General features: G+C 36.0%; 1 protein-coding gene and 1 pseudogene across 2 annotated transcripts; one reads left to right on the top strand and one right to left on the bottom strand.

Moving 5' to 3' along the window:
* Window positions 1–7084: 7084 nt before the first annotated feature.
* Window positions 7085–63255, top strand: DTHD1 (death domain containing 1; the record flags this gene model as incomplete). The annotated part of the gene is made up of 10 exons (XM_081044879.1): window positions 7085–7355; window positions 9357–9972; window positions 13090–13420; window positions 16042–16221; window positions 17333–17577; window positions 31893–32057; window positions 33916–34205; window positions 41040–41284; window positions 58764–58821; window positions 62936–63255. The coding sequence occupies 10 exons, from the start codon at window positions 7085–7087 to the stop codon at window positions 63253–63255; spliced, it is 2721 nt and encodes a 906-aa protein (XP_080901005.1).
* Window positions 63256–64272: 1017 nt separating this feature from the next.
* Window positions 64273–64819, bottom strand: LOC308499465 (protein Abitram-like; annotated as a pseudogene). Its single transcript has one exon. The product of its transcript is annotated as a protein Abitram-like (transcript).
* Between the last annotated feature and the right edge of the window lie 59312 nt (window positions 64820–124131).

Below are 124131 nucleotides of genomic sequence, written 5' to 3'. Positions count from 1 at the left end.
GGTATCAAAATAACGCACATATATAGTTTTTAAAGAATCAAATAGCACGACAACTCTGAAGAAAAGCAATAGGCACTTGCTCTTTGCCGTCCTCCCAAGCCAAGGACCCAAGTACCTGTCAATGCCCTCCAGCCAAAAACCACCAGGAATGTACTTGCAATGGAACGGGTAGGACTTGTCACTTATTTTTTTCTTATAATTTTTTTTAGTTGCAGGTGTACAAAACAATGTAATAGTTAGACATTTATCACTTATATCCCTTACACAGTGATAACTCCTCTCCCCCTATCTACTACCCCACTGACATCTCATACAGCCATTACACTTCCACTGTGTCTATTCCTAATGCTGTACTCTGCTTCTTGTAATTATATATATATATATATATATATATATATATATATATATATATATATATATATATATATATATATATATATATAAAATTGTAGTTGACATTCATTATTGCTCAGCTTCAGGTGTACAGTGCAGTGATCAGGCATCTACATCATCCCTGAGGTGGTCTCCCGAATGAGACAAGCATCCATTGGATACCCTACGAAATCTTTACAACATTATTGATTACATTCCCCAAATTGCTTGTCCCTCATTTCAGTAAGTGAAAACTCACAGCAATGGGGTGTCACCGTTAGACAGTGCTAAAAGAGCCTTATAGGATTGGACTTGGGATGCATGATTTTGGGAAAGTTTTCTGCTCTGGATTAGACTCGGTTTCACCAAAATGGGGACAATTTTATGATTGGGTATCTTAGTAAATTGTATCTGTAGGAAGGGCAGACTAAAAAGTTGCTAAAGTTACAGTTAGTAAGAAGCAGCCCTCACTCATATTAGCTATAATATGGAGACGTTTGGTATTTTGTGGCTAGGACAACGCTTGTATCTTGCCTGTGTTTAGATATGATTACAGAGTGGCCTTCATTTTGCCTTGATCAATCATAGTCACACAGTGACCTTGTCTGAGATTTGATGTTCCATGAAACTCTTTATGTTCAGCAGGAGAACACCAAGGCCTCGCTGATAGCCTCTAGGAGCTACTGGTCTAGTTCCTAGAGGTTAGGAGTTGCTTTTCTCTCTCCTGCATCTTTCCCCAGAGGCAATTTTTCAGAAGTTTCTTCTAGTACTTACCTCCAGATTCCTAAATATTAGTTTCTCCTTATTTTTAAATATTTGACTTATTTTTAAATATCTGACTTCCTGCTATAGAAATAAGCCTTTTGCTTTCATATCCATCCTATATTCATTCTTCACATGCATGCCTCCTGTACCCATGCTGGTAATGTACACATATCACTAGTTTTAAAGAAATTATCAATATTTTTATTATTATAGCTATGTAAATATTATTCATAGCAGGACTATACAGTATACTATGATTCTATGTCCTTTCCTTAAGAATTGTGTTTATCGATTGTCTCATTTTACTTCATTTGGTCAGTTACCAATAATTCTTCCCCCAAATCTCTGACAAAATTAGAAAACTTCTCTTAAAATGGTTAAAACATCAGTTCCTTCTTTAGTTTCATTTCTTTTTCACCCTTGTAGATGCCCTCCTGGGCCACTAAGATGACTGTTTCAGTCTTGACAAGAGCTCTCAAGGTCCATGGCTTTGCTTTGCCCCAGGAACTTCATTTTAAGCATTTAGCTCTCTACATTACTGGATTTTCTGTTTCCTGACATTTTCCCTTGTGTTATCATTCTGATTTAGTTAGAGTACATCCTTTAAGAGCTTTCCAAGAAAAGATACACAGGAGGGAATTTTAAAAATTATATATATATATATATATATATATATATATATATATATATATATATATATATATTTGCATACCTGAAAATGCCTTTTCTCTTACCGCAGAGTTAATGGTAGTTTGGGAGAACCAGAATTCTAAACTACAAAGATGTTTCCCTCAGAATATTGAAGTCACAATTCTATTTTTTGTCAAGTATTGGTATTGTGGAATCCATTACCTTCTGATTTAAAGGTGACCTTTCTTCCCTCTTTGGAGGCTATTAGGATCTTTGTCCTTGGTGTTTTGAATGTTCATGATGATATGACCACTACGCATTTTTCATTCTTTGCATGTATTGTTCTGGGCCCTTTCGATTTGGGATTTCAAGTCTTCTTTTCTGGGAAATGTTTTTATGTTATTTCTTGGATAATGTCTTTTCTTCTGTTTTCTCTCTCTAGGACTCATGTTAATTGACCTTCTGGATTAAACCATTAGTATTTTTAACCTTTTTTCCCTATTTGCTCTCTGTCTTTTTGTTTGACTTTCTGGGAGATTTTCTTAACTGTTTTCATATCCAAATACAAACTTAAAATATTTCTGTTACCACATTTTCATTTCTGTGAGTTCTTTCTTATTGTCTGAATATGTCCTTTTTCAGAAAATCTTTTCTTATTCTGTAGGTGCATGATCTTCTCTTAGCCCAGACTCTAAGAATGTTAATTATAGATTTATTTGATATTTTCTTTTCTTCCTTGTGTTGGCTTAATATTTTTTCAAGTGCTTTATTCATGTTTGCTTTACTCTCTAGCATTACAGTAGAGGCTTTCTCCAATGCCTACCCTCCTTGACTGTTATTTTATACTTAAAAGTGAGGTATTAGGGGCATGGTTTGGAAGCTCTATGTAAATAATAGGGCTTATGACAGGTTGCTTCATTGTGGATGATCTGGCAGGGGCAGGGCAACCTTTTGGGGGAGGGACACTAAACATTTCACAACTGATAGGGCTTTCTCTTCCGGTGTCCAATTACTCTAGAGAAGAAACCTCTAATCTTCTGCCTGAGAGGTTATGCTTGTTGGACTCTGTTCTTGGACCTAAGCAGAAAAATAGAATGGGACCTCACCATTTAAAATTGTGAATTTCGCTTAACCCTTACTGTTATCACATCACCTCCTTCCATTTCTCTGTTCAGCCCAGGCCACCTGCCTTTCTGTTACACTTTCTTCATGGAGAAATTCTCTAGCTTCTGATGGGTGGGAGAAAGGGACAGTTGCCTGGCTATTTGGGGCAGAGAGAAAAGATATAGGAGTCTACCAGCTCCCAAAACTGTTTCAACAAAAACTTATTAACAACCCAACTTTATTTTCACTTTCAGAGATACTAGATGTCTCTAATTTTTGGTACCTTCTGAAATTCTATAGCAAGAATTGGTCTATTTTCCACCTACTTTCTTTGTTTGATTAAATCACTTACAATTTTCCATCTACTTTCGGTCTCCCAAATGTTTGCTGCCATCTTTTGTCCATCACCATGTCATTTATTCTTTCTGTCCTTTGGGGTTTACATATTGTTTTATCTTTTTCCATGGCATTTCAGGGGGAAGCAGAAATAGAATATGTATCTAGTCTACATTGTTTAAGGAAGTTTGATTTTTTAAGTTCTAGCTTTGATTTTTACCACTTGCTGTTTAAAAACATTTTAAAATTGAGAAACACATTGAAAGTTCTGATATTTAATTTGTATTTCTTCAGTATAACAAATGATTGGGGAAAACACATACAAAATAACTACTTTTTCTTCTTCCACTCATCATCCAGTTGTTCTAAAAAGATAAAAGGTGAACAGATATTCAATAAGAGTTTTCCAATGGTGCAAAATTTGTCTGAGCTGACTGTACCCAAATCTCTGATGTAGGCAACTACAGAAACTCAGAGAAAATAACAAAATCAGATAACAGAACAAACATTGATGCATAGCACCTCAAGCATACTTATCTGTATGTCTTTTGCTCACATCTGACATCCATCACTCCTTACCATAAATTCCATGGAAAATAGCGCGCTTTATTACACTTCCAAACTGTATTGTCCTCAACTCCTGTCTAACATCAGTATATTATCCAGTCTATTGCAGAGTTTTATTTCTTCAGGTTAAATAAGTGACTATCCTACTTACTTGAATTTTATCTCAATTAATTTCGTGACTTTTAATGTGAAGAACTGTTGTCTTTTCAACCACATAGTGTATTGTGTGGATTCAAGACTGCATACTAATTCCCTTAATGTTGGTAGAAGGTCAGTAAAGAAGTAAAAGAGGAGAAGGTAAAGTATTGCTAGTTGTAATAACTAGTAGCCATGATGAAGACGCTAATCAAATGCTAAACCCACCAAGATGAATTTTTGCAGTGAACTTCTGTGGGTGTCACAAATCTTGACTGCAAATGCTGGTTCTTTCTGTGGTTAGTGACATCAGTTAATTGAAAACAAGATGCAGGGACATGCATATGCTTGTTTTAACAAGTAAATGCAGTGTGGCTTGTGGTAGGTCTCACTTTGCCATTATTACACGTTCTTGGGAGCCAGATAAAGAACAAGTTCAGACTTGAGGAGAGCAAATGTCAATGAGGCTAGGAGAAATGTTTCGGGTTTTTTACCCTGGCTTGAGAAAGAATTTTCCCACATATCTAGAAGGAAAAACAAAACAAAACAAAACAAAAAAAACAAACAAAAAAAACCAAAACCGTGTATTGCCCAGTGATTTAGCATTTCATTAACAGTTTTATTCAACACTTAAAATGTATAGCGTGTACATTCTCCATTCATCTCTCCTACTTCCAGGAAATCATTCACCACCGACTTACTAATGATATTCAACTATGCCAATGTTATTCTGACCTTTCTTCTAAATTTCTAACACATTTCAAAACACCATCCCGAGCTATCTCAAATTCAACAACTTCAAAATTAATAAAATTATCTACTTATTAAGCCTAATGTTTTTCATAAATTTCTTAATTAATTGTTTTACCATCTGTTCAATCACCTAAACTAAAACTTTTAGTCATATTCTACCACCGAGCACAGTTCTTGTACCAGCGACTAACAAATATTTCTGAAATAAACAAGTGGAAGGATTTTCAACGCTTTCTATTCCTCTCCCTCTGGCTGATGAGTTAGCGGCTGTATTCAGTCTACTTCCAATCCCCTCTCAAAGGATTCCTTTCCCTTGCCCGCACTGTCACTGATCTTATCTCATGTGTCTCTACCATATAACCCATCTGCACAGATCCCTCCAGCACAGATTGGGCATGGCATATTTTAACTTGGCCCCAAAATATTTACTTTCTCCTTTTTTGGCTGCAAAACAAAATTCCAACTTCTCCTGACTCTCCATAATTATGAGACTCTTTTCTTGCCACTTCTCTGACTCATTAACTGAACCCTCCTCTAAAGCCACACTTCCCCATTTTGACCACACTGCGTCATTTCATGCCTCCGTGCCTTTGATCATACTACTTCCTATGCTGGACAGTTTCTTCCCTTCATTGCCTAGCCTGCTCAAATCCTGATCATCTTTGAGCTCCTAGTTCAAACCTCTCCTAGACCTCTAATCAGAATGAAATTTTTCCTCCTCAGAGCTTTGCTGATACTGTTTATCCTTATTTCTGTTTTAGTTTTCAACACAGTCTAAGCTGTATTTTAATAATTTGGTCATATGTCTGACTCTTCAAAGTCCTAAACAGCTCTTATTCCAAGCAGTAAATGCTATAGAAACTTTTCAGGATTGGCATTGAATTAAGGCCACGTCTTCATTATTATCGAGAATTACTCATTTATTCCAGGAGTTAAAGAAAAATATAAAATAAAATTGAACTAGAAAGTCCTTAGTATTGAGAAAAGGGTGAAAGGTGTCAAAAAAATGTGTTTTAGGATGTGATATGGATTCACATCTCCAAAAAGATTGCCCTTTCAGTGAACAGAGAAATCACTGAAAAATAAGAATTCTCCTAGAGAATGAGCCCCGACTCTCACCCCTACCCTCGCCACCACTGCACCTTTCTTTTTCTTTCAGAGTCTTCAGACCACAAGCAGCTTGAACAGTATTTAGGCCTGTGGCATTCGTTCTTTATTCTGCATTTACCAGCTTGTGTTTCCCCATTTCGTCTCGCAGGTGTCAGGAGCACTAGGAACCAGTGCTTAAGATCAGATAAAGTGGTGCCTGGGGGAGGGAAGCATTCTGGCTCCCCTTTGAAAAGCTTTCATTTTGTTCCAGTAATTCTGAGAGAACCTGAGCCTGTCTGGAATGCACTGCCCTTTTCCTCTGGCTCTGTGTTCTTCTTTATTAGAAGAGGGGTATTGGAGAAGAAGAAGCAGACTGTTCTGAGTTCCTCTTCACACCCACAGGGTCCCCCAATATCAAGCCTTGTATTGCAATGGCCTCATGTATAATGTGCCAACTGTGTGAGAACTTGCTGTATGTACACTTTAATTATACATGGCGAAGAATCCTTGTTAGAGCAGAGGAAGCCACTTTTCAGGTTTGCTTTCTTTTAGTGAAGGGACATTTTATCCAATTAGAGAGAAATTACAAAGAGTAAATAGCCCATGTACCCATCTTAATCTCACTGTAGATGTGCCATATAGGAAGAAGGTACTAATCACACTTACCTAACCAATGGTAATAGACTGTGCCCCAGCAAAGGAATATTTTTAAATGCTTTATTATTAAAAAAAATATAAATATGTGTTAACAAGAGAGAATTGTGAAGATCTCACATGTAACCATACCCAAGTTCAACAATTATTAACTGACAGCCAATTTTAATTCAGCTATACACCACTCCCACAATCCCAGATTATTTTGATGCAATTCCGACCTCAAATTATTACATTCATATATATTTTTAAGTATTACATAAAAATCTTATTCGCAGCATTGTTCAAACAATTTTCCTTTGATTAATAAACTCATCTTACTACGGAATCGGTACTTTGTTGCCTTGAAACTTGAAAAGTATATGGGGTTTCCATAGCATATTGAATGAGCAAAATTTACATGAAGAATGGGATTGTGTGAACTAGCTCTATCCCTGTGATTAATCTATTCGGTACACAATGGCACCCAGGGTGCAGGAACGCCCCTCCTTTGGTCACCTAGTAACTTTTCACTGGTCAACAAGAAGCTGAATAAACTATTATGTTGTAGAAAAGTACTTGGCTAGCTGAATTGGATCCTCTCCTAGATGTTAGGAAAAATAACTATCGCCAAGTTTGAATTTGCTAAACTTTTAGGCTTTGCTGGCAGGAAAGAAGCATTCCACTCTTACAGCATAAAATGGATACAGAAGACATGGGCTCAGGTAAACTAGGCCAAATGCTGAAGCAGATTTGGAGACAAAACCTGATGCTAAAGCAGGCACTCCTGGGCGCTGACCATTGTCAAGGAGCTGGTGGGGCCACTTGGATAGCCACAGTGGTCTTTCTGGGTCAAGGGCTCAGTGGGGCCCTTTGTCAACTCTTGGAGCATACTGCAGGGACCCTGCACTCCACCTGTCAGCAGCTGTATGGACTGCTCGACAAGGAGAATCAATGCACTTGGACACAAGGCAAGTATTTTATTTATTCTTCCTCTAAAAAATATTGATCGGGTAGCCACTTTAAGAGGGGTTAGAAGCATACAAAAAAGGCTAAGATAGAGCCTCTGTCCACAAGGGACTAACAATATAATAGGGGAAATAAGATAAGATAAACACACAATAATGCAAGGAACATTGAGGCCAGTTGCATTAGAAACATCCAAATAAAATATGTTAAGTCTTCAGAAGCAAGGCAAGAGCCCATTTTTAGAGTGGGGATTGGGGAATTTTGCTTATGTGGTATTTAAACTGAAGTTTAAGGAGTGAATTGGAGGTATGAGCCAGAAATTGGGAATTTTGAAAGAGCATTCTAGGCAGAGATATTTTTGGAAGGATTCAAGACTTAGAGAAAATGTAGGCCTACTTGGAGGCAGAACAAGCAGTGTCTTTATGTTGGAACATGATATTCTATTTTTAGACTCATTTGAGTTTGAACCTATTAGTTGCAAAAACACTGGAAAGACTAGGGTGAGATGGGATGTGAAATTGGACCTTCCCCGTCCACACACACACTAAGAATTTTAGGTTCTTGAGAATAGGCCCAGTTTTTGATGCAGAGAAGTACAGTTTGGCAGGAAGAATGTGGTATCTGATGAATATGACCTCAGACAACAACAGTTACTCTAGATAAGACGATGGGTGGCATCTTGAAATCCAATTCTAAATAATATAGTGTCAAGGCAAGTGGGCAGGTCTCATCAATCAGGAATCCAGGGCAGATAATGTTAAGAAATTCAGTCTAGAGGGCAGATAGAAATCTGTCCAAAGGCAGAATGACCCAGAGACCGTCAGCTGGAGCTCAGAGCCAAAATTCTAGTCTCTGCAGAGAATTAAATGTGGCCGTAGGCAACACATCATTTTCTATGAATAGTTATTCATAGAAAACTAGTTATTCATAGGATATGTATTCACAGAAAAATGATATGGATTCAGCTACTAGAACAGAAGTTCAAAATAAAGACAGGGCCTCAGGTGCAAGAAAAAAAAAGAAAGTTGTCAGAACTTGAAACCAAAGATAAGTCCAGACTAGTGAAAAAAATGATTTAGTGACTGTTCTAAAAACACGGAGTCATGGGGCCTTGAGTTTCATATTCCGTAGTTTAGAATTGAATTCTAAAGATTGGAGAGTTGCTAAGCCTGCAGGAAACCATCAGGTAATCCCAGCTGTGCTGAGAGGAAAAAGGAACAAACAGGAGAACGGTAAGAGTGGGGGTAGAGCGAGAGATTATATCAAATCAGATCATGGTTTACACCAGCATAGCCAGGTTTACACTCTGGTTTACACCAGAGTAAAGAGGCTGGACTTGTTTTTGTAGTCCTTGAGTAGCCACGGCAGTTTCTAATCAGAACACCAGTATAATTAGAGTTATTCTTTGAAAGACTACTTTGACAATTCTCAATGATCACAAGCTCAACAGGAGGAATAGTGTAAACCTAACCCAATTCTCGTAACAGCAAACAAAATACTCAAAATATCATCCACAGCAGGAGAAATAACGGAGCTATGGTGTGTCTCTACCCAAGTCTCATCTGGAGTGTTTTGCTAAATTTTAGACAAATAATTATAATGGATAATTGATAAACTACAGTATATTCAAAGGAGAAAGAACAAGTCTCAAAGTTGTACCAAATGAGAAATGGCTGAGGGATATGTTGACTTCAATTGAACAGTCTTATGGGGAGGTCGTAATGTCTGTCTTCAAATATTCAAACAATTTTCACAAGCAAGAGGGATTATATTTACTCTTTTTTAATATATTAAAGAGCAATTCATCCCCTATTCCTAGATGTGTTAAAAGAATGGCAGTTGTACAAATGACTTCTTCTTCAGGCGGGACATGGGCTTAAATGCCCAGAAAGAATTTTTGTAAGCTTCTAAGAGCATCTTACCATACCTCATTACATGTCAGCAGAGAAAGATAATTTGGTTTAATTTTGTATTTATTCTTTTTTATGTGTCTGTATGTGTAGAAATTGTTTCTTTCATAGACTGCCTCATGAAAATAAATGAATATTTGGGGAGCACTGCTCTACTTCTAAAAAAAGAAGAAAAGAAGATGTGTAATTTATGCAGCACGCATGATGAATGTACTTCACTGAGGACAATGTCTGCTATTCAAGATATCAAAGCAACAGACACTGCTGCAAGAAGGGAACAAAATGTCATAGAAACAGCTACTGTTTCTCCCACAAATGCAGAGGAAAGTCATTATACAAACCAGGTCCATGTAAAGAAAGATAAAACACATATGAGTTTGGAATTAGTGGAAAAAGAAAACCATACATTATTGAGTGGTACTGTAACAGGGCAAGAAGAGTCACAGAACAAAATGTTCCTAGATAATGCAGAAAATGGAGATGATAAACAAATAGAGCACATGAGAGTTGAGGACGTAAATGGCAACAGGGAAGAGATGCATGACATAATCCAGACAACAGAGAGAGAAATTCAAGAGACTTCAGAAAACCAAAGAGAAGAGATTACCACATCCTCAGTAACACGTGACATCACCAATAAATATGTAAATAGTCTTCTTCCCAATGATTCAGAGAGTCTAAAGCCAAAAGATAACATAATGGAAAAGGAGTAAGTAAACGCAATGTGAGAGATACTTATACATGCCTATTTATATGTGTGTTTCTGTAGTTAGTATACATAATATTTATACATGAATAAAGTTATTTTATATTTCCATTTCATATCTTCAAAAGATATTGTAAATCAATAATTCAGTTTAAATTACTCCCATAAGAATTTATAGGGCTGCTATTACTAATATTGTTTGTTTCCTATATCTTTAGGAAATAAACATATTAAATGTTTCTTTAAAGTAGGAAGGAATTGACTACATAAGAAAGTAGTTAAAATGTATAATTGTCCAGAACAGGGACACTTTAAAATCACTGTTTTTTCATTTTATACTTCCTGGGATTACTTGGTAAGGCCAAACGAGAAAGTCATGTAAAGGTCCTAGCACCATGCCACTTTGCAGATGTTTACATTCTGCTAAATGTTAGTACGTTAATTTATTTCACCCCCAACAACCCTCACTTTCTCCACCTCCCACCATCTCCCACATACCACCAACCCTCCCTTCTCCCCTCTCTGCCATGACATGTGAGGCTCTTTCAGATACACTATGCCATTTCAGGGCAACACCACAAATGAGTCTATGATGGCAGGCAAGCCATTCGGCTCACTTTGACCTTAGTTATCTATAAAACAAAGAGGTTGAGCTAGTTTAGCTGTGAGATCCCCACAGGTCTGAAAAATCTAATGAATTCTGTAGGTGTCATATGAATACAGTCAATATTTTTATTACCATTATTATTTATGTAGTTGATTCATTCCTCAGTTTTGTTCACTTCACAATATTAACCTGAAGATTGCTGATAAACCAAGTATTAAAACCTGAGTAGTTTCTTAAGTTTTGAGGAGAGCACATATATATATATATATATTTGGTATTGGAATTGTCTAAATACATTAGATCAAAGGATGATGTTTATTTCATCATTTAGAAAAACTGAGAAAGGTGCGAAAGTACTGCGAACTTTGAACCTCTGGGTTCAAAGAAATTACTGCCTCTGCAAAGCAACTATTGAAATAGTCAATATGTGGTTGTTCATTTCATTTGATAAACATGTTAATGCTTCAGATCCTCATATTCAGAAATGACTCAAAACTACCGCTAATGAGTCATTGCTGAGCCACACCCTCTCACACCACCTTTAGGTGTTTCTGAGTTACTGATTTCCTCTTTGTGGCCTCCAAACCAATTGTGCTTGGCTTGCATATTTAAGAAGATGACTATTTATTGTAATCCCTCAGGCTAGGAGGCCATCATGCCACATAAAACATGAGTGTCAGAAACAAAACCTAGCCCAGAAACTGTTGTGATTCTTCACAAAAGTTTTTTGAAAAAAAATAAAAGCGTGTCTTTTCTAGTGTAATTGTCCCAGTGTGCCCAGACTCAGTAGGAAACAAAAGTAGAATAAACCCACGTGACTTTTTTAGTGGCTGGATCTGATGTATTTGCTTGGGGTTAGCGGGAAATGAAAGCATTTACAGGTCTCCTCACCCTACTTCATTGGTCAGTCTTTTCTCAGAGAGTGTCGAGATGGTTCCAGGGCGTAGAAGAAGAGTCATTCTTCAGAAGTCAAGTCATTCATTCTTCTAATCATTCTGGAAGGTTGTGTCACTGTATCCTCTACTAAACCAATGTTTCTCATTTCCTAAATTACCTTAATCACCATCATCAAAGAATACTCACACAGACCATTGGGCTGGGTAATTTTCTATTTCTTCTAAATTTATGGGTTCAGAACTGTAAATATAAATACATAACTGTCTACATCTTTTTCAGATTTCCATATTAAAGTGCACTATAAAATTCAAGTTACTAATAATTGAAAAATAGTTAAAATCTGATTATTCTAAAACTGAGTATTAATGCTGTATTTTATATAGATCTTATTTCTCTCTGTCATTGTCTATATTTCAGTCATTTCACTAGTATTAAATGAGAAGTACCAAGAAGAGGAGAAACTCAAGCTGGTATTTTTACTGTAGAGAGCTAACAGATATTGAGCACTCACTTAATGCTAACACGTTTTATAAGAAATGTAAATATTTTATCTCATTCAACCTTCACTCTATTGTGTATTAGATATTAGTTTCAGGATGTAATGGATAAAGAAACGAGGGCTTTAGAATGATTTGAGAAAGTATGATATTATATTATAATGTCTGGGCTTTTGTGTTAAAAGGTAGATGAATTCAATTATTGATACTTCCAACTTACCATCTGTGTAACTTTCAGCAAATTAAATTTTTTAAACCTAAGTTTCCTTATCTGTAAAATGATGATGAAATAACTGCCTGACCCCATAGTGTGAGGATTAAATGAAATAATGTATAGCATAAAACCTGATCCATAGAAAGAGCTAAAATATTAGCAATTTTAACATTAATTATTGATGTTTAAGGTCAAACAAATGGCAAATGACTGATTTAAAATTTGAAATCAGATCTATCAGATTGTAAAATCTTTTTGCAAAAGTGATGGTATAAAAAGCAAGAGTAAAACAAATGGTCAAAATAAGCTTTTGGATTGATATTTTGAGAATTGTACATATTTTGTTTTTAATTACCTTGATTAAGTGTAAGTTCACAGTACTTTTGTACCTTTCTCAGTTTTTCTAAATGATGAACTAAACATCATCATTTGATCTAATGTGTTTAGACAATTTCAATACCAAATATATATTTACTCTTCTCAAAACTTAAGAAACTATTCAGGTATTAATACTTGATTTATCAGCAATCTTCAGGTTAATATTGTGAAGTGAACAAAACTGAGGAATGAATCAACTACTTAAATAATAATGGTAATAACAATATTAATAATAATACCTAATATGTAACACCCACTATGTTCCAGGCAGATTTTTAATTACTTAACATAAAATAGTTCATTTACTTCTCATGAGATTGGTTATTATTTTCATCTCCATGTTATAGTTGAAGAAACTGAGGCACAGAGAGGTTGAGGATATTGCCCAACATCACAGAGTCAGTAAGTGGGAGAACTGGGATTCACACGAAGTCAATGTGACCCTAGAGCTTAGGTTCTTATATATTTAGCTATATGATACATAAATAAAATAACTGTAAAAATGACATCCTTTTTTCCTCTTGCAGGTATCTTGATGTGCTAAGTGATGATACTGACCCCCAGGTGTGTGGTTATATCATAGCACCACCACACGTTCTACAACACCTAGAATGCCGAATAATTAACAGCATGAGTTCTTTCATAGTGAGTGATTATGAAGAGTTGGTCAGCAATGTCATCATTGTTGAGTGCTCCAATATGGAAAAGAGAATTCCATTTCCAATATGCATTGCAATTCCATTTACTGCGCGTTACAGGGGAAATTACAGAGACATCATGGTGAAAGTGTCTGACATCAACCTTCAGTCAAGTTACCTAACCCCCAGTTCACTGGAAGGAATGAGAGGAAGTTACAAGGTTGGTAAATCATTGGCTACAACTACATTTGCTGTTTGACTCCTCTTCTAAATATTGCTTAGACTACCAGATTGTAGCGTAAGGAATGGAAGGTTGATAGATTTATGCCAGTGCATTCAACGCTTTATTGCCATCCACAAAGATCAAAGAACAGAAATTATTGGCCAAAGTTAGGGATGGAGAACTTGGGTGTAGGACCCAACAAATGCCATATTTTCACCTAGGAAACAAATCCACTGTCATGGTTTAATTAGCTTCACATTTTAGACTAGCTTTACACTAACATTTCTATTGTGATGGACCTAAATTTAAGAATATTAGAATCCGCATATGATAAGAGCCTTAATTTTTATCATTCATGGGTAGAGAACATATGTTAAAAACAAACAATTACATAACTGTGTGTTTGTGTGTGTGTATATGTCTGTGTGTGTGAAGCTTAAGGTAGTTATTAAGTCTACAAATTGTGTTTAGCCTGCATATAGAAGACAGTATACGTAGTCGTTAGGATGTGCGTTGTAAAGGAAGATTGGCTGGATTTGAAATCTGGTTCCTATATTTTCTTGCTCTGGGAACCTGGGTAAATTATGTAACCTTGGTATGACTCAATCTTTTCATATGAAAAATGAATAACTAATAGTGTCTACTTGATATGATCATAAGATAAAATTAGAAAATACTGTACACTTAAGAAGGTAAAAGAACGCCTAAAAACACATGTTAGGAGCTAAGAAATTATTTTTCATGGTAGACTTTGCTGTAATAAAATAAATTATTTTTCATTGTAATAACCCCAAGGTCCTCTATGGTCACAAATTCATATGTTTTGAAGAGAGAATATACACAATTATTAAGCTTAGCATAAAGTTGATGGGGATTAAGGTTTAAGGTTCTTCTGTAGGCCACTGAAATTATTTTGAAATAACTAAACGATTTGTCTTGTCAACTTATGTAAGTTGTCATTATTTGAAGGGGGGACAGGGAATAAATGTAAAAAATGTCCATGCACTTACATGATTTACAAATGTAAATTGTTCCCTTTTTTTACAATACATCTCTTCCTGTTCTGGTTTGGGTCTTTTCTGAGTTACAAATAAAGTTATACAGTTGAATCTGAAAGCTAAGGCTCTTCTAATTATTTACTCCAAGTCATGCAACTAATACATTTTCTATTTAGTCTAGGAAGCCTGTAAGTATAACAGCCATTGATTGGTTGATTGGGGCTTTTTAATCTTGGCAAGTCTGTGTGACTGTCATAAAAGCAAACACTGCTCATAGCACATGTTCTTCTCACAAAATGGATACACAAGATAATCAAAGCAAAAACAAACAAAAAAACAGAAAACAAAACAACAAAAAAGAGAGAGAGAACCATCATTTACTAGAAAAAAATAAAAGCATATACTTTTCTGTTTGTATTCTAATGGTAGTTAACCCTATTTTTACTTAGCTCAAGAAAATTTAAATGCTGGATTCCTTCCAAATTTTTATCTGGTTCATACGGCATTTAAAAATTGTAATTCTGGAGTCAGATAAACCACCATCAGAGCTCCGTTCATGACACTGCCCTGCTTAAAAACCCTTCTAGTTTGGAAGCATCTGCCAAAAGTGCTGGAAGTGCAGGGCAACTACCACAGGTTCCCAGAAGACGTTCCTTTCTTACCTCTCACCATTTTCCCTCTAGCCAATTAAGAACATTCATCATGCCCTGAATTTCCCAGTGACAGATTCATGCAGTGATATTGTGAAATCTTTTCATCAGTCAGTTTTCAAATGAGAGATGATTTTGCATTGTGATTGTCCCTGAAATGTTTGTGTGTGTGTCTGCATGATTATCCACTCATGCCAGGGCGGAGCCCAGCTGCTGTTCCGGAAAGCATGCATAGATCAAATTACTTCTAAATCTCCCTTCTCATTTTAAGCTTTGGTGATTATATGAGTAGATAATTTTATTTTCATTTATGTACTCAGTTCCTTTTTGTGTAATAAAAAAAGCTTGGATATGTGCCTGCATATATGCATTACAAATTTAAATGTCATTCTATAAAAAAGAAACACAAAGGTGTCTCTTTGTAGTCAACTGCTCCCAAGGCATGAAGGAGAGAAATAGAGACAATGACTTTACTAAGTGATTGTGAATTGTCAGAAGGAAGAATTAGCTGACAGTACAGGTGCGATAGAATTTACATAAACTACCCAAATGATGAAATTTCAGTCTTCGGAATTCCAAAAACAGTGTCGAATCTTCTGGATAAAGAGTAATGTTGAAAGGAGGATAGGATTCCAGAAGACATTAATATTTGTTAATTGTTAAAAACACTGAATGTGATTGCCCGTTATACATGTACATTGTCTTTTTGGGAATTCAACTTAAATTCAAAGCTAAATAGTTTTATCTCTTTTCTGTCATGTAGTCCAAAATTGAGAAACTCCTAATCATCTGCTTCTACTTCATCTCATGAAAGGAACATCCATTTGGGATTAATGGAATCATTCTCAGTTGTGGGAAATTCCAGAGATAGCACACAGATTTTTTTTTTTCACAGCCACAAGCATGTACAGTATATGCTTCCGGAAGAGTGTATTAATATCCTTGTTTGAATATCTTTCCATCCACACAGGGGACCTGTGCTGAAGTGAAAGTTTACAAGTTGGGGATCTTTTCTGTTGTGTCTTGTTTAAAGAAAGAGTCCTTCACAGTAACAAAGAAAGGCCTTGCTCTGAAGCCAAGCATGGATTCTCGAATATCCTTAAATTACCCTCCAGGAGTTTTCAGCTCACCAGTGCTTGTACAATTAAAGGTAAGTGTGAAAACCTGGTGAGTCCCTTATAAATTTTGTGAGTCATCACATATGGTCCTAAAAGATGAAGAAGATACAAATATTTAACACAATAATAAATAAATTATTTTCTTATACTTTTAACAACCTAATTTACAGAATTACCAGTGATAAAGTGAAGATTTGGAACATATTGAGTCTCGCTTTAATATAAGTCCTTGCTTTATTTAAAAGGTCTCCTAGCTAAGTTTTGTGTTGTTTTGTTTATGATATTTATTAACAAAAACATATGTTGAGTATCTATGATAGAATTGATGCCAAGCATTGGACATTCATATGATTCAAGATTTCCACCTGAGAGGATGGCAAAAAGAGGATAATATATTAAAATATTTATATTTTTGAGTATTTGGTTATATTTGTTTACAGAATAGCCCATTATGGGAAGGATTTGTTTTAAAAGAATTTAATATATACAAACACTATTTGAAAGGTATATAATGATGTTTCAATGTACATTTTAGAAGATATATTTCCTCAACATACCTCATCTTTCCAGCCTCAACTCTCGCCTGTGCTTTCGTATTTCTCCTAGTTATTACTTTAAGTGGTAAGCAAAGAAGGAAAGTTGGGAAAACATATAATGAATAATTAAATTTTATGAATATTTTTCAGAAACTTTGAAACTTAGGAATTATGCTAGCTTTATTATTATTATTATTATTATTATTATTATTATCATCCATTCTTATGTGAGAGGAAGCACTTAAGTAATATAGTCTTGTTTTCTAGTTTCTAAAGACCACTTGTTGTAACAATAGTTCTAATTAGAATTATGCAAAACGTCTATTTTGTTTCCTGGTCATTTTGTTGCCTATAATTAAGAGTGTTTCTCAGTTATTTATAACAAAGGATAGGGAACCTAGATTTCAGAAAGACTTTGTAACAAGGGAACAAATGCTGTGCTCCTTTATAAATTAATGCAGTGTTGATTCCAGCCAACAATGTGTAGGAAAATGTATTAAAACTATGTTCTATCAAATTTTCAGTAAATTTGTTTAGAAATGTGCTGATACTTTGCCTCTTTCACTATTAAAATAAAGGAATATATATATATTTTTTCTTTGTTTAGGTCCTACCTGTTGACCCATCTCTGGTGGCATATTTAAAAACACAGCTAGATACTTCCTACTCCGTACTATCCACCAGCCCTTTGGTTCATGTTCAGCACCCATCAACACATCCTTTCCAGAAGCCAGTCACTGTATTCCTACCTTGTTCTCCTCACCTGGATAAAAAGAATTTGGGGTCTGAGATAGATCATAAAAGAACAGCTAGTGTCACAGCAAATAGGATTGTACCTTTATACCTCAACTGGTGAGTTAGACCCTAATACCTCTAAATGAATTGATGGTATACAAAGAAACTTAAATGATTAAAAATGTAATCAGATGTCTTGTACTTAAATATCAATATTAAAATATTATGAAATACTTTAATATAAAAATAAAATATTGCAGATCCATAAAAGCTAATGATTTTTACTGTGATAGATCCAAAAGTATGCTTTGTCATACAATTGATACAAAAGAAGCAAAATCAATCCTTGCTTTCAAAGAATTTATGGTATGATTAATTACAAATATGTGGTATTGTGATTTTAATTGCTATATTTAAGAGTGTTCTGTTAATGTAGGAAAAATATTAACCTTACCTTTTCCCAAACAAATTAAATTTGAGTCTATATTTTCCATATAGGTACATTCCTTCCTCTTCTAATGTTTATAATTAAACAAAATCCCCACCAATAAAACAAACATATATATATTGAATTGCCAGCCAGAAATGAAATGCTAATGACTAATGGGGTACACCAAATAATAGTAACCCGGTCTTAATTCCTGACCTTTCATTTAATACTTACTTTATTTTCCTAATGAAAAAAGTAGAAGGCAATTCTTCTATCCTCCTATTGCAAAGGGAACGTTTTTTTCTTTGAAAAACCAGAAGAGGGAAAAACTACTTAATTGAAATAACTACTATTATTTGTGAAGCTACTATATGCCAGCCTCCTTATGTATATAATCTCATCCAGTCTTCCTACCACCCCATCTGCATTCAATCAGTGAGAAGACTAAAATTCACTGAAATTGACAACTTGTACAACCACCTATACCTACCAAGGGGTACAACCTTGGTGTGGACACATATAGTTCTATTTCTAATCTTGACTCTGTGTAGTCATCATTTATTTAGTTTGAGGCTATAAGGCTAGAGATTGAGAAGTGGATCACTTGTTCTTTTGCACTGTTTGCAATTTAGAACGCTGGCAATAGCAGAATGTTGGGTTGTGACTGAGAGAATAAATCAACCTTTCCCTAGTGTTTGATTAAGTGAGAGAGAACACAGAAATATAGACATGATCCAGTTATATATAGTGTTGCTACTTGTGAGATATAATATATATCTCACTAATATATATATATTACATGTATATTACATATATACATATATATATATGTCTGGTTTGAAATCTTACTTTACCATGATATACAGGTACATGGGTTAACTAAGTTGCTACTTGGGAATATATATATTATATTGGAAATATATGGAAAATATTGGAAATATATATGGAAAATATTATAGAAATCTATTTTGCAAGTTTAGAAGTATCAAGTAAGTAAAATTTCCAGAAACAGAAAGCCATCAGAATTGACTAGGAAAAGATGAAAGGACAACAGGATGAGATACAAAGATAAGCTAAGATGAAGAGGGACCAAGGTATGATAACAAATCATTTGAAGTGATATCACCTAATAATTATAGGTGTCATCAAAGAAGAAATCAAATCAAAACAACCGTAAAAGGATTAATCAAAGGCACAGTTGAACTTAATATTCTGATGTTGATTAAAACCTTGAGTTAGAAATGGCTAAATGATTACAATACAAAATGTATGAAAAAACATATTTAGACAAAATACAGAAAATCAAAATGAATGTTTAAATAAAACATAATTCTATAAACATCCGTTTAAGAGAAACAGATTAAGTAAAAAGGAATAAAATCAGTCTAGCCTCCGTCTCATTCTTTGCAGCACTAAATATTGGGGGGGGGATGTACTAAAACCTTCAAAGTTTTGAAGGGAAGATGTTGTAGAATTATGGTTATTACCCAAAGAAGGAGATTTAAAAAAAAAAATACAAATGCTTACAAAAATGTACTATTTACATGTTCTTAACAAAATAAATAAATAGATAAAATTAATGAGCTGCACTGAAAAACTAAAATTTAAGTATTTTTTTTAAAAAGGGGGTATTAAAAATAATATAAAAGCAAAAAGAAAAAGTTTATATAGCAAAGAGATAACAGAAAGAAAACAGAAAGATGACATTTAAGAAAAGATGATATAAAGATTATATAAATCATCAATTATATTAAATATAAGTGGGTTAAACATAATTTACACTGTCGTCCACTTTAATCTTAATCTTCATAAATTTTAAATATTTTATATGTTGTATTTGGGGTAATTTTTTTAGATTTATTATATATGTTACCAATTTTCAAATTAGTTGTTTAAACTGTTCATAAACTGTTCATTTCAATCTCTGTATTTCTCACTTATAAAAGGCTTTTGCTATATTTTTAAAATCTCTTTTCCAAGTCCCTTAGTTTTTCCATTATGCTTTCTATGTCTTCCTTTATTCCTATAATCATTGCAAATGTACTCATTTTGTGGTCTCATGCAGATTATTCTATCATGTATGAGCATGATGTTTACAATCATGTCTATTAGCCTGGTGTAATCTAGTACATTGTTTACCATGCTAATTCTGTTCTATGAATTTTACCCTTAGAAATTCACTTCTAAGTACTGATTATCATGTTTGATCAGATCAATTTTTCTTCTCCCTTTTCCTCCAACCTAGAGCAGCTTTTGTGTGTTTCTTTCTTTTCTTGAGCTGATGTTCAAAGAGATTTAGATTGGTTTTGTGATTTTGCATTTCGTGGACAATGCTGCCCCTTCGGGATTCCAGTTTTATGACTGTATCTAATATGCCTGAATATATGTTAAGCTGCAGCCCCCACATACCTGGTGTGTGTGCATGGTTGGTGGGGCAGTGGAGGCTGACAGAGGGTAGGAATATCCATATAATCAGTTCCTCTAGTTTCCTAGGGAGAGAAGAGGATTCTAGCTTTTTGAGATTTTTTTTTTTTCTTTTCCAGATTTAGAGGATTTCCCCCCCAGCTTTTGAGTTCCTCTAATGAGTGTGTGTGTGTGTGTGACATTTTTTCTTGCATTTCTATGTGGTGAGAAGGTGGTCATTTGTCACCACTTCTCTTGGTCAAAAAGTGCCAATTTCTTTTTTCCTCTCCATTTCTTTGCCTTGTTGTAGAATTATGGTTATTACACAACAAAGGAGATTTTTTTAGTACTATTTTGTCTAACCAGTATGCTGTACACCTTAGTACATGACCTTCCTGCTAGGAAATTATTTTTGTACCATGTTTAGCTAGAGAACTCTCTTTCATTCTGTAAGTGGCAGCTCAACTCTTTTCCTTATCTGTCAAGACATTATAAGATCTCCCAGAGGGATTGATAGCTCCTCTCTGTGTGTCAGCCCCACTGTTTGTGCATACCCTATATCATACTTTAATATTAAGTTCTGTTTTCCATTTATCATCACTCAGCACAAGTACAACATAGTAGGTACTCAAAAAATGTTAGGTGGATCAAAGAAATTAATGAGTAAATTTGTGGGAGTGTAAGTTATATTACTAATTCCTCTATTTTTCTTGAAAACGCTAAATTGATATAATATGCTCTGTTATCATTAGTGCTAGATGTGGTAGGTGCATTTTCTCCGTCCATTGGAGCATAAAACAATCAAATGAAAACACATATCACTGTTTATTTTACATTCTTTCATCAAAGGGTGAAAGCCAGTTGAACATTTTCTATGGAGATACAAACATGGTTAAGCAATCCATGTCTCATAAAATTAAAAAAAAAAAAAGATAAAAATTAATTAAGGTCCAAACCTAGTCTGAACATGAAAATAAAAGGTCTTTAATGCATTACATTCCTGCATGTCTGAATGATTTCTGGGGGGAAAATGAAAGTCATTTAATTATGAACCAGAAAAGATTTCTTGACAGTAATGAAAGGGGATATTAAATAGAAACATTCTATGTTATACAAGAAATATTTATAGTTAGATGGAAAGAGTAGCTCATGAAATAAAAATGGCCATTTCTACATAACATGGATTCTTAGTCAAATGTAATATGTTCGACGTAAGATGGATTCTTAGTCAAATGTAATATGGGAGTCATACACAAGAATATTTATAAAATATATGTGTTATATCACAAAATAATAAAATGTACAAACTGGTAAAGCTAACACATAACTTAAGAAATTGGATATTATTAATACAATTGCATCTCCCTACTTGCCCCTCCCCTCTCCTATCCTACCCCTTACCATAATCACTGCTCACTCATACCAAAGTTCATCGTTTGGAAATTTGGAATCATTCTTAGCTTATATTTATTTTAGTTTTATCACATACACTTTTATTCTTTCCTATACAAGGTTTTGTTTGGCTTTGTCTCTGCTTGACAAAAGTAAAAATGGTATTCTACTGTGCACAGTCTTGCATTTTCATTTATAGTTGTGTATGTTCGCTTTCACTTCTATATAATATTCTATTGAATAATTAAACATTTTATTTATCCACTTTACTATTGACGGACACTTGGGTAGTTTCCATTTTTTTTGTGTGCTAATTCAAATAGTATTATTTTGTCTAACCACTATGCTGTACACCTAATATCCAACATTGTATGTCAGCTAATACCAAACATTGAATGTCAACTGTCACCGAAAAAAATAATAAAAAAGGTATTATTATGATTATCCTGGACTCAAAGTATATTTGTGCAAATACTTTTTTAGAGTCATACTTAGAAATTTAATTGTTGAGTCACACTATTTTCACATATACAATTTTACAAGTTTTACAAAATAGAACTAAATAACAACCTCTTACCATTGCTCCTCATGTTCTCCAGCTTTGCATATTGTCAGATTTTGAAATTTTGAAAATCTAATAGGTGTAAAATGCATCTCATGTAGGTTTAATCTTCAATGTTCTGATTACATTTCATAATGTCTTGTTAGACATTTGTTTTCCTATGTGTGAAATATCTCTTACTTTCTTGACTCATTTTAAATTTTTTACATTGATTTGTAGGATTTCTTATCACATTCTCAATGTTAATCTTTTGTCAGCTTTTGGACTGTATTTTCATATTTCTGTGCCAAATTTATTATATTTTACTTTTATGAATAGTGCTTTTTGTCCTGGTCCTAAAATACCACTATCTCCTGAAATTATAAAAATATTTTTCTTTATTATTTTATACTTTTAAAGGCTTAAATTTTATGTAAGTCTTCGATCCATCTAAAATTGAATTTTATAGACAGGATGGTGTAGGAATTTATTTTATTTTTTCCATATGGATAACATATTCTTTCATCACTGCTTATTGAATAGTTCTTTCTTTCCCCACCAATCTGTAATACCTCCTGTCATGTAAAAAATTTCCTTATTCTGGGCTGTTCCACTGGGCAGACTTTTTATCTAGTGCTGAGCTAATCTAATACTGTCTCAATAATTCTAGTTTTATAATAAGTTGATATCTTATTGGTAAATCATATCATATTCATATTAATTTTTTCCAATCATGAATATGGGATATATTTTCATTTGTCTGTGTATCCTTTTTCTTGAAATAGAATTTTGCTTGGTGTTTCAATTACCTATTCCTGCACATCTAACTACTCTAAACGACAATAATTTTATTACTTCTCATGATTCTGTGGATTGTTTAGGGTTTCAACTAGTGGTTCTTATTGTGTTTGTGTGTGTGTGTGTATGTGTGTATGTGTGTGTGTGTGTGTGTGTGTGTGTGTGTAGACAAAGCAGTTTATTATTCACAGAACATCAACAAAATAAGCTTCATTTTCACATGGTTACCCTTGTCTCTAAGTCCCATGGGGGCAATATCATGGCTGAGGAACCCAAGTTTAGGGAACCTGAATCTTTTATAATGGGCAGCAAATGACCTGCCTGAACTTTGACCTGTAGGGAAACATTATATCTATTGTACTGGACAGTAAACAAACTTGCCCTCTGCTCTGGGGGAGATAATCATGTGTTTCTTCTAAGGATGTTAGATATTCAAATATCCTTCAAGAGATAATCTATTGCAAAGGCCTCTTGTACCAAAATGTGAGACATCCATGGAAAATTTTCTCTTAATGTGTATATCTTCTTTAGATAAGTGTCTTTGAAGTCTTTTGCCCATTTTTTAATTGGGTAGCTTTTCTTCTTATTGACTTTTGAGCATTCTTTATATACTCTAGATACAAGTCCTTTATCAAAATGTGTTGTCTCCCAGTCTATAGTTTATCTTTTCATTTTTTAAGTTTTCAATTACAGTTGACATTCAATATTATATTAGTTTAAGATGTACAGCATAGTGGTTACACATTGATATAACTTACGAAGTGATCCCCCTGATAAATATAGTACCCACCTGGTACAATACTAGTTATTATAATATTATTGATTATATTTTCTATACAATAATTTACATCCCTGTGACTATTTTATAACTGCCAATTTGTACTTGTTAATCCCTAAACCGTTTTCACCCAGTCTTCCAACCCCCTTCTATCAACTTAATGGTTCTTTTGATCATCTTGCCTGAGGTCTGTTATGCATTTTAGTAAGATGGTGTTTGAGGTTGGGAAGTCCAACATGGCTTTATTCACATGGCTGGAGCCATGGCAGTAATAGCTGGAGGTCCAGGCTCAGCTGTTTTGCAGAAATGTTTGGGCCTCATTCTGTCTCCATGTAGTTCCCAGGCCTCTTTCTTTCCATCTGACTTCTCCATATGGCTTCTTTCTATCGTGTGGTCTCTTCAGGAGAAAAGCTGGACTACTTACATGGAGGATCAGGACTTCCAAAAGTACAAACGCAGATGCTGCCAGGTTTTCTTAATTCTTAACTCTGGATTTATCAGATCATCACTTCTGTACCATTCTATTGGTTAAAGCCAGTCACAGAAGGGACTCTGGTTCATTGTCACAGAGTGCTACCCAAGGGCATTAATACTGAGAGATATGCTTAGCATATTTGGAGACCAGCTAAGGCCTAAGATTCTAGATTTACATTGATTTTTTCCCTTCATTTCTTTAAGGATATTATGCCGCTGTTTATGGATTTTATTATCAGTGTTGTGAAGGCTGAAGTGAATTTGATTTTCATAACTTTATGGATGATCTAGTTTATCTTGCTGGCTGCTTTTAAGATCTTTTTTTGGTAATTGATATTCTGCATTTTTCCATGATGTATCTAGATGTTAATTTAAAAATCTTTTTCTGGATGCAATACATTGAGCTTCCTGAATAGTGAATTTCTGTCTTTTCACGTTTCTTAAAAACCTTTATATATTTTCTAATCAAATATTGCCACTCCTCCATTTTATATATTCTATCAGTCTGGAGTTCCAATTAGATACATATTAGACCATCTCTTTTTTTTTATTTTTTGAATTGATATTTATTTCAGGACATGCCATGTTAAAATAAAACAAAAGAGCCGACCCTTGCCTTTTACAATAATATTGTATTGTAAAAGCACTTGACAACTCCATCCCATCTTTGAATTACTGGTATGTAGACTGATGATTATCTGAAAGCATTTCTTTATTTAGACCCATGATCCAAATGATCTCTGAATATTACAAGGTGACAATAAGTGGGCCTGAAGGAGGATAGACCATCTCTTTCTAAATTCCATATTTCTTTTATTTTTTATATTTTCTATCTTCCTGTCTCTGTGTACTTTATTCTGTGTAATTTCTTCACATTCCAGTTCAAATGCCACAAGTGTGGCATACTTTGAAAATCTGCTTTTAATCTATCATTTAGTAATTGTTTCCAGCAATTATATTTTTATATATTAAAGTTCTATTTAGCTCTTATTCAAATGTCCCCAATCATTCTTGATAGTCACTTGATACCTGCTATTTTTATGATACTATGCTTTATCTTATTAAGCTTTTCATACATATGGGGGTGACAAAAAACTGTAAACAAGTGAACACTTTGGTCAACATTGCTCAAGCAGTAGTTTCCAGTAATCAGAAGTGTCTAGACACTGATGGTAACCACTGTGAGCACCTCTTGTAATTGCAGAAGTGAAACGTGACTTTTATTCATCTTTTGTCATCGGTATATATTGAGTATTACAATTTTAATACAGTTTTCCTTTCTTAAAGTGTATACATTTTGGGGGGCACCCTCTACAGTTGTTTTCATTCTGTATCTACTAATTCTGATACCTGTAGCCTTTGAGGATGTTGTCTGTTGCTTCTGCTGACTGTCATTCATGGCATTTACCTCCTTATGTGTTTGGGGATTTTTGTTTGTTAGCATATATGTATGACAATTCTGCAGGAATAAATGAATCTACTGTCCTCCAAATGGCATTTGTGTCTGCTTTTGCTAAGAACTAGGTGCTACTACTTACTTGGGACTACGTTAGCCTCCTTGAGAATCTTGGAGGCCTCAAGTTCACCTTTTATGGATGACAGCCCAAGGATTAGTGCCTCGCTCTGCTCACTTGATTATCACTTACAGATTTCTTCTCCCATATCTAAATTATTGGAAAGAAATATATCCGCATAGTAAGCCCATCATTCCTGTCTGGTCACTTCCTCATTTCAACCCTGGCTTCACACATTTTTTGAAAAGGAATTTGGAACATTCCTTTAAGATTTCCCCTGTTTATACAAGCCAAGAAATGTATTAGAAGTGGGTTTATCAGTATCTAGTTGTTAAGCATTAGGGAGGAAGCAGCCATAGATGACTTATTCTCAATTTGTTATTTATAAACTTGGGTTTTGTATATTAAATTCATAGTATATTAGAGATTCAACCTAAAAAGAAAGGATTGTTTTATTTATTAATTTCAGTTTTGTTGAGGTATAATTGACAAATAAAATTGTAAGATATTTAATGCATACCTCATGGTGATTTTATATATGTATACATTGTGGAAGGATTCCTCCCATCTAGTTAGTTAACACATCCATTACCTCGAATATTTATGTCTTTTATTTTTTATTTTTTGGTGAGAACATTTAAATTCTACTCTCTTAGCAAATTTCAGTTTTTATAATATATTGTTATCAACTACAGTCACCATGTTTTACATTAAGAAATGGTAATTCTATAAATAGTAAGATCACACATGCCATATTTTCCTTTGTACTCAGTTGCCGTACTATATTGTCAACAGAAGTTAACCTCATTAAATAGAGTGGAATGGTTTCAGCAAAATTTTGAAGCAAATGCTTACTGAGCAATACGATTTTTCACATTTATTAAACTTGGAGGTAGTATACTAGAACTATTTTTAATTTTCATTTTACTTGAAAGCATATAATATTACCTGTGGATTGGAAAGCCAGATGAGGAAGAATTCAACTTTGTTTTTCAAATAAAAAAGGAACTGTCACTCACAATAGCTCACACAATATTGAAGGAGAAGAACAAAGCTGGAGGATGGACACTACCGGAATTCAAGACTTACTATAAAGCTGCAATAATCAAGACAGTGTGTTATTAAAGAAAGAATAGGCAAATAATCAATGAAACAGAATATAGAGACCAGAAATAGATCCATGTAAATATAGTCAACTGATCTTTGATAAAAGGAGAAAAGGCAACACAATAAAGAGTCTTTTCAACAAATGATGCTAAAACAAGTGGATGTGCACATGCAAAAATATTAATTTAGACACGGGCCTTATAACCTTCACAAAAAAATTAATTCAAAATGGACTACAGACGTAAGTGTAAAATACAAAACTATTAAACTCCTAGAAGACAGCAGGTGAAAATGTAGATGATTTGGGGTATGGCAATGACTTTTTTGATACAACACTGAAGATACAATGCATGAAAGAAACAATTGATGCACTGGATTTTATAAAATTAGAAACATGAGCTCTAGGAAAGACAACGTGAAAAGAATGGGAAGATGAGCCACAGACTGGGAGAAAAAATTTGAAAACGACACATCTGGTAAGGACTGTTATCCAAAATATACAAAGAACTCTTAAAACTCAACAATAAGAAAGCAAAAAGCCTGATTATAATGGACCAAAGGCCTTAACAGACACCTCACCAAACAAGATACATAATTGGGAAATAAGTATATGGAAAGATACCCCACACCAAAAGTCATCAGTGAGATGCAAATTAAAACAACAATGAGAAACTAGTACTACAAACCTATTACAGTGGCCCAAATCCAGAACACTGCCAACACCAAATGCTGGTGCGGATGTGAAACAGCAGGAATTCTCATTTGCTGCTTGTGGGAATGCAAAATTGTGCAACCACTTTGGAAGACAATTTGTTGGTTTCTCACAAAACTAAACATACTCTTACCATAAAATCCAGTGATAACACTCCTTGTTATTTACCCAAAGGAGCTGAAAACTATGTCCACATGAAAATTTGCATGCAGATGTTTTATTAGCTTTATTTGTAATTACCCAAACTTGGAAGTATCCATGATGTCCTTTGGTAGGTTAATGGATAAATAACATCCCTACAATAGAACATTATTCAGTGCCAAAAAGAAATGAGCTATCAAGCTCAAGAAAGACATAGAGGAATTGTAAATGCGTATTGCTAAGTGAAAGAAGTCAAACTGAAAATGCTTTATATTATGTGATAAATACTGTACGACATTTTGGAAAAGGCAAAACTATGGAGACAGTAAAATGATCAGTGGTTGCCAGGCATTGAGGTGGGGGAGGGACGAATAGGCACAGCACAGATAGTGTCTAGGATGGTAAAAATATTCTGTATGATACTAGAATGATGTATACAAGTCATTATACATTTGTCAAAACCATAGTATGCACAAGAGTGAATGCTAATGCAAACCATGCCCTTTGTGTGATTAAGATGTGTCCATGTAGGTTCACCAATTGTAACAAATATACCAGTGTTGTGGGAGAGACTGATAACGGAGCAGGCTATGTATGTGTAGGGGGAGGAAATATAAGGGGAATCTCTGTACCTTTCTTTTGATTTTGCTGTGAACCTAAAACTGTTTTTAAAAACAAAATTAAGAAAGAAAGAGAGAAAGAAAAAAAGGAAGGAAGGAAGGAAGGAAGGAAGGAAGGAAGGAAGGAAGGAAGGAAGGAAGGAAGGAAAGAAGGAAGGAAGGAAGGAAGAGAAAAAAAACTGTCATTGAAAAGTTCCTAGTAATGTCTATTTCTACTAGTGGAGACAAAATACTGAGGTACTTTGGAGCAGATCTTTTTTTTATTTGGGGGAAAATCAGAATGTCTTTTAATTGTGTGGCATTAAGGCACTTATCTGGGACAGTTGTATCAGGGAGCTGTTGGGTCTGAGAAAGGCAACCTAGAGTAGACACCTGTCCTCTTTATTTTGGGGGAATTATACCACAAATTCTAGAAATTGTCCTTTCTCTCTAGTGCATTTAATGGGATCTTTCATGTTCTTCAATGTCTCTGTTCACTGTCATTGAACACTTGACCCCAAATAGGCCAATTATAATTCCCTGAATGCCTGGAACTTAGGACGTGGGAAGAGTTTTGTACTCAAGAAATAGCAAGGTCAGTTATTTTTGATTAAACAGGTTGATTTAATAAGGGTCGATTACATTTTATGGAACTCAGAACATCAGAATGCTCTCTTTTGTGGATATGATCAAGTTCTGCTCCCTGTGAGGCAATAGTAGTTATCAAAGTTTACTAATAGCATATATAAAAGAAGCGTTTATTTGCAGAGTTGTGAAGAACAGCTGGGATAAATAAGGATGTCACCAAATACTTTAATTTTGATATGAATTGTACCTATGATGATAATAAAGTCCAAATTTGAGGTGATAGATTGTTAACTAACTTTACTGCGGTAGTCATTTCACAATATATACATGTATCAAATCACCACATCGTATAACCGAAACTTACACGATGTTATATGTCAATTATATTTTAATAAAGCTGGAAAAGATGAAGTCTAAATTTGATCTTTATATCATTAAGGAATCTTTTCAGAAAAGCAAACCCAAAGTTTTTTGTTTGTTTGTTTGTTTGTTTTTCTAATGGAATTCTTTGGTGCATTCTTTGGTAATTTAAAAGTCTGGGGATATATTTATCTTTATATACTTTTTAGACCAGAAAGAACCCAGTCTCTCACTTCTTCTTTTCCTGCCTTTCTCTGTGCCAATTCCATTCTCTGGCATGCTTGTCCCTCATGCTGCAATATGGTTATATCTATATAAGTCCAAGTTCAGCGGAAAAGAGGAAGCTCTTTTCTCCATGAATATACATAAAGATACTGAGTCTTATTCAGACTCCAAATTTGTCACAAACCCGTCACTGAGCAGATCACTGGGACCAGAAGGAAGGCGCAACATACAGGGTAGGTTAGCCAAGGTTATGGCATGCTGACAAAAGTCTGAAATCCCAAGGACTTATAACAATCTTGTTGTTTCCCACATGCTGTGTGGCGATCAAAGGCAGGCTGCCTATTGGTGGTCCTCACTCCCAAACTTATGTGAAAGGGCCACCATTGTTTGCTTACTCTTGAGGTGGCAAAAGAAAGTTTGCGTAGGCCCACATTAGTAATTTAATGCTTTACCTCACAGTGACATATATTTCCTTTATTCACTATTCATTAGCCAGAACTAGTCACACAGCCCCACTCCATTATCAGAGACAAAGAGGTGCATTCCTATCACGCACTCAGAATGGAGGAGAAACTGGATTTTTTGGCAAATGGGATTAATAAATGCCAAATGCACTATTTGTCCCACCTAGACCTGGGAGTAGGATCATCCCTACTATCATTGAGAACCTACAAGATCCCCAAGAAAATTTAGACTATTGGTAGAAAATACCAAAGAGTTGACATTAGAAAAAAAAAATAGTATTATATTTAATTAGTTCCGTTTCTAGTAAATGACCAAAGTTTTGGATTCAGTATGAATGTATCTTTCCGTGTTAATAAATTACTCACTTTAAAGGTTACAAATGTTACCATATTTGTGGTTATTAACCAAAAGCGAAAAACTAAATGTCATTTTTCCCCCCCGTCTTCCTGATTTTAATCTGGTGGATGCCCTGAAGGGATCAGCAAGGTCTAAAGTTTTCTGAGTAGACATTTAAAATCTAGTTTGGTTCCTAATTTAGAGGTCATAGGATAGCTCAACCTGTGGAACTATGGTGGTTTAAAACCCATAACTAAGTCTATTCACAAATAAAGATGTGTGATTCCCACTTGGATTTTCATTTTGCGTGCCTAGCTAGAATAGTTCTGTTCCCTTGTGGGTCGTAGCATCATCAGAACCAGGGTTTTCTGTTTGTTTGTATGTTTGTTTGTTTGATTCCTTATAAGGTATTCAGTACCAAAGATTTTTCTTTCTTTAATTGTGAGGAACAGATATCCATTTAAGTGAATTCAAGAAAAGAAGAGTTATGATAAGGCTACAATAGGCAATCTCTGCTTTCTCCCTCTCTAACACAATACTGACTTTTTTCATCTTCCTTTGTCTTCTTGTTTCCCTTAGCATCTCCTCATTTTCTTTTTTCTGAACAATCTCTCTGCTTACTCTCTTTCATAGCCTAGGGCACAGCAACCAAAGGACAATGACAAGTTATAATCTCTGGGCCTCTTACTTAGCAAATTCCAAAGAAAAAGAATCAAATTCGTTGGGTGTTGGCAACTGGTCTACTGTTAGTCAAACCATCTCTGGTTGGGGGAAAGTAGCACGTGATACATACAACTGTCACTTTCAGGGCTTTTGGATTGGACATGTTAAGCAAGAAGAATTGCACAAAAAGGCTAATTGGCTACGTCTGCTGTAGAAATTAAGATGAGAATATTAATACCATTTATGCTTACTATACTTATGTGTTTTATAAATATTAACTTGTTTAATACTATGATACAGATACTACTATTGATCTCATAGATAAAAAAAAAACAACTGAGCTACAGAGACATTAAAAAAAAAAAAAACACCTCACCCATGGTCATACAGTAAATAGAGGGAGAGTCACCAAAGATTTGAAAGTAGTCAGTCTTGTTCCAGAGTCTGTGTCTTACCTGTTATGCCATACTGCTACTCTTGGCTCTCCTAAGGCATCCGAGTTTACACCAGGGAGTTTATTAATGTTTCAGGGTGTTCCCATAACTTCTTTGTCCAATAGTGAAACACTTCCTATTCTCCAAAGCTCATCTCAAATATCAGTATTTCTACTTTGCAACGTTCTCTGAGCACCTTCCTTCTGCTGCTAAACCACCCTGTGCATTCCCTTAATTACCTCACATCACTTTGTCCTGTAACTGGATAATATTGTACTTCTGTGAGCTTCTGTAGAGCAAGAGTGATATATTCCTTGTCTTTGTATTCCTGGTGCAGATGGCATAATTACTGGCACATAGTATATACTTAATGAATCGTTACTGGGTTATTCACCAAATGGAAAATGTGATTGCATTGAATATGATTTATGCTATATAAATTACACCAACTTCTCTTCTGCTCCCATTACAGGACAAAAAGTGCTTCCATAAGAAAACCTAGGAACAATGCCTGTGAATCTTTGAAATTACTGGGATTCAGAAGCCGAGATAGTGGTTGGTTTGGGCTTGATGATGTGCTGGTGAGAACCACGCAGAGTGGCCTGATATCATTTGAATTGTATGCACATTTAGAAAGGTAATACAACAGTAAACAATAAAAGTTGATGATATTCTATCCTGATGATTTATTATTGATGTTTACAGAAATGGAATCATAGGATTAAATTTTTATTCTTCGAATAGGCATATGAATAGCCCCTTAGGGAGTGCTTAAAATGCAAACCAGATCTGACATGAATATGTTATCTGTAATTCCATTCATGATAGCTTAATAAGTGCTTTTGGAAGCCACTCATAACTTAGATTCATTTTTACAGGTTTCTTCTAACTACAAAATAGTTTTAAAATAGCACCTTCATTTCTGAAATTCCATGAAGATAGTAATTAAATTCATATTATGCTCATCTCTCAACTATGTATATATAAACTGACTTTGTTATTTCAGTGTCCTCATTTTGCTTTCTCATTTCCATGTTTTCTAGACAGCTCATTATGAAAAGAGTTTTAGACGGTTTTAAGGTTCAGGAGGAATAGACATTCATAAAGAGAGGGCAACCCTATGTCTAAAGATAGCCTTTATTTCATAAAAGAACAACCTTTATCAATAATTATCCTAGGTCAAGCTCCCTAGAAAAAGATTCTAAGTTGAGAATCTAAGTGATTGATTGAAAGAGGGCCTTCAGGTGAGTCCTAAAAGGAAATGAAAGAAGCAGGGAGGGCAATGGAAGAAGATTGGGACATCTAGGATTCCAGCTAAAGTTTTACCTCAGCCTGATACCTCAGGGGAGCTCTGCAGTGGGAGTACCAAGGCATCTGGCTTTATACCCCTGCTTCAGCCAGTCCTCATCTATAGGTGTGGTGCTGCTCTGGATTGAGTGCTCTGGGAGGGCAGTTTGCTGGAGAAGAGTTGGATGGTGAATAGTCCAGCTCAGGGGAGAGATCTGTATTAGTTTGCTAGGCTGCCAAAAGAAAGTACCACAAATGAAGTGATATAAACAACAGAAATTTACTGTCTTAATTCTGGAGGCTGGAAATCCAAAATCAAGGTATTGTTAGCGAGGCTCGTTTCTTCTGAGGACTGTGAAAGAGGAATCTGTTCCAGGGCTCTCTCTCAGGCTTGTGGATGGCCATTCTCATGTTCACCTGGCATTCTTTCTGTATATACTGGGGGTAGCAAAAAAAATGTATACACATGACTTGTAGTCATCTTTTATTATTGGTATATATTGAGTACTATGATTTTAATAGTTTTTTTTCCCTTTCTCAAAATGTGTATACGTATTTTTGGCACCCTCTGTATATATCTCTCTATCCAAATTTTCCATTTTTACGACACCAACCATATTGGATTAGGGTTCACCCTAATGAACTCACATTAAGTTCATCTCTGTAAAGATACTGCCTTCAAATAAGGCCACACTCTGAGGTACTGGGAGTTAGGACTTCCACATGTGGATGTGGGAGGAGGGGACACAACTCAACCCTTAATAGGGTCAATCATAACAACCCTTATCACACATGATGAGGAAGAATATTTCAATCCCCGGTTAATTATGACACATATTCTGCATCTTACTGATAGTAAATGGATTATTTGGATCATCTTTCTCTTCTATATTTTGAAGTAATACTCTTTATTCATGCTAATTAAAATACAATTGAAAATACAATGCCATATTTAGAAGTGGTCTGAGACTAGACAATTTCTTTGTTGAAGAACATCTGTTTCAGAATTTGGTTTGATTTGAGCTGGTTTGCTGATTGCCAAGAGTTTCATTAAAGTCCTTCCTGCACCTAACCAGTTGGTCATGAGAATGCTTGATTTTAAAGGACTTTTGAATGATAGTGGCTTCTTTTTTGGGTGTTATTAATTAACAGTGATATTCTTGAGACTGTATGTTCCCCTTCGGTCATGCCTCTTTTTCTCCATGTAGGTTTATTGTGTTGCACCTGTCTTCCATTATGGACAACAGTCATTTGGTTTCTTTTGTGAAATCATTAGAGGAGGCCATGCTCAGCACCACTGCCTGTGTTGTCCTGTATCAGCAGAAAGACAGTCCACATAGAGTTGTTATTTTAGTGGTGCCTTCTAAAGATTTAAACCAGGTGCTTAGGAACCTGCGTTTGGAAGCTTTCAGTGGTCTTCTAGAGTCATCTCGCCACTTCCAAGTAAAAGAAGGAGAACAACTACTTTTAAAGTTTACTGGAAACATATTTGCTTCAAGTAGGTATAAGGAAGTCTTTCTTTATATCCTTTGAGTTATCAGCCACAAATTTCAGAAGGATTTTGCTAAACCTGTATTACTAAGGAAAATGTCAGAGGACTAAGGAAGGTTTTGAAATAGCAGGAAGACAAAAAGATTTCTTTCTTTCTTCCTTTTTCCCTCCCAACCGCCTTCCTTCCTTCCTTCCTTCCTTCCTTCCTTCCTTCCTTCCTTCCTTCCTTCCTTCCTTCCTTTCCTTTCCTTTCCTTTCCTTTCCCTTCCTTTCTCTCTTTCCCCCTTTCCCTCTTTCTTTCTTTCTTTCTTTCTTGTCTCTTTCTTTTCTTTTAGGGGATGCATATTCCTTTATGGGCAGACTCTGACTGACACTCTTTTTAGATCACTATCTGAATCCAAGCTAGGATCATCTCTTTCCTATACCAAAACAGTTGCCTCCTAAATACTCCTCTACTTCGGCTACTGGCCACATGAAATCTATTTCCATATAGGAACAACAGTGATATTTAAAAATATAAATAAGACCTTATTAGTCTCCTGACTAAAACTTTATAACTAACTCCTATTCTACTTAAAATAACACCGAAACTCTTTATGATGTCCTACAAAGAATCTAACTTGGGGTCAGTGGACTCCCAAGAGATGTGTGGATAGAGTTATATTCCAGTACAATTGTCTTATTTATAATTCCATTTATTTTATATACTTAAAAGATTACTCTGAGAAGGAATCAAACTTCAAAATGGTCCATGGCACAGAAATGGTTAAGAACCTCTGTTTTAAATGACACATCCCTGCTTACCTCTCATCCTCATATTTAGCCATTGCCTTATTGTTTCCATTACAAATCTTACCACAATCTTAAACTGTGTTACTTGCTTACTTTTCACTCATTTGCTCATGTTATGTTCTTCACTGGAATGTAAAGTTCATAAGGGCAATGATGGTGTTTTTCTTGTTGTTTATTCCTGAGGCTAGAATAGTTAGTGTCCAGTACATCGAAGGCTTTCAATAAATGTGTAGTAAATGAATGAATATATGACAATACTGAGGAAAACAAACAGTGTGAGTGAATCAGAGAAGGGGTAGGAGAGGTGAGAGAAGTGAGGGAATGGATGAGAAAGAAAAGATAAAAAGAGATAAATAAAAGAAGAAAAAAAGGGAACCCGGAGAAAAACCAGTTATGTGAAAGGAGAGAGGAAAAGATCTTTGAGGGAATTGCCATCACAGCAATTTCTTTTTTATTAATTCAACCCCTTCACCTCTCTAACTCCTTTCCTTGAAGTGGAATATAATCTATGCACATGAAGTTAAGGTATGGGGGGGACGGGAATTCAGGGATAGGTTCATGGGGATTTCTGGTCTAGGAATTCTGCAATAGACTTGAAGTAATATTCTCTGTTAATTTATAAATTAATATAAACCTCATTGATTTTTAATGCTACCTATTTTCTCTCCGATTCTGGAAATTACTCCAAGCCCCATTGGCTTTTTATTGCTTCAAAAATGAGGCAGCTTGACACTGAGGCTGCCATTTTTCTGGTATCTCTGAAGTGAGACCCCAATTAGCCCAATTTAAAATGTCTCTTTCACTTTCACCTGCAGTCTCAGCCTTGTGAGTTAGCTGACAGGACTTAGTCAGTGAGCGACCAAGATGTCAGAAAAAGGGAAAGGGAAGGGAGAGGAGGGGGAGGAAGGAAGGGTGGACAAGATCCCTTCCCACTTGGTTTCCGGAGCAGAAATCACGGTGTCCACCCTGGGACAATCTCTCTAAGAAGAGACAGTCAAAAACTGGAAGCGTCCCACCCAAACTAATGATGCAAGTGATTTTCCTGTAATACTTGGGACAGCAGCTGTGTTTACCTCGTACCCTAAACAGGAGTGAGTTACTGTGTTTCTCATAGGCCGTGATACGGAGTGTCCTGTTGCTTGTAACAGGGAGTGGGGAGCATATACTAAAAATAGAGTTCCTGAAGATAGCCAGCGTCTGTGCAATTCCTCCAAATAAGGAACAGAGAAGAACTCATCTTCGCTCAAAAGAATGAGTCAGGCAGGATGCCAGAATCGTTTCTGCTTTGCCTTTCCTAGAAACCTATGCTCAGATCTGGATATTTCCTCCATTAAAAGGAGGAAGATTCTCAGTAAAGAATTGATATCCTTCCACCAGGGCCTGTGGTCATCAGTCTCTGTGAATCTCAGACCTGAAGTCAGAGGTTGTCTGCCTGAAAGGTTCTCCTCCCCACCCCTCTCTATCCCCACCTGCAGTTATCTTCTCTGGTATCTTCATATATCTTTTTGATAATTATGTTCAGAGAAACCTTCCCTCTCTTTCCTGATTATATTAGTCCTTATTTTACTTCTTTAGAGCCTTACATACTTCTCTTTTGTGGCTCTTGCCATAGATGTAATCTTCTATTTATTAATCAATGACAATTTCTCAGACTACTGCCCCATGAAGGGAGGGTCTGTTCTGTTGGTAAGCACCATTTAATCTCCCGTACCTAGGATGGTGCCTGACAGCTAGGAGTTTATTGAGTATTTGGTGAAAGAATGAAGACAAAGGCTTGAGAAAGGACTTAACTCAGTAGTAGTATTGTATGATTAAGTATTTAAAACTTTAATAAATTTAGATGACTGCCCTTTGAGAACTGTCAGAATCTCTGTATTTATTATATAGAATTGAGATGATTCTTTTGAGTGAGGACCATGGAACATAGACTTTATTTCTACTTGTAATAGAAAATAAGATAGATAGGTGTTCCCCTTGGTTTTCATATTGACCTTTGGCATTCTTCTGGACATAAGCTAGAGTATGCTTTCATTCTCTAGGTCAGAGATGTTAATTCAGCACTTACACTTTTTATTGAATGACATCTGAGCCCCCAGTGCTTACAAAACACAGAAAGTGCTGGGAAATGGGCAACATCTTATATAACGATACTTAAGCATACTCATAATACCTAGTAATGCCCTAAAGAGGTCTGTGTATGTGAAAGTTGCCCTGAATGGCCTTTGGCCTAGGGAAGTGATGTTCCCAGATAAATATGTAGAATGTTAGAATGACTATGCTTTTATTCATTTAACAAAAATGTCCTGCCCTTATGTACTTGTATATTATATTCTAGCGGGGAAGAACAAAGAAGAAGCAAATGAATAAATGAAATATACAGCTTAATGGGATGAGGAGTACTTTATAGAAGAATAAAGCAGGGAAAAGATAGAGAGAGCCTCAGAAGGAGTGTCAGAGTTCCAATGTTAAATATGAAGTGCTGACAATTAAGTTCGTGAACTCATCCTAGTAAATGTGCTACGTACCTTATTGCTGAATATCACTATGGTCACCTTTGAAGTACTCCTTTTGGGAAACTATGCACCAACGCCAGTGCCTAGTCCCCTCTTCAAAGTAATTTTCGAACTCTTTTTTCTGAAATGGCCATCAGAGCTGTCGTTGTATTACTCTTGATGTCCTGAATGTCATCAAAATGTCTTACTTTCAATATTTCCTCTATCTTCGGGTAAAGAAAAAAGTCACTGGGGGCCAGATCAGGTGAGTAGGGAGGGTGTTCCAATACAGTTATTTGTTTATTGACTAAAAACTCCCTCACAGACAGTGCGGTGTGCGCTGGTGCATTGTCATGATGTAAATGCCGTGAATTATTGGCAATAAGTTCAGATTGTTTTTATCTTTTTCACACAGTCTTTTCAGCACTTCCAAGTAGTAAACTTGGTTAACTGTTTGTCCAGTTGGTACAAATTCATAATGAATAATCCCTCTGGTATCAAAAAATGTTAGCAACATTGTTGCAACAAGTTCATGAACTTAATTGTCAGACCTTTGTAGACTCATCAGGGAAAACCTTTTTCAGAAGCAGATATTTAAGAAGAGGTAAGAGTGTAAGTCATAATTCATCCCAGGGGTGTATGTCTTGGGCAGGGGGGGTTACAAGTGTAAAAGAACTGTGGCAGAAGAGTGCCTTGTATGTCTGAGGAACATCAGTGAGGCTGGGGTGGGTGGATGAGAGGCAGTGAGAGGAAAGTTGGAGATGAGGTGAGTACTGATCATGCTTTGAAGTCGATTACAAGGATTATGCCTTTTATTCTAAGTGACATGAGGAGCCATGAAAGGTGTTTACAGAGGAATCACGTGATCCGAGTTAGAATATAGGTGTGCTGAGAATAGATCATGTAAGGTAAAGAAAGGAGCAGGAAGGCCAACCAACGAGTCATTGAAATAAAGAAAGCAAGGGATGATGGAGGCTTAGCGGCAGAGGTGGTGGAGATGTGTGAGAATACACAAATACTCTGAGCCTGGGGTTCGCATAGGATTCTTCTGGTTCCTCATATTGCCAGCCTTTCACCATCTCTCTGACTTTTCTGAACAGAAGCATATACTCGTATGTCTGTATTTCTACTTTCTATGTTACCAATAAGAAATATTCCAATACCCACTGTTGAGAAAATATATTGGTATAAGGAACATCTAGTAACCTATAAATTATCAGTAAATTCTATATTTCATTATGTGACAAGTATTTTTGAACTACTATCTCAAGGGCCCACTAGAAACTATATACATAATATATTGAATAGAAGGAGGTTCTCAAAAGGTCAACTGATCGTTGAATTCATAATTTTGGTATGCAATGAATGGCTTTTGCTTTTATTTTTCCTCTAAATATACCAGTGTGGGAGAAAAAAAATAAAATACTGCAATTTCTTTGTGCTACAATACTTGCAATACTTGTCTTTTTTTTTTTTTTTTTTTGGTTATTTTTTTCTGTGACAAGGGAGTTTTCAAAACTGTTATAACTTGGCAACAATGAAATTCCAACTTAAAAAAAAAATCTATGTTTTCTACTTATGACACTCAGATCACAATATTTATTACTAGTAAATATGCTTTTATTCATTTTCATCTATAAATGTGTCTTAGATATTTGCATTACAGACTTTTATTTTTAAAAATTAACTGGCAATAAGAGGTAGATAAGTTTTAGATCTATATTGAACCAATGTAGCTGTGCCTCACCCTCAATTTTTATATCTTGTATATAAATTACTCCTTATGAGTAATTGTGTACCTGGGAGGGAGTATCTTTCAAGGGAGGGAGGGAGAAATTACTAAATTGTATTCTACTGGGACCAAAATAGCAAAGATTTCTTTTTATAATAATCTAGTGATATGCAAGTAGAAGTCTGCCAGGTGTGTGTTACTCCAGTGATCTAGAAACTCTAATTTACCTAATTTACTATTTACCAAATGACATTTCAATAACTCTAATTTATTATTTATTTATTTATTTATTTATTTATTTATTTATTTATTTATTTTTAAGAAGTGGATTCCTGGCTAGTCATGCCTGTCCTAGGATATCCTAGGAATCTGTTTTGTTCAAATAGCTAGGTTCTTTCTAAAATATAGATTTATGCAAAGCAACATATTCCTATACCTCTCATGACCTGGAGTTATTCTAACCTAGATTTTACTGTAACTTAGAAACTCACCAAAAGGATCTTTCAGCAGTAACAATAGAGAGAAGAGTATTGGTGTTATTTCCATCTCTCATTGAACTCCTGTTTCCCTAGACAAACTGGGCAGTCAACTTTCAGGCATCTAGGGGCAGAAGGATCTTAAATAGAGAAACTTCGTATGGACATTTCTTTTAAAAATGGAAACAGGTGGTTTTCATCCTACAAATTCAAATCAGTGGAAGAATTCTGCTTCTGGTCATTTGCTATCATTGCTACCACTTATGGAGCACTTACATACACCGCCCTGTGCCAATTGTTATATTCATGTTATCTCATTTCATTCCCAGAACAATCCTAGGAGGTCTAAGTTTTGTTTCTCCTGTTTTAAAGATAAGGAAGTTAAGGCTCTCAGAAGGTCAGAGGTGTGAAAGAACTGAATAAATACCACAGTGTAAATAAATAGAGGCTAAACTTGCATCTGAATCTTTATGTCAGAAACATAACTGCTACATTATACTCTACTTACTTTTAAATGTTGCCAATGTAGTGCAGACGTGCCTTAGAAAACATTGCAGTGTCTGTTTTACTGTAGATAGCATCGTTATGCTCAACACCCCCCATGGGTGAAAGGGTCTGTTCACTGAAGCTGTATTACTTCCAGTGAGCCGCTGAGAAGACTTTTACATATCATTGTTTTGGGACAATTCACCAGGTTTTCATAGAAATTTCAGTAACATGGACCTAGTAACTATTTCATTTGGAAGTTCTAGAACAGCACTGCCTAGTTCCGTGATGGTGGAAATGTTTTATATCTGCACTGTCCAATAAGGAAGCTACCAGGCAAACGTGGCTATTGAACATTTGAAATGTGGTTGGCGTGACTAAGGTATTCCATTTTAATTAATTTTAAATTGAGAAAGCCACACGTTGCTAGCGGCTACCACGTAGGAGAGTAGAGTTCTAGGATGTCTATTATGAGGTCACGACAGTGTACAATATGATACAGTCAGGGGAAAGGAAAAAAGATAATTCTTGAAAAAATGAAAATGATTTTTTAAATACAGAAAGAGCTGAATATCTCCAGTTGTTTCTTGCTATAGCAATATGGAATAGAACAAAGAAATAAAAAAACTATTAGATCTAGAAACAGCCAGAGACTCCCTGGTCCATTTATAAATGAGATATCTTTTGCTTAATCTACACAGTCTAAGCCTATTACTGCTTTGTCAGGATATATTTTGATAAGAGGCAATGACACCAAAAAATCTTTAATTTTATTTAAAAAATGATATGATTCTTTGGATTTTTAAAAATTGAAACAAAGTGGCAGATCTTAATAGTAACAAATGCATTTTACTTCTCTTTAGGCAATGGGAAGGATTATGGAAAAGACTACAAACTTATTTTTCATTTACAAAGAAAACCCAGGCTGGAACTCCAAATCAAAGAGGTGGATGAATTTGGAAACTATAGCTGCTCTCATTATAAGGGCACCATCGTAGTTTATAAAGTACCTAAAGAAAAGATCGCCCACAACTTGGATCAATCTCTTATACTTAATGAAAACCATGATCAGTTTCCAGTTTGCAAATTACCATTGAGATTGCCAAAGGTGAGTTATTTTACTTCCCTAATTACCATGTTTTGCTAATTCTTTATAATTCTCTATCATAATCAAAACTTCAGACATATGGATACTTAAAGTTAAAAGGAATGATAAGAATGAAGTTGACAAGGAAGGAGGGGGTAGCTACAATTTTAGTTGGTAGATTACATATCAGGATTTTCACTTTCATATCAACTTTCTAACAGGAATAATTCAACTTCATCTAATTCTGACAGTATGTTGTTAATGACAATGGAAATAATGTCACTCATTTTCTGTAACTGCCTCTGAGTAACTGGGAAATCATTTATGAAAACAATGATTATATTTTATGTGGAGAACAGGAAAATGACATCAAAATAGTTTCACCAAGATTTACCAAATCCTGTACATCTGTTTTACCAGTTAATTACTCTTATCTAAAATTCTTATTCTTATCTGGAAAGTAGAATTGAATTGTTTCTCCAAACATGTCAAACTAAATAATTTGATTGCTGTGTATACTATTTCTTTTAGTGATCCATGACTTAGTACTTCTAAGGTATATTCTTAATGAGAAAAAGACTGAAAACTTTGTCTTTTCAGTCTTCCCCACTCCAGGGGAAGAACAAACTTATTCTTTAAAGATGCGAAAATTATTTTTTGATTTATTTTCCATGGGTTTAGATTTTGTATTGATTTTAAATAAAGTGGTAATTAATTTGACAAATAGTAACTGAACTTCTGCAGTAGGGAATGTGCCTTGCTAGGCATTATGATAAATACAGAGCTGTAGAGGATAATCCAGGCCCAAAAGCTGCATTGCCCTGAGCAGGGCCACCGTCCACGGTGTGTGTGATGAGCCTGAAATATAGCTCGTCTGAATTGAGATGCACTGTTTGTATAAAATGCACACTGTAGTTCAAAGACTCAGTACAAACAATATAAAATATTTCATTCAAAATTTGTGTATATTGATTGTATAGTAAATTATAATATTTTGCTCATGGGGTTAAATAAAATATATTGTTAAAGTTAATCTCACCTGTTTTAAAAAATATGTGGCTAAAATAAAGTAAAATAAATAAAATTACTTATATGTCTCAAACTACATTTCTACGGGACAGCGCTGCTTTAAATGATTGACAACCTAGCAAAGTTGCAAAACATGTACACAAAATCACCTTGGAAGACAGTAACTGATTAAACTAATGGTATAAACAGTGGTACTAATAGTTGTCCAGAGGAGGGAACAGGCTTTTCTGGAGGCTGAAATCAGTAGACACTCCATGGTGGTTGTGGCATTTTATCTGAGCTTGTCAGTTGGTAGAAATTTGGCCATTGAAAATGAAGAAAAAAGTATGTTAGGGTGAGAAAATGAAATGAATTTAAGGGGGTAGGCATAGCTTAGCAGGAATTCGTAATTATTTGTAATAATTTCTAAGGTACCAAAAGTCTTATAAAAGCTTTATGTGCATTATGTCATTAAATCCTCAGAAAAATCTTAAGGCATTATCATTGTTCTCATTTTATTAGGAAATTTTAGGCAACTTCTCCATGGTCCCATAGCTGAGTAAGCGTCAGAGCTAGGATTCAAACCCAGAAAATCTGCTTCCCACTTATGCGATCATTGCGTGCTATCGCCTCTTTAAAAGATAAAATAAGGATTCTTACAAATACAGGATGGATTTTAGGACATCCAGGTTCACCGTTGAAATTGTATGACAATTTCAGGTGTACTGTGATTTATTTAACAAATGATATGACGTGCGTTCTGGTCATGCAAACTGAAAGCAGTCATTTGAGTAGAAAGGCAGGGTCCTTAGAGACATGAACTCTGTCCTTACTGGTTTGGGGGAAATGCTGGGGCTCCTGGGAGGCATGTGTAGGGTGACAGAGTCTAGTAAGCCACTGATACTGCAAATTATATTTTAAGAACAGTATAGCCATGTAGCTGTGTATCCACTTTCAGTTTTTCTTCTGTTCATTTTCATTTCCGTCTTAGGGCCTCTGCACTTGCTGTGCCCTGTTTGGGGCTGTGTTCCCTCAGGCACAAAGCTGGTTATCATTCAGTCCTCAGCTCAGAGAGCATCTCCTTATCCTTATGCCCCCATCTCCTTATCTGAAGTCACTCTTTCACCCATTACCCTTTTAAAACTTACTTCATAACACTTACCATTAACTGAAATTATTAGACATATTTATGTGTGTTCATTCCTTTTCTATATGCCTTTGCTCCTGGAGAAGGCAAGCTTCGTGAACGAAGGACATTGTGGACTCTGTCCCATCTCTGTCATTAGTGACTAGGACAGTGTCTGGACTGCCAAATATTCATGACTGGGCGAATGAGGGGATGCCTGAAGTGTTCATTAGATTCTAAAAGTTTAAGAACTATTGACTTAAAGGAATACTTGAACTCTCTTAGATGAGTGGTTTGGAGCGTGACTGTACAAACACTTTCCTGGCAGACTAAGGAGTTGATTTGGATCAATAAGATTTGAGAGCAGAGAAAAGGTGTATCAGGGCTGCTCTTCCAGTAGCTCAATTTAGCACATTACTTCCTAAGATCTTTGCGATCTCCTCCTGCTGTGGAGCGACTTGAGGGAGACATATCAGGTGGCTGCTGGAATTCTCTGACAGGAGGTAGTGAGGGCCTCAGGGTGACGATGACAGACCTTGGAGAGAAAGGCCATTATGTAAGAAAGGACAGACTTGAGGTCCAAACAATGACAAAGACCCAGTTTTTAGTTTGCAATGTTTTCTTTGTGGCCTATCTGACTTCACGAATTAATTAGCCAAGCTAGGAAATTCAGGGATTTATACAGATTTGTTTCAGTAAAAGTCTGTGTTAGTGATTGCCCAGGTCTTTTGCATGAGGTCTTCCTCTGCCTTGATTCTCTCCCACCATTCCCCACCTGCTGGCCAGAGTAATTCCCCGTGGTCCTCTCTCAGCTCTGCTGAGGTGTGACTTCTTCCAGGAAGCCTTCCCTGACCTCCTCTTCCATACCCAGTGTGTGTTTCCACAACATCCTGTACTTTCCTTATCACTGTAGTTGCCATATTTTATTATAATCACTTGCTTCCCAATACACAAAGGTCGCTCAATCTTTTCTGTTTCTCCTTGCCCTCTGAAGGAGTCTTTTCAGGCACCTTTTTCCCTAACTACCCTTCCCCATTAAATTTTAATATCTTAGATATTCTGTATATCTACATACTGTATACATATTTATATTTTATACATTAAAAGTGTAAGTTTTTTTTTTTTCCATTTTGCCTAAGGGCAAATTTTCTCTCCGTGAGAGTAAAGTTACCCCACGTGGGAATATGTATAATGATTATGCAGGCTCATCACTGTCCTGTTCAGTTTGGATTGTCAGCACCATACATACAGTATGGGCTTGATGATGATTTGTGAGTGATTAGATGAATGAGGCAGTTTCTTCAACCCTTAACATTGTCCAACCTGGACACTGATCATCTTGAAACTAGAGTGGCCTGTTAAAAATAGTATATTTTAAATGTTGGCTGCCTTTCATCTATGAATCTACTGCCAAAGCGCCACCTTTCCTATCTTCTCCCAGATGGATTTGTACAGAGCTTTCCAGATTCACTCTGTTGGCCCTAAACGAAGTCTTTACAAGGAAGTTTGTTGGGATCGAGAAAGAATCTGTGGCTATAGAAACATTTTCTTCCTTTTCAAACTAACATACATCAATGGGAAATGAAACTCTGACCTTTATTTTTGTGAGACAAGACTTCTTTCATAAAGTTCACAATAAAAAACGAAAAACAAAACACACACACACACACACACACACACACAAAGACAAAAAATAACACCTCAGCTAGTTAGTATTAGAATGTGCTCTTTTGAGGAAATGGAAGTAGCCTTATTATATAGGTTGGCATTAATGAATATTACATTATGTATTCATTTATACATGTAGCATAATTTAGGTAAAGGCATTGGTCAAAATTAAAAGTGCTTTCCATACAGAAGACAAGCAGTAAATATGTATGTATATGGATCTAAAGTCACACATATTAACACACACAGAAATATCAGGTGTGATCTTAATGTACTACATCTGTTTCCCAAAGATGTGAAAACATACCACTTAGCGCTTCATGCTTGTGAGGATCTCTGTGTATCTTACCCATCAGCCTCCATAATCCAGTCACTCATACATGAATTCATTCGACAAAAACTTCTTGTATCCCATGGGCCAGACATACATGGTGTTCCTGTATGTATACTCTCATGCTTCCCTCGGAGAATAGTGCCTCTCTACCCACTATTCTCATCGCAGAGGGCACAGTGAACCTTCTAACTATCAGTCAAATCATCTCCTGCCTCTGCCCCAAACCCTGCAGTGGTTCCTGATTTCACTCAAAGACTCTAGAGGAACATGGCCCCTACTGACTCTAGGACCTCCTCTCCCCTCCCCTCCTTTCTCCTCCCCTCCCCTCCCTTTTCCTCTTTTTTCCTCTCCTCTTATTTAACTCTAACATCAGTGACTCTCTTACTGTTCTTGAAATTTGCCACACATACATCTGTTTTAGGTCTTTGCATTAGTGGTTCCCCCTGCCTGGAATGTTCTCATATCCATCAGATACCTCCTGCATGGCTAATACCATCCCCTGCTTCACCTCTCCGCTTGGATTTCACCTTTCCCCTAGGCCATCCCTGATTCTATGTCTTATTGCAAACTACTCCTACCCATGCAGCCTGACACTCCTGACCCTCCTTAACTTGCTTGGATTTTTTTTTTCCTCTAAAGCAGGAGTGTCCAAACGTTTTTCAACGTTTTTTACCAAGGGCCATATGCGGTAAAATACACACACAGCCAGGCCACTCACACGAGGTGAAGTACGTATTGCCTCACCTGGTTTATTTAAGTAAACTAAATATATTTTTGGAATTTGCTGCGGGTCGATAAAAAATGGATTGCGGGCTACAGTTTGGACACCCCTGCTCTAAAGCATTCTTACCTTCTAACACGTATTTTCTCATTTACTATGTTTATTAAAAAATCTTCCATGCTACAGCTAGGATATAAATATGCTCCTTGAGGGCAGGGACCTTTATTTGTTGTTGTTGTTGTTGTTTTATGTTGAATAACAGGACCTAGAAGAGTGCCTGGCATATGTTAGGTGCTTAGCAAATGTTTGTTGAATGAGAGAATTCATAAAGAGCTTTCATTTTACAAATAGCAGAAGTGTGAAGAGGAAAATAAATTAGCATCAGAGGGCTGACAGAATTGGCAGTGTATACGTACAGATGGAATGACCAGTGAAGGCTTCATTGTGGAGGTGATTCCTGGGCTGAATATAAACAGTGACAAGGAGTCTGTGTGACCAGGAGAGCACTGCAATGAGGAAACAGCAAGTACAGACATTGTGATGGGTGTAAGCTTCTAATGAGGGCCTCAGAGACCATCATGGAAAGTGCACATATGAGGGGCAGAGAAAGGTGATGAGACTGGAAAGACAGATAGGATCTTCTGAAAATGGTCACATCAATATATGTGAAAATGTATGGCTGAAAAGAAACATGAGTTGTCTCTAAATCTTTCTAAATTGTGCTTCTAATGTCCTCTTTTTGCCAAATATTTAAGTAACGTCAGTTCACACTATGTCTATTTGTGCTTAGACTGAAACAAAGCAAGTTTCAAAACTCTCAAAAGATTTTATTTAGGTGAAAGGAAGTGGTGTGTGTGTATACTTCTGAAATAACGTCACATAGGGAACTCTTTATGCCATTTGGTCATTTGCACTTGAGTGTGACTGTCTTTTACGCTTCCTGTCTGCTTTGAGGCTTTGCTTTGAAGGCAAGGAGGCCTCCAGTTCTGGTGGCTGTGTCTACAGGAGTCTGCTTGAGGCTGCACTTTCCTAGTCATACCTAACCTACATATTTACGTAAGCCATCCGTTGACCCAAGGTTTTCTGAGCCTGAACTTCCTCTTTTTTTAGTTTGTTTAAACTGAACTCATGACATGTGATTTCTAGTAAATAATGATACTGCATCAACACTTACTTTTTCACCACATTAAATAGGTTGTCGCATTAAAGGAAGGAAGTATGCAGAGGTTGGTGAAACATTCAGTTCATCACAACCACCACTTTCTCACCACTTGGGGACTTTCATTGCTATCTCCCTGCCCATCCAGGGATGACTTTTTCTTCTATGTGATCTTTTTTTCTTAATTATATGAAATACTGAAAAACAATCTCGAATAAATTAATGAGAAGATTCCAAGCTAATGATTTTTTTTTTAAAACACTTGCAGGCACTTCAATTCTACTTAAAGTTTTCAGTTGTAACAATGTACAAAATTATCTTAAATTTCAAGAATAAAATGGGATTTATTACCCTATTGCTAGCTATTTAAAAAGCAGATTAGAAAAAGCATACATGTAAAAAAAGCCTGTAAGAGGAATTGTGTGTGTGTGTGTGTGTGTGTGTGTGTGTGTGTGTCTCTGTGCGTGTGTGTGTAGGGGGAATAGTGAACTTAATGGTGATTTTAAACTTTTCTGTGACTTAGTTTCATGTTTTGTACACTAGAGTTAATTCCAATTATTTATGTTACTTCATGCTCCACCCCCTACCAATTATAGAGGAAAGTCACAAGAATCTTGGTAAGTAGAGATAGAATGTCAGTTTGTGGTGGTTTTTTTTTCTTCTTTAAACTGTGAAAGTTTTAAAAACCTTATCACCCTTTCCAGTGTTTCAATTTTGGCTCTCCTTGGCTCTAACTTGAAGCCCTCTATTCTTGCAGTCTAATCTTCCACTAAGCTGTCAGAATGACCTTCAAAAACACAGTTTTGAAGATGTCACTGAAATATCAACTTTATGTTGTACATGAGATGTGAAAGTGAGAAAATGAGCCAAATTGGTTTAGTTAGAAATAGGATCCTTATTCTTTTTTAGAAAGTGTTTCACCCATCAATTTAATCAGAAGAGAATCTTTCCCTTCTCTTTTCACCTCTCGTTCCTTTTTATCTTCTCCCTCCCCTTCCCTTTCCCCTCTACTCTCTCCTCATCTTCTCCCCACCATCTCTTCCCCCTTCCCTCCCTTCACCCCTTCCTCTTTCTTCTTCTCCCTCCTTTACCCTCTGTCCATAAAAGGGAACTTTTTTTTTCTGCTCAGTGAGCAGTATAACTAAACCAGGAATTGGGCACTATTGTCACGTGGCTTTCAGTAATTCTTTTACAAAGGAAGTACATATATTCTTGCCTGTCTGAGAAAACAGTAAAAAAGTAGTTGACGGTAATTTTTATTCTCTTAATACTATAACATTTAAAGAAAAACGATATTCATTAATTTAAAAATGTTCTAGTTCATGAATTCCAACCACTTTTTTTTTTTTTGGTAGATTGATCTGTCAACATGTCAATTAACAAATCCTAATTAAATGCCTACTATATATGAGATATGATGCATGTCCTAAAAAAAAGAAATAGTAATACAGGTCAAAGTCTTAACTTTCAAGGAAATTACAATCCATTTCAGGAAATAAAGCATAAACATTTTAAAAGTTATGAAACAATGCAAAAGATAATACAATAATACAGTAATATAGCAAGACAGAACCTGATGATCAATTGCAGATGGATGACCGAGATGGTAAGTGCTAGTACATTACAAAGGAGGGAGTGATTCCCGTGGGTTGAGGTGACCTTGGGACATGTCACAGAACAAGATAGATGTAGAGAATCTTTAAGTTCTGGAGAGGAAGAGAGAAAGAAGCAGTGTATTCCACACAAAAGGGATTGCATGAGTTGAAACTCTGAGGTAGCAAAGCACAGCTGTTTCAAGAAAGGACAATGAAAAACCTGTATGGCTTGAGTAGATTTGGAGTAAATCATATTGGAAATAAGATAGGAAAAGATTATAGAGGGCTTTGAATGCCTTGTTTAGATCAACCAAATGTCTCTGTGAAATTGTTACAGGTGGGGCTTTCTGTCAAAATTTGTCAAAAGAATGTGACTGATAGCATGAGACAGAGATCATGTGCAAGGTAGAGATTCAAACCAGAGATCCTTACTTAGCATATGAGTAAACAAAAAAAAAAAATCTCTCGGCCACTGGTATTCTTGGAATGAGTATGACCATAACTGAGGGTGGAAAAGTAGGTATCTAGTTAGTTTGTAATTAAGCTTGCATTTTATCCTATCATTAATGGCAAGCCATTGGAAAATTTTGACCAGGAAGGTAACATGGTCAAATTTTGTTAGCAACATCATTGTGATAGCCTATAAGGAAAAATTAGAGAGAGATGAGCTTAAGAACAGTAGAATAAAGGTCTAATAAAGTAGTCCATGGAAGGAAAGGTGATGGCATGATGGAAAACCACGGCAGAAAAGACGGCAAGTGGAGAACAGTGTTGGTGAGAGATTTAGGATTTGGGACCAACTGGACTCGGTGGTAGGGTAACTGTGTACAGGGGTTGGGAGGACATTGGGAGATAGAAGACGTGGAGAGGTTGCATCTTAGAGTAGCTCCCTGCACATTGATTTGAGCTACGGTCCTCAGATACACTGTGCTTCATTGAATTTACTTTGCAGTTGTGTTTAAACTTGCATTTCATCTCTCTCCCCCTAAATGGATGACATCTACATTCTTGTTGAAGGCCCATCACCAGCTCCCTTTTAAGCTCTAAGCCACACAACTGACAGGGTGGTTTTGCCTGAAACGAATAGGATTTTATCACTCTTCTCCTAAAACTTCTCAATTCGCACAACTGATCAAAGTCCAAGCCATTTACCTGTGATAAGGTCCTTCACAAACCCCCATACTTTACCCCCACAACCCCTTCATATTACATTTACCGAACTAGCATCTTTGCTCCAGTTCCACTTAAGGTCTCACTTCTTTTACACGTTATGGTCTTACCTGCCTCAGACACTCCACAACTGCTCTTGTGACAGCATTGACTCAACACTTAGCTCTATATCATCTTTTTAGAAGGAGCCTTTAAAGTACCCAGGCAGAATTAGGTATTACACTATAACTACAGTCAAAGCACTTTGAATATATATTATTGTAGGGTCTGTTATAATTTTTATTTATATAATCATGGTCATGATAATCATAACTAATCTTTATTAAGTTATTCCCTGCTCGTAACTCGGTAAAGCATTTACACATATTAACTATTTACTGAAAAGGTAGATGGTTAAAGAAATTGAGGCACAGAGAGGAGAGGTTGCTCAAGGGGAACGGTCTAGAGAATGGTAAAGCTGCCGTGTGAACCCAGGTTTGACTGATTCCAATGGAGGCGCTCCTAACTGTTACACCTACTGTCCCCTTTTGTGACTGAGTTCCTCAGGGCTGGGAGTGTAGCCCATTTTTATAATCCCATCTCCTAGTATGCATTCAATAATGTTTTGCTGATTTAATTAATAAATGAATGCATGCTGGGGAAATTGATAAAGCAGTTGAAACTGGAGTCAAGAGCTGACACAAGCTTTACCTGTATCCTTCCCCAGCTAACAGCTACATTTATCAGAAGCTTTTCATGCCTTCAAAGGAATGGCTAACATGGGGATCACACACACAGTGCTAGGACCTGAGGACCTGGGAGGAAGATGTAGCTCTCCAGTCCTTTCCCAGCAACATTCATATCACACTGCTTCTGTTCAAAAGCCTATGCTTGCCTACAAGCCAAAAAAATAAAGCAAAATAAAACAGAACCTCAGGAAATTAAAAAAAAAAAAAAGTTAGAATATTCTAGAAAGAGTATTTTCCAAGTTGAATAGGTACCTTGACAGGTCTTCAGGATTCACAAAAACTTGTTGGGATTATAATTTAAAAGTGGAACAATAGAGGATGTGGACATTTATGCAAGTTCTAACAGTGTTGTATTTTTGATTTGTTGAGCTGCTTTTAAAATCAATTGTATCTCCCACATAGCTACATTTATGGATTAAAGGCATCTGCCTTTGCCAGAATTGCTTGGCATAATGAGCAAAATTTTAAGCATATTAACAGTAGTTAGCACTAAGGACTGCTTCTTAAATTCCAGACATGCTTGAAGTACTGTCTATACCTTATGTCATTCAATCTCCTTACTGCAACCTCATGTGGTATATCTACTGCTTTCCCATTTGATAGATAAGAAATGAAACTGGAGACATGAATTTAGAACTTAGATTTATCCATTCCAGACTGCTTTTGACAACTTGTCTTTGCTGACTCCATGCTCGTATATGTCCTGAATTACCCAGATCCTTGCTCACTTAATATCTGCAGCCATCCCTCACAGCCCCTTTCTTCTATCTGGCCCAGCTCTTTAGAGCAGTTGAAGTTTCTTGAATTATTCTGTTTGGTTACCAGAGACCTAAAATTTTCTCCTTTTGTGACAAACTTCTTCAAAGGCTGAGAGATATATAATCCCTTCCTCTTGACAAAGCCATAATCAGAGTGAAGGTTTCAAAAAGATCAAAAAAGAAGCAATTGAAAAAATATAGAAGAAGCAAAATGTCAGTTTGTCTGTATGGGTTTAAATCCAAGAAAGATCTGAGCTAAACAAAGATGTAGATTTGCATTATTCCAGGAATTGTCAGCAGCCTGATTTCATTTCCAAAAAAACTTAATTTCCAGATTTATCTCCAAGTAAGACGACCGCGGGTCAGTTCTTCTTGTTCTAAAGTTGGTTCTTACTTTATCCCACAGTAATCTAACTTCTCTGAAGGTTTATGCTGGTTTTCTCATCTTTCTGTGTAGAAACACTTCCTTTTATTGTGTGGGCCAAGCATTTCTGTCCAAGTCTTCAGGAAGTTCTATACTGAGTGTGCAATTATAATAATACCCATGATGAAAACACCAACAGGATATTTATTGACTGATGCTGGTCTACTTTATTTATTTTAAAAGTATGTGTGTATGTGTGTGTGTGTAAATATTCAAAGGCACAAAATACAGAGAAAATATACAATGAACCTACACAGACCAATCACCGCCATTTTCTGCCATTCTTGTTTCATCTAATACCCCTGGGTTTTGTTTGTTTGAGTATTTTAAAGCAAATCATAGCTATTATATCACTGTACTTGTAAATACTTCTTGAAGAGGTAAGAACTTAAACAAACAAAACACCCACAACACCATTACTACAGCCAATAAAATTAGCAGTTATTACTTAATAGTATCTATTACCCAGACATGGGTAATAGTTGTATACTACTGACTTGCATTTTTTTAATGGTTAATTTGTTCAAAAACAGGGTCCTAAAAATGCCCACACGTTGCATTTGGTTTGTGTGTCTCTGCCACCATTTGTTGAATTCTCAGTGTAGGCTGAATCCTTTACAGACATTATCTCAATCTACCCTCATGGCAGACTTCAAAGGTAGGAACAATCATCTCTGTTTCACAAGTTAGATAGTTTATTTAGATGGCTTGCCTCAACCTGCATGACTTCACAGGGCAAAGTTCTACCTCCTCCTATCCCTTGAGCAAGTCAGATCCTTACTCATGTCTGCCACCTTTTACACCGTGTCATATTGCTTCTCATATCCTTTGTCGCTTCAGAATGTTTGGCAAATCCAGATCATTCAGAGAGTCCGAGTGGTTATACCTTTTGCTGAAACTGAGCTTTGGAATAGAGCTGTCAGAGCCTTAGATGGTGGTTTCCTTCGTTACCTGGTATTTTTCAGCTCCTGGGGCAGAAGCAGACTTTCTCTATCATCTTGGCTTTAAATGCATAGTCACTTTTGAACAGCCTAAGAAGTTCCTCTGGTCTGTCTACATAGTGACCTCACTCATAGCTGCTCATTTTCACAGCAAAGATGACAGCCATCCCTTTAACGAGATAGAGGTCCCGCTTTCTCGTAGGTTATGAGTACTTGTACCTTGCTGTTGATGACGTATCACTCACATGCCCTGAAAGTGTTCTCTGTGGTTTTAAAAAAATAAAAATAAACTACAGCCACAAGCATATAGGAAAACAAACAAACAAAAAGAACAAAAATACTGTCCATGAAGTAAAAGATAGTAAAAGATAGGATTCTCATCAAATAAAAGTAGCTGTTCAATTATATTTTTCCCATATTTTGGAATTGCAAGTGGTTTTTTATTTTTGTTTTGGACAATAACATACCTGCTTTAAATAAAATGGAGGAAGTTATCTCTTTTTAATCTTTTCTCTGATCCTTTGAGTAGATCTCAGGTTGGTGTAAGCATGTTTTCACATCTTTCTAACACTTGAAAAGCTCTTCTGTTAACAAGCAAAAACAGCTCTCAGGCTCATAGTCCTTGAGTTGGCAGAATTTAAAAACATTGTTTTAATTGTATTTATTTTTAAAGTCCCCATGTGTTTATGCAAGATAAATTGTATTTCCATTCATGATTGAAATAGGAGTTTCTTTTAAAATATATATGTTTGTGTAGATAAAATAAGACATTTTAAAGAAAAACACTAATAACAGCTGCTATTTTGAGCCCTATTACAGTTATCCCTGGGTATCCTGGGGGATTGTTTCCAGAAACCCTGTGGATACCAAAATCCCAAGATGCTCAAGTCACTTCTATAAAATGATGTAGTATTTGCATATAACCTACTTACATCCTCCCTTGCCTGTAGATTAAATCATCATATTACACCTAATACAATGTAACTGCAATATAAATAGTTGTTATACTGTATTCTTTAGGGACTAATGATGAGAAAAAAAAAAAACAGACTGTACATGTTCTGTACAAACACAGCCATCATAGGCCTAACTACATAATCCAGCTCAGCAATGACGTAACATTTTTTAAAAAAATATTTTTGACCCTCGGTTGGTTAATCTGTGGATGCGGAATTCGTGAATACAGACTTGTGACATACAATACCCTTCTCTATGTTACAATGCTTCCTTCAATGGCATTGTGAAGCAGGTACTATTATGATGCCCATTTTATAAATGAGGAAAGCAAGGCATAAAGGGAACACTTTAAGATCACAAGGTTAATAAGTAATATGGTTAGAAGGTGAGCTCTTTTCCTCTGTATAATACTGGCTCCAAGTTTGGAGCAGTAAAGTTGATATATGTGAATGGTGAGTATTGTACAAGAGGTAGTGAAATGGCTGAGTGAAAGTCTTGCTTTACGACCTTCATTTTACATACACGTTTTAACTTAGAGGTTATAAATAAGGGATTTATAGTCTTATAAGTGTAAATTTAAATGTTATATCTGTTATTAGTGTGTATTTTTGGTCAAATTATCTTACCTCTTTAAACTTCAGTTTTCTCACTTGTAAAGTAGGCATAACAACTACTTCATGAGGCTATAGATATAGTAGACTCCCCCAAGGTTATATAATATACTTTAAGTTGTTAGAGTAATTAGTGGTATGTGCTAAATGATAAAAAAAAAAAAACTAGTATGTAATATTACCTGAAGGCAAGATTATTTATTATTTAAGTTAGGCTTTAGGCAGAACTGAGTTTCAAGATTAGTTCTATGTTACATTGGAGAAATTACTTCTGTGAAATGGAGATGACCATACTTCAAACTACTGGTAGGGGGTTGAAATGAAACACCATACTTTGCTGTGTATAATGTGCACTTTTTGCCCAAATTTGTGAGGGAAAAATAAGGATGTGCATTATACATGGGTAGTACTAATTCCACATCTATGTATACATATGTTTTTAGTTCTTTTATTTATAGTTATGAGTTAAAAGTGTAACTCTAGAAATCAATAATGATATCCATAGCAAAATAATACCCTGAAATACAATAACTGGTTTTGTTAAACTTAATGACAAACTTGCAATAACGAAGAGTTCTTGGTCTTCGATGATGAGTAAATATAGTAAATTTATTACCGGTACATAAAATTTCTTATACCTTGTATCTGTTCTTGTGTTTTGTAATTATTTGTTACATAAAATTTCTTGTACCATAATATGTTAAAAAATAAATGCTAAAATTCCTTTATAATACAAAAAAAACAAGTACCTAAATGTAATCAAATAAAAATTTGAATTAAAAGATCAAAACAAAATATTTTTTCCCTGAAAGTTTGGGACAAACTGTGGATGTGCATTGTATACAGGAATGCATTATTCACGGCAAAATACAGTAATATAGTATTCACCTGTCAGTCTTTTCCAATTTGGGGCAGAGGTTTGACCTATGACCTTACCTCTCTTACAAATCTAAAGAGAGTTGTTGATTTTTCGTTTGTTCAGCTTTTTACTTGCTGTTAGGACAGAGTGCCGCCTTCCAGTTTCTTACATGCCTTACTGGAAACTGGAACCGTAGCCCAGTTCTTCACACTAGTTTGTCCTCACTCAACACTGATATAAACTTATATCTGATTTGTAGTTATGTTGGACCCATAATGGCAACACACCATTTTTATGCTAACATTAATCTTTAGTACCAGATTACTTCTTTGATCAATATTGTCATTTACTTACCATGTAAAGCCAGTAAGACTTCTATAGGCATTCTGCATTATAAAGACTGAGAATATATAGTTTACTATTATGATGCAATAAATGAACTCGAATTAAGCAAGCGGCAACTATTGCTTAGTTGAAGAGGCCTCCATGCAAAACAAATAAGAGTAAGCAGTGCAAACCGGTACTAAGTCATAGCATGTGGTAAAATCCACTCTAAAGATACCCAGAAATATACTGACTGTATATACTTCCTTGATGTATTATTATTCATACCATTTCACTTGTATATCTTCTAACTACAAAATAGATGATCTGTTTACCAGAGACATCTACAGTAAGTGTGTGGGGGTAGGAAGAATGTGGGGGTTATGGCTGCATGGGGGAGTTGTTGCCACATGATATAATGGTTACTTGTGAAATTCTCTTCATGCATAAGTGCCTTAGGGTAATGACCAAAAAAAAATAATAACATCAGCATGACATATTTTGTTGTTGGTGGTTGTACTGCACTGACGTTTATCTGTAATGCTATGTGGCACCCAGGTTAGATGGTGTTTCAAGTGTGAGAAGGTCCTTAGCATGTGACTACACAGCAACCCGTTCCACAGTAGACACCAAAGAAGTAGCAGGCAAGTAGAAATTAAGGAGGAAAACTTTACCACTTATTATTTCTATATCTGCTAAGTAGCAGTAGTTTTATTGTGGGTGCCCTTGAAATTAGGGAGCACCCAAGTTAAAATTTAAAATAGGATATAGCTACAGGATAGGGTTTCTGGGTGGGAATTCCTGCCCCTTCTCAGGATTTTTTTTCTCTTTCCTGTTCTGGAATCCCAAGACATAAACTGTTTTCTGTTCTCCACGATGAATCGTTTCCACAAAGTGATGGCCGATACTACCAACCACCTAGCTTTTAGGAGCCAATTTTCCCGATTTCCTGACCAACTTTTCTCGGATTTTGGGAATGGAAAAGCAAAAAAAATTCCCGAGAACGGGCAGGAATTCCCGCCCGGAAATCATAGCGATAAATAGGGAAAATATCTAAGAGATATATTGTGAGTAGTACATGTGGGTGTTACTGGGTTCAAGGAGCCAATTTTCCTAATTTCCCGTCCAATTTTTCTCGGATTCGGGAACAGAAAAGTGAAAAGAATTCATGAGAATCGGCAGGAATTCCTACCCGAAAACCCTACTACAGGATTGAAAGATATTATAACTTTGTGTCATCATTTCCACTTAGCATTTCAAAACGTGTGTGAAATCGTGGGATTAACGTAAAAGCAGGTTACCTGAGAGAAATAACAAATCTTCCTTTAGCAAATAGTAGAATCTGAGAAGATACAACAGGATAGTACCTTTTGATTGGAAGAAGGACAAGAGAAAAGTAGGGAATAATTAGAGCCCGTCCCACCGAGGAAGGCATCCAGGAAATGTCATGTAGACACAGGGAATCTGTGGGAGGGGACACTACACAGGACAAGCAAAAGCTTCCCTGTTTGCCTTGGAGCTAAACCTGAGCATCGGTGAGATGTGAAAGGTAGTGTGAAAGGCAAAAATCATGCAGTAAAAGAAAAAGGAAGGGAATGAGAAGGAGTCATTGATAATCCCAGAGAGGCCCTGTGGGAGACCAGCATGGTGCCTGGGAGACTAAAGGAGCCAGAAATTTCCCCATGCTGTTGCTGCCATATCCCCTCTTCTATGGTTGTGCTGCCAGACAAAGGACTTGGCTTGCATTTTCATGCATGTGAAGAAAATACATATATTTAAAAATGTTAATCATTTTTAATACCTCCATGTGCTATGAGATACCTCTGAACAAAGAATGACTGGGCGGGGAGGGGGTGGTAGTGCATTACTTATATAAAGAAAAGATGCAATGTGTAGCTCTCGTCCCAGGCTCAATCCACTACATACGCCCTTTGATAACAATGATAAAATGATAAAATGCTTGTGTATAGTTCTATGTCATTTTATCACATGTATAGATTTGTGTAACTGCTACACTCAAGATACAAAACTATCTTATCACCACAAAGATCTCCCTTGTGCAACTCCTTTCTGGTCATCCCCCTAACCAGAAGCAATCACTAATCTGTTCTAGATCTTTGTAATTCTGTCATTTCAAGAATGTGATATAAATGGAATCATAGAATATGGGACTTTTTGAAACTGGAAGTTTTCACTCACCATAATTCTTTGAGGTCCATGCAAGTTGTTGCATGTATTAATGATTTTTGCTTTTTGCTACAGAACAGTTTCCCACAGTATGGATGTAGAATACTTTGTCCACCTATTGCAGAACATTTTAGTTGTTTACATTTTTGGCTATTACATGTAAAGCTGCTATGAACAGTTGTGTACAGGTTTTTGTAATGTGTGTGTGTGTCTGTGTGTGTGTGTGTGTGTGTGCTTAATAAAAACTAAAATGGAGAAGATAAATTGTCCAGAGCACTGAACAACTTTCCAAACCCAGATGTTTTTACTTCATCTCCTGTATTCTTTCCAATGGCCCCATATTAACTGAAAACAAATTGTTCTGCAGACAATGAAGAAAAATTATGATTATATATTTGATTACGTCTTGATAAAAATACTGGTGTTAGAATAATATATGCTCAAAGACTTGATTATTTTCAGCATCATGCATGCACATGGATGCATTCATTTATTCATAAAAACTATTGTTTTGGGGCCCCTTAGTGTCCAGCTTCCTGCTGAGTGTAGAAGCAAGTACTTTCCCCTGGAGGGCTTTTCCAAAAACTATGTTTGTAGCATCAGCTTAGCTTGCTCTGTTTTTGCTGGTTATAATAGTTTCAAATTTCAGTTGGAAGCATGTTTACTCACAGATAATGTGACTGCTATGATAATATTTAAATGTGTATTCTTAAATTTAAGTTTTCTGAAAGATTTGGGTTAATATATTTTGCGTTTTCTTAGGAAAGCAATTGTTAAGCACGCATGCACAAATGTGCAATCTAATTTTTGCCATGTGTGTAATTCAGTACTTATTTCAAATCAGGGTGAGGTTCAAATGGATTTTCATTTGTAGTTTGTTGGCAAATTAATGATTTCTTCTATTTATTCTATATTCCTTTTTCTCAACAGCATGAAAAATTAATCCACCGTCCACAGAGTACCAAAAGAATTTCTGCAGATCCTCTAGGTAACAAACATTTTCCGTGTCCTCATTACAACAGAGCTTTTTTCCTCTTATATTTTATGTGAATCCTCTTTATAAAAAAGAAAAAAAAATAGAGAATTTTACAATTAAACAACCATTAGATTTATAAGGCCTAATAATAAATGAGTTTTCCTTTGGAAATCATGCACATATAGACCAAAACATACTTGAATGTAGACATAATTCTGCTAAAATCTACAAGAAGTATGAACCCTACTAAGTGTTATTTTGCTAAGATAATTAATAATTGCTCAGTTTGGTAAATAGGCCACTACAATTTGTTCTGAAATGTTGACTCCTAAATTGTAAATTTTAAAGTGTGGTCAGTTCAAATCTACACTTGAGGGCAACAGACTTTAAATGGAGGCATACTGGTATGAAACCACAAAGGAAACCTGTGATATTTGATTATAGTTATGCATAAATCAGCTATATAACAATGACGCATATTTCAGGGTAGAATTTGACACTTTTTAAAAAATTTTAGCCTTTGAAACAATTTATTTTGTGGTGTTAATAGTTACTACTGCAGTAATTTATTGGTCTTCAAAAAATGTAAGTGTGTGTGTTTTACTACAGTGTCAGCCCCCCCCCCCACGAATGACATAGCATTCCATTCAGGGTTACCTTTATGGATTTGTACAGGAAATGTGCAGGCTTTATTGAATCACATTAGAAGAGACTAACCCTTAGTCTTACACACCCTCTCAGAGGCAATAAAACAGTTTTCAAAGAGAGAGCAGGTGATACAGCAAAAACAAAACAAAAAGCACCAGTCACCCCGCCAACCCCCCCAAAAAAAATACCCCAAAAGCCAAACCCAATCAAAACAACAGCAGTTAATGAAAGCCCAGCAAGTTTGTTAGCGTGTGAAGAACTTAATGTTGAAAAAACAGCACTCTCATTATTGCCACAATCACCAGAAAGCACAGGGGATCCTGATTTTTCCTACATGTACCAAGAAGTCCCAGGTGGTTATGCAGTGTGATCTTGTATGACCAATGCCACCTGAGCTGCTGCACGAAGGATGATAGTAGGTGAGGTCACAGCAGGATCAAACTATCAAAAGTTTTCAATGCTAAGTTAAGAAGTTTCGACAATAGTTTATCAGAAACTTATAAACCAATAAGACCAGATTAGACTGAAAACTTCTCTTTGTCACCTGTGTGGAACACTAAAGGTGGTCCAAACAGATAGCATGGGTACGAGTTAGAAGCCTGGTTCCTGCAGTACTCCAGAAAAGAGAGGAGGGTGACAATTAAGATGGAGTCAGTAAGGCTGGAAAGTGGGAGAAATATCTGAGATAAGTTTAGAGTTAGGACTAATAGGACTTGGGTACATGGGATAAGAAACAGGCTTTGAGAAATTTGAATAATATTACACGTTTTAGCCTATGCAGTTGAGTGGTCACATTTACTAAGAAAGTGAAGAGCATGAAGGATCAGGTGTAGCGAGGGAAAGGCCAAAGTTGATTTTGAATTGAGAATTACGGATTCTGAATTGGCTTTGGTATACACTGACAGATAATTAGGAGATGAATATTGCAAAGGCTATGCCAAGATTTAGGAAAACAGAGCCAAGGATGAAAATATAGTAGATCGGGGCTAGTGTACAAAGAGGAGATGATTAAGGCAGTAAGAGTTAATGAACTCACTGAGGGGAGAGGACAGAAATAGCAGATGCCTGAGACAGGAAGTAGTAATTCCGCAGTATCAGGAGGAAGAGAGTCAGCAAAGGGGACAGAGATTTGTGGCAGGAGAAAGAAGAGGAGAATCTGGGCAGACCATGGAACCGAAGGGAAGGAATAAAATGCTTTGTGAAATCAGAGAAGGTGCAGACTGGGAATTAGTTGTTACAAGTAGTAATTAGGAGGGCTCCAGGACAGTTGGAAAGGAAGGCTTCAACAGAGTTTTAAAGGAGGATACAAAACCCTAAAACAGGGGTTTAAGGAGTGAGTTGGCAGTGATGAACTCCAGGCATCAAGTTTACATTACGCATTAAAAGATTTCATGGTAACTTTACAAACAATTGTCACCCCAATAAACTTTAACAACAACAACAACAACAAAAATTATGGTAAAAGGAAGGGAAGAGATAGCCCAGTAGCTTAAAAGAGTAGCAGAAGCAAAGAAAAATGTGGTTTGAGAATGTTTGTAAGAAGGTGGCAAGAACCTGTTGTGAGGAGGAGATTAAGGAACAGGTGTGAAGGGAAATTACTTGATGAAAAACACTGTGAGGGATGGAATGTGGTAAATGCAGAGCAGTGAGATTTTGCAAGAAAATAATTTTGGAATGAAAACAAGCTTATAGAACTCAGGTCAAATGCCTTTGGGTAAAGTAGGAGAAACAGACATGGGCTGAGTGAAACAGAATGAGCATGAGACGGGGGCTTAATGATGGTGGCAGAGATTTGGGTCATAGCTGTGGAAAATATTTAATTGAATTTAAGAAAACAATTTTTTAGTGGATTTGTAAGCTGCTAAAGGGCTCAAATGGTGTATAAGGATAGAGTTTGTTGATAACATTTAGTATAGTTTCATAACCCTGGGCAGCCCAGTAGTTAAATGCAGCATGAGTAAAGTAGGATTGGGGATTGACAAATTGGCAACAATGAAAGCTTAAGAGGATGACAGAGTTTAAGGAAGATGGGAGACCATCACTAATGCACATAGCTGGTCATTAGGAGCAGCATGGGTACAGAGGTATGCGAAACCCAGTAGGGATGACTGAATGGCTGTGGGCATTGAAGGGGGCAAGAAGCATGGTAAGCAGGAGCAATGGGACAAAGGCTGTGGAAGTTATGGAGGTAGTGGGTGGCAGTAATATTGAGAATCCGAGGCCATGGAGATGGAATAATTCCAGTTGATGATGAAACATGAGAATTGGCTATAAGAATCTGTTTCTATTATGGAGGCACGCACAGGTCATTGATGTTGACAAGATTAAGGAACCATGTGGACAGTAGCATGACTGATTATCAACAGGTTGCTCATAATGCTACCTGCTGATGGCAAGAGATAGATGGTGGAGATAGGGAGAGGAAGGCCTACCCATGTAGCGTGGACATCAAAATGAATATACTGCATGATGGAAGCAGAATGTTGGTTTGCATGAGACAATGGAGAGCAAAGGTGGGTTGGGTCCATTTCCTGAGTAGCCTCCAGAGAAAAAGTGTAAAATCATGGTGTAAAATATCAGGTGCAATTTGTGTGAGTAAGTAGATGGAAGGAATAGTCCAGCAAATGGTGGCAGACACAGAATTCTTAGTTCATACCACACCAGGGGAACTAGTGCGGGGGTGAGAAAGTGATTGTGAGGCAGGCTAGTGCTGGCCTATGGAAGGAGAGATGTAGTAGGGCTTAGGGGTTAACTGAGAGTGATGGGTCTGAGTTACACAATGAAAATAATAACAGAAAAAAATGAAATCGTGAGTTCAGTGGTAGACAGAAGTCACAGGGTAAGGGATATGTATGCTGAACATACAGGGTACATTCAGAGGAGATATCTGTGGTTCTAAATAGTCTGGACACCAGTGGAAATGTTGGTGTAAAGGACCTTCCACAGAACTGCTCTTCGGGTAATGGATTTAGTGAGTTGGTTTGTGTGTGTCTGTAGGTGGAGGTGTGTGTGAGGACTGCACAGCTGCTGGTACAATGTATGCATCAGATTAGGGCGAGTAAAGAGAAGTATATTTTGAACATAAACATATCTTTTAACATAGTGCTACTCAAAGTATGGTTGAGGACCCCCGTGTCAGCATCATCTGGGAGCTGTTAAAAATGCTAAGTTTTACCCCTACCCTACTTCTACTTAAACTATCGGGGACAGAGCCTAAAAACTATTTTTAATAAGCCCTCCAAATCTCAGGGATGTTACGATTTGTGAAGCATTTCTAACCCTTAGCCATAGGTGGCTTCCTCTGAAGACCCAGAAATTCAAATGCGCTCCACTGTCAGGCTGGGTGGTCCCAAATCTTCCTTCTGCTCAGAGGCCAAACCAGAGAGCACTTAGGTTTCCTGAACAGGTGTGGAGGGTTAGGTAAGCACAACCCCCAAGACAGAGTCCTGACACTGATTGTTCCATGTGTGACTGACAGAAGCCCTGTGGAATAACCTGCTCTACTGGCTGGCAGAGGAGCTCTCGGAAGAAAACGCCACATGTCTCTACTCATCCCTCCCTCTTCGCCGGAGCACCATTCAGCTCATCAAACTGAAGAACCCAGATGACCTCACAGAACAGATCCATGAACTTCTTTGCTTCTGGAAAAAATCACTCCCAAATTCCATGGATAAACTTTGCCTTCTGGCTCGTCATCTTCGCAAGATCGGCAGGAGTGATCTTTCTGAAGAGCTCAAATTCAAGTGGGAAAATAAAGTGTTCACCGAACGACAGCAGTGGTTCGGTAAGGCAGAGTAAAGCCTGGTTGCTCTTTTTTTTGGCCCTAGAAAAAGAGTCATTGGTTTTTATTTGTTGGTTGGTTGGTTGGTTTGGTGTTTCTGTTGTTTAATTTTTTTCTGTATTAAATAATTGTTCTAATTAAAAACAGAGGTATTGAAATATACATGTGTGGCAGCCCTTAAAGAATAACAATTTTAAAGTCCTTTTATTTAGAACTCAGTGTAAATAAGTATCCAGTCTTAAATCATAAATTCAGTTTGTTGGTTTGTTTTTAGTTTGAATGATGGGAAAGTTTTATTCTATACAGTAATTTCTTTTGCTGGTTAATGTGTAACTAGAGTATGAGACGGAGTGACTACAATGTCTGCACGGCATTATAAACATTTCCATATGTTGGGAAAGCCCTTTGTATTTTTCAAAGCCATTTCATGTGTCCCTCATTTAAGAAGCCATAGTGTTACAGTTCTAATTCATTTCAGAGTGGAAGGCCATCCCAGAGTATGAGGACTAGAGAAGGTACAATCTGCACTCTGCTTGTCCCCTACAATCTAAAGGGAGAGGAGTTAGAGCAGAAGGAGCGGACTACCCTTTTGGTATTGTCACCATGGAGCTGACCAGGCAAGAAAGGCCAGTTGTTGATGTCCAAACTGATGGAACATTGAGGCAAAAACAACCAGGTGTTTGTCAAAATGTAGTATTTACTAGTGGATTACACGATGATGGGTAAATTGTTTTCACTTTGCTACTTAAAACTTTCATCTTTTCCAGTTTTTCCTCAAAGTGCTTTGTTTGTTTCCAATAAGAAAAACATCCTTCCTTTGCCAGTTGTTAGAGAAAAGCAAAAGACCAGAGTGAGTACATGGCAGGGCAGATCTGGGAGGTTGAACACAAAATGAGAACCAAGACTTGTTATACAAGAGAAGAAAAGAAAACTAGGCCTCCCTGTGGCTGGCTGACTGTGAAGTATTCTTCTTCACATATGCTGGTTCTTCTTAGTGCACTGATCAAATGAGGCTTTTTATACCGTCTCAACCATCATGATGTAGGTATTGTGGCATTAATGAGTTTTACCATGACTTCTTCATATTGTTTTGGTGTCAGTAACCCTTCTGTTGTGCTTTTACTTTTTTCCAAACTCGGGCAACACAGCTGCTGTGCAGCTTTCAGTGGATGGCTTCTCTTGAAGAATAGATGGCTTATGGAGAATGCTTTCATTTACTTCCATCAACCGTCTTCTAACGTAGCTCGATATGGTGTGTTCTCCTCCATCCGAGCAGTAAATATTACACAGAGGTTCAAGTTCTCTTAGAAATTATACCCCCCATGTAATTTCCCAGAGACCTTGTTCTGAAGTCTGCTACAGTTTACTGATTTGATAGGAAAGTCTTCAAATTGTCTTTCCACTTTGAAGAACTGGATGAAACCCTGCCACTGTGATGACACATATTCTGTTAGAGTGCTGCAGTACACAGTGTTCCTCACAGGGTTTTCTTTTGACATCCACTTTGTACCAGTGAGGGAAGTAACTATCCCTAACCCAGAGAACCGCACGCTCTGATGTCACCACCGCCTTTGTAGCCATGACAACCTCTGCTCAGCTACCTCTCCTTGGAGACCCAAGTGCTTTCCACCATGCAGGTCCAGGAGCCATAGTTGGTTTTATGATTGTCAACATTGTACTAGCAAGTTCCAAGCAATGATGTTTGAAGTGCTTTTGAGACAAGTGGTGAGGCACCAATCAGACAACAAAAAGCATTTCTAGGTCAGAGTGTTCCTTAGTGGTTCAGTGACATATTCTGCAAGCATGATGGTTTGGGTCCAGCCAAACTTAATAGCATCTGTAATGGAATGTGCTCTGCTCACATTTTAACAGCTGAAATTGTTTTCTAAGTGTAAAGCAAAGATACGAGACACAGAATCCCCTTTTTTATTATTATCTACAACAACAATGTAGATAACAGTGCACTGTTACCTATTTACATAAAAGTAAAACAGTTATCCAGGATGCCAAGCAACTAATTCTCATTATGCGCATCCAGTGGAGCCCACAGATAACAATGCCACATAAACTGGGCTGCAGTGACCTGATGCTGATGATAGCAAATTATTTTAAGAAAACAGACAAGCTCTAAATGAGTTAAAAATAGAATACTACTTCAGCCATTTACTGCTACAAACATTTCTTTCATTGAAATGTAGCCTGGAAAAAGAAAAACCTCATATTTTATTATTAGTGGAATGAGGCAAGTGCAGAGGAAATGAAATATCAGTGAAATAATTCAGGGCCCTTTCACCTACTCAAGAAAAAAAACAAACTATTTTTAAATCAGTTTCACAGACAGCTTATCACATAAGCCCTATATGCTCATTGTTTTTTAAAAAAGTAAAAATCCCACAAAACTAAAAGAAAAACAAGTAGTTACCAAGGCCTGTCGATCTTCGATAATCCCTGTTAATATCTACTGTATGAGCTCTAAGACTTTGTAAAACCTAAAGCCACGTGATATGAATAGGACATTACATTAGTTTTACCAATTCATTAATGCAAAACCACCAGGGCCTTGGCTTACAAACAACTGTAGCAATTAGTGTCAGTTATTGAATACCAGGAAATTAATGAAATTCTATGAAAAATTAAACATCTATATAGTTCTGAAATTTAAGTCAAGATTTCCTTCCACAAATTAACCAGGGACTTACTTAGATATCTATTTGGTTATATATTGAAAAGGGGGATTCCAATTTTCAAACACCTTCTTATTAAGAAACATTTATTAGTCAAGACTTTTATTATTTTTACATGTTTCCAGAAAGGTACAATATTTGTCATGTGTTTTTGGAACAGAGAAAGCAGACTGAAATGTTCATTGTGTTTCTGACTACAAAATAACAAAACAGTAAAGAAAATAAAATTTGCCTCTTATTCCAACACTAGAGATTAATATTATAAACATTTTGGTGTATGTTCTTCCAGTTTTTCTTTTCTCCTGGAAGTCAGTATTTCTAGTTCTATGTACATAGCTGTATGTAAACACACTCACCTATGTGCTCACATGTACACACGTACTAATACATATAAATCCCTTCACACATGTCACCTCATTCATCTCCTTCTCACTCATTTCCACACACCTCACACCCCATTTCCATGTCCTCACACACCCGGAAGCCCTTGCTCATACCCACACATCCCCCAAATACTTCTAACAAGCACATCCTTGAATACATATACATGCATACCCTTTACACACACACACAAACACAGACTCACATTCACCTGTGCTTCTCCATATGCACACATCTGTCACTGACTCCCATCTCTCACATAAACACTTATTGACATACAACCCCTCACATACATACCTTACACACAGTCTCAGATCCACTTGTATGAGGTGTGATCAAACAATACAGTGAATGTTTAAATAAAAACAAGTTTATTACATTAAAAGACACACTACCATTAATCCCTCTCAAAATATCTCCCCCCCCTTTGCCTCTAACACACTTATCCCATCGTTCTTGTCACTTTCTGAAGCAGTTAAGGAAGTCCTCTTTCATGAGTGTCTTTAGTTGTGCTGTCATGGCTGCCTCAATGTTTGGAATGATTTTGACTTTGGGAAAGAGCCAGAAGTCCATTGCACAGTGCCAGATCCAGTGAATAAGGTGGATGAGGACACACTGTAATGTTTTTATTTGACAGAAATTGCTGTATACCAGAAGTGATGTGTGATACGGAGCATTGTCATGATGGAGGATGATTTATGGCACACTTTAAAACACACCTTCTCTTATACCCGACTGACTGCACCGAACATAGTTACACACCGATACTAGTCACACACTACTAAGGTTCCACGGGCCACGTACGGTATTGAAGATCCCTGCCTTTCCGTTGGATGAAGTCGGCAGCAGCATTCACTGTATTTTGTTATCACAACAAAAGGCTCTGTGTCTCACATCACTGTGGTACAGCAATTTCTGTTGAATATAAACATTACCATGTGTCAATATCCAGCCTATTCACCGGATCTGGCACCATGGGACCTCTGGCTCTTCACCAAAGTCAAAATGATTCAGGACATCGAGGCAGCCATGACAGCACAACTAAAGTCACTCACAAAAGAGAACTTCCAGAACTGCTTCAGAAAATGGCAAGAACGATGGGACACATGTGTTCAAAGCCAAGGGCAGTATTTAGAGGGGAGTTAATGGCAATGTGTCTTTTACTGTAACAATTTTTTTTTAAAATTTAAACATTCACCATAATTTTTGATCACCCTTCATACACTCTCATATATGCTTTCACAAACTCTCTCAACACAGCTCATCTGCACAAACACTCATTAACATACAAATCCCACAGACACACACACAAACACACCATCTCATTTTACCTGTATACCTTTACATACATGGACACTCACAAACACACTTCCTCTCTCACACCCCACTCCCACCTCTCTCTTTCTCTGTCTCTCTCTGTCTCTCTCTGTCTCTCTCTCTCTCTCTCTCTCTCTCTCTCTCTCTCACACACACACACACACACACACACACTCATTTACATAATACTCTCACAGGCACACATCCCTTCACACACACACTCTATCGAGCATATTTTTCCCAGAATTAAAAATTATATATATATTATTGCAACATTAAAAAATACATAAAGGTATATAAAGAAAAAAAATGCTTTTTCTGTCTGACTTGTTTCACTTAGCATTATTCTCTCGAGATCCATCCATGTTGTCACAAATGCTCCTATATCATCTTTCCTTAACGCCGAATAGTATTCCATTGTGTATATGTACCACAACTTCTTTATCCATTCATCTATCGAAGGACATTTTGGTTGTTTCCATGTCTTGGCCACTGTAAACAAAGCTGCAATGAACATAATGCTAAGTGAAATAAGTCAGACAGAAAAAGCAGAGAACCCTATGATTTCACTGATATGTGGTATATAAACCAAAAAGAACAAGACAAACAAATGAGAAACAAAAACTCATAGACCCAGACAATAGTTTAGTGGTTACCAGAGGGTAAGGGGGTGGGGGGTGGGTGATGAGGGTAAAGGGGATCAAATATATGGTGATGGAAGGAGAACTGACTCTGGGTGGTGAACACGCAATGGGATTTATAGACGATGTAATACAGAATTGTACACCTGAAATCTATGTAAATTTACTAACAATTGTCACCCCAATAAAATTAATTAAAAAAAAAATGGATCATCTCTTCAGTGTCCCCCTCCCTTAACTAATCAGAGGACTCACTCCCATACGTGGCATGTGCCTCGTGTGTCCAGTGTGCCACACCCACACCCGACCTCTGTGCCTCGTTCTCAGTCTGGTGGCCTGAACTGTATGGACCACATCAGCAATGCCTCTGGTTTCAGGCTGGGTTTGGGTAATGGAGCCCCAGCAGGAGACTGGGAGGAGGGAGGGGAGTGAGTTAGATTATTCCCCTTTCTTCCTGCCTTCAAGTTCACCATGGCCAGCCTGTATCCCTCACCCAAAGGCCACTGCTCCTGTCCTCTCTCAGTAGCTTTCTCCTGAGTGTTGGGAACTGCTCCTCCTCTTGTTGCTTCAGGTATGGGGTAGTAACAGCTCTATTACTGCACTAGCTTTTGTGGTTCCCCTACAAATCTGCCCACCCTTTTAAGACACAGACTCCTCTAATTGTCTTAATTGAGTGCTTTATTTGTATTCAGACCCTGATTGATACTTCTCATAGCAACTTACACACTTCATTTTTTCTAAAATGGGGTCATATATATACAGTTTAAAATATTACTGTCTTTTATTAAATTATGAGTATTTTCCAATGTCTTTAAATGTTTTGATAGCTGCATGAAATCCCATTCATAGCCACACCATAATTATAGTATTACCTGTTTTTCAAATTAAAAAATAAAAAATGGAATGATGCAATATAATCTTTGATGTCTGTCTTTTTTTTTTCAATTACAGTTGACATGCAATATTATATTAGTTTCAGGTGTACAACAGTGATTAGACATTTATATAACTTATAAGGTGTCACCCATGTGACATCATACATAGTTATTACAATATTACTGACTATATTCCTTATGCTATATTTTATATCCACATGACTATTTTGTAACAACCCATTTATACTTCTTAATCCCTTCCCTTTTTAACCCATCCCTCAATTCCCCTCCCATCTGGGAACCCACAAAATATTCCCTGTATCTATGAGTTTGTTTCTGTTCTATTTGTTCATTTATTTTGTTCTTTAGATTCCACATATAAGTGAAATTATATGGTATTTTTCTTTTTCTGTCTGACTTACTCCACTCAGCATAATACCCTCTAGGTCCATCTGTTGTTGCAGATGGCAAATTTCCTTCTCTTTTATGGCTGAGTAATATTCTATTGTGTATATGTTCAACCTCTTCTTTATCCATTCATCCATTGATAGACAACCAGGCTGCCTCCATATCTTGGCTGTAGTAAATAATGCTTCAAGGAACATATGGACGCACATGTCCCTTTGAAGTGGTTTTTTGGATTTCTTCGGATAAATACACAGAAGTGGGATTACTGGGGCCTTCTTTGTTTCTTGTTATATAGCCTTTGTTTTAAAGTCTATTTTGTCTTTTGTTTGTTTCCATTTTCATGAACTATCCTTTTCCATCCCATTACTTTCAGTCTGTGTAGGTCTTTCAATCACAAGTGTATGTGAGTCTCTTGTAGGCAGTTGTAAGGGTCTTATTTTCTTATACGTTCAGCTACTCTGGTTTTCTTTGTATCGAAGCATTTAATTCATTTTTATTTAAAGTAATTGTTAATAGATATGTAGTTATTGCCATTTTATTATTCATTTTTTTGATCTTCTTCTTTTCTCCTTCTCCTTTTCCTTCTTCAAGAACACCCTTTAAAACTTCTTGTAATACTGGTTTGGTGGTGATGAACTTTAGCTTTTTCCTGTCTGGGAAGCTCATTATCTGCCCTTCCATTTTAAATTACAGCATTGCTGGGTAGAGAATTCTTTGTAGATCACTGATTTTCATCACTTTGAATATTTTGTGCCAATTCCTTCTGGCCTGTAAAGTTTCTGTTGAGAAGTCACCTGACAGTCTAATGGGAGCTCCTTTGTAGGTAACTAAGTGCTTTTCTCTTGCTGCTTTTAGGATCCTTTCTTTGTCTTTAAATTTTTGGCATTTTAATTATGATATACTCTTTGGGTTCATCTTGTTTGGGACTTTCTGTGCTTCTTGGGCTTTTATGTCTATTCTTTTGTCAGGCTAGGAAAGTTTCCTGTCATTATTTCTTCAAATAGGTTTTCAATTCCTTGCTCTTTCTCTTCTCCTTAAGATAGACGTGAATGTTGGTACATTTAATCTTGTCCCAGAGGCCCTTTAAAGTATCCTCATTTTTTTAAAAAAATATTTTTTTTGCTGTTCTGATTGGGTGTTTTCTGCTATCTTATCTTCTAAATTGCTGATTCAGTCCTCTGCTTCATCTAATCTACTGTTGATTCCCTCTAATGTGTTCTTTATTTCAGTTACTATATTGTTAATTCCTGACTGGTTCTTTTTTATATTTTCTATTTCCATTTTTATGTTTTATATCTCTTTTTGAAGTTCTTCCTGAGATCATCGAGCATCCTGACACCCGATGTTTTGAACTCTGCATCTGGTAAATTGCTTGTCTCCATTTTCTTTAATTCTTTTTTTGGAGTTTTGTCTGTTCTTCTATTTGGGACATGTTTTTTTTGTCTCCCTACTTTGGCTGCCTGCCTGTGTTTGTTTTATGTATTAGACAAGGCTGCTGTCTTCTAGTCTTAGTAGAGTGACTTTATGTAATAGGTATCCTGTAGGACCCAGTAGTGCAGTCTCCGTAGTCACCTGTGCCAGGTGCTCCAGGTGTGTCCCTTGCATGGGTTGTGTGTGCCCTCCTTTTGTAATTGAGCCTCGGTTCCTGTTTACGTGTCAATGGGAGGAGCTAACCTTTGGGATGATTTGTTGTGAGGACAAGCCATGACTACAGTGGAGAAGCTGTGGAGCAGAGGCTGACACTATGAAGCAGGATTAGCAGGGCTCTGGTGCCTACAGAGTTTGCCTTTTGGGTGTGTCATTGATGGAGACAGCTGGGTGGTGTTTTGGCTTGGCTCCTGCAGGCCAGGTTCAACTGCAGCCTGTACCCTACCCAGGGCCATGTGGAATGAGCCACAAAGCAATCTGCAGATGGCCACTATCCACGCTGGGCTTGGAAGAATCTGGGAGATGCTAAGGTGTAACCCGAGGCGTGTTGCTGCTAGTGCCTGGCTTGGGACTCCTCAGCAAGAGGTATCGAACATGCTGAGGCAAGATGCTGCTTGTTTGAGTTTTGTGAACCTTTGGGAGATTTTCAGAAAGTCCACAGCATAAGCCACGACAGGCCACTTGTATGGGAACTTGTACTGGAAGTGGCTTAGGTGGGCCTGCAAGTTTAGTGGGGTGGCGTCTCAGGAAATCACCAGGGCTGGGCAACCAGTGTTAGGCAAGTTGATGGAGACTCAGATGTGGCACTCACCTAAGTCTGCATGCTGGGTAAAGGGAGGGCTCAACAAAGGAACAATGGCTTCTGCCAGCACTTCTGTCTGGGAGAAAGGTGCCCCTCCAGACCTCACCCTGAAGCGACACAATTCAGTTCCTCCCATATGTCCTTGGCACCTTTCACGCTGATGCCCCAGTGCTGGAGCTCAGAGCCAGTGTGTCCATCAGTAAGTAAATCTGTGTGTGGGACCTTTAAGAGGGGCACCTGAGACTTCAGCAGCCCTCCATTTCACTCAGCCACAATCTCAGATAGAAGTTGTGAGGACTTCTTTTCCCTCACTGGAACCTGGGCTGGGGAGCTTGCTCTGGGGCTGGGACCCCTCACTCCTCAAGGGAGACTTCCAAAGCTGAGATATCCCTCCTGATTTTTAACGGCCACATGCAAGTGTGGGACCAGCCTGTTCCATGTCTCTGCCCCTCCTATCAGTCTCCAAATATAGAGCCAATCTACATATCTTGAATAACAATTTCATTAATGAAATATCTTTATAACCACCATTTTGCTAATTACAAAACACCAAATTTTACAAATAAATAAATTCTAACATTTATTATCCTAATTAACAAAACCTATGATGTTAAACCATAGTTATCTTGATCAAATACCTACCATATCTGGAGTATAAATTTATGATTAGAGCAATTAATTATTCCTTTAAAATGTAGCTTAAATAAACACATACCCAGTATCACATTGTATATTCCAAAGTATTTTAGAGTAAAATAGAAGCACCTTAACAAAGAAGTTAGGTAGACTTTGATAGCAATATAATCCAATTTTCAAGACTGCTAACTTTTGTGGAGAAAGTTGTATTTTTCTAACCCACTGTTTCTCAGTGGGGGTGTTATTGGCATTTTTATTTATTTATTTATTTTAAGTAAACAGAACTGGTGCCTGCATTGCAAGCCATTCATCATCCCTGACTTCTGTCCACCAGACACACAGAGCATCCCATCACTCTCATAAGAGTGAGAAGCAAATTCCTTCCAGAAACTTCTAGTTATGAGAGGGGTGGGATGGGAGGGTATGGAAATGCTGTAACTGGACGTAAGAATAGGGTGCCATGGACCTTAAGGGAGGGTGTTGAGAACCACTGTTTTAATCAACTCTGGGTTTGAAGCAGGGCATAAAAGAAAGCGGGCAGAATGAGAGAAATTTAGAACATTATAAGCAAAAGAGAGCCTTACATTAAACTCTCCAACTACTGTCATTGCTTGCAAGAAAAGTCAACTGCTATTTGATGACTTGCCCAGAAATATTCTCAATGAGGAATTCCCTCTGAATTGTAATCCAGAGCTGTGATGTAGAACAAGAAGTTTGTCTAAAGCCCAGAGCAGGCTCCCTGTAGGTAGAAGTGAAGGGATATACTGAATGAGGTCAAAACAGTTATTGATGCAGGTCCCACGTTTCCCCATGGCTTAGCTGAGCATAGCTTTTGTGATCTGACCTCATCAGATGTACCTATGCTGTGTCTAGGCATTTTGACAGACATTACATCATTTAATCCTCAACCTGCCACTTCTCTCAGGTTTCTTCCACTGGCATGTCCAATTTTCCTCACTCTGCATTTATTACATGACACAGTAAATGCATTTTAATTATGTTTATTATTTCTTTTTTTGTAACCTCCCCACTTTAGTGCATGCTATGTGAGGGTCGGGGAACTTGTGTCTTTTGTTCATTGAGGTAATTCTATTACTTAGAACTCTGTCTGGCACTCAACAGATGTTTCTGTTTTGTTATTCTTACTTTACAAATCAGAAAGCTACATCTCAAAGTTACTGTAATACCCACCCACTGGTAAAGTTTGGGTTAGAACCCAGGTGATTCTGTTTTGAAAGTTCTTCTTCCTCTACTTTGGAATTTCTGCCCCGGGTTCCTTTACCCCTGCATGCCCACCCCACCTTTTCCAATGGTTCTCTCTCTTCCATAATGTGCGTCATATTTTTCCTGGTCCCTGAATACCCACGGCTGGGTTATTTTTCCATGGTACTTATCCTTATGTCTAGTTACAGTACATCTCTACCCTGTTGTAATTGTCTGTTTATCTGTGTTTTCTCCAACCAGTGTGTAAGTTTCTTGAGGACAGAGACTGAATTTTGTTTATCAATGACTTTTCCGTACCCTACACAGGACCTAGCATCATCGTAGGCACTCCATAAGTCTTTGTTGAATTAATGCATGAATAACATCTATATGCTTATATCCTAGGATCCCCTTTCCCTGTTCCATCGTTCCTTTGGAAGCAAATCTGTGGGGGTGAGTGTTATGTCTAAAGGTAAAAGGTAAAAAGTAGCTTGAACTATAAACATCTGCCTTGCCATTTATCAGACTGGAATAACACACACAGATGAAGCCAGCTGCAAAGCTAACAGGATTCAGTATTTCTTCCCCAAACACACTGCAGCTGTAAAGTGTCCCCTTCTTTGAGTGACTGCTGCTTTTTTCACACACTGAGAAACTCATCAACTTTGTTGTTTGAAATCATATCAGTAAAAAAACAGTATATGTCCCTTGTCCAAGTCATGTGGACACAGAAGCAGTCTCGACGGACAACCCACCTGCAGAACTTCTGATAACAGGTTTCTGCACATGGTACACACACTGATGTTTCCAAAGAAACAGAACTCTGGGTCCAGTTTTGCAGACCTCATTTGATCCCTTTACACAAGCTCTGCTTTCTTTTAAGCCCATTAAATCATTCCACTCCACCCAACTCCTATGTCCTTAAATAACTGTCTTTGCCTTTGTTTAGTGACACTCCACTGTTCTTTGGCAGGCAATCTCCCGCATTGTTGTCAATAAACCTGACCTTGTTGAACTTTAGGTATGTCCCTGGTAGCCTTAGGCCGACTGGGCTCAGACACCTGTGCTTGTGTGCTCTAGCCCCATGTTCTCAGATGGGCTGCAGGTTAGAATCAGCAGGGGGTACCTGCCCCCAGCCTGACAAATGCCGATTGAAGTATTCTAAGGTGTGTCCTGGGAACCAGATTTGAAAGTTGGTTCTGCAGCCAGATCTAAGAATCTTTTCTGTAGCCAAAATGGACCCAGGAAAACCCTGAAGTGGGTGTTAAAATGCAGTTTTATAAGACCACAACTCAGCCCTCTAAATCAGAACCTCTGGCGACAGGCCGGAGGAATCTGTATTTTTAGTGACTACCTCAGGGAATGTTTATGCCCATGGAAGTTTAAGGTCATTGCCCATGATGTTTACTTCCTGACCAAAGAGCTCTCTTAATTTTTATTTTTCATGGTTAGCACAGAACCAAGAGGAACACAGGAGAGTAACAGAAGGAAACAGAGGAGGCTTTGTTCTGTACTGAATACAAAAGACCTTTTCTCCTAGTGTATAGTTGTCTTTTGAGACAATTTATCTGTTCACAGGCCTAAGCAGGGTGGAGTTGGGGGCTGAGGCCAAATTGTTGCGAAGAAGGAACATATGACCCAGGCCTTGTAGACAGAGGAACCAAATAGTTTTATTAATCTCTCCTAATGAGAAAAGCTGTGTCACAATAATAAATATGGACTGACATTCCTGGAAGCTAATTATTGCATAGTTTTAAATCTGGTCCCATTAATAAACTACATACCCAATCATACACTGTAAATTAATATTTTTTTATTTTTTCTCTCATTTTAAAGAGCACAATTATGTTCTGTGGTATTTTTTGTGTGCTAAAAAAATTAAAATGCACTGTATTATGTTCTATTCTTTTTAGGCTTATTTTTGGTTATTTTTATATATGAAAATAAGCTGAAATTTTCTTTAAAAATAGTCCCTGCAAATGCCTATATGCTACCACAAGAGGGCATCTGTGTCTCAGATAAAATTACGGAAACATTCAATACAGAGAAATTCCTGTATGTTGTCAAAGAACTGTTTTGCATGATTGTTTTATTTCTAATTTAAATTATGAAGTTATTTTAGGGTTGAGGGCATGATTTGGTCTATAGTTAATATGTTATTAATGTAATACCGTGTTTCCCCGAAGATAAGACCTAGCTGGACAATCAGCTCTAATGCATCTTTTGGAGCAAAAATTAATATGAGATGCTCCATATAATAATATATTATATATATAATATATATATATAATATATATATATATAATATAATATATATATATATAATATATATATATATTATATATATATAATATATATAATAATATAATACAGTGTAATATAATATAATATAATAATATATTATTATAATATATAATATATAATATATTATTATATTATATTATATTACACTGTATTATATTATGTCATGTCATGTCATATCATATCATATCATATCATATCATATCATATCATAGACCCGGTCTTATGTTATAGTAAAATAAGACAGAGTCTTATATTAATTTTTGCTCCAAAATACACATGAGAGCTGATTGTCCTGGTAGGTCTTATTTTGGGGGAAACACAGTAGTACATGATTTTGCAGCTAAGTTCTGCTCTAATATTCTGAAATGTCTAATTCCTATTTGACATGAAGAAACAAAGTATACAGAAACTGCTGCATTTAACCAAGTCTTTATGTTACATTATGCCTTCTATTCCTTCAATCAAAACAATAGATATAATGCAATCCATTATTGTTCATCGGAACTGATGTGTGTAATTTCTTTGAAATTGGAAATAGAAATTGAGCGTATAAACTCTTGACAGTACTATGGAATAAATGTACTTCTGACTCACTGCACTTTCCAAGAAATGCTATTGACTGATGTGATTTCTAATGAATTATTTTCTAAATTTTGAAAGGTTCTGAATGGAGTATTGCTATGGTTTATCACTAAATAAAAATGGCTAACATACACTAAAAATGGATCTCTGAATTAAGATTATTTAAAAATAGTCAAATGATGTTTTTCAGAATATCACTTTTAGTTGTGATTTTACAAAAATATTTCCTGAGATAAATTCTAAAAGAAGCTGAACATTATCCCTTTCACAAAGCATCACAAAACACAAACCAACAACATTGTGATGACAATAGAACAACCCTAAACATAAAGCAAAAAATTAGCAGCAGAGCTGAAAAGAGTAGACTACGCAAGGATGATCACTAAAATGTGATTGAGTGTATTAAAATATTTGCTGTTCCTATTTGTTGGAGGATTATACATTCTTATCACTTTGATGTTACCCTTTTTCAAATGATTTAGGGTACCAAGAAAATATGAGTGCTATGTGTGAGCAGAAGCTTTATGAGCCATTGAGTAGTTCCATCATCTTTCTTTTCTCTCTACCTTGAGACCAGCAATGTCCCAGTGAAGGCTATTCCACCAGCATGGATCCTAGAACATGGAAGAGATCCACAGTCTACTTTTGATACAAAGCATGAAAAATACAAGTAAAAAAAATATACTTTTGTTGCTGTAACTCTCTATTTTTTCTGATTGATAAAATTTACTAATTATAAGGAAGAAAACATTATAATTGGTTATCAGTGCTATCATACTTTAATGAAAGCAGTAGAGCCATCAGCTCTATGAACAAGGCAAAAAAAGAAGAAAAAGTAATGAGAAGGGCAGCCAAAATGCAAAGATCAGAATCATTGTTGTTAACAGACTACTATAGCAAATGAAAGAAATCAGAAGTCATAATAAGAATGGTAAGCCCAAATATTATACCACTATAGAAAGATTAATAATAGATACTGATTTATTGAGTGCCAACTATTTACCAAGAACTGTTTATGTATAATTTCATTTTATTCTCATAAGTATCCTTCACATAGATGCTATTATTTTTCTTTTCTTGATGATGATGCCACAGGATTTTGAATAACTTCATTCCTTTATACATTCCCTTGTTTATTTGTTTACTTGTTCACTTATTCACAACCCAATCAATGAGTAATTATTAAACACATATTATAAACCAGGTGGTGAAGTCAGGTTTTTAAAACCCTGTCTGATTCCAATGTCTCTGTTCTCCCCATTCTATCAGTCTCTGTGATGGGCAGAATTCTAAGATGACCTCAAAGACTTTCCACTCTCTGTCATACACACTTGGAATAATTAATCCCCAGGACTGTGAATATAATGAGTCTAACTCCCAGGATCAGGTTATGCTACTGGACACATTTACTTAAAAATAAAGAGATTATTCAAGTGGACTTGAGCTAACCTTATGAGCTGGTCTCAGAAAAAGTTAGAAAGAACTGGAGCATGAAAGAGATTTGAAATGAGAAATTTTCTCAGTTCCTGAGATAGAGAGGGCTACAGTCTCTAGGAAAAGAAAGCAGTTCCTGAAAACAGCTAGCAAAACAATGGGAACATCAGTCCTATACCCACAAGGAAATGAATTCTGTCGACAGTCTAATGGAGCTTGGAAAAGTATCTCTAGTCACACATCCAGTTGTGGACTTAGCTGCTCAACACCTTGAATTCAGCCTTCTGAGACCCAGCTTGAGCAAAGTACTAACTAAAAAATGTCAGACTCCTGACCCATGGACACAATGAGCATATAAATAGTTGTTTTTCAAGTCACCTAGTATGTGATTATTTGTTATACAGCAATAGAAAACTAACACACTCTCTTTTAGGTTGAAAACTTTGAGTCACTAATAGAAGTATAATTTATGTTCAGCATTATTTGCTTGAGAAAGTAGCAGAGTACGACGGCAGAGTTTAGGGGAAAAAAAGGAAAAGATAAAGTGATGAGAAATAATTATAATACAGGATTGCTAAACTTTCTTCTGAATCCAGAGCTTATGATTGTATTTTCTATCATTTCATGACCCCTCAAAGTTACCTTCTTTTCAAAGTTATTTTATGGATTTTATTAATTTTGTCAGATACACTAATTGAGTTATTTGTTGAATGTGGGTGAAGGTTTGTAGTAGTAGTGGTCCACCCATAATATATGACATTGAACACAAAATATTTTTCAGGACCATGAGTCATTTAAACATTTCCATTTTTAAAAAATTGTTATGACTACACAGTTGTCTGCAACAGTCAGACTGGACTTGTTCATTTTTTCCTTCATGCAAAACTCATAAGTCTATTCAGAGTCACTTTTGTTACCATAGTTTTTTATTTTAATGCACATATTTCCTACAATAATCTTGACCTCTCCTCACTTATGCTTTTCCTCTGTTCTTATTTATGTAGCATGGGTTAAATATTCTTTGATCATTTAACATATTTTTGACAAGTCCTCATAGTTTTTGTGCAAGATCCTTTTTTATTGAACCTTAATATTCTGCTGTAGCAAAGATTTCATGAATAATTTTAATTTTTGCTATTCATAATATGTATCTATAATAAAAGGCCATTAAATAAAATATGTAGAGAATAAATAACCTTGATTTTAAGAGAATTTGTTCCCCATTTCACGATCTATGTGAAATGTTACTTGGTATTATCAGAGTGGTTTGAACAACATGCTATGTAAAAGAGTTTAAACAACATGATCTTGAAAGTTTGCTAAGTTCACAAATACGAAGATTAGTCACAAAAGCAGCAAACTGGTCACCAAATCTTGCCATGAGAAATTATTCTAAGCTTCCTAAGTAATGGATCTTGTTCTAGTGTCTCACTTGAAGTGTGCTGCATTATTCATTAGTATTTACTGTCAGGAAGCCCTGCCGCAAAGTTCAATTTCCTTTTCTTTCATTTTAACTTCTAACATTGAATTATGTCTCCGTTCAAGAAAACAATCCCCTTCTTCTTTGTTCTTCTTATGTATTTGGGAATGTAATAACGTTTGGATTCAGTAACATCATTTCAATTAATGTCTCAAAGTGTATTTCTAGAAGAGCATTGTTCATGTCTTGTCTGGTTCGGCTTGCACTGTTTTGAATAGCATGTAAAGAAGTTAAATTGTCACTCCTAGTCATTGAATAGAATACTGTAGTCAGCTCTAAGGGAGCTATTTACTGGTTTGTAAAATCTTGCAGAATAACAACTCTGCCTTTTGGAAAAGAGTCTGGGTTAGAGAACATAAAAACTGCATAGTATGGGCGGTATGTAAAGCTACTTCCTTGTGACATGTATGGAAGTACCAGTATTAAATTATGGGTCAGATGTCTTAAAGCTAAGTCAACTGTTGACTTTCAGCAAGTGCCTTAATATCTCTATCTCAAATGTATTTTTCATTTAAAGATGAAGATTTGGATACATCTGGGACAGCATATACACTGCTTGTTATTCTTCTTTCTTCCCTATGTATATCTATTATACAGTTGATCATGACACCATTCATTCATTCATTTGTTCAAATTCAACCAAAACCTTCATTCTTAAACTCAGCAGTTTTCAACATACTTGTGAACATGGCTGGGTTATTGTTTAACATGAAACAATACTCCACTCCTGGAATACATGGTCTCCAATTCCTCTTATATTTTTCTAGTGCTCTGTAATTTTTGCATGGCCTTCCCCTTCAAGGTATTTTGCATGGCTTCTAAGAAGTCTCCATTTTGCTCCAGTTCTTGGCTATGAGTCTTGCTTGCCTACCTGCCCTTTCCTTAATACAAAAAGTACTTTGTTCCTAAGTAGAATGGACTGCTGGACAGTGGTTCCCAAACATGAATGTGCAACAGCATTTGTTGAAATACTGATTGCTGGAGCCCACCTCCAGTTGCTGATTCAGTAGGTTTAGGTAGGACCTGCAAATTTGCCTTCTGACAAGTTCCCAGGTAACAGCGATATTGCTGGTCTAAGAAACATATTTTGAGAACCATTGCTCTCTAGAACATTCCTTGACCTAGAGTTCATAGACCTCAATGGCATCTATGGAGAGAATTCAGAATTTATAAAAAACAGATGGGTTAAAAACTTATACCGTGTTTTTACTCTGAATGTAGGCAACAAACAACAAAATGATAAGTAGTACCTGACTTTTGTCGCAGTTAAAACCAGAGATGTTTTCATATCACCTTACATGTTTCAGATATCTTGAAACATGGTTTATACACATCACTACTTTGACATAATATTGGTTATTTTCCTCTCATTAGATTTTTTTTAAATTTATGAGTAATTAAAAAACAATGATTACATCTGAATTAAAATATATTGTTGCCTGTATTTTAATAAAATTTCTCCTTTATAATGTTCTGTATTTTATTCTGAACATAGAAAACATCATTCTGAATAGAATTTATAGGCTTCCTTTATCTACCTGAAGGGTTCATGGCAGGAGACATGAACTCCCTTCCTGAAGGATGGGCATAATAAAGACTTTGAGATCAAGTTGTATTCTACCTACCAGGAGCATTTGGGTTATATGAACACTGTCAAGAGTCTGGTAGCAACAGAATGGCAGGTGCTGGGTGACATTTATTTCTATTCATCTTTGTACCTGAGCAGGTAACATCAAACTACATGATTGGACCAAAGAAACTATATGTTAAATTTTACCTTTTCATGTCGTTTTGTTATTCTAGGTGGCATTACAGTGAGATGCCACCGATATTTTTTTTATTTTAACTATCAGTGCAATGGTTCTCAAAAAGTGGTGGTAGAGGTGGGGTCCCTGAAACTCTTCCAGGGGATTTGAGAAGATGAGGTAAAACCTCTTTGCAATACAGCTAACATATTATTTTCCCTTTTCATTCTCATTCTCTTAGTAAGCAGTGGAGCTTTCCAGAGGCTACATGATGTGTGATAATTAAATGTAAAAGTAGAATGAGAGTCCAGCTCTCTTTATCAAACCAGATAATAAAGAGATGTGCAAAATTTAAACAATGTCGCTCTTCTCTTTTTTGAACATAGTTATTTTAAATGAAAATGTGTTATTTATGTTGAGATAAAATGGATTTGTAATTGTTATTTTTATGTAAATTAATCAGTAAATATTTCTGTTTTTTAATTTATAATATGATAAATATAGCAAGATATAACCAACATAAACAAAAGCACTTTGAGGTCTTCCATTTTCAACAGTGGAAAAGAGTATTGTACCTAAAAGTTTTCCTTAGAGAATTTACAGCCCAAAGAATATAATTATTAAAATATAAAAAATTCTATTAGTGACTGTATACCCTTGTTAGGTCTTGAACCAAGCACATAAAAATGGGCTCTTCCTTGGGAATTTACTAAGACCATCTTCATTAGCAGAAAGTAATACTCAAAACAAAGAGAAGAGATCAAGCAGGGAACATGAGTAATTTTAAAGGGGAAAAAAAAAAGGTCCAATAAGGAATGACAGGGTGAAATGGAAACAGGACTGGAACATACAGGTTGAGCTGGTGGCCACACCTGTGGCATGCGACAGCATGCCAGGATGCTTTCCTTCTCCTCCAGTCTCCTTTAGCTAATTGCCATTTTTATTACAAGAAGTAGACAAAGTATAAATATTCCTGACAGGAAACACACTGGTTAAAATTCTCACTAAAGTATGAATAATGTTATTATATCATTATCTTGAGGCAGAGGAGACTGAAACAGCTGAGGACCCTGGAAAGGAATGTTGAGGTGCAAAGGCCCATGGTGATGGACAATATGGGATTGTGAGCTAGGCTGGACTTCACCCAGATGTTGACCAAGTAACAGAGGCCACGGCTACAGTCGTCCCACTGGGCAATGTATATTTATAATTCTCTTGGAGGAAGCTTTGACAGAGAGTGGGGAGGGAGATGGTCTGAAGGAAATACCAGTCAATGCAACCTTTACCCACTTCAAAATAATGGTTTGGATAAACACTGGTAAATCTAAATCATGACTAAGGGTGAGTATAATGTCTGTCCTTCTGTACACATAGCCGTAATTCTCCTGTAGGAAGTCAAACTCTTTGTACTCATTCTAAATTCCTCCTATAGTCAAAGGAATTTAAACTGAGTTATAATAGTTTACTATCTGAGAAAAGGAAAACATCACCTCAAAACTATGTTAATATGGATTAATTAATAAGATTTGTTCATAAGATTCCCATAAATCATTATTGAATAAATGGTCACATCAATCAAACAACTAGACTTATTGGCCAGGTACAAACACTATAGTAGCCCCATCCCCAAAGAAGCAGCTGCTTATGTCCAGTTATTAGCAACAAAAAGCAATATTCTGTCAAGTGATGAAGCAATGAATATAATCATATTCACATGCAACCCAGATGTTAGAACTATCAGAGAAAAATTCCACAATTAATATGTTAAAGGCTCTAGTGGAAAAGTTGAACAATATTGATGAATAGATGGAGAATTTCACAAGAGAGATGGAAACAATAGGAAGAAGTCAAATGGAAATGCCAGAAATAAAATTACAGTAATAGAGATTAAGACTGTCTTCCATGGGCTCATCAGTGGACCCATCACAACTAAGAATCAGTGAACTTAGAAAAAGGTCAGTAGGACATGCTCAAAGTAAAACACTAAGATTAAAAAAAAAGTAAAAAATGAATTAGTAAAATACAAACAGCCCACCAAAAGTATGATGTAAATTCTACCAGTTATTTGAAGTTGAAGTGAAAAACATGGTAACAATAAGTCATATTGGCAGTACGAGCATTTGTGATCTTGATATCATGTGATGAGAATGGGCACTTTACCTCTGTGGGCTTCCTCACAAAAACCTATAACCCCAGTCTAATCTGGAGAAAAACATCAAACAAACCCCAACTGAGAGACACTCCAAAATACCTGACCCATACTTTCCCCAAAAGTCAATGTCATCAAAAACAAAGAAAGTCTGAGAAATTGTTACAGCCAACACAGGCCTAAGGCGATATAATGACTAAATGTAATGGGGTCTTGGAACATAAAAAAGTCATAAAGTAAAAACTAAACAAATTGAAATAAATGATGGCCTTCAGCTAATAATAATATATCAGCACTGGTTCATTAATTTAACAAATGCATCATATTACTGCAGGATGTTAATAAGAGAGGAAATCAGGTGTGTGGTGTATGGGAACTCGCGGTACCGTCTTTACAATTTTCTTATAAATCTAAAGCTGCTCTAAAATAAAATGTTTATTTGAAAACAAAAAAATCTGACTTTAAATGTCACTTAAATAATTATACAAGTAGTATAAAGAAATGATAAAAAATTATGAAGGTGGTGTGGGAATAATTGAGGTCTGGAAACACTGCATTAAAACAGTGACGTGATTATACTATGCCATGCTATTTTCTAATTTATTTTTTTTAATTCTGAATTTCTTTGTCCTGGGTCTACATTTTTGCTCAATTCCCTCATGTTTTTCTATGGTTCCATAGTTCAACAACGTAACTTTCCCTCCAATTGGAAGCTTTATTAGGGCACGGAAGGTCTTTTTTCAATTCCTTTGGGGTCATGTATGACAACGTCCAACATGGATATGGAGCATTTATTCACAAAATCAACTCGTACAAAGATGAATGCTTCTTTGTGCTTTTCATTAATTTTATGTCACTAATTTCTCTCAAGTGTTGAGAAGCCTAGATTGTTGCTATATTTTCCTTAGAGTGACTCTAACATATCGATCATTGGTAATGCCAAAATTGCCTCAGGGATTTTTTTCTGTGATTACTTGCATTACCTTATATTGAGATCAAGGTAGGTGAATCTCTTGATCTCTGCCAGTTTTCAGTAAATCTACTTAGAGCTGGAGAGCAAACAGCTATCATTTTGCAGACCAATTCCAATCCCTTGGTGACGGCTGCCCAGAATCTGTCCTGAGGATTCTGAGGCCATGTGTGGTGTGACTAATTTAAGGGTAAAGGACAAAGAATCATGATGCCATGGTCACTCATGTGCCAAAGATCTGGAAAGTTCAATTTGAAGACTATTTGACACTAATATGTGTTACCACTCATTAGGAGACTCTGACAGTCTGAAAAAGTTATATTAAAATATATAGGTTTCGGTGGGTGATGAGGGGAAGGGGGTCAAATATATGGTGATGGAAGGAGAACTGACTCTGGGTGGTGAACAGACAATGGGATTTATAGATGATGTAATACAGAATTGTACACCTGAAATCTATGTAAATTTACTAACAATTGTCACCCCAATAAACTTAATTAAAAAGAAAAAAAGAAAAAAAAATATATAGGTTTCTATGTGCAAATTCAGACATTTTGGCAGGTAGCAGCTTTTCTGGCTTCTTTCAGTTCTTGCCACAAAGAAGGTTATTGAATGTCCCTATGTATGAGGCTGCTCTGTTTGGCAGTTTTTCATATGTATTCATCAAAATCTTTTATAAAATAACATGAAACTCAATTTTTAGACAAAAATTGTGAGTAGAATATATTACCATGATTCTGATTAGTGATGGAAAAAGATAATAAATTCAGATGAACACAGAGAGGTAAAAAGTTCCGTTTTATAGCATAGGGTTTTTTCTTGTTACTGTTGGAAGAGAGACCAAAGGAAATCTATCAACTTTAAAAAGTGTTTCTCAGGTATCCTGGCAATTATCCCAGGCCTGATTTCTGGGGAAGCCCTGAATCACCGCTGACTTACCATATAAGCCATTTAAGTCTGGTTCAGCCCAACTGAGGCCAAAGGCAGTCAATTATCTCCCCATATCACCTCGCCTACCACCCTGCTCATTCCTGGCTGAGAAAGATGTTGCTGTGATCACCAACCAGGTACAACTTCTCCAAAAGGTTTTTAGAATTTCCACTTACAGGAAGTGTTTCCAAAAGCCTCATTTAAAGGAGCAAACTCTCCATTGCATCACTTATCAGCTACATCACAAGCTCTTTGAGAACTGGAGATATGCTGTGTTTATCTTTGCAACCCTGGGACTTAGGTCAATAAATGAGATTGCTGCTACTCACACAGTCTCCATGTTGAGGGCTGCTTGGCTGTGGTACATGCAGGCCCCTCCCATCTGCCCAGCTCTCTCTCCATCCCTCCACCACACTAATCAACCAACATTTATTAAGCATCTACTATTATCAGGCTTAAAGGGATGAATACATCGATTTTTGTCCTCAAGAAGATCACACTCTAGTGTGGTAGGATTATAATATAATACCTCTATTCCAGTTTTCTATAGATAGATGAGAAGTGCAATTAGTTTTGTCCAGGATTCAGGGAAAAAAATTTTTTTTCAGTTTTAAAAATAATGTATTTATCTGATTCTAGGACTCACATTTCAGCATTTCTGAATTTAGTATATCTTTTGAATTTATTTTTTACTTTGTTTTTTTTAGATTTATTTTTGAATTATAGTTGACATACATTATCATACTAGTTTCAGGTGTACAGCATAGTGATTAGACATTTACATAATTTATAAAGTGATCACCCCAATAAATTTAATACCCTTCTGTCCCCATACATAGTTATTACAACATTATTGACTATATTCTCTATGCTGTACTTTATATCTCTGACTTTTTTTTAAGAGTAAAAAATCTAAATGTTAATTTTTTAAAAAATCAATTTCTGAGGAGGCTTTTCCTGTGAATTAGAAATCAAACTACAGGGAACTTATGGCTGACTCTAAACGGTATTACAATTGAATGATGCTTTCTATCCAACAGGAAGCACCTGGATCAATGATGAGGCCAAGCAGATAAGAAAAGGAGTGTGCTTGCCCTGAGCTCCGGCCTCAGCATGAGACTGATGGATGTGGTTCTCGCTTTGGAGAAGGACAGCCATTTTATCTTTTTTTTTCTTAGTAGAAATATCTGTTCCATTCATTAATCTGACAGCTGAACACCAGAGACATACTAGAATACACATCCATCTCTCCCTAGACTCTGCAAAGAGACTTTTCCTGGCAGCTGAAAAGTCAGCAATTGTACCTGTGGTGACACTGGCACCATTGGCAACAGGAAGAGATGCCGAGCCAAAGCTGCCATGTTCAGTTTGGAAGTGTCAATGAAAATGTCCTTCTCCATTCGTCAGTGTGCAGACTGGGGCACGCATAGTACTTTGCTCACCAGGCAAACTGGGGATGTACTCATTTGGATGTATTAGGGTGATAGAGTCAGTGGATAGATTCACAGTGTTGGACATCTTTTCTATCTGAGAAAACCTCAGCAGACAATATGAGCTAGTATCCTTCCCTTTTGAATACCTGTGTATTTTTTTCAATGGACATCATTTCAGTCACTCACGAATGTTTTCAATTAAATTAATTATCGAATAAAAGAGTTCAGAGTCAGATCTAGTGCTAGATTCTGTGACTTCAACAAGTGAAAAACGTTCCTTTTCTTGAGAAGCTTTCCTTCATTAATTCTTTCATTTAGCATATATTATTTGAATGTCTATTATGTGCTTTATACTACGCTAGGTTCTAAGGATATAAGAGTAAACAAAGCCGGGCATGAACAGGACTCGGCCCTCATTATTTTGGAGTTCATTTATTTATTTTTAATACTTTTCTGAGAATACTAATAAAATCATATTGAGTTTTCTGTCTGCGGCTTGTGTGTCGGGGAGCAGGCAAAGTGCTCCCAGCAGGGCAACCTATTCTTTTCAAACTAAAGAATGAGAAAGAAGAGAGAAGTCTCTTTAATGCATGGAAAAGGAGTGACAGTTAATCTTTGCTTTGGAAATGAAAGCTGGTAAATAAACTGATTAATTTGATATATATTTACCATATCAGCATGTTATGCTGACACATATATTAGGTCCAATGCAAAATTTCCAAAAAAATTAATTTTGGAAAGCACAATTACAGATATAAAACTGATGAAAATAATAGAGAAACAGTAATAAATATGTTACCCTTTTTGTCACATTTCTTTCAGGACGCTGCTTTTCACATTGAAATGACATGAAACAGTATAATAAAAGACAAATGGGAAATAGAATAGTGACACAGCTGTGTGTTTTGATTTTTTTTGTTTTTTTTTTTGTTTTGTTTTGTTTTGTTTTGTTTTTTAACGTGGAAACCTGTCTTGTTCTCTGACATTTGACATTTTTGAAAATCAGAATTTAGGTTTCCTTTACCATATACTGCTAGTAGAGGACAGAGCTTTAAAAAGAAAAAAAATTAATAGATTTTAATAGAGGCCACATCAAGAATGTGACATGAGGAAAATAAAACTATGGTTGGTTTTTATGACTATTTCTGATTTTTTCATAGGAAAAGTTGGGAAGCTTGTGAAATGACTCAAATGAAAATCTAATATATAAGGTTGAAAGGGGAATATTCTAAATAGGAGGAGAGGTCAGTGCAAGCATCAGGTCAGTCTCCTTACTATCCCACAAGCATCGCATACAGCACTGGCCTGTCACACAGCCTAACTATCTCTACCTGGAATAAACCCTTCCCTTCAGACCTCTCGCCAAATGAAGTATTTCTCAAACCTTCCCTCCTTCATGGCTTGTCTAACCACCGTGATCTCTGAACTCACTATCCCAGCCTCTAGCACACATTTTTCTGTTGAATCATATGCTGCTTTGTGTTTTTGTGGGTTTTTTTTAGATCACTCATTTGTTATTACTGTTAAAATGTCCAGCCTAAGGCCCAAGATGGAGTCACTTATGCTAAGCCCCACATAACTTAAACTGGACCTTAACAAAGTTTCTATGTTTGGCTCTCCCAGCAGAGGAAGACGTGGCCTAACCATCAGCGTTTGCCTGCTCAGCACGTTACCTGACCCGGTTCCAAGACTTCTCTTTGCTCTATGTAAGAAAAGTCACCCATCTTTAGCCAACCAGCAAATGCCCAATACAACCTCCTTGTTCCTGCTCACTTTGGTCTGTAAACTTCTTTCGCTTTGTACAACTCTTTGAAGTTGTTTTTTTTTATTATTATTTTCTATACTGGATGCTTCCTGATTAATGAATCATTGAATAACCAACCAGATCTTCTTAAATTTTATGATGGTTGGGCATTGCTTTTAACATTACTTAGCTCTTCCAGTTGTACATATCTCATATTTTCCCTACTTTATTCAGAAAAATTTCAGGATCAGGGATGCTTCTTCCACACATTTCTGTAGCCATCACAGGGACTACGCAGACAATCAATGTCTGAAGCACTCCACGACCTTAGGTAACCCAGGAATTACTCCTACAGTTAGATCAAGTGGATTTAGGAGCCAGCAAGCAAACTTGCAGATCCCATCTGGGTCTCATACTCGTACATCTTCTGCGCTATTTTGGCTTATTTTATGAATCATTTCAGGATCTTCCTAATAAATATCCACTGAAAATTTAAATGAATGAGTGAACTGTGTTCCATCTGAAAGTCTTGTTATGGGTCCAAAGATATGGAATATTTTGGATGCTTGAGATGAGAAAAATATTAGAGGAATTTTTTGTTTGGTCAGAAGGCTTGAGAGAGACATAGAGTAATTTCTCAATCCTCTCTCTCTCTCTCTCTTTTTTGAGCTTCTTATTTATAAAATACACAAAATGTTGTGACTTAGTCCTTGCTTAAGATAATGCCTTGTCAGAATTCTGTACAACTTAGAAGAGTATTCTTTTCTGGTTCCTTCAGCCCTCCCTCCTTTTTCACCCTTGTCTTTACTGAGAGGAGTATACTCTGAATGAATTAACTTTTTCTCCCTTTCAAGGCTATACCACACAACCATTTACTCAGCTTTACTGTCTACTTTGAGGTCCTTTTTATTTCTTAAGCCTTGATATTGTAGTTACTAGAAAATTCTAAGAACAGTATATCCAAGAACTTGGTTAGTACAAAGTAGAAGTAGCACAAACATTGCCAAATTGATCACATCATCTTTTAAAATTCCAGAAGGTACATGAGCCTTTTAGACCTTTTAAATCGTATTTAAAAATAAATATTATGAACATCAACTACATATGCCTTGGGAAGAAAACACGTGCTTTAAGCCTTCTATTTACTTGATCATTGTATACGTGAGGATTTTATATTTTACATATATAAGTAGCATTATATACACATATAAGTAATATTTATTCTAATATCAATTGAAAAGATAATATAAACATAAAAATAATAGTTAACATGCATCAAGTACTTGCATTTTATAATCACTTTACATGTATTACCTCTTTTGTAAATTCTTGCAAATACCCAGTGAATTACTACTTTTTATTGCCATTGTATTGAAATATATAGAACCTAAGGTAAGAATTGAACTATATAGAACCTAAGTAACTTGCTCAAAGTTACATAGTATATTGCAGAGTCAAGATTCAAATCCAGGAAATCTGACTCTGGAACTCACGTTCTAAATTCTGGTCCCAGGAATTAGTTCCTCATGGCTCCTAAGAGCTGATTGCTAAATTCTCAGGAATTTTGTAAGCCAATTTTTGTCATACTATTAGCTTGAAATTGGGCATGGTTGGTGTTTTTAGGTAGAATAATGGGTTCCCAAAGTTGTCAATGTCCTAATCCCTGAAACCTGTAACTATGTTACTTTACATGAAAAAAGCCATTTTGTAGATATGAAGGTCGAGGACCCTGGGGAGATCACCCTGGATTACCCAGGTAGGTCAATCTAATCACAGGAATCCTTAAAAGTGAAGAATCTTCCCCACCAGTAAGCAGAGAAGTGGGTATAAAAACAGAAGCAGGGTCAGAGAGATGCAGTGTGAGAAAGAAATTGCTATAGGCACAATAGAAAAACGAAGGAATTTACTGGGAGACTTTATACCACAGAAATCAGCACATGGCATAAATTGATTTTTACGTTTTTTTTCCTGGAGAGACAGTTTTGAAACACTAACACATCACTGCTTTTAACCACTATATTATGCTGTATCCTATTAAAGAGATGGAGAAACAGAAACATAGAGAGGTTAAGTAACTTATCTAAAAAAGCTAAGACAAAGATTTAATTGTCTTTATAAAAATGTTGGCTGTAATTAATATATAAGCCTGTTTTTTGGTCTTTGTGATAACCAGGAAGTTTAATTAATTAATTGCTGTACAATAAATAAATAAATATTTAGGTTAAATATATATATAAGTAGAACCCTTCTCTATCACAGCTCATCTCTTTAGGGACCCCTGGTATTCCTGACTACACCTTAGTGCCTATCACTGTGTCTCTGAGCAATAGTCAGGATAGAATCTAAGAATAAGTAGGCTATTAAAAGAAAATAGAGAATCAATCAATGATTATTTATCCATCCATTCATTTATGCTTTCAAACAATAATCCAGTTACTTCTTCAATATAATAAATCCTTATTGATGAGCTACTGTATATTCAGTTCTACATATTTGGTTATTAGTGGTCAAAACAGTCAAAAAAGCAATAAGAAACAAAAATCCCCAAACAACATTAGAGTTTTAGTTCTAATAGAGCAAGACATAAAAAAAAATTACTTCCAGGCACAAAATATGAATTTGGAAGTTAGGGACTTCCACGTAACTAGATATTGCCATTGTGGGAAAGTCCATGGCCAGACAAGACAGTAGGTGCCACCCTTGCAGCCTCCTGGCCTCTCATTATCCTCTTTCCTCTTATGCTACTCCTCCCCTTCTTTTGTCTGTTCCTCTTTATATACAACGGGTTTCCTTCAGAAAGTTATCATTAATCCTGGCAATGAAAGATTGGGTTCAAATAAAGAGCCATTATTGAAGCTACTATTTAAAGAGTCATGATGAAAGCTATGGGAATGACAAAGGATGGTTGGGGCACTCAGAAACTGACAATGAAAAGTTCCTGAACCTGAAGGAAGAGTCCCTAGACAAGAGCTGTGCATATTAATAAAGGGATATACCTTAAGCGAAAGATATAATCTTCTAATAGTAGAATTTAAGGTAATGTTAAGAAATGCTTTGGCTGATAAGGGCTACCTCCTGATCTACAGATCACTATTGATCTCTTCTTACATGGGGCAACCCTACCACAGACCTCGTGTGACACTAGAACTCATGGTTGCTTCCAGCCAATCTCTAACTTTCACGTTGGCTCCATTTGCTAGTTTACTGAATGAATGTGTTTCAGAGGACATGCTACAGTGTTCAAGAAAAAAATCAGATATAGAAGATAAGGACGTTAGGATGTCCCTATCTTTTCTCCTCTAATTTATTAGTATTTATGTATGTAAAACGAAACCCTATGATTTAAAGAGTAGATCTATGGGACACTTTGGGTGACAGGAAGACTTCTAGTCCTGTGCGGATTGTCCTTACCTGGGTAGCCTGGGCGCAGTTACCCACTGACATATTCGGAACAAACAGAAATGAGTGTTTGCAGCCTGCATCCCTTCAACCAGCAGATGTCATGCAAAGTCCTCTGCATGTGCTTTTTCTGCTTATTGTTATCAGTAGAAGGAAAACGGTGTATGAAGTTCAAGAAAAAAGTTCTTGTAACACCAAAAACTCTCTCTGTCCTCTTTGAGAAGAAATAGCAAATTTAATAAAAAAAATAGCTTATGTTTTAATATGTTTGAGGGGAAGAGAAACAATCAGATATTTAATACATTTAGGGAGAAAAGAAGCAATCAGGAAGAATAGTAATCAGATATTCTCAGATGTGTACCTGAATCATAAAACACAATTGTTCTAATTATTCTCCACTGGCATTCCCGCCCTCACTGTCCAGTGATTTTTCTGTTTCATAATGCATGAAAGGGTAAATTCAGAGTGCCTTTCACTGGCATTGCGTTTGTTACTTTGATCAATGGCTTGCCGTGTTTCTAAAGCTAAGTCATATAGATTTCTGACACAGTGTTCTAGACTGAAGAAATGCTGTTATTCCCCACCAAATCTTGTTAAACAACAAGGAAAAAAAGGGGCTTTCCCACAGTCACACAGAAAAGACAGTCACACAGAAAAGACAGTCACATCCTGGTCGAAGCTTGCTTATATCTTACTGGGATACTTTTTGTGTGTGTTTTTTTTGTTTGTTTGTTTTGTTTTTTTTTCATTTCATACTACATCAATATGGGAATTGTTTCATACTGAAACATACTTTCTTCAATCTGGATAAATTCAACCCCAGCAGGCATGGCGTTCCCCAGCATTCATCCATTTCTTCCCTTTGCTGTCAGCTTTATCATTCACAAGCTTTGCATCACCCATGTATTTTACCAATTTATTATCATCTTTCTCTTCCAGATCCCTAACAATTTGGTATACATCATTGGGCTAAGTACTGGATTTTGTGGTACCCTACTGTCCATCTCCTAATTATTTGGAAAATACACAATGTATCACTATACCCTACTATATGCGATTGTATTTTCACATGTGGTAATGTGAAACACACAGTTTATACCCAGTGGGTCAGTCAACCCATTATGGAAGAACCAATGATCTAAGCAAAGCAGGCAGAGCTTACTGAGGGCAAATGTTCAGAATGATATGTTTTAATGTTTTTCTTACGTGCAGCCAGGACTTCAGAGTTACAGACCACTTATGAGTCAGGATTCTGCAAGGAAAACAGAACCAATAGAATGTATATAGAGATTTATAATAAGAATTGGATCCTGCATTTATGGAAGCTGACAAATTCCAATAACTACATCCAGCTAGCCGGAGATTCAGGAGAGTGATGGTGTGGTTCCCGTCCAAGCACAAAGGGCTGACAACCAGGAGAGCTCATGGTGTAGATTTAGTCCGAAGTCCGTCAGGCCTGACGGTCAGGAGAAGCTGGTGTTTCAGTTCCAGTCTGAAGGCAAGAAAAAACAGATGTCCCAGCCTGAAGGCATTCAGGTGGGAGAAGAAATTTCCTTTTATTTGAGGAGGGATCAGCCTGTTTGGAGGTGGTATGTCCACATATTTGAGGGCTTTACTCAGTCTACCAATCTGCTTTACTCGGTCTAACAATTTTAATATTAAAATCATTCCAAAACATCCAGAATAACGTTTGAGCAAATAGCTGGGCACCCCACAGCCCAATCAAGTTGACGCATAAAATAAAATTATGGTGTTAAGAGACCATACACACGTCATAGCCCTTTGCTCAGTTTCTTCTCTCCAAAATGAAGGGTTTCTTCTAGATCAGTGGTTTTTAAATCTGGCTGAACTTCAGAATTATCTGGATACTCTAAAACCATGGTTGTTTTTTTTTTGGTGCTTACTTCATATATACTGAATCAGACTTTCACTCTGTGAACAGGGCCCAGGAACAAAGTCGCTCTGATTCTATATCCTGTATATCAATGGTGGGACTCTGCAAACTATATTTCTCCATCATCAGCTGGTTTCTTATCACTTCTTCCAGTAGAGTTCACTAGAAGGAAACTGGAATGCAGGAGGAGGAAAGAAAGAAATTGTTCTTTCCTATTTGCTTTCTGTTACTGTTGCATTACCCTTTCATCCTAGAAGACACAGTTGATTCTAGCTTTCTATTTCTATTGGCAATTTCACAACCAGTCTCATGCAGACTCCTGAGAGCCTCCATCTGAGAGTTCTGGGTCCCAGTTCTCCAGGCTCCTCATTGGCTCCTCTTCGGTATCAGTGCAGATGGGCAACGGTCCTTCCTTTGAGATATGGGACCAACACTTTATGGGACTCCTCCTCTGAGCTCCTGAGGTCCCACAACTGGACGATCAGTGCGCCACACTCCGTGGCTGCTCCTCTGAGCTGCTGGGTTCCAATCACCCCAGACACTTCCATTTGTTTCTCCTAGTGGTAGAGATGGTAGTTGCTTCCTGCCTTTACCACCTAGTGTTAACATTAACCTTGACTTTAATCGCTCTTTTCCTTCAACACCTGCTTCACCAGTTCCACACCAAATCTTCTCTGAAGGACTGAATGCAGTTTGTGTTCCCTGACTGTTAACTACCCGCAGCAAGTTAGTAAATTGTCCATGTGAATGTCTATGTGAAGAACTGTCCACTCAGTATAAAGAGCAGGTACAAAGCCCTTAAAGTAGAAACATGCCTGGAAGGTTTCAGAAACAGCAAAGAACCCACTATGATTGGACCAAAGTGAGTAAGAAGCCAGTATTTAGAACTATCAACAAAGGCCAGATCACGCATGGCCTTAAAACTTATAGAAAACAAACAAACAAATGAACAAAAACACACCACTTTGGCTTTTATTTTGAGTGCTGAGGGAAGCCACTAAAATCACTCTTCTTTAAGGATGGGAGGATCTGATGAGAATTTCATTTGAAAAGTATCACTGTGGCTGATATATTTAGACTATATTTAGGGGGACAAAAACAAAACAAAACAAAAAAGAGATATCAGTTAGGAGCCTATTGTAAACATCCAAGCAAGAGATGGTAGTGATTTTTTTTAGGGAAGTAGCAGTAGAGGTAATAATAACTAGCAAGACTATGACTATATTTTGATGGCAGAATCAACCAGCTTTGCCAACAAATTGAACGAATGAAGAGAAAAGGCATCAAGAATGACCTCAGGGTTTTGGCCTGTGCAACTGGAATAATGAAGTGATCATTAACAGACATGGTTGGGGTGGAAGATGGACAGCAGGAGTTGTTTGCAATAACCGATGTTTATTAAACATGCAAGGTGTTAAATAGACAGTTGTATATGTGGGTCTGAAGTTCAGGGTAGAAGCCCAAGATGGAGATACAAATGTGAGAATCCTCAGAATACAGGGGGTATTTAAAAGCTCTGAGACTGGATAAAATATTCTAGGGAGTATAGAGAGTAGAGGTACAGAGATGGCAACATTTAGAGATTGAGAAGATGAGAAGGAACCATCCAAAGTGACCGAGGATCCAGAAAAGTAGGAAGGGTACAAGGTGAATATAGTGTCCTGGAAGCAATGATGAAAAGGTTTCCAGGAGGAGATAGCCTAAACTGTGACAGAGGTTGTTGATAGGTCAACTGAGGTAGAGACAGAACAGATAAAGTGGCTTTAGCAACAAGAAGGTCAATTTTTAAGTCATAAAACATATTGTTTCATTACCCCCAATTAAAACCTGTAAATGATTTCTCCTTGTTTTAGAAGAAAATCGACAAATTTTACCTTTGCCTTCAGAGCTGAGCATGACCCGGATTCTGTCTTTCTTACCTGCATCATCTCTTACCACTCTCTCTGCCACACTGAAGTCCAGCCAGACTGACCTCCTTTTTGTGTCTTGAACACATGAAGCTTTTTCTGGCCTCAGGACCTTTGTACTTGCTATTCCCTCTGCCTGGTAAATTATGGCCAAGTTTATCTTGGCTTTTTACTGACTTTCTCTTTCACGTATTTTAGGTTGCAACCTAAATACTTCTTTTTTACAGAATCCCTTCCTGATAACCTTATATAACGCATGTGGTCTGAAATTACTATGTATTATTATGCCCTCTTTAATGGCACTTATCACAATTTGTAATTATTTTGTTTACTTGCTTATGATCTTTCTCCCCAACCAAAATGTAAGTTCCAGCTATATCTCTAACACTTAGTAAAGTGTCAGGCTCACACAGGTGATCAGCACATTATGTCTAGGACATAAATAAATCATTATTAATGCAATAATTAAAACCTCAGAGTCCCAAAGTTCTCTAGACCTCTAGGGTGTTTATTACTTTTCATACACAGGCAACGATGATCTGAACTCCTATACTGGATAATTGTGGGAAGTCTAATTCTGTTTCCAAATATTTCTGAGATCACTCCTTAGTGTCCTAGAAATCTACCATTTTGCTTGTCACTTCTTTTTCTCCCTCACTGATTTACCTCCAGCTTAACCATTGTCACTCTCATTCCTGAGCATACTTCATTCTAAAACATGAGCCCTGGCCCCTAAACACAGCTACAGCAATGCTCTCATGTTTAAGATTTTACTAACTCTTGGGGTGGGATAATCATAGCATTGGTAATAACCATCACATGGTCAGCACTTCCTAGAACTAGATTTTATATATAGTTATATATATACATAATTTTATAAATAAACGAACTCACACACACACATGTATACAGAGTGCCAAAAAATGTATATATGTTTTAACAAGGTTGCCGGTTCAACTCCTCGAGTCCCGCAAGGGATGGTGGGCTCTGCCCCCTGCAAATAAGGTTGAACACCGCACCTTGAGCTGAGCTGCCTTGGGGATGGTTCAGTTGATTGGAGCACTTGTTGGAGCACATCCTCTCAACCACAAGGTCGCCGGTTTGACTCCTGCAAGGGGTGGTGGGCTGCGCCCCCTGCAACTAGCAATGGCAACTGGACCTGGAGCTGAGCTGCGCTTTCCACTATTAAAACTGAAAGGAAAACAACTTGAAGCTGAATGGGGCACCCTCCACAACTAAGATTGAAAGGACAACAACTTGACTTGGAAAAAAAAGTCCTGGAAGTACACACTGTTCCCCAATAAAGTCCTGTACCCCTTCCCCAATAAAATCTTTAAAGAAATGTATATACATTTTAAGAAAGGAAAACTGTATTAAAATTGTAATACTCAATATATACTGATAACAAAAGATGAATAGAAGTCACGTTTGACTTCTGCAGTTACAAGAGGTGCTCAAAGTGGTTACCATCAGCATCCAGACACTTCTGATTATGGCGAACTACTGCTTGAGCAACGTTGACCAAAGTGCCCAATTGTATACATTTTTTGTCACTAATTCTATAATGTAGGATATTATTACCTCCATTTTCTAAATAAGACATTGAAGTACTAAGGCTATATAATTTCTCAAAGACATGTAACTAAAAAATGTTTAACCCGAGATTTAATCCCCAGCAGTTTGGCTATAGAGCTCATTCGCTTAAAAGGAAAGGACCTATAATCTAGAAAAGGAAAGGTTAAAACTGGCTATTTGATAACCTTCTTCCTCTAATGTATTGGCCATTCTCTTTGAGTTCTCCCACTAGACACGTCTTTCTCACCTGCTGGCTTATTTCTATATTATTAGGACTTAACTCTCTTTCTTTGTGATGAAATCATCTTTTCTCAGCTTTTTATCTACCCTCACTGCCTGCTCTCAGCCAGAGAAAATCAATATATCTTAACATAATAATCTCTGCAAAGACTAACTCAACTCAAAATAAACAGAGCCTTTTATATGATTAAATATTAACAACAGCTTGGTCTGAAGCACCTGGATTTTCATTTCTTCACTGTGTTATACACGCATGGCTAAAAGGGCCATGAAACAGGGCCTTGTAAGAGCAAAGGGAGGATGTTGGTATTCATTGTAGAATTTAGAAATGGCACACTTTTGAGGCCTTTAAAATGGCACACTTTTGTCCCCACTTTTTCATGCAAGGGTTACATGAAACAACAATGGCATGTGCTACTCCTAGGAGCTAACAGGAAAAAAGGAGACAGCATGACACATGACTTTAGTTGTTACAAAGTAGCCTCTGAAAACTGGGAAATAACAGCATTTTGTTCAGCAAAGATATGCCACAATGCGCAAGGGCAGAAGTAAAAGTCAAAAGCAATCACCACAAGCCTTTAGCACTCAGGAAGAATTGGGGGACGAGGGGGAGGAAATGCTCTTCAGCAATAAGGATGTTAGTACAGACGGATTCTCATGGCTAAACTCAGAAAGTAGCAACCCCTGACATATTGGAAACCCAGCAGCGAAGCTGTCTTGCCTAAGCATTGTGAGGGTGGTACATACATAAGTGGGTTGCAGATTTAAAAGAAAAATCATGTCTCTTTTTATGAATATCGCACACCTCTGAACCTTACAATAACGACAAATACAAGAACAGCAACACAAGTAGTTGCCATTAATTAATCAAATAAAAGGTTGCCAAGCGGTGCCAGGAGCTGAGGATTTAGCAATGAAAAATGCAGCTAAAAATCCCCGACTTCATGGAGCTTACGTTTATGTCACTGTGTAGCACTGAATTTTATAGACATTGATAATTGTTAGTCCTTGTAACAACTGTTGAGGTTGTTTTTATTTTGGAAAGTATTCTACAATTATAGAATGAAAAGAATGAGTCTTAGACGGACTAGGTCACTGATCAGGGTACAATAACCAGTAACCAGGAAGCCAGTTGCAGACCCAGGCCTGCCTGACTGCATAATCTAGAGGTCTAATACTTCTAAGCACTGTTTATGCTGTCTCCTACTACACCTATTTGTGTTCTGCGAATTCCTTAGCCCTCTACCACTAACCTTGTCTCGTCAGCTCTATCCATGGATATTTCCACTTCATAATAGATTTCTGCCTATAGGTATATACATTTGCTGATTCCACCCAGAAGTACACATAATCCTAGTGGCGCCATTAGTGCTTTTTATTTTCTGTCTTACATTTCTGATGAGAGCTTTTATGAAACCTACATTTGCAGGAACCTCACTAAAATATCAGTATCTAGGTCTATTCAGTTGTCTAATAAAGGATATATTCTAGTACTCAAATGGCCAAAGGTGACTTCTAATCAAGTCCTGCATAGAAGTAGACTAAGACTTCAAGTACACATTTCATATCTTTTATCTCATTTTTGTAAGAAGGGAGTTTACGTAGGACATTCAATGTGCGGAAATTGATTAGACTGAGAGCTACATTTCCCTGGATACTTCTAAATTAGAGTTGGTCAAAAGGACTTGTGTGCATTTGAAATGCTGAAATCAAGCAGTTGCCATTATTCTCTGAAGGGCTTTTCCCAGCCGTATATGGTGACAGACACACAGAGGTGCTTGCTCTGCATCTAGTTATTCCTCCTGAAACAGTGACTTCAGGCTCTCCCCAGACACTTGGCTGTGGACTCACTGATTCAGTAGCGACTCATAGGCTTCTCCAGAAATTTGCCTTCCGTGGTTCTACATCTATGGCTCATATGACATGGCTTCTCTGATTGCCTGTTTGGTGACTTATCCAACCCCCGCCTCTGGACCTGTGTTTTCCAAAAATTATGTAAGCTCTACTTCCCATGATAACTCCCTTATTCCAAAGCTCTCAGACTGACACTTCTTCACTGATTGAATCTATTAGGTTGGTGCAAAAGTAATTGTGGTTTTTGCAAATATTTTTAATCTTTTAAACTGCAATTACTTTTGCACCAACCTAATAGGTTAATTCATCAACAAAAAAATGAAAGCTAATCATTAGTGCAACAGAAAGCAAGACGACATTATTTATTTACAGATTGGAATTCTCAGCAAAAATATTTCTAATCACTTCTTAAGAAGTATTGTCCCTATCTCAGAGATATCTGCACACCACACCCGCCATGTTCATTGCGCCATTATTTGGAAGAGCCAAAACATGTGTCCATCAATAGATAAATGGATAAAGAAACTGTGGTATGCATATATAATGGAATACTATTCATCAGTAAACAGGAATAAGTGCCAGCTGTGACAAAATGGATGAACCTGAGGGTATTATGCTAAGTGACATGAGCCTGACAAAGACGAATATTATACGATCTCACTTATACTTGGAATAAAAGAGCTGAACTCATAGAAACAGAGCTGAATGCTGATTGCCAGGGGTGGAGGGGTGGGGGAAACGGGGAGATGCTGGTCAAAAGGTACGGACTTCTAGTTATAACATGAATAAGTTCTGGGCATCTCATGTACATCATAATAACTATAGTTACCAATACTGTATTGTATACTGGAAAGTTGCTAAGAGAGTAGATCTCAAATGTTGTCACTATAAAAAAATGAAATTATGAAAATAAAAAGTTTTGTCTTACTGGGAAAGTTAACATACCACACATGACTCAGTATTTTAGTGACTTAGATTTTTTTTCAAATGATCTATCTTATCTTCTGTTGATTTTAAGAAGCAATAGCCTGAAGTTAACAAGGCAGAAATGACAGAACAAGCCTGCCCCACATCCCCAGACGAGCTTTATTTTGCATGTAATATAAAGAATAAAAATTACTGACGAATCTTTGACTCTGCTCCTTTATTTTCTCTTAAGTCATTACTGAAAAACATAAAAAGTTGTTCAACTAAAATGAAATGAACCACAGTTGTTTATGCAACTGTTCGAGGATAATACATCAAAAATACTATGATTCCTAATGAACTAGTAAACTGACAGGGGAGAACAACTTATTAGCTATAGTTTTGAAAGGATGAAAAAAAACTGTTTGAGATCATGTTTAAAATATACATCCTGCCTCATGGAACTGCATAATTTATATCAATAATTTATGATGGTACTGGTTTTTATTGAAGGTGCACATTAGCTTTTATGAGCATGTGGGGAATTATTGCAAACTAAGTTTCATATAAAATATACCTATATTTCACAGGATTTTGTTTTATGCATCTTAAGTACATTACCAGATGTATAGCTGATTCAGTTTTTTTTCATATTTTTTTAAATAAACTTTTCATTTTTGAACAGACTCGGATTTACATAAAAGTTGAAAATACAGAGAATTCTTATGTAACCCAGGGTCAGTATTTCCCATTATTGACATACTATATGACATGTTTATCATAATTAATTAACCAATATTGAAATATTATTAGCTAAAGTCTGTAATTTATCTAGGTTTCCTGACTTTTAACCTTTTTGTGTTCTTGGCTTTTATCCAGAATAACATCGGGTTTAGTCGTCATGTCCCCTGAGGCTCCTCTGGGCTGTGACAGTCCTTCAGACTTTCATTGATTTGGGTGATCTTGACAGTTTGGAGGAGTACTCAGTATTTTGTAGCATGCCCCTCAGTTGGAATTTGTCTGATATTTTTCTTATGATGAGACTGGGGTTATGGGTTTTTATGAGGAAGACCACAGAGGTCAAGTGCCCTTTTCAGTATATCCTATTAGGGGTTAAGTATTATCAATGCCACTCACCATTGTTTTTTTTCTTTTTTTCCCATTCTTTTAAATCTTATTTATTTATTTACTTAATTTAAAAAATTTTTTTGAATGTTAACCCTAATCACCTGACTGAGACAGTGTTTATCAGACTTCTCCACTGTAAAGTTACTCTTCTTCTTTGTATCCCTGGAAATAAGACCTAGCCAGACAATCAGCTGTAATGTGCCTTTTGGAGCAAAAATTAGTATAAGACCCAGTATTATATTATACCCGGTATTTTATATTATATTATATTATATTATATTATATTATATTATATTATATTATATATTATATTATATTAATTATATCATTCCTTGTCTTATAGTAAAATAAGACAGGGTCTTACATTAATTTTTGCCCCAAAAGATGCGTTAGAACTGATTGTCTGACTAGGTCTTATTTTCGGGGAAACACGGTTTTCTTTTTCTGTATTCTACTCTTTGAAAGGAAGTTGCTGTATTAATTTCCTAGGGCTGCCATCACAAAGTACCACTAACCGGCTGGGTAAACCATCAGAAATTTCCTGTCTCATAGTTCTGAGCAAAAAAGTCCAAGATCAAGGCGGTGGAAGGGCTGGCTCCTTCTGAGGGTGGTGAGACAGAATCGGTTCCATGCCTCTCTCCTAGCTTTTGGTGGTTTTCTGACCTCATTGGAGTGCTGTGGTTTGTACACACATCATCCGGATCTCCACTTTCACGTTTACTTGGTGTTGTTCCTGTGCTTGTATCTGGGTCCAAATGCCCCCATTATATAAGAACTCTAGTTCTATCGAATTAGGGGCCCACCTTACTCTAGTGTGGCCTCATCCTAACTAATTACATCTGCAATGACCCTCCTAAATAAAGTCAAACTCTGAAGTACTGGGAGCTAGGACTTCAACATATGAAGTTTGGGGAGACACAATTAAACCCTTAACAGTGGCTACGTGCAATATACACATAAAGAGTGGGGAGTTATAGTCTACCTGATTTATTTATAACAATATAAACTGCTGGTACTTATTTTATGCTTTGGGTTATAATCCAATGCTACTTTATTTTCTTGTTTAGCTTTGATCATTTGAAACTCTTTCATTTGGTTCCCATGCCCTTTCAACATACTACCATCAACATAGTTTTTATTTAAGAAAATTTTTTTAGCACTTTCATATTTTTTGTCACCACAAAATGCTCTAGCCTCATCTTGTATATAATTGCTGCCCCAGTATTAGGATCAACTCTTTCTCTAACAATCCAAGGATCCCTGGTTCCTTTCACTGGAGAATGGCATTACCAACGAAGGTTAAGGCACTAGATGTGCTCATTGTTACTGAGTTATTCCTAGGTCCTCTCAGCTGACAAAGTAAGGAGATATATGTGTATACACATATACATAAGATGGTGTATATGTAAATACAAGTATATTAGACATATGTGTATATACTACTTACCTATATACATATATCTATATCTATCTGTCTCTATCTATCTACCTATCTATCTATCTCTCTATATATTTTCATGTACAACCATTTGAATCTATCTTAAGCTAAATGAGTTCATACTAATGTTTCCAACTGTAATCCACTATCATATGGATCATTCTAGCTTCCTCCCCTTGCTTATCTATAACCTCCCACTACAACAGTGAGAAACAGTCACCTACCACCCACCATCCATTCACTGAATTGTTCAATTTGAGTATACATTTATAGCAGGTTTTCATTCACTTTTAATCTACAGCACTATTAAAGTATAAATATTTATAAACCAATCATAAATATTTGACTATGCAAAAATTTCATACAGTAATGGCTTACATTTCCTAGGAATAAGCTGCAGACTACATTGATAAAATGCCATTTCTTCTCTGGATCACTGTTAATGAGAATAGTGCCATTTTTAAAGTGGAACTGACTTTCCATTTAATGTAATATGTTAAGATAAGCATTAGGTTAATTAGAATAATTGATACAAACATCAACTTCATGTTTTCATCAGAGCAGTAAATTATAAAGTTTACGTCATTTCTCCCTGCATATTTCTATTCATAAGTTATATGTACATACACACACATACTCTAAATATTCTACACACATATAAAATATTTCATTATAAACATTTCAGAAATAGTAAAATGAATATTGAGTTAAGGTGATCTAAAATAGAAATGAGATAAAAGGTAAAAGCTAAACGATATTTTCAATATACTAAATGTCTGATCACAAGAGGGGAGAGAAACTCCTGATGCCAGAGATTTGCATTGGTAAAATTTCAACCATCTCAAGCATATCAAAATGTAAAATTTTCCTTTTGCTCATCATATGGAACATTGAATTTTGCCTGCCCTTTATGTACTGTATATAGCGTTTATCAATAGTGTTTTTCCTTTTCTTTTTCTTTTTTTCGGGGGGCAGGGGAGATTATAAATTTGGCTATCATTACAGAGTCCTGCATGCTTCCAAACAAGGCAAAACACATTGAGTAAGTGTAGAGGAAGGTCCAGAAAATTAAATTAAAAACAAATGGAGTTAATATACAAAATGCATGGCATACATTTTCTGCTCTCATTGTCTACAGATTTGGAGCAAAGTTTATTATCAATCACTATATGTCGGACACCTTTTTTGCAGTGCTTTGGAGCTTCTCAGCCTCACTTGTCTTTTGTCCCAGCTGCCACTATGGTGACTGTTAGGTCAGGAGCAGAAACCGCCTGAGGCCTGGAGAAACTGCCAGGAATGTACTGAACAGAAACTATCTTATCTTAGAAGCCACCTTGCCTTGCTCCCTGCTTGCTTGTACCTGCTGGCTTGTGTATTTTTCTCACAAGTAGCCCATGATCAACGGACCTCAACATTCCCGGACAATGGCATGGGAACCAAGACATGCAGCAAGAGTTCTTGGTCACACCTGGAAACCCTCAGTTACATGAACAAAACCACAAAAAGCCCCTGAAGCGTTAAAGAGGAACAGCCCCTTTACCCCTGCTACAAAATTCCATACCCCTCTTGCTCAGAGAGGTTATTGTCTTTTCTAACTTGACCTCCTGTGGCCCGAGCCACAGAGTCTCACCTACATCCTGTGGTGTTGGGACTTTAACTCTGAAATCTCATCATTGTCATCATTAAAGGAACAAGATAATCTTTTCCCTTTCATACTTTAATCTCAGATACCATTTTTCTCTTGTACTGCTCTTTTCTTAGCAAACTCGTATGCATCTGCATAACTATTGGGTTATAGTGATGGCATCAGACACCAGATGGGAGCCTCTCATTTGTGAGCCTCTGGGTCTCCCAGGGAGAGAATATGGTAATTCATTACGACATTAATAGAGTTGGTAATAGCATTTTTTAAAACCCTCTATTTGTCTTAAGAGTTGAACAGGAAGCTGTGAAGAGCTAACTATTCATCAAGAGAAAAGTTGGTTACCCTTGGTTGGTCAAGGGACAAGGGATTTAATTTTTAGTTGAGGCTTATTGAGATCTCTTAAAGGGAAACATTTGTAGATTGCATTTAAATGCAAACTCAAGCTCAATGTTACCTGGGCAGGGGTCCTTCAGGGAAGTGCCTTTATCAAAGCATTCACTTCTGCTAATCACATGGAACCCATTCAGCTGGTCTCATTTGTAAGGAAGTGACTGCTTTTAAAAAGCTTATTTCCTTATAGTCCTTCCTGACAATACCCCTGCAGTAGGGGAGACCATTAATGCAAACTGGAGAACAAAATAAGAAAAAAGAGAAGAACATTAAGACTTCCTCCCAAACCATCCAAAGTGAAATTCAGGCTGTGAAACAATGATGCTTCTTCCTCTCCAGTGGGAAGCTTTATAACCCTGTATTCATAGGAAATTGAACTAAAATGTGCATCTCTCCTGTTTCCTGAAAAATTTAATTTGCATCTTAACTTGTTACTGCTGTGACCAAGATTTTCAAATCAAATATTGAAAATGAACTTGTCAAGTCCAGCAGCTTTATGCTCTGAGCTAAACACTTCATAAATTCTCTTTCATTTTGAAGTCTTTCAAGATACACTAATAAGTGAAAGTGTGGTAGCCTAAACTGTTAATAGGTAAATTTTAAAATGAGTTGTAAATTAGTCTCTCACAAATGCTCCTTATTTCCTGTATGTATTTTTATGTTCATACCAGATTCATCATCTCAGAATCCAACATAAGCCACTACGTTGTTTGGATATTCTCAGAAATCCTGTAGTCAAACATTTCATAAACTTAATTTTCTCTTGTATGTTTCTGAACTATTATAGATCTCCTTAACCAACAATGCAAAAAGAATAAATCAGAATTTATTAGATATGTCTGCCTTTAAATGGAGAAATTATGAGCTGATTATTCCTTCATAAAATACTCAAGATTAAAATTCAAGATTTTTTAAAATGTATATACCAATTGACTGTAATTCAGTGATATCCTCTGTAAAAGTCAGAATGACTTATTTATTTGCAAGTGGGAGAAAAAGAAACCTCACACTAAATGTCTTGGATGTGATGATAGCTGATTTTAGGTTGTGCTGGATCCTGGAATGCCTTCAGATCCTGTCACTCTTAGCAGCTCTTCTATTCCAGTGGCTTGTGGAATGGCTATCAGAAGTCTTATACTCATATCCCTGCAAGCGTACTCACCTTTGTGGGAAGATAATCCTTCCAAATAGTCTTTGAAGAAAAGTCCACAAAGAGGCATGTTTGTCTGGCTTGTATGACATGATCATTGCTGTACTAATCACTGTGATCAGGGCTACACAGAGCCCTGTTTGGCTAGACCTGACTCACAAGAATATCTCTATGACTCCATAGAACCTCATGGAGTAATTTTTCCAAAAATAAGAGGAGTTTGGTCACCAGGGAAAGGAGGGGAAGAAATAGTGAAATGACAAAAATGATGGTAGTTACTACACTCTATTTACTATTCCCTATCTCAGTCTCTCCTCACACTTGACCTTAGATTGTATTGTTGCATTATAATTATTTTTATAGATCTTGCCTTCATCAAACCCAGAACATCCTAAAGATAAGATGCCAACATTATTACTTTTTAAAAATGTACTTATTTCGCTTTCCGAGTCTAATTCAGTATTTGGCACTTAGTAGCACTTCAATAGATGATTATTAATTGTACTAAATAATTACAAGTGCTACTATTTTACTCTCCTGATCTCTGTTTTGGCATTCTTTGATCTTTTACAGTTCTCATAGCTCCTTTCTTTTTATATTTCCTTTAAATTTTCATTTCATCTAGCTCTCAAATCAGTTTGCTACAAAGCCAAATGAAAGAAAACATGTAAACTTAACATATTTCAGTTATAACAATCACTTTCATGATTGAGAGAGGGGGATGTCTTGGGTTTACAAAAAATAAAAAAGAAGCAAAAATGTAACGAATTTAATTGTTGTATTTATGAAGCTAACTAAATATACCTAAAATCGCTGATCCTTCATTCCCTCAGATTCATGAGAATACCTTGGCTTGGACGGCCTTACCACTAATCTCCAGTAACTTTGAGGTTAATAATTGCTATTCTTACTTAAAATTTGTAAGTAATTTTGAAACTGTAAGAAATTTGAAACTAATGTTGGTTAGGTAGTGTCATGAAGTTTTGTTCTGGACTTTTGGTATGTTTTCTATTTCATTGGCTTTCTATGTGTCACTGGTACCATTATTTAAATTATTGCAGGTCCAAAGCTAGTCTCATTCTAATTAAACCCAGTGAGATTTATTTTGTCTTGGCAGGTAAACCTTTGGGTCTTATCCCAAAGCTCTAGATTGGTCTTGGGGATGTTGTAAGCCTGATTTAACTCCAGATGAGGTACCATATTAGCAGACGTATCCCAGATCATCAGGAAGAAACAAATTACTACAGTTCCCTATGCAGTCGCTTTTCTATACCAAAGCCTTTTCATGATGGGACTGGTTTTCCTTCACTTGCTTATATTGGCGTTGTGCTTTGGTGCAACGTCAATGAAATCATTACCAAAACCAACGTCATGAAGCTTTTCCCTTCTGTTTTCTTCAAGGAGTTTTTAAAGTTTCAGGCCTTATGTTTAAGTCTCTCATCCTTTTTGAGTTGTTGCTTTTGTATGGTACACCCTAATAGCCCAATTTCAGTCTTTGGATTGTGGATATCCAGTTTTCTCAACACCATTTCTTGAAAGTACTATGTTTTTCCCATTGTGTATTTTTGACACCATTGTCAAAGGTCAGTTGTGGATTTGTTCTTCTGTCTCAAGACTGGTTTAACTATCCCTGGGCCTTTGTGGTTCCATATGAGTTTCAGATTTTTTTTTTTTTTTTTTTTACTATTTCTGTAAAAATTGTCATTGGGATTCTGATAGGGTTTGCATAAAATCTATACATTGCTTTGGGTAGTAGGAACACTTTAATAATATTAAATCTTCTAATCCATGAGCATAGGATTGCTTTCTATTTATTTGTGTCTTAATTCTAACCAGATTTAGGCTATTTCAAAACATTTTTGAGTGATAGAGACCTTATTTGTCTTATTCATTGCTGTATTCCCCAGGACCTAAACATAGCTTGGAACATAGTATGTGTTCAGTAAGTCCTCTTTGAATAAGTAAAGGAACCTTCAAAATGTATCAAGTAATAAAATATCTTAGCCTTAAAGAACCAGTGGTGCTCTCTGGCGACCAAAAGACCATCACTATAGCCTGTTTTGTGTTTTTTTTTTAAACCAAGTAATTGGCCTTTTGAGCGTCCCTAGCACTTCATAGTATAATGTAATTCGGGTTTATCCTAGAGATACCTGATTGCAATACTAGTAGTGTAAGAGTCTTATCTTATACATATATCACTTTACAGCTTTCCAAAGTTTTGGGGCACATACAGATGTGTTAGGGTTCACCATAAGAACAGAATACATACATATATATATGTATATATGTGTATATATATTTATATATAATAACTATATAAAAATACATATATAATAAATATATAATAAATATGTATTTATATATAATAAATATGTATTTATATATAATAAATATATAAATATATATATACATATATATAAAATGTTCTAATATGTGTAGATATATTAGAATGATATTGATATATACAAGGAAAGGTAAGAAAGCTAGTGGGGCTAAGAACAGAGTGAGTGATGAAGAAAGACATTGTTGAAGTTGGAGATATTGCCAGGAGACTTTAATTTTATCTCTAATAAACACCAGGGGTTATTTACCTAGCATAACACATGTCATAAAAATGACTTCATTAATGCAGTGACTAGTGGTCAAGAATTGTGCATTGGTTAGAAACACTGTAGAGACACAGGTTCTTGCATGAATAGCAAGCCCAGGAGTCTGCATTGTTTTCATGGCTTTTGAATTGTTCTTCCTACAGAGTCTGGTATTCAGTCACTAATTTGAAAGAATATGGTTGTCCATTCCTTACAAGTAGATAAGCAGACTCCTGTCTCTCGAATATTATCACATTTTCTTCTAGAGACGCTTTCATGCCAAGTATGGTCAAAACATTTAAAAGAACAGAAAGTCATAATTCCATTGAGCTTAAGGGAACAGGTTGCAAACTGTCTCAGTAACTGTTTGCTAATAAACATTTGTATGTGTACTGAATATTTTCCAGTGATGGTTTTTGATTCCTGCCAAGTGTCTGGAATAAAATTCTTAGTGTTCAGCTACCTATAAGGATTAATCCTATGACACCAAAATAAAGCCAGCAATTATGAGGGCCAATATTGGCTTAGATCAATGCACAAATTGTATCAATTTACTGGTTTCCTTGGAAGTCCCTACCAAATTCTGTGTTTCCCTGAAAATAAGAGCTAGCCGGACAATCAGCTCCAGTGTCTTTTGGAGCAAAAATTTATATAAGACCCGGTATTATATTACATTACATTACATTACATTATATTATATTATATTTATTATATATTATTTATATTATATTATATTATAATATCTTATAATATATTATATTATATTATATTATTGACCTGGTCTTATATTATAGTAAAATAAGACCTGGTATTATGTATTGTATTGTATTGTGTATTATACTGTGTATTGTGTACTGTGTACTGTGTACTGTGTATTGTGTATTGTATTGTACTGTATTGTAGACCTGGTCTTACGTTATAGTAAAATAAGACCGAGTCTTATATTAATTTTTGCTCCAAAAGACGCATTAGAGTTGATTGTCTGGCTAGATCTTATTTTCAGGGAAACACGGTTGGTAAGTTTGAATCTATCTACTGTGTTATGTCTACCATAGTGGCACTGTATATGAACAATAACATCATAAGACGTGGATTGTTTAATGGAAAAAGCAATGCTATGAAAATCAGAAGACAGTGATCTAGTCCCAATTCTACCATTACTTGCTTGTTTATGTTATGAGGGTAATTTATCTCACTGGGCCTCTACTTATTTTTCTGTAAAATGAATTGCCTTCAGACTATGAAATCTTTGAGTCTATGTGAAACAGAGATCTTATACCTCTGGGAGGGAGCTATTATGGACTGAATTGTGTCTTCCCTTCATCCCCAATTCATATATTGACATACCAACCTCCAATGTGCCTGTATTTAGAGATAGGGCCTATAGGGTGATAATAAAGGTTAATGAGGTAGTATGAGTAGATCCTTAATCCTAAAGAAATGTCTTTATAAAAAATGAGAGAGCACTCTTTCCACAGGCACATGGAGAAGAAATGCCATGTGAGAATGCAGCGAGCAGCCAGTGCCCTACAAACAAGGATGAGCGTTCTCACTAGAAACCAACTGCACACTGATCTTCGACTTTTAGCCTCCAGAACTGTGTAAAAGTCAATTTCTGTTGTTTGAGCCACCCAGTCTGTGAAATCTTGTTATGGCAGCTCTAGCTGACTAATACAGGAGCACTCACTGCACAAGATTTATTATCTGGGAGGTAAGGTCATTCTAGTAGAAAAACCTATGAGATCCAGTCAGAAATATGGTAAAGGTTGTGTGAAGCTGGGCAAGGTACTCAATTTTCCAAAGGTTTACATTCTTTTTTAAAATAGAATTAGTAGTAGTTAATTTATTGGTTTATTGTGAGGAATAAATGATTTAAAGTAGTGCTTTGTAAACTGTAAAGAATTACATAAATACCCTGGTTCACTCCACCCAGCCTGGGAATCCTCTGTTTTAGAGACAAAAAGTATACTCCTTGCAAAAACTAGCTCAGATCTCAACAGACCATTCATGGGCAGGAAGCTCCACCCAAGTCTTTCAGACTAAGAAGACAAATATTCCAATTGCATAAACAATTTCCTTCCTCAACTTCTTTGAAGTCAAGTGTATAAAAGACTTTTCTTTTAAACCAGTAATCCTAAGGAAGCAATTCTACATGAGACAACTTTCCCGTTCAGGTTTTTCCAACAATATGAGGAATAATTGACAAATATAATTGTATATAAAGTCTACAATATGATGATTTGACATACCTATACATTGTGGAATGATTACCGAAATCAAGGCAATTAACAAATTTATCACCTCATATACTTAAACTTTTTGTGCATCTTGGTGATGCGTGCGTGGTGAGAATTTTTGAGATCTACTCTCAGCAACTTTCAAGTATGCCATACCATATTATTAACTGTAGTCACCATGTTGTGCAGTAAATCCTCAGAACTTACTCTGACTTTTTGATGAAGATGATAAAGGAAAATTCACAAGAATCACCCAAAATGTTAGTTTAGGAGAAAAATCTGTTATTTATTTAATAATTCACAAATAACAAATAAGTGGGTATTCTGTGTTAATTCCTATAGAATATCTTACTCCTATTTAAAAATTTTGTATTCTTTTAAATGTGATTTGGTCCTCATTACACTTTTAACAGGTTTCTGTCACTGTGATTCAATTAAGAGACTTTTATTTTTCTATTTTAAAAAAATCTAATTGAGATAAATATGTGTTCAGAACACAGATGACTTTCTCTAGGGTCTTTACTGAAAAGAAGTCACACTGTTTTGTTGCCAAGGACATTAAAATTGCTGGTTGACTGGGTAGTCATTTCTTTTCTAATGAAAACAGAGCATGGAGATTTCCTGCAAAATAAATCAATGTGAATGGGGACAGTGTTTTAAAATCTTTCTGCTTACCTATTTAGAGCATGACAGAAACCAAACAAAATTACAGAGCAAAATTAACCGATATAAAATATGTTTAAAAGACTTCATATTAGGTTTGACCATAATTGAATCTGCCATGGAAATAGCGCATACCAACGAAGAGACTCAATATCAAACTATAGAATTGGGTGATCCCTGTACTGCTAGTAAAACTAGGGCAAGGTGTCTCTCTCCCTTTATTTTTTTTAATTAATGTGTCTTTTATTTCATTAACCAATAGTCATTGTGTACTTTTTATCCATCTAAAGTTCAGATTTCAAAATACTATAAAGAAATGACTAGTGGTTTTGATGTGATAGAAGATGAGGTAGCTACTGGAACTTAAAAGTAAAATTCTCTCAGAGCATAGCCTATCATTTTAGGAAAAGAAAATTGTCTTTGAAAGCTACATTAATTTGGAATCACCATCCAAGACCTGTTATGTTTGCTACATCACCAGTCTTTGATAGTTCAAAACAGGGAGAATGGGCCAAATATGAAAGAAGGTCAATGAAGGAAGAAAAAGGGATCCAATTATGTTGTTGACTAAGTACAAAGAAGAAAACAACCTTCAGTCTCTACATATCTGCTGTCATTTAAATAGAAAAGATTTCAAACATATATTTATTATTTTTAATTTCAAAGGTAGTACCTGTTCTATATTAAAAAAATACGAAGCATATGGTGGTCTTTTGATGTGTCAAATTGGCTAGCCTACTGTCCTCAGTTATCCATCAAACATTAATCTAGGCATTACTCTTGAAGGCATTTTGTAATGTAATAAAGTCCGTAATCAGTTGACTTTAAGTAAAGGAAAAAAAAAATTTAAATTAAAGTTTATTGGGGTGACAATTGTTAGTAAAATTACATAGATTTCAGGTGTACAATTCTGTAATATATCATCTATATATCACACTGTGTGTTCACCACCCAGAGTCAGTTCTCCTTCCATCACCACATATTTGATCCCCCTTACCCTCATCTACCACCCATTCCCCCCTTACCCTCTGGTAACCACTAAACTATTGTCTGTGTCTATGAGTTTTTTTTCTTCATTTGTTTGTCTTCTCCTTTTGTTGTTTTCAGGTTTTTTTTTTTTTTTAATTTATTGGGGTGACAATTGTTAGTGAAATTACATAGATTTCAGGTGTACAATTCTGTATTACATCATCTATAAATCCCATTGTGTGTTCACCACCCAGAGTCAGTTCTCCTTCCATCACCATATATTTGATCCCCCTTACCCTCATCTCCCTCCCCCCGCCCCCCTTACCCTCTGGTAACCACCAAACTATTGTCTGTGTCTATGAGTAAAACAACAAAAGAACAAGACAAACAAATGTTTTCAGTTTTATATACCACTAATCAGTGAAATCATGTTTCTCAACTTTTTCTGTCTGATTTATTTTGTTTAGCATTATAATCTCAAGATCCATTCATGTTGTTGCAATTGGTACTATTTCATCTTTTCTTATGTCAGAATAGTATTCCACTGTGTATATATACCACAACTTCTTTATCCATTCATCTACCAAAGGACACTTTGGTTGTTTTCATGTTTTGGCCACTGTAAATAAAGCTGCAATGAACATTGGAGCACATATGTCTTTATGGATATATGTTTTCAGATTTTGGAGGGAATATACCCAGGAGTTATCCAAGAGGATTTGACTGCTGGAGGACCTACAAGCTGAACCCAGGCAATCAAGGATCCTCACCCCTCCCTTGTCCTTAAACTGTACATTTTTCTCACCATTCCCACAGTGGGAGCCATTTCAAGGATGCAGCCTTGAGAAAGCCTGTATTGTTGAGACCATCTGGACTAAATAAGTGACTGAACTCACTTAAGTACTTGATATAAACTGAAGATTCTGGCGGGCAAGGGCAGAGATCTACTTGTCTTGTAGACACCCAAGACAATCCTCTTATACAAGTCCCTTTGTTTATTAAACCTGCCACCTTCCAATCTGGAGTGATCTGCCTCTTTCTTTGGTCTCTCCTTGCCTTCTCTGTATGGGGGACAGTTTTCAAACCAATGATATCATTAACACAGGAAGGCTGACCTCTTTTTTAATTTAAGTATTTTTTAGATCTATTTGATAACCAAAAGAGATTATAAATTGTTTTGAGTTAACAAAACAATAATAAAATCTGAAGAATATCTCACTGACGAACTCCTCTTTTCTTGTTTTTATAACTAATCTTTATGGTTACCCAGTAGCCACCTGAGAAATACCAATAACAATTTAGGCTTAAAAGACATCATATTTTTTTTTTTTTCCCTGAATCTGGGGTCAGAATTAGTAAAAGTTTTATTAAAAAGCATTCTCAGAATATATTGATCAAAAAACTTGGTTCTTTCATTAGTCAGAATAATATAAAATATCCAAAGTTTAACATAACCCACATTGAAAATTCTACTTCTCTTTGGAGTAAAGAATTCTTATTTCTCTATTTCAAACAAACTAGGAGCATGGTAAAAGACAGCATGAAAGCCCAAAATTAGTCACATGAGAATTGAAAGATTCCATAAATAAGAAAAAAGTAAACTTTGATTTTGCGAGTAAAAATATAGATGCTAAACAATCATTCTTTTTTTCCCTAATATGAAAAGCTAACTGTATAATCTAAGGTCACAACTTTTGTTTACCTGTAAGTTTTCTCCTATTATATATGAATTTATTCTTTTGCTTTTTGATATAGCATAATATATTTAAACACAAAACACAGTCATATTGCTGAGTTAGATAATTATATTATTTAAAGTTTTAATTATTTGCCTTAAAATATAATTAAACTTATTTGTAAGACAACGTATATATAAAATTAATTTCAACATTTTGATTTGAATGTTACAAAATACAAATGCACATATATATACGTATATGCAGAATATTTTATACACACACACACACACACAAACACACACACACATATGTGCAAAAATATAATGCTGTATGGCAACTCTATATTTGTTCTCCCTGACTTAGGGAGACTGATTTCCATACAAATTTTTTTTTGGTAATAAAAATTATTCAATAATGTCTTCAAGTACTTAAAGTCAGTTGGACACCTAAGAAAGTTAATTAGAGTCAGTCTTTAAAAACCAATACAGTCACTGCTGATATTAAAAAGTTTCGTAAAAGTAAAGCACTTTTAAAATGTATACAAATGATTTGAGTAAAATTGCTCACTAGATTCACATAATTTATAGCACTATCTGAAGTTGTAAGAATCAATCTGTTTTATAAAAACTTTGGTTATTATAAATCAGTTTGGTTAAACACATGCTTTCATTTTTATAATTGGAAATACATGTGACATTGTGTTAGTTTATCCGACCAGTGAAACCAGAATTGGAAGTTCAGAAAGTTTCAATTATTTAGGCTTTCTATAAAGGAATTAATCAAAGTCTTGGATAAATCTGAATATTTTTCTAGTTTATTTTACAGTGTGTTATTTTTACATTCTGATAAAATCAGAGAGAAAGCATATTATCCAACTAGTATAAACTCCAAGAATTCAACCTGATTAAATGTATTATTTAAATTTTCCCCTTTTTCGGGATATAAACCAATCATTAAACCTCGTTAAATCACTTAAAAGCAATGCATATCTTCACTGCCCTTATTTTGAAATCTCATGAACAAAGCCACTAAACTAATTCCAATCAAATGGTCATTATTATTATACCACAAAATCTTCATCCCTTAAATAATAGTCATATTTAAAGCATTAGTTATTTTTCCTTTGGAAATTTTTCAGTTTTCATACCTTAAATGTATATAAGCCCTTTTTAATCTCTCTAAACCAATTAGCACAGATTATCCTATAAATTTTAAGAGATCTAAGAAGCTGATTTATTAATTTTTCACCTCTTTTATGTTGGATTTATCTGGGCGAGATATTTCCAAGTGCAATATTTTCAAGATTTTATAACCAACTGAAAAGGCTGACCATTGTAAAACAGAACATTATATCTCATTTTTTTCTAGGACTCCACAGAGCTAAAACTAGTTAGAATAAAAACTTTCTCAACACGAACACCGGAATTCTAAATTATCTTTAGTAAAGTACTACGTATCACTTAATCAGTTAGACACAGCAATTGAGGTTATAATATGAGAACGGTAGAAAATATGCGCAGTAGTCTTTTTCAGGGGGTGGTTAACATTTAGACGTGTATGAACACATACAGACAAGGGAAGATAGCTTCATGGTCAGACCAAGTTCTATGCTTTAAATGAGCAAAGCTGCTTAGCACATGCACAGCGTCCCCCATTATCAATCTCTCTCAAAAAAAGTGGTGCATTTATTACAATCGATGAACCTACACTGACACATCATTCTCACCCGAAGTCCACAGTTTACATTAGGGTTCACTCTTGGTGTGTACGTTCTGTAGTTTTGACAAACGTATAATGACATGTATCCATCATTAGAGTATCACACAGAGTGTTTTCACTGCCCTAAAAATCCTCTATGCGCCTCTTATTCACCCCTCCCCCAGAGAAGTCTTTTTAGTTCTGGAATGATGGGATGAATTTTTAAAAATTGAAACAAATGAAACTATAATGAGTTAGCCTTTTTCCCTCTATCAATTTGGCAAATATTACATGTTTCCAGCCTCAGTCGTTGGCCATAGTATAAGCTGAATAACCCTTTCGTTCCTGTTCAGTCTGAAAGCACAGCCTTGTTCCAGTTTCACTATAACCAAATTGAACTTCCAATTTTTCCTTCTGAAACCTACTTCTTTACCTTTCAAGTAACCAAAAAATCGCATTTCTATTGTTTAGGTGAAAACTTGAGCTATTTTGGACCGTTTTTCCCCTCACACCAAACCACCAGTGAAACCTCTTGAGTCTCCCTACCTTAACAATATATTCACCAAACCATTTTTCTCCACTTCTACGGCCATCACCTTTTTCCGTGTCTTCATCGTATTATGCATAGATTTTTACAATGGATCCCTAAGTAAGATCTCAGTGTGCAAACCACATCCCAGGCTATTCTAAGTAAAGCAGATTAAATAGAGATAATGTGGCATAAAACCATAAGTAAATTCATGTTACCCTATTGCTCAAAACTATTTAGTGATTTTCTACTTCATTTAGAGTAAAAACCTTAAAAGTAAAAAAATCCTTGACACCTTACATAATTTGGTCCTAAATATTTTTCTCGTCTCATTTCTTGCTACTGTCTGCTGTGCTCGCTCCCTCTAGTCATAGGGCCTCCTTGCAGTCCTTGGGCTTTCCCAGCATGCTCCTGCCTGCCTTAGATCACAGCAAATGGCTCTCCTCCAGTCTCCTTTCCCCCCAGATCTCAGAGGCCTTATTAAAAAAATAAACAAAGAGAATTATATACTCAGCACAAAGTATTTCACTTCCAAAAAGAAGTGAGATAATGACATTTGTACCTTTTCAGAAAAACAAAAACTCTTGCACATTCACCACCAGCAGAACCTGACTAAAGGAGAACCTCAGAAGGAAGATGATCCTAAACTGAAGTTCAGAGATGCAGGAAGGAATACAGAGCAACGGAAAGGGTAAATATGCATGGAAATCGGAATACATGCCAACTGTACAAAATGATGGAAATAATGTCGCTTGAGCTTTAAAATATATAGAAAATTAAAATATCCAGCACCTATATAATCTTTGTTAGAAGATACTTAAAAGTAGATTAAATATGCAAAGTTTCTTTCATTATCCAGAAAGTGATAAAAGAACAAATTTCTACAAATTAGAATAAAAGAACATCAGATTAACCCAAGGAAATTGTAAAGAAAAGAATAATAGATATAAGTAAAAATGAGAGAAGGTACAAATAACCAAAATCAGGGTTTATAAACAGGATAAATAGCCTACAGAACTTAAAATGTCAATAAATTTAAAAAGTTAGATAAAAATGAACAAATTCCTAGAAAAGAAAATAAAACGATAGAATAAAAAATATAAAAATTCTAATGATATAAAGGGGAAAAATCATAGCATAACCTCAACAGATGAAGAATAGATGTTTCATTAAAAGCAATATCTATTCATAAAATTTTTTTTAATTGGTACAAAAGAAAACTTCACTAATCTGGTAAGATTTGTATTCAAAATGTCTATTTTCCATCTTCTTCATCATCTTGCTTCAGTATGGTGATTTTCTTATATCTATTTTCCAGTTCTTATCCAAAATCTCAGTTAAGTTTCATTTGTTTAAGCATAATTTAAACATTAAAAAACTAAGCATAATTATTTTAAAGTCTACGCTTGAAAACTATGGCTCTTTTTTATTGTCTGTTTTGTTCTTTTTATTATCAATCTATGACCTTTCTCTTTTATATGGGGGAAAAAAAAAGAGATGATTTGGGGGACTTGTATGACATTATCATATTCCACAAAAGATTTATGTTTGTTACTGGAAGGTGACAGTTTAGACACCAGCCCAATCCAATCAGAGTATGATTGGACTTTAGTCCTTGTAAGGATAGTGTATTTTTAATTCGCTTTTGCTTTCTAAGTGTAGTCCTTCCAGGCCAAAACCAAAAGCCTTTTTTTTTTCTAGACTCCCTCTTTGTGTAGCCCTGAAATTCGTTGGTTTTCCCCCTCCTTAGATATGCAAATATTTTGAAAGCTCTGCTTGGCTCCTAAACATCTCAGAACAAGTACTTATAGGAAAAAAAGAGGTGATAAATGTAAAAATCAACTCCCAGGTCTCCTATATTCTCACAGATCTTGCCTGTTCAATTCCTCTGTGCTTTGGTAGAACTCCAATACATTGAAACAGGCTTTTAAAAACATTTTGTCTAGTTTTTCCTGTTGTTCTCAGTAGGAAGATTTGTCCTAATTACTTACTGTGCCATTAGCTAAAGCTACTCTCCCATAATATTTATTTTTAAGTGTAACTTGTGTACTTAAAAGATAATGAAAATTTCTTATTGTAATGGTACAAAGTATCCATTAAAATAAACTTAGGGAGTAAAATGAGCCAGTTTAAACAAAAATATCAAGTAAATAGTATACAGAAGTTAGGTAAATATGGCAAAGGCATTAGCTAACATACCTTTATTGTGATGGAAGTCTAGAAAAACAAAAATAAAATAATCTATATTAAATGAACAATACGGTGCCTTCTAAGTTTTGGTGTTCAGAGATGTCTTCTTCCCTTAACACTGTCATCCTCAAGGTAGGATCACTGTTCAGAGACCCAATTTCCATAAAATCTGAATTGCTCCTTAGTTCCTATGCCCAAGCCTCTGTGTGGTTTGTGTTTTGCTCTTTTACTCTTTCAGCAAATATTTATTACAATCGAACATCTGACGGGATGTTTATAATGTGTTGGTGATTTAGTGCCTGATCTCAAGGTTTTCAGTCTGCCTGAGGAGATAGAAAAATGAGCAAATTGCTTTAGTGTCATGAATGCAATAATAAAATCACAGACAGGAAGCAAAAGTAGCACAATATAGGTGTGATTCACATACTTTTGAATTGGGAAGTTATGAAAAGTTTCTTGGGATAACTGGGGTTGAATAAATTCTTAATAATCTACTGGGTATGGTAGGATGGAAGTGAAGAAGGCCCAGTGAGATTCAGGGAAGGGATTCTTGGGAAAGAAAAGAGTTGAGTAAATGTAAAGAGGCATGAAGCATTAGGGTTTGAGTGGGTAACTGGAAATAGTCAATTGTCTGTTAACATAATAATTGAGAGAAGGAAGTAGTCCCCCTTATCACTAGTTCACTTTCTGCGGTTTCAATTACCTATGGTCAACTGCAGTATGAAAATATTAAAATGAAAATCCTATAAATAAATAATTTATAAGGTTTAAGTTGCATGTCATTGTGGATAGAGTGATGAAATCTTGTGCTGGCCCACTCTGTCCTGCCGGAACATGAATTATCCCTTTGTCAAGTATATCCACATGGTATAGCTACCTTCCCATTAGTCAGTAGCTGTCCCACTTATCTGATTGATTGTTCTGGTATCACAGTGTTTGGGTTCAAGTAACCCTTATTTTATTTAATAATAGCCCCAAAGTACAGGAGTAATGATGCTGGCAATTCAGATACGCCAAAGAGAAGCTGTGAAGTGCTTCCTTTAGGTGAAAAGGTGAAAGTTCTTGACTTAATAAATCATTTCGTCATCTTAAAACATCAACATCATCATCATCATCAGGGTGAGTACAGTACAATATTTTAAGAGAGAGAGGGAGAGAGGAAGACAGACTACTTTCACGTAACTTTTATGACAGTATATTATTATAATTAGTTCTATTTTATTATTATTATTGTTGTTAGTCTCTTATTGTGCCTAATTTATAAATTAAACTTTATCATCCATATGTATGTATAGGAAAAAAACTGTAACATACATGGGGATCTGTAGGTACCATCCACAGTTTAGAGTACCCACTGGGGTTCTTGGAACATATCCCCCCTGGGTAACGGGGGCGGGGGGGGGAGAGACTACTCTAACCTGGTTAGAGAGAAAAACAAGAGTGGGATACATCACAAAGGAATACAAAGAACTCTGACTATTCTCTGTACTCAACAGAGAACCCTGGTGGGTTTAAGCAGAGCACTGACATCATCATATTTGTACTTTCCAAGATCATGAAAACAATAGAAGATGATCCGGGCATCACGGTGAGGATCAGGCGCTACACAAAGGGATCGTCATAGGACAAAATATTTCATGAAATTATAAGAGTTATTTTTACGGAAGCCATATCTTTGGCGTTGCAACAATAACAATTCTTGAAGATTTTAACATATATGGTTCTTGTTCATATCAATGTTTTGGGAGACTCATTACAGGAAAAGAAATTAGATTTCTGTATTGATGGCTATAATTAGTAGCCGTCACAAATACGTGCAGATTAAAGAACATGCTACTGAACAATGGGTCAATGAAGAAATCAAAAGAAATTTTTAAAAAGTTGAGACTTACGTAATGTACATTTTAAATACGTATTTTAAACTTTTGCTTAGAGCAAAAAGTCCTTAACTCTTTTTTCATAAGAGAACACAAAACAACTCAATTTATTGGATGACAGTTATTCCTATATTCAAAAGGTAGAAAGCACGTTCAGAGTCAAATTAGTTTTTGAATATCTACTGAAATAGAAAACAAATTATCAGTAGCTTGCTGCTACTGTGTAGCATACATGTCTGCAATACAGTGTTGGCATAATAATATGAGAACTCTTAAAACATTTTTGTTAGTCATTTAATAACAGCATAGATGTTGGCCTCAAATTGTTAGATATCATTTTGTTTCAACTTTTGTATAATAATTATAAATGAACTGGAAACAGAGAGCAGAAAAGACATAAATAAAATGATAAGAATTTTAAGAATATTAATTGTAATGGAAAAAACTACTCGCTTCTTAATCTTCACCATATATTTGAAACTAACTACTCATAATTTTGATAAAATGAGAAGTTTTAAAACAGTCTTTCATAGTATATGTGCTCTGAAGTCTCACTGTTAAATACCTAGGCTGCCTCCTTTTCTTCATGAATAAAATCTGAATAAATTTAATTGGTACTGATAGAATTCTAGCTCAAACTGTCCTTTCTTCCTCTATATTTAAAGGACGGTGGACTATTAAAAGGAACATAAAAGTACTAATTTACTAAAAAGAAAGGCTTAATTTTTATTATTAGAAATAAAATTTGTTTACTAACAAAGAATTTGATTTTTAATGCATTTTTTGCTATCTCAGTTCTGAAAAAAAAAATTAAACATATATTTAAAAAAGTCAAAATAATATCTAGTGAAGACATGGACAAATTAAGATTGGCAAGCTTTTAAAAAATGTGACCTGAAATTTTAACTCAATCATGTTATTTTTTTCATTATTTCAAATAACGCCTTCCACAATGAATACCTAAAACATGAATAACTGACAGGTACTGAAAATATATTTAAGCTCATTACCATTCACGGATTATTCTAGAGCTCTGACGGGTTCTGAATCAATTTGTCTAGTGGTTTTATAGTTATTTTTTGGGGGGTGAGAGAAATGTGCCAGCCTCCTCACTCTACCATACTGAAAGTCCCATCTCTCCTTTTTTCTTTCAGGCCCAGAGGACAGGTATTCCGTTTTTTGTTGGCTTTCTCCGCTAACAGTGAATGCTGGGTCAGACTGGATCAGTTAGAGCCCACTGCAATGACCAGAGAAGAGATTATGTAGGACTAAGCCTATATGGAGAGCAAAGTAGAGAAGGGCTACATTCAATGAAATATCAGAAGGACAATCAGTGGAACTGGGTTATCAGTCTAAAATGTGAACAAGAGAAAACGAAATGTTGCCTTTCGATTTCTAGGTATGTTACTGCATAATCATTGTTTTGCTAGTACAAAACTTATTTATGCATCATCTGCTTTGTGCCAGGCACTATGCTTAACACTAGAGGTACGGTGATTAACTGTCGGTATCTTCAACAGCATCTATCAGTGGTATGCCACATGCCCTTGAGTGGGCTCCAGCTCCTGGAGATCCTGGGAATGAATGACGTCCACAGTATCCTGTCCTCAGCAGCCCTGCTCAGCTCCTGGAGACTCCTGCCTACGGCTTGTTTTATGGAATAAGTTCATGTCATATTTGGTCTACCTCTTTTCCTACTATTTTCCCCAGTCTTGTCTTTTCCAAACATCTCTGACTTCTCATGATGTTTCCGAAGTAAGATAGCTTTAGTTTTGTCATCTTTGCCTCTCACGATATTTCAGACTTAATTTGTTCTAGAACCCACTATCAGTAGTTTCCATCACATGAGTGGCTGATAAATCATGTTTTCTGAGGTGATTAATTGGTCAGCTTTCATCAGAAATCTTCATAAATCTCAAGGTACCAAGTATGAAGTATGCAAATAGAAAAAAAAATGGTAAGAGATAGTAATGATTGCTTGTTTCCACATGGGGGCACTTTTAAACTCAGAAACTAAGTACTTGGCACTTGCTTGAACCTCAATTTTGTTATTTGAAAACAGAGGTATTATAGATGCTTGCATTAATCCCCAATATATTTAAATGTCTTCTTTTTTGAGAAAAATAAATAATGAGCATGTTTTTCCTTGATCTTGTTGACAAAAATGTGATCTTTGAAAGTACATAGTCTTCCCTTCCTTATTTTTCTTATGATTCTAGAAAAATTGTACAAAGAAGAAATTTGGCATGTGTTCAATTTTTCCCCTTTCCACTTGCTCTCTAATTATTTAAAAAATCTAGAAAGGTAACTGAGAGTTGGCATTCATATAAAAGCTTGAATTTCCTCCGTGACCTAAAATGATTGTAGTTAGTAGATAACTTTTGAGGAAACTACAAAATTTGAGTGCTTTTATTTGGGCAAATGCAAAGAATTCTCCAACCTTGAATTATATCTTGGATAAAAGGAACACTATCCTTAGACTGTCACAAAAATGATAGGTTGTCTCTCTAAAAAGAAATGTATCATTAAATAGCAGCTTTTTATTAAATGTGTTTATGTATTCATTTCTAGCCAAAATGTGGGGTGAAATATTGTCATCTACTTGACCAATACAAAAAAATCATCATCATCTTATCCATTCTAGAGGGAGAGTTTGTCTCAATTATTATTTGTATCCTCTCTGATTTGGTAAATGCCAGTGCTATGGAATTTATTTCAACCTGATAATTGATAGTTACTTGCAGAAACACTTACTGTAATTTCTACAGCTTAGTAACCTATCCTTTCCTGTAGCTAATCTTTTAAATACAAAATACATGTATTTTAATTTTTAAATATTTTAATATTTTAAATATTTAGGTGCACGCCCATCCCTTCCTTCTGAATTTGGAGGTAGGAAAACAGAAAATAAAATGGGAGAACTTTTCTCTCAGTTGAATCTTTTACATGTGCCCTCTTTAGAATTCTGAGTGAATTGTGGAAGTTGTGAAAAGTGATTGTGTCAAATTCACCTTTAACAAAATAAAGAAATTATTGTACTAAATTAATGTACAACAAAAATGAAGAAATCAATGTACTAAATCTTGGCTCTAAACTTCCATGATTTCATTATTTTTATATGATTTATTATAAATTTGAGAACATTTCTTAAACTCCTAATTTATCCAAATGCTTTTTCTGCATTTGAAAGTCTCCTATACATTTATTCTAAAAATGTTAATGCTGCCCAAAGCATGCTTGCCACTCTTTTGGAATACCTTCAAAGACTAGGGAAAAAAATTCTTTTGGAAATCTTCAATCACAGAAAATCTTGGAGAATGAATTGAATTTTTAGATGGCATCATATTCTTTCAGAGTCAAATATGGCAAACAGATTGTATGAGTTTTTCCATATTTTATTTCTCAGCCCATTGTTTCTATCTCCGAGCTATTTTTATTTTATTTGTTTTTATTTAGTTTTCACATGATACTATATATTACAGTTATTATTATTTTTAAATCTAGCTTCTCTACTTCCCAGAAAGTACACACTTTGAAGTTAAGCACCATTATCCTGATTTTATTAGAAATTCCCTGTAGTTTACCTACATTTTTATGGTACATTCAGATGTATCAGATATTCTTTGGATTTTGTGTAGTTTAGAAAACACTCTTGGAGACTATTTATTGACTTGTGTTTTTCTGGAATGATAACACTCCAAGTATGAAGTACAATTGTCAACATGGGATCTGCTGTCCATCACCATCATCCTAAGAATTCCCTTTGCTTTTCTGATGTATCCCTTCTTTTC

Source organism: Rhinolophus hipposideros, assembly GCF_964194185.1.
Source record: "Rhinolophus hipposideros genome assembly, chromosome: 1".
In the NCBI taxonomy this organism is placed as follows: Eukaryota; Metazoa; Chordata; class Mammalia; order Chiroptera; family Rhinolophidae; genus Rhinolophus; species Rhinolophus hipposideros.
The sequence above is the reverse complement of the archived record's forward strand: the minus strand, read 5'-3'. Positions and strand labels throughout refer to the sequence as shown.